Source organism: Populus alba, chromosome 12 (assembly GCF_005239225.2).
Source record: "Populus alba chromosome 12, ASM523922v2, whole genome shotgun sequence".
Taxonomy (NCBI): Eukaryota; Viridiplantae; Streptophyta; class Magnoliopsida; order Malpighiales; family Salicaceae; genus Populus; species Populus alba.
This window is the reverse complement of record NC_133295.1, coordinates 12,319,649-12,432,873: the sequence shown is the minus strand read 5'-3', so window position 1 is coordinate 12,432,873 and position 113,225 is coordinate 12,319,649. Positions and strand designations below refer to the sequence as shown.

The 113,225-nt window shown below is 33.4% G+C and overlaps 12 protein-coding genes across 20 annotated transcripts; 5 read left to right on the top strand and 7 right to left on the bottom strand.

Moving 5' to 3' along the window:
- Positions 1–6,120: 6,120 nt before the first annotated feature.
- On the top strand, positions 6,121–11,273 carry LOC118044613 (auxin response factor 2A). Its single transcript, XM_035053002.2, has 15 exons — positions 6,121–6,583; positions 6,670–6,782; positions 6,944–7,039; positions 7,133–7,189; positions 7,279–7,434; positions 7,536–7,620; positions 7,872–7,962; positions 8,057–8,221; positions 8,534–8,653; positions 8,820–8,895; positions 8,971–9,142; positions 9,228–10,159; positions 10,267–10,457; positions 10,587–10,786; positions 10,948–11,273. The coding sequence occupies exons 1-14, from the start codon at positions 6,451–6,453 to the stop codon at positions 10,762–10,764; spliced, it is 2,565 nt and encodes an 854-aa protein (XP_034908893.1). The 5' UTR covers positions 6,121–6,450; the 3' UTR covers positions 10,765–10,786; positions 10,948–11,273.
- Positions 11,274–13,755: 2,482 nt separating this feature from the next.
- LOC118044614 (transcription factor ICE1-like) lies at positions 13,756–17,996 on the bottom strand. The gene is given in 5 exon segments (XM_035053003.2): positions 13,756–14,100; positions 14,554–14,724; positions 15,026–15,228; positions 15,231–15,249; positions 16,518–17,996. Coding segments are annotated over 5 exon segments (1,638 nt in total). The 5' UTR covers positions 17,679–17,996; the 3' UTR covers positions 13,756–14,016.
- Positions 17,997–28,871: 10,875 nt separating this feature from the next.
- LOC118044616 (chaperone protein ClpC, chloroplastic) lies at positions 28,872–35,698 on the top strand. Of its 2 annotated transcripts, none has more exons than XM_035053006.2 (10): positions 28,872–29,069; positions 30,024–30,610; positions 30,990–31,105; positions 31,210–31,335; positions 31,450–31,635; positions 31,943–32,158; positions 32,763–32,980; positions 33,703–33,778; positions 33,853–33,942; positions 34,202–35,698. In XM_035053006.2, the coding sequence occupies exons 2-10, from the start codon at positions 30,043–30,045 to the stop codon at positions 35,384–35,386; spliced, it is 2,781 nt and encodes a 926-aa protein (XP_034908897.1). In that variant the 5' UTR covers positions 28,872–29,069; positions 30,024–30,042; the 3' UTR covers positions 35,387–35,698. The 2 variants fall into 2 exon arrangements, with proteins under 2 accessions (XP_034908897.1, XP_073259663.1); XM_073403562.1 differs by having other exon boundaries at positions 28,888–29,001.
- Positions 35,699–35,862: 164 nt separating this feature from the next.
- Positions 35,863–43,167, bottom strand: LOC118044615 (dual specificity protein phosphatase PHS1). Of its 2 annotated transcripts, XM_035053005.2 has the most exons (12): positions 42,896–43,167; positions 42,627–42,698; positions 42,089–42,231; positions 41,259–41,460; positions 40,681–40,857; positions 40,384–40,544; positions 39,024–39,889; positions 38,800–38,936; positions 37,733–37,879; positions 37,355–37,582; positions 36,723–36,880; positions 35,863–36,591 (listed from the first exon to the last, which is right to left on the bottom strand). In XM_035053005.2, exons 1-12 carry the CDS (start codon positions 42,956–42,958, stop codon positions 36,231–36,233), a joined length of 2,715 nt encoding a protein of 904 aa, XP_034908896.1. In that variant the 5' UTR covers positions 42,959–43,167; the 3' UTR covers positions 35,863–36,230. The 2 variants fall into 2 exon arrangements, with proteins under 2 accessions (XP_034908896.1, XP_034908895.1); XM_035053004.2 differs by having other exon boundaries at positions 38,800–39,889.
- Positions 43,168–45,064: 1,897 nt separating this feature from the next.
- LOC118044617 ((-)-isopiperitenol/(-)-carveol dehydrogenase, mitochondrial) lies at positions 45,065–46,064 on the top strand. Its single transcript, XM_035053007.2, has one exon. The coding sequence runs from the start codon at positions 45,147–45,149 to the stop codon at positions 45,945–45,947; it is 801 nt and encodes a 266-aa protein (XP_034908898.1). The 5' UTR covers positions 45,065–45,146; the 3' UTR covers positions 45,948–46,064.
- Positions 46,065–52,510: 6,446 nt separating this feature from the next.
- Positions 52,511–53,533, top strand: LOC118044618 ((-)-isopiperitenol/(-)-carveol dehydrogenase, mitochondrial). Its single transcript, XM_035053008.2, has one exon. It carries the CDS (start codon positions 52,597–52,599, stop codon positions 53,392–53,394), a length of 798 nt encoding a protein of 265 aa, XP_034908899.1. The 5' UTR covers positions 52,511–52,596; the 3' UTR covers positions 53,395–53,533.
- Positions 53,534–60,105: 6,572 nt separating this feature from the next.
- LOC118044620 (serine carboxypeptidase-like 45) lies at positions 60,106–63,400 on the bottom strand. Its single transcript, XM_035053009.2, has 10 exons — positions 62,860–63,400; positions 62,612–62,713; positions 62,414–62,509; positions 61,902–61,994; positions 61,713–61,792; positions 61,276–61,557; positions 61,054–61,178; positions 60,722–60,814; positions 60,528–60,645; positions 60,106–60,448 (listed from the first exon to the last, which is right to left on the bottom strand). The coding sequence occupies exons 1-10, from the start codon at positions 63,110–63,112 to the stop codon at positions 60,299–60,301; spliced, it is 1,392 nt and encodes a 463-aa protein (XP_034908900.1). The 5' UTR covers positions 63,113–63,400; the 3' UTR covers positions 60,106–60,298.
- Positions 63,401–65,440: 2,040 nt separating this feature from the next.
- Positions 65,441–74,892, bottom strand: LOC118044621 (coiled-coil domain-containing protein SCD2). 5 transcript variants are annotated; one of them, XM_035053012.2, is made up of 18 exons: positions 74,319–74,892; positions 73,830–73,998; positions 73,459–73,534; positions 73,293–73,334; positions 73,152–73,214; positions 71,992–72,041; positions 71,875–71,902; positions 71,520–71,594; positions 71,324–71,434; positions 71,187–71,247; positions 69,826–69,939; positions 69,593–69,711; positions 69,089–69,158; positions 68,681–68,722; positions 68,559–68,599; positions 66,927–67,053; positions 66,315–66,497; positions 65,441–66,202 (listed from the first exon to the last, which is right to left on the bottom strand). In XM_035053012.2, exons 1-17 carry the CDS (start codon positions 74,695–74,697, stop codon positions 66,361–66,363), a joined length of 1,704 nt encoding a protein of 567 aa, XP_034908903.1. In that variant the 5' UTR covers positions 74,698–74,892; the 3' UTR covers positions 65,441–66,202; positions 66,315–66,360. The 5 variants fall into 5 exon arrangements, with proteins under 5 accessions (XP_034908903.1, XP_034908902.1, XP_034908901.1 ...); XM_035053011.2 differs by having other exon boundaries at positions 65,441–66,178; XM_035053010.2 differs by lacking the exon at positions 65,441–66,202 and having other exon boundaries at positions 66,223–66,497.
- Positions 74,893–80,036: 5,144 nt separating this feature from the next.
- On the bottom strand, positions 80,037–81,597 carry LOC118044622 (acyl carrier protein 4, chloroplastic). Its single transcript, XM_035053016.2, has 4 exons — positions 81,355–81,597; positions 80,903–80,995; positions 80,569–80,691; positions 80,037–80,441 (listed from the first exon to the last, which is right to left on the bottom strand). Exons 1-4 carry the CDS (start codon positions 81,421–81,423, stop codon positions 80,304–80,306), a joined length of 423 nt encoding a protein of 140 aa, XP_034908907.1. The 5' UTR covers positions 81,424–81,597; the 3' UTR covers positions 80,037–80,303.
- Positions 81,598–83,498: 1,901 nt separating this feature from the next.
- LOC118044623 (kiwellin) lies at positions 83,499–84,396 on the bottom strand. The gene has a single exon (XM_035053017.2). The coding sequence runs from the start codon at positions 84,385–84,387 to the stop codon at positions 83,746–83,748; it is 642 nt and encodes a 213-aa protein (XP_034908908.1). The 5' UTR covers positions 84,388–84,396; the 3' UTR covers positions 83,499–83,745.
- A 2,414-nt stretch (positions 84,397–86,810) lies between these two features.
- LOC118044624 (mitochondrial phosphate carrier protein 3, mitochondrial) lies at positions 86,811–89,085 on the top strand. Its single transcript, XM_035053018.2, has 6 exons — positions 86,811–87,275; positions 87,714–88,075; positions 88,186–88,229; positions 88,316–88,530; positions 88,648–88,772; positions 88,876–89,085. The coding sequence occupies exons 1-6, from the start codon at positions 86,976–86,978 to the stop codon at positions 88,922–88,924; spliced, it is 1,095 nt and encodes a 364-aa protein (XP_034908909.1). The 5' UTR covers positions 86,811–86,975; the 3' UTR covers positions 88,925–89,085.
- Positions 89,086–96,173: 7,088 nt separating this feature from the next.
- On the bottom strand, positions 96,174–100,998 carry LOC118044625 (uncharacterized). Of its 3 annotated transcripts, XM_035053019.2 has the most exons (14): positions 100,822–100,998; positions 100,644–100,722; positions 100,428–100,538; positions 100,140–100,237; positions 99,879–99,962; positions 99,511–99,644; positions 99,272–99,344; positions 99,131–99,176; positions 98,874–98,983; positions 98,665–98,772; positions 98,537–98,596; positions 97,968–98,029; positions 97,216–97,528; positions 96,174–96,472 (listed from the first exon to the last, which is right to left on the bottom strand). In XM_035053019.2, exons 1-14 carry the CDS (start codon positions 100,897–100,899, stop codon positions 96,281–96,283), a joined length of 1,548 nt encoding a protein of 515 aa, XP_034908910.1. In that variant the 5' UTR covers positions 100,900–100,998; the 3' UTR covers positions 96,174–96,280. The 3 variants fall into 3 exon arrangements, 2 of the variants coding, with proteins under 2 accessions (XP_034908910.1, XP_034908911.1); XM_035053020.2 differs by lacking the exon at positions 97,216–97,528 and having other exon boundaries at positions 96,199–96,472; XR_004686819.2 differs by lacking the exon at positions 96,174–96,472 and having other exon boundaries at positions 97,462–97,528; positions 97,842–98,029.
- Between the last annotated feature and the right edge of the window lie 12,227 nt (positions 100,999–113,225).

Genomic DNA, 113,225 nt, shown 5'->3' with positions numbered 1-113,225 from the left:
TAAAAAAATATCATTTTGATGTATTTTGACCTTGAAAAAGCAACCATAACTATATTTATAAATTCTACAATAAAATATCATATTATATATTTAACAATTTTATCGATGGATATTTTTATTATTATTTTATACCATTATTTTGTTTATAATTATTTTACTGATAACATTATAAACAAAAATTATTCAATGAAAAAATACTTGTTAGTAATTTCTAACTTAACAGTAAATTTATCCTTCATGAACGTCAAAAATAAATAAATTAGCATCTTTAATTTGCCAGTAATTCTATTTAGAATATCACCAAAACAAGATGACAGTAGATAATTCTGTTTACGAGTTACATTCTCATTTGAAGATTTCAATGTTTAATGTAACTTGAACTTTCCAGGAGTGTAAATTACGTTCATATTCTTTAGTTAACCTTGAATTAAAGGTTGAATCTAGAATCTAGCCCGCCTGTAAGAGAAATTATACAGTTGCGTTGGGATACCGTTGGTTGTATCTTCGCCGGCTTCTGTCTTGTATCTTCGGATTGCCCATCATTTACGGCTGGCTGGCTTGATCTTGACATGCATAAGCATGCTACAATGTCTACGAGTCTCGGTCTCGTACGCCATGATTGATGTTCTTTATTTTCTTAATTTAATAGTATTTTCGAACCATTTTTTGTCTACGAAATATTTACCCTTGTTATCTTTCTTCATAGTTCTTGGAAGTCAAGTTCAAAAGATGAATGATAGGTCTCAACAATCTCCTAGTTGGTAAAGATTTGACTTAGGTTGTGTTTGTATGAGACTAAGGAATTTGCAAGTTCCAAGCTAGATGATGATTGGTTTGAAAAATTAATTTATAGAGATATGTGAAAATAGAGTTTACTCATTTCACATCAATATTGATTTACTGAATACATGTAGAGCATAATTACGTAGAATATGGTTGCGATTACTTTTTAAATAACTTTTCGTACTATAATATTTTTTTTAAAAAAATTTAATTATTATTTACATTGACATATCAAAATGATTTAAAAATACTAAAAACATATTAATTTGAAGTAAATAAAAAAAAAAATAAAATTTAAATTTTTTTAAACGCATTTTTAAAATGCAGACACAAACAGGCTCGACGAATTTGAAATTGTATTTTAAATGGTGTTTATGAAATTCTATTTTTTATTTAAAATTATTTTTTATATATATTTATACGTTGTTTTAACATGTTGGTGTTAAAAATTAAAAAAATATTATTTTAATAAATATCCAAATACAGCAGATATAAAAGGGAAGTGGATTCTAAGTCTAGTTTTGAAAAGTACTTTAAAAATAATAAAACACAACTCAACTCTGAAATGATCACATCCTGTAATGGATAATTAATTAATCATATCTTGCCGTATTAGATTTGTTAAGAGATACGAAGACACATTCTCTAACAAACATGGTTGCGGCAAGCTCGACATATGCAACATTTTTCTAACAAGCGTCATACATGAGGGCGTGTGTTTGCTTTGGGGAGAAATGGAGAGGAAAGATGATTCTTCTTCTTTAAAAAATGGAAGAAAAATCTTTTCACTTAGAGAATGGGGTAAATTTCTCTAACTATTTCAATATTAAAAAATGCAAAAATAATAAAAAAAATATGATCTTGCCTATTAATTGCACCTTCATTAACGTATTTTAATTTTCATCATTTTAATGATTTTGTGGTTCTCTAATGATTTTTTTGTAAAAATAATAAATAAATCCAAACTATCAACTTGGACCTAGACAAATTTAAATTGAAGAAAAACAAGAGATTAAGGGACCGTCGGTCGAAACTGCGTTTCGTCAAATTTCAATTTTTTTTTTTTTGCTAAAATTGAGTTTTTGTACTTTTTGGATCGTTTTGATGTGCTGATGTCAAAAATTTTTTTAAAAATAAAAAAACATCATTAGCATGTATTTTATTTGAAAAGCAACCGCTACCACACTTCTAAATCTATCTGGTTTGACCCATGATTTAATTATTTAGTTTAACTTGATGGAAGCCCGATTAAAAATTCATTAATTTTAAAAAATATTAAAATAATATTAATTTTATTTAAAAAAATTAGTTATCACTCCAAATCTATTACCCTTGCCTTGATATCGATTATGTTTTAAAACCATGCTTTTTGTATCTATTACTTTAATTTATTTTATTTTTTCCCTCGCTCACAAGAAGGCAAGATTTCGAAATGTTTTTATTTCGGCCTTCTATTCTATCGTTTTCTGGTCTCGAGACGCGTGTTGTAAAAATAAAAAAATAAAACGAAACTTTGCATCAATTCATAGTATCTCTTTCTCCTCCCTCCAAGCTACATGTCCAGAACTTCAAAAACATTCCGTCTAAAATTAAAACATGTGTTTTAAAATCCCAAAATGCCCTTATTGCTGAATTAAGCATGTACTTTTCAAATTATAAATCGAGAGCGGTTTCTTTATCGTAAAACATTAGACACGAGGTACATGTATATAATTTTATAGTTGCGCTAATACACGCGCGCGCATATATATATATATATATATATATATATATATTAACGTGAATATTTAGATTAATTTGTATGTATTTATTTTTCTTACCTGATTATTTTCACACCATTTTAAAAGATAAGACTAGTTTCTGTTTAAAATTTATGACTGTTTTTTTAATAAATATACTTTTTAAAGATTGAATTTATATGTAACTTAATCATGCTAATATATTAGTCAATATGGTAATAGATAATTTGAGATATTGACTGGAATATATATTTATAAATTAATGGTTGGCGTGTATAATAATTGTAATAATAAGATAGTAAAAGAGAAGAATTGAATTCAATTTTCATTTCTTTATATCTGTGCTACCCGAATAATGACATGGGTGATCATGTATGGTCTCTGTTCATAATGAGTGGAGTCGGTATCTAAACCAATTAAAAAATATTTTTTTATATCAATATATTAAAAATGCTTGAAAAAAATATTAATTTAGTATTTTTTAAATAAAAAGTTAGATGACAAAAACGAAAACTGGGTGACATTAACGTAGCAAAGTTTCTCCTTGGATGAGACAAAGGGCGAGGAATAAAGCACCAATGACCTTGCAGAACGTGTGCGTGTGTGATAGGGCAAGAGCAACAGTGGTGGCAGAGGAAAGGGTAAATAAAATAGAACGAGAGAATGTTAAAGAGATTTTTCTTTTCGAGATATAAAAACTTTTCAGGACAAAGATTCATCCCTTTGTTGCTTTAGACCACACACAACTGCTAATAGACAATACATGTGGGGCCCACTGACATACATCACCTGCTCTTCCTCCCCTGCTGCCTGCTTGGACCATCACGTGAACTTGCCCTTCATTTTCTCGGAACCCGTTTTTGTTCTTCTCGTCTCTAATGTTGATGGTGTGTAGTCAAAGGAACTCATTTATACCTGACCCGTTTTGTTGGTGTACCTGCCTTTTTTTTCTTTTTAATTATTTTTTTAAAAAAATATTAATAAGTTATTTTAATATATTAATATTAAAATTTTTAAAAAATATTAACATTATACTGATTCATTTTCAATTAAAAAATATTTTTTTAAAAAAATCTTACATTACACTATCAAATATATATTTAAATCAATTTTAAATTCAGCAAGTTAGCAAAAAAATATATCCATGTCTAAATTTCTTTTCGTATAACTATTTTATAACGTAATAAGAAATTACATAATTCAATATTCATTCAATAAAAAAAAAGTGCTTGTTTAAAACAAAACTATAAAATAAATGTAAACTTTTCAAGTTAATTTTCATTTTTAAGATAATTTTTCCTTATCAATACTAAAAGATATTGTTTTTAATAATGGAAGGTCATGAGTGAACGAAAAAATTAGGTCTCAACTCTCAAATAACTTTCTAGGTCTTAACAAATATCTCATACCTACTAATTTGCACATAATTACTAGAAAAAGCAAATCAAATGGTCATTAGTTTCTGCCTGGACACACCATTTGCTACTCATTCAATTTTTTTTATAAAAAAGTAATATGATCAAATGTTTACCATTGGGCTAATTGGCAATGCAAAGCAAGTATTATATTATATAAATGTTTATTTGAAATGGGACATGTTTGATATTAGTTACGGAACTCTTGCAAGGAAATGTTTTTTCTAGCTTCTTTCCTGTTAATATTTATAATTTTAGTAGTAAAATAACTAAAATTATAATCTTTTTAAAATAATTCTTTTAATTTGATTCATTTTAATTTTTTTCTTGCTCCATCCCTAGCTGGTATGGTGAGCATGACCATGTAAAAAATCAAATCTTGCCTTCATTTCTCCATCGTGCTAAATAAAAAATCGAAACCATTTTTTTTTCCCTGGTTTCACATCCTTCTATACCTCAAGAAACAATTTTTTTGGTAGTGGAAAACAATGTTTTTGTCTTGATCATAGGTTAGTGCTCATAACCAGCTGCAGGTTTTGCCTTTGATCTTTTAGGAAATGGAGCAAGAAGTCGAATAAAGCCTAGCTTTATAGCTTTATCTTAGCTCAAAATATGTAAAGATGACTGTAAACATTACCAAAAATAGCAAAAGTAGCCACCTCAATTTCATGAAATCAAACACTATCGTATAAAAGTCCTTGTCATAAATAAAAAGTAAGAGATCGAATCTCTAGTTATGTTTACCACGATAAAATCAGATTTCTCGCGAAGAAATAATCGTACGAGATAGTATGGGTGGCCATGGCTGTTCATAATTGCGGTACCCTACAACCCATGGCGCACGACAGCACTTGGGGAAACAGCTAGAGAAAATGCAGTAAGATTAAAGAAGACAGTGCAATAGATAGAGACGTTGCTAACGTGCGCCATTGAAGTTAACTACACACCCCTCCCATTTCACATCCATCCAAACCTGCCTGTTAATAGCACGGCAAAACCACTTCCCCATAAAATCTGAACAGCTTTTCCATTATAACAAACGCCGTTAGCTGGGAAGCACCTATCATATATTGACACGGCTTAACGTCGAAGTCATCTCCGTTAGCTCCCAGCAAATAAAAAACAACCGCCTTTTTTTTTTGTATTAAGATTATTACCATCTCTTATCCGGTAATAAACAAGACAACCTTTCGAATCTCCTCGTGTCCAAGCTCGGAAACAACAACGTTTTTTTTTTTTTTTTTTTTTTTAATGTTTTTTTTAAAGATTTTAATTTTTTCCCCGAGAAAAATAAAATATGAATTTTGTAAAATTTTAAGTCTTTCTTGAAAGTAGAAGTTATGGTTGATATTGTAGTAATTTTTATAGTTATAGTTTTAAAAAATATTTTAATATGACTTTTAAAAAATAGATTTTAAAAAACATGTATTTTATTAAAACTAGTGTAAAATGAATTTTTACATGTAATATAAATAAAAAAAGATCTTCATAAATGAAAAAATGAATTATTTTAGCTTCTAGAAATAAAGATTTGAAGGACAATTATGTATGAGATATCTCCTATTTATTTTTTTTTCTTTGATTTTTTTAATGTATTTTTTAAGATTATTTTAACATGTTTTCAAGCAAAAAATATTTTAAAAAATAACCATTATTACCAATGTCAAACACTACTATAATATAAAAAGAAGAAGTTATCTGATTAGCCAAATAATTTTTTCTTGATGATCATATAAAAAATAAAAATTATTATAATACCAAACAATCTTAAAATGGGTTTTAGATTTTACTTTACTTTACTTAGTAAAATAAATATATATTTTTAGATAATAGTTTCTAAACTAAAACTCAAAACAATAGCGAAAATATACAAACCTTCCAAAATATTACAAATAAAATAAATAAAAACGCTCCAAGTCTATTATTTATCAACATATCATTTTAGGTTTTAATCTCTGAAAAAAACCCATATAAAATAATTCCTTAAAAAATGAAAGTATTTGCAAATGCATTCCCAAAGCGTTGGCATTCTCTTGATAGAGACAAGTAGTATATACTGAATGTTAAGAAAAATAATAAGAAAATACAGGTGACCGGCTAATGCCGGTAATAAGACTGGTTAACATTTGACTGCAGTTGAAATGATTGCAACTCTGTTTTGACCAGAGATGGTTAAAGTCTCTCTTCCTCCACAAACAACACACGAAAAAAGAAAACGCACACAAAGAAGATAGAGAGAGAATAATAAAGAGAGAGAGAGAGAGAGAGCTAGAATTGCAGAGATAGAGAGAAGTGAAGAGCGAAATTGAAGCTTAAACGAGGAAATTAGATGGGAGAAATGAGAGAGTAGTAGTTTTATGGTGTTGGCGTATGTAACTGTGAAGATTAATTGTGTTTTAGAGAGAGAAAGTGGAGAAATGGTTGATTAGAGCTGGTTTAGTTGTGAAATTAAGTTAATTATTCTGTTTTAAGAAGAGATCTAAAGTAAGAGAAGGAAAGATTGTGATAATTTTATGGCTTCCTCAGAGATTTCAGCAAAAGCTAACAGTGGAAACATTAAAGGAGGAGGAGAGAGCTTCTCTTCTGGTTACAGTGAAGCTATGGAAGGGCAAAAAGGTCATTCCACCCATCCAAGCTCAGCTAGAGGTAGAATTCACGCTTCAGTGGATGTTTGAAGTGATTTTTTTGTGGATATCTCTTTTGGATTTTGAGTTTGTTTTGTGCTGTTGTAGATGCTGAGACTGCGTTGTATAATGAGCTATGGCATGCTTGCGCTGGTCCTCTAGTGACTGTACCTCGCGAAGGAGATCACGTGTTTTATTTCCCTCAAGGACATCTAGAGCAGGTTTGGTTTTGTTTTGTTCTAGCTGTATTTTTTTTGCCTTTTTCTTTGAGATGTTTTAGCTACAATTCAGCAATCATTTTTGCGGGTTTAGTTTGTTTTCTGGACTTTTGAAGGTTTTGTTGTTGGATTTTTGGTGTGATTGGGTTGTGAAATGGGTGTAGGTGGAGGCATCGACGAATCAGGTAGCAGACCAGCAGATGCCGTTGTACAATCTCCAACCGAAGATCTTGTGTCGTGTGGTTAATGTTCAATTGAAGGTATGCGAAATCTGCTTATTAGTTCGTGTTGGTTTTTTAGGGTTTTGCGTGTCTGGTGGTTTGCTTATGCGATTAATTTGTGAATTATCACAGGCTGAACCGGATACTGATGAGGTGTTTGCACAAGTGACTCTACTTCCTTTGCACAACGTAAGTATTCGCTGTTGATTTGTGATTATGTAGCGTTCGGGATTGGAATAGAAATTCTGATTTTTTTCCCATGGGTTCTTTAATGTCAGCAAGATGAGAATGCATCGGAGAAGGAGCCTCCTCCACCTCCACCACCGCGATTTCATGTACATTCATTTTGTAAAACCCTGACTGCTTCGGATACCAGTACTCATGGTGGTTTTTCAGTTCTTAGACGACATGCAGATGAATGTCTTCCACCATTGGTGGGTTTTTACAGCTTCTGCCTGGGGTTTACCTGTGGGCCTTATTGTTGAATTAGGACTTCAGTTGTAAGTGTGGATGTTTAATACTTGCTGAATTACAGGATATGTCAAGGCAGCCTCCAACACAGGAATTGGTTGCCAAGGATTTGCATGGAAGTGAATGGCGATTCAGGCACATTTTTCGGGGTAATCATCTCATACTCAATGACCTTGTTATTTCCTCTAATACACCTGTGGTGGGAACATATTCAAACCTTTCCACCTATTTGTGAATATATCGAGACCCCTTTTAGTATAATATCTCCATTGTTGTGATGATGATGTCAACTTGCTGCCATAAAGCTTTAATGCATTTAGTTTCAACTTTCAAGGCATGGATTGTTGTTGTAGCATTTAAGCCAACAGTTGCTTGATACACAAAATGATTTTAATGCCAGGTCAACCACGGAGGCACTTGCTTCAGAGTGGATGGAGTGTGTTTGTTAGCTCTAAAAGGCTTGTTGCTGGTGATGCCTTTATATTTCTAAGGTCTGGTTTCCTTGTTATACCCATTAGATTTGATGTTCTAATTTAACTTTGACTTGTCTGAGTGGGAATAAAATGTGTATTTTGCATTTTATAGAGGTGAGAATGGAGAACTTCGAGTTGGTGTTAGACGTGCAATGAGACAGCAGAGTAATGTTCCATCATCGGTCATTTCCAGCCACAGCATGCATCTCGGTGTTCTTGCTACTGCATGGCATGCTGTTTCAACAGGGACAATGTTCACTGTTTATTACAAGCCAAGGTGAGTGGTTTATTACTAACATGTGCAGAGAACAAATGACGTGATAGAGTAATTTATATATGAGTTTTTGATATGCAAATTTGTACATGTTTTGATTTTCCTTGATTTTGATTTTTGTTCATCATGGGATTTGATTGTTGATTAGCATGGCCTGGTTCCTTGAAGTGGAATGGTCTTGTTTTTGTAACTTATTCTGGTAAACAAAAATAAGAGGAATACATCTATCATATCTAAATATTAAAATGTACAATCGAGCGATTAATTTCTTGCCTACGGTTGGTTACCTTAATTATTCTAATTGTCTTGCAACAGGACAAGTCCTGCTGAGTTCATTGTCCCATTTGATCAATACATGGAGTCTGTCAAGAGTAATTATTCCATAGGGATGAGGTTTAAAATGAGATTTGAAGGAGAAGAAGCTCCTGAGCAAAGGTATGACTGCTGCTTGCTTTCAGGTTTTGTGCTGAAAGCTACCTGTTATTTGGAAGTTTGATGTACCCTGGCAATTTCTTGTCTGTGATTTAAGCTTTGTGTATTATTGGATGTTTGTGTCCATGGAAAACATAACATTTTGGTGGTTCATGATTTTCTGTTGTAGATTTACTGGAACTATTGTCGGAATTGAAGATGCTGATCCCAGTAGGTGGAAGGATTCTAAATGGAGGTGCCTTAAGGTAGGATTTCAGTATATATGATGGCATGTAGCACTTTCATTTAGAGTGCTAAACAGTGTTTTATGTTCCTACCAGGTGAGATGGGATGAAACTTCTACAATACCTCGACCAGATAGAGTTTCACCATGGAAAATAGAGCCTGCTCTTGCACCTCCTGCACTAAATCCTCTTCCAATGCCCAGGCCAAAAAGGCCCCGAGCAAACATGGTGCCATCATCTTCCGACTCCTCTGTTCTTACCAGAGAAGGTTGGTCCTGTCGTTCAATGATGATGTCTATAGATAATTTAAGTAGTTAAAATGGTATTTAAGTCTCTTGACTATTCATGTGCAGGTTCATCCAAAGTAACTGCAGACCCTTCATCAGCAAGTGGATTTCCAAGGGTCTTGCGAGGTCAAGAGTTCTCGACCTTGAGAGGCAATTTTGCAGAGGGCAACGAGTCTGATGCTGCAGAAAAGTCTGTTATGTGGCTGCCCTCAGCAGACGATGAGAAGATAGATGTGTTAACATCTTCAAGAAGATTTGGATCAGAGTGGTGGATATCCTCTGCCAGACAGGAACCGACCTACACAGATTTGCTGTCTGGCTTCGGGGCAAATGCTGATTCATCCCATGGGTTTGGTGCTCCGTTTGTTGACCAAACTGCTGGGGGCGCTAATCCAATGAAGAAACACTTGTCAGATCAAGGGCAGTTCAACTTGCTTGCCAGCCCATGGTCCATAATGTCCCCAGGCCTCTCTCTAAAGTTGTCAGAGTCAAACTCTAGGGTTCCAATACAAGGCAGCAGCGATGTAGCATATCAATCAAGGGAAAATATCAGATACAGTGCATTCAGTGGGTATCCCATGCTTCACGGTCAGAGAGTCGAGCAATCTCATGGAAACTGTATGATGCCTCCCCCGCCATCTCATTTTGATAATCATGCTCATACAAGAGAGCTGATACCGAAACCCAAACTGGTGCAAGAACATGATACCGGAAAATCTTTGGATGGAAACTGCAAGCTATTTGGTATTCCCCTGAAAATTAGTAAACCCGCCACACCAGAGCAAGCAGGACCAACAAACATGGTGAACGAACTGATGGGTCACACCCAACCTGCGAGTCACCATCTCACATCTGAATCAGATCAGAAGTCAGAACACTCCAGGGGTTCAAAGTTGGCCGATGAAAATGAAAACGAGAAACCATTCCAGGTTGGCCACATGCGTACGAGGGACAGTCATGGAAAAGCACAAAACAGCTCAACCAGGAGTTGTACAAAGGTCTTGCCTATTTTCTCACCAACCATCTTTCTTTGGTTACATAAGATGTTCGGTATATGCCTGTCAGAAAAAAATTCATAAGCTAATAGCATCTTTTGTTACTTCAGGTTCACAAGCAGGGGATTGCACTTGGTAGATCTGTTGATCTTACGAGGTTCAATAACTATGATGAGTTGATTGCTGAATTGGACCGGTTGTTTGAATTTAATGGTGAATTACTGGCTCCTCAAAAGAATTGGTTGATTGTGTATACTGATGACGAGGATGATATGATGCTTGTTGGAGATGATCCCTGGCAGTAAGGACTCTTTTTAAATTTTGTTTGAAAAGTTTATTGTCTGTTGTCTTTTGACTCAGATATAGGCATTTGTCTGGGTTTCATCTTGCTGTGGTCTTGTATAACTGGGTGACATCGTGTGTGAAACAGGGAATTCGTCGGCATGGTTAGGAAGATTGTTATTTACACCAGAGAGGAGGTACAGAGGATTAAACCAGGCACTTTAAATTCAAGACTCAGTGAAAATCCATCGGGCATGGAGGGTGAGGATGCTAAAGAAGCCAAACATCTGCCACTTCCTTCAGCTTCTAGTCCTTTGAATTGTTAGATTTGGCTTCCTCGGGTTCAAGGTAATTTTCTATTTGTATAAAGCAAGTTTTTACATTTCTCTCCTTGCATTCCTTAGCAGTAAATCCTGTTCAGATACCATGAGAGCCCTTTCCCTTGCGTTTAACTATTTTTAGAATGTGGATATTAACAGAAAATTATGTGCTGTCGTTCGTATGTTCAGGTTTTGGGTTCAGGCAGCTAGAGAGTGCAATGGCTATTTCAGTTGGTAAGAATGAGATGGGTGCCAGTCTACTACTATTCAAGATGTCAAGTTTGCTGGTATAAAAAATAGATGCAAGAATGATATAATCCAATTTTGGACCTTTTATGGAGCTAGTATTGTATGGTGTCCAGTTATACATAATTTATATATAGCCGCAATGTCTAGCGATACCCTTGCTTTTTTTCTGAACCGAACCATCCTGAACCTTGTACATAACTACCTTACCTTTACCCTACCTCTTAATGTAAGTAAGTTTATACATCATCTAATGGGTTTTTGGGCAAGTCTAGCTCCCTCTTCTCCTAATGTTCCATGTCGTTGGGTTCCGTGGTTCTAGCCATCTCAAAGCGTACTAGCAAATCATTTATCTATCACACCAGTGTTTGATATAATGTAGGCTCGAGAAGATGGTGGAGCCTCGGAGGTCAGGATTTTAGGCATACAGTGGAAAAAAGGTAAAGAAGTGGGTGGTGGGTGGTTGTGACAGAAGAGTGACCCGTTCTGCTTCTCTTGGGGAACCCAGTAAATAAAGGGGTTTCAGTCGCCTGCATGTGGGTTGCGGGCCACGGCACCCCTTGGTGAGGGGCTCACATTGATGGGGAACAAGGGGGTGCCCACATGTTACAGATAAGGTAAAAACGAAATTGGGTTTCATTTGTTGCAGCCAATTGACGATATGGAAGTGTCATCTTATCCGATCCAAGGCATATGTACTTGATGTTTTCCATCGGATTGGATCAAGGGAATTGGACGGTTGGAGCCTGAGTTTGTCACTCTTCTTGCATTGAATCACTGTTTGCTTGCTTGCCGTTTTAAATTTTGGTTTAAGCGGTGGGGATTTCCTGTTCCAAGGACTGCATCTGCTGCTTACCTTGTTTTGTTGTTCCATGGTTTCATGTAGTATCTTGCTCGGTGGATGGGAAATTCAACGTGCTCTTTAAGTAAAATCAAAGTGTTGCACTAAGTATCAGATAAAAATTTGAGGAAATTCTTATCTGGACATGGTTTATGATAGGCCATGCTTGCTGGTATTATGAGATCCAAATCAGGAAACATTACCGCGAGTATGGTTCGTCTTTATAAAGATATTAAAATTACCTTGTGCTATCATTATCGGAGTTTTTTGTTCTTGTTTTTTCGCCACAGGGTAAAAGAGTTTACTTGGAAAGTGAAGGCTCTTTTACATTATTTTCCGCGGTAAAATCCATAGAAAGGACTTGTGCGGCCTGTGTAAAAAAAATTAGAAATCAGGATAACTGGCATTGGCAAGACATGAACTGTTACAGTGTTTAAGACATGGAGAATAAGTGTGAAAATGTGTCAAAAGGACAAGTGGAAAGCTCTTTAATTAAATCTGGATTCTCAGAGTTGGATGATCCTCGCTGCAGAGAGGAAGACTAGAAAATCTTGAGTTGAACTCACAGCAAGTATTATGAGGAGAAGCCAAGTATGGTAAATTAAACAAGCACGGCAAGTCTATATGTGCAAAAATTTGAATAATCTATGATGTGGGTTTGATTATTTTTTTTATAGTATTGTTAATGTATGTTGTAAAGAAAAAAAAAATAATTACATGGGGATTGACACTTACATAGATGGCTCCACTGATATTGATTTGGTAATTTGAACGGATAAAAATATAGTTTAATTTGAAAACATTAAAAATATATTTTTAAAAAAATGTTATATCAATAACATACTAAATTAACCTAAATTAACTTCGGTTAGCCTTATAAATTTGCTATTTTAGATCATAAAATCTTGATAACCAAATGTAAAACAAATAATTTTTTTTATTAAACTAAATTCTTAATTAACTTAATATTAAAGAATGAAATTGAAATAAAACTTAACTAAGAAAATAAGATGAGTTAACTCAAATTAACCTGTTAAAAATGGGTTATGTGTGCAGAATAACTTAATACAAAGAAAATCACAACAAATTATAAAACTCAATTTTCAATTAAAAAAACAAAAAATCACCCGAGTCAAACGATCAAGCTCGTGAATCGGATCATGAGACTAGAATAATCTCGTAGAATACGAACTTAAACAAATTATGAAGCTTAATTCACAATAAATCCAATATTCAAGGATAAAATTAAAAAAAAATCAACTAAAAAAAATATGAATCAATCAACTTAACCATAACTTGAATCATAAAATTACGATAACCATCTAAAAAGCAAATAAAAAACAATTATAAAATTTAATTTCCAATCAACTCAATGTTGAAGGATTAAATTGAAAATAAATAAAGAACATAAAAAAAGACTTGAGTATACTCAAGTTAATCTACCAAACTCGGATTAGAAAATCAGGATAACTCTATAAAAAACAAATAAAAAATATTATAAAATTTAATTCTCAATCAACTTAATATTAAAAGATAAAATTAAATAAAAAATATAGAAAAATATCAGTCAACCTAAGTTATAAATTATAAAATCATGATAATCTCATAGAAAAAAATAAAAAAACAATTATGAAACTCAATTTTCTACTAATTTCCTATTTAACTCAGTGTTAAAGGATAAAGTTGAGAAAAAAATAATTAAAAACAAAAAAATAACTTTAGTCAACATAGCTAACCCGCAAAACTCGTGACCTGAATCATAAAACTAGAAAACTTTATAGAAAAAAATCAAAACAAATTATAAATTATAATACCCAATAAATTTAATATTAAAAAAAAAAAAATCACCACCGGTAAAAGGGCTTAGTTTTCACTGTTTGTTCAGAGCCAAGCCCTTTAGTATATGTTGATTAATTAATTAATGGGTATTTTTATTGAAATGCTGAAAGCAAGGCAGGGGATTATAGAATCTTGATTCTTTCAAAAATTTAAACTGATGGTGAGTTTTTCTGCATGATACCTATCCTACAGCAGCCTTTAGAGGCAACTAACTAATAACGCTATTGGTGACATGGAAGACCACTTTGATTGACAGAATGACAACAATTGAGCAACTTTTCCCGTCACCAGGCAACTGAGCTTCATAACCTTTCTTCAAGTTCAACTGATTGCTACATCGTGCCATGGAAGCCAGCTGAATCCAGTAGGACTGCTTTAATTTGATCTGGATGCATGTCCTGCCCTTCTTTGCATTGCTGAGAAATAAAACGACATGTCAGTAACCCAAGGATGAAACACATACAACGCAACAATCGCATCCAAGTTTGTGTACATCTAAATGAGAAGGTAAACCCTCGAACAGATGCAAGAAGGAAGTCATGAGGGAGAGTATATCCGATGGGATATAAATAAAGCCATTTGCATGATATACATCCCAAGATTCTAAAAGAGATTTGCAAACAGACAAGCTCGAATCTTTGCTATATAAAAAGGTCGAAGTTGGAAAATCATAGGGATCAATGCGTAAGATACCTCAAAGTTTCACTTCCAATTTAATGGAGAATAGATACCAACTAATGGGATCACCATAAACAATATGATATTTGCTTTGTTTTTAACTAACAGGTATCATTTTAGACAAGGCTTGCAACACATCATGTGGAGTTTAGCTGTATATTCTAGATTAGGAAGTAAAGGAGAAAGCGTACCTCAGCTCGGAAGATATCCATGGCAAAACCATTGAAACAGCTAATGACAGCTTGCTGGATGTCTAGCCCAAGGTTATCCAAAGCTCTCATAGTGGAGAGCAAAAGACCTGGTTTGCGGCCACAAAACATGTGGATGTTTACAGCTCGTCCTTCTCTCACTCTAACCTCGACCTGTACGTTTAGCAAAATAGTAACTCAACAGATGAAACGCTCATGTAATATAAAATGAACCATCCATTTTAAAATATACACTTGAGAACAGACTACACACAACCAAGTAATGAGAAATGAGAAATGAGACCAACATTGTGCTCGATAGGTTATTCAGAGCCCACAATATCCAAGTGTTCCCTTTTTTGGAAATTTTAAAAACTGAAACTGTATGTCATAGAAGTATAAAATAGGATAAGCTAGTTCGGCAACCATGCTAAATCCAACAGAGGCAATAAGAAAAAAAAATAAAAAAATTTACCCTTGCAGGTTGGCCATTTGGGCTTGGCAATGAGCCGGGGCAAAGTTTGTCCATGATACGGCTGGGCAGTGCTGATGGAGTCGGTGTCAAAGGATGAAAACTAGTGGTTGGCGTCAATGAAGAGCTGGGAGGAGTTGACTCCAATTCATTATGGAGGTCATTAATCCTTTGCAGAAGTTCTTTCAAGTATTCAATTGCATCCCAAGGATTTGATGCCTATCCATCTGTCAGTGCAAGGCCAATAAAACTCCATAATATGATTTTAAAGCACGGGTGAAAAATTTGAGTTCCAAAATCCAGATGCATCTTTAAATAATTTGGCTTAAAGAGCGGAAGAGTTCTGTTTTCCTCCAGAAACGTCAGATTTTGGAGAAAGCATTTTTGAGATCAGCCAAATTAAACAGAAAGTGCAAAAACTGAAAGACTATTGTTTCAAGAATTTGTCATCTCTGTTATGAATCTCAATATTCCTCAGTCCAAGATGAACTATTGAATCGTCATGTCAAAGAGTGATAAAATTTCAATGGCAGATACCAGAGTTCAGCCAATGCAGACAGTAAAAAATAGGTCATTTTGAATTTGTTTGCTTCTTCTGTGGTTCCTGAATCAGTAAGAAAAACTGAATGGGAAATGATGTTTCGGAGGAAAATTAAAAAATCTACTCTTATGATCCACAATACAATGAATCAGGCTATGTACTTTCTGATTGAGGAAGTACAAACAGTTGGGAGTAGGTTGCAAATTATGTTGGACTGTGAAGGGGAAGAGTTTGGCTTTCGGCAGAACTTTCACAAATTCAAGGTATCCTGTGATTTTCTTACATGGTTCAAAGCTTAAAAGTTGAAATAAAATCCAACCTTTATCTTTTCTCTTGTTCAATACACAATCTCAGATCTCTTAAGCAAGCTTGCAAATAATATCAGAATCAAAAGCTGTGTATTGGAAGTGGATTTCTTAAAATACTCATTGCTGAATGCAAGCTTGATAATCAACCTTGTGAATAAGTAAACCAAACACCGAGATCCATGAATATGCAATGGCAAGAAAGCAAACTATACCAAGCAGGAAACACAGACAAATTAGAAGCGTCAGGAACATGGAGCTTCTAACAGGCACAGATAGAGAGGATTGTTAAGTCTATGGAAGAAAGTAAAATATATCAGCAAAAGGAATTGAAAGTCATAGGATTTAATCGATTCATAGGAAGGAAGGAAGAAAAGAAAAGACGAAATCTGCAATTCAACAACTTCATGATGGAGAAAAAATAAAGGATTATGGTGAAAGTAAACAAGGGTACCAGGGTCCATGTGAGAGGATTTAATGCAACTTTTTTTATCCATGCAAAAACAAAAGATGCTACTCATTCAAAAAAACAAAACAAATCACAAACACATTCTATCACGCTAAAAGACATATTAAATGATTGTAAGGACAAAAAATAGCAGTGAACAATTCAAATTCACAAGAAAATGATGAGGAAGAAAATTCTTACTTTGCTGATCTTTGGAACAACAGACCTCAGCATGTACAGCCTATCATTAAGCTTCTTCCGGCGCCTCCTCTCTGCCATCAAATTCTTAGCTGGAAGGCCCCTTTTCTTCCCCTTTTGATCCACACCACCACCAGTAACACCACTATTCGCCTTTGAACTGTTTCCACCATTCTTACCAGTCTCCTCCACCTTAGTATTCTCAGTAAATTCATCAGAATCATAATTCAAACCCGACCCATCAAAGCTAACATCCTCAAGAAAATCATCTCCACTACTAAATTTTCTCTTCTTGTCATTCTCTTCACTAATTTGAGTCATTTCTCTCTTCCCTTTATCTCTCTCAACTTCACCCAAGTTCTTCCTCAAAGCTGCTCTCTTTTGAAACAAGGTAGGCTGTGCGCCCATTGAAGGGTAAGTTTCAAGAGGCCTTAACAATTTAGACCTGTTAAAAAACAACTGATTCCCCGAAATCTCATCAAGCCCTCTAAAACCATTAAACCCAGGACCATTTTCAGGCAACTGAAGCATGCGGGAACTTGAAAATTGTGGATCAGAACATAAATTAGGAATACTAATCTGACTGTTTGAACTCAAATCAGTGAAATTCCCAAAATTCCCCAAAACACCACTTCCCCTGTTTAACAGAGATGAAACATTTGCTGTTGTAGTTGAATTTGTTCCTTGATTCTCAAGGAAACCAATTTCACTCAAATCAAACCCATGCTCTAAAGGGTTGTTAGAAACCACATTGAGGAGTGAAGACAAAGTGGGCTTTGGATGCATAAAGTAATGTACCTGAGAAGGATCCAAATTGTTGAAAACTGAAGAAGAAGGTGAACAAGAAGAGGAAGAATCCACTTGGTGAAGCAAAAGATTATCTGGGTCGACAAGACTTGGTGAAAAGGTGAGGTCTTTGATACTATCTTGATGGTTTTGAAGAATAGTACTAGTGCTGTTAGTCACGTACCACTCATCTTCCACTTCAAACATAGATTTGAAAGTAGAAAGAGAACCCATTTCTTCTTTTCCCTCCAACATAACCCCACCACAACCAGCCGCAGTATTGGTAATGTTGTTGTGGTGATGATGGTTTGTTGTTGAATCTTGCTCTTCTTTATGATCTTCAAGCCAAATATTGTTGCTATTGAGTCTATAAAGCATGGTTTTTTCTAGTCTTTTTCAGAGAAAACTGAAGGAAAGAAAACAAAAACAAATTGTTTAAAAAAGAAAAGGAGAGAAAGAGAGGGGTTTAAAGAGAGCGAGAGAGAAAGAAGAGGACGTTGCAGAAGGAAAAGGGCATTAGCTTTTTATAAGCTAAGCTTTACTGGCATTGGAGGAGCCAGAGAGGTAAAAGATATCCATTTTAGAGAAGGGATGTGGCACGCTATCCCTTTGAACGTTACTCGAATCACTACAACTCTACATACAGGCAGCTTTGTCTCTTTCTGTGTTTTGTCTACCCAGTTGGGTTGGGAATCACATCAGGGCCACTCGTTCTTCTAACCTTAATTCTGTGCATCTTGTTCCTGTTACAACTTACAGGTTGCCGCTGCCAGGAACGATAGACCCCACGTCAGAGAGTTTCCGTTTTAAAGTTCCCAGCAATTATGTTAATTATTTTAGCGGGACAAAATAATAAATTATCTGAGATTTATGCATTTAAATTAATATTTTTTATCATTTTTTTTATTATTTTAATGTATTAATATCAAAAAATAAAAATATTTTAATTTATTTTCAAGTAAAAAAATACTTTTCATACTCTTAAATAAACTTTTAATATGATAATTATTTTATTTGAACTTAATATGTGTTTGATTAATATAGTTCATGATACTTTTAAAAAAATAATTAAAAAATTTTTTTTTTAAAAAAATTATTCATATCATAAAAATTATAAAAAAAAACTTTTAAAATGCATCAATTCAAAAGAAAAAATAATTTTAAAAAACATAACATGTCACAATGCAAAACAAGCACTTAAGACTAACTTGAAAAAAAAGCATGAACTATTAAATTATAACACCAACTCCGTTGGTAATTTTTATTAAATTTTATTTACTTATTATTGGTGTCAATTAAGTTTATATAAGTTTGATTGTGTTGAAGAGACATTAAACTCCAATCCAAACAATTGGATTTTATTAAATCAAAATTTTTACCTAACTTAACTAAAGAATCAGAATGACTTGAAATTATTACTTTATTTTGTTTGTTAAATTGTACCAGTTTTTTTTTTTTTAAATTAATGGTATTTTTAGTTCGACTTATCAAGATTAAATTCCTCTTCACTGGCGTTGAGCCATGTCCTGCATATTTTTTTTATTTATGTATCCATTAAAAAAAAAAAATAGGTGGTCAGGAGTTTAGAATCAATGTATTTGCTTTTTCATGTGTTTTAAATTTTTATAGTTGCTATTAATATGATGATTACTAAAGTTTACATATTATTAATTTAAAAAACCCATATAAAATTAAATAAAATATGTAAAGCTAACCCGAATACACATATTAATTAAAAAAAAAATGTTATGTAGATGTGCTCGGGGAAATAATTAGTGCTTGTCAAATTATTTACTTTTTATGATTCAAGAAAGACAGGAATAGAAGGTGTTCTTATCTTTTTTATTTTTTAGATATAGGTTTTATTATCTTTTACTTCTGTCGTTTTTTTTTATTCAAAGTAAATTCTAAAAAATAATAATAAAATATTTATTAGTTACTCATCATTCAACAATAAAAGTTTATCGTGTACAAACCGCTTGTGTGTGCTTTTATTCCCTTTAAGAACTAACTAGTTTTTTTTTAATACTGTACCATTTAATTTTATCTGATCAAATTATAAAATTTTATATAAATTTCAAGCACAAAAAAACTTATAACAGTCCATGATATATAAATTAATTAATATGTTTGTTAAAAAATATATTTAAAGTTAGGGAGGGCATTGTTGGAGATAGTTGATTATTTCATATCATACCTTATAGTAAGGAGCCAATTGCTGCTCTGGTACGTACCAGAGAATATTTTAAGCTGTGGTCCCAATTTGTATATTTCTTTTATATACAATAAATTCTTCTTACAAGCAATGAACTGTAACTGAAACTGGCTTCACTTGCATACAATGAACTGCAACAGCCATTGTCTAAAATCTTTTTAATATATATAGATTGTCACATATCCCATGCCAATTTCAAAGAGATTAAGATATTGTCCGAGAATTACGACTCTTTATTATGTTTTTTAAAAATATTTTTTTTATTTAAAAATATGTATTAAAATAATTTTTTTATTTTTAATATAATATATCAAAATAACGATTAAAAACAGAAGTTATCCATTTTAATTAACACCATCATTTTATAAATAAAAAAACAAAATACATTGTTTTCAAAATATACTTTACTTCAAGGGCTCGAGCAGAGATTTCTGTAATTGTTATTTATTTATTTATGGGGAATAAATTTGAGGAGGAGGATATATGATATACGTAGATAGGTTTTCTCTGGAGCCCCGGGTATCTCGTGAATCTTTTTACTTCACCGCACCTAATACCCAATCAAGAACCTTAGCTTTCTTTTTTCAAGATTCGGTTGGTCAACAGTTCCTTCCCCTCCTTCATCTCCTCCACCTCTCCAAAATTTTATTTTTTTTCTTCGTTTTATCTATGGTTTAATATTGGTTTCGTGTGTATGCATGAGAAGGGTACTGTTTATTTATTTTAGTAGGGTCTGATTTGGAAGTATAGTTGCAGTTATTTTTCAAAGTATTTTTATTTGAAAAATATATTAAAATAATATTTTTTATTTTTAAAAATTATTTTTGATATCAACGCATTAAAATAATCTGAAAACACTAAAAAATATTAATTTAAAGTAAGAAATAAAATATTTTTAAAATTTTTAAAATATATAAAATAAATAGTGATTTAAATGGCAAAATCAAGTGATGATTTTTGGTTTAATAATTGCTAAAAATGATAGAATGCCTTGACCCACACGTTCTTTTTGAATTTGAGATGACAATGACGTGATTTTTCTAAAAAAATCACTGAAGTTAAGAAAAAATAAATTCTTATACACAATATTCACTCTACAAATACAGAATTATAAATTATTAAACTCTATATCAATCCACTTCCCTTCCTCGGATTCGAACCTATTGCTTGCTAAGAATGAGAGAGAGAGAAGAAGAGTAATGTCTGGGAATGTGGAGGTGCAAATTATTTAATGAATATTGTAATGGTTAATTTTTAAAGTATTTAAAAAAAAAAGAATATTAAAAGTAATATATATATAAAAGTCAATTCCGAACTACTCCTATGTCTACGTTGCCAATGTATGAGCAGGTGGAGATAAGGACCACATTAAATTGAAATAAATGTAAAATTGAAAAAAAGAAACGAAAAGGAGATACGAGTCTTTAAATATGTCGCAGTTCAGCTGCCATAGACAGGGCAGGAAAGTCGCCTTTAATATTTCTTGTGCAACCCCGTGAACCTGGCTGGGGACACAAAAAACTGCCCTAACAATTTGGGTTACCCCACCCACCCTACCCATCATTGCTCATTGTTCATAAATGGAAAAATGCTGTTGTTTTACACACAATCAACTACATGAGAGGGTGTCATGCTATGGATTAATTGCCGACTCATTTACACATAACACTCGACAGGGAAAAGTTTCATGTGATAAATCGAAAATTCGAGGGTTTCTATGTAGTAGGTTTTCAAGGAAAGTTGTCAATCTTTTAATTATGTATTGATTATTCTTGTTGTCTTTCTTGTGTTGTTTTTTTTTTTTTTTGATTTACGTGGGTGTCCGGGCCAGCTTGCGCGCACCACGACTAATCCCACAGCCCACTGAAAACCCTGCAAACCCAGTGGACATGTAATGCACTGCGGGGGTGACAGACGTGCACATGAGGACTCGAACTCAAGAGCAGCGAAGAGACAAGCTCCTCACCGCCAAGCCAAGGCCCTCAGTGCTTCTTGAATAATCATGGTATTAGAGCCCAATGAATTTTATAAGTAGTTGTTGTGTGATATTAAATAATCATGGTTAAAAGAGATCGTCTCAGAACACGACATGTCAGTGCGAGAATGGATGAGGAGGTTTTAAATTGAAAAAGAGACGTCCAGAACTTGTTGACAAAAGACATGCAAAAACAGATTGTAAAATTAATTCGTCAATTGACAAAGGTAAGGTTTTTAAGGATTCGTGAAAAAAGTGGCTACAAATCTATGATTAGTCTTAAGAATCCATTTTAGAGGCATAATTATAGGAGATAACCTCTTGATTCAGGATGAATATTGTGGAGATTTTGATGATCCCATTTATGATAAGATAGGTGTGGGCTCGTATTCTTCTCCAATTTATAATGCTTATTTTGATCAAATTTATGTTGATGATGATGTCATAAGTAATGATAGTGATAGTAATGATAATGTCATTAATGGTATTCTCATTGATAAGGTGGAGGTTGAGCGCAAAGAGAACATAAAAATGTAATTCAACAAAAAAAAAAATCATTAATTTGAGTTATGTTGATAAATTTTATTACAAGTTTACTATTATTATAAAGTTGATATGTTCAAGGGATCACATGTTGATGAAAAATGTTTAAGGTTTGTAATTCAGTACTTTGAAAACCGGCCGAAAATAAACCATTTGTTAATTGATGTTTCTTATGTAAAATTTAATATGAATGGATTGAAGTTGATATCTAGAATTATTATGCATCCCAAGTGAAAAAAAGAAAAAGAAAAAGAAAAGGATTGGCAAGCCTTGATTGTCCTATGTTTATTTAAGGTAAGAATAATTTAAACTCGAGGGCGAGTTTTTCTCAATCCATAAAGACCGATGTAATGGGTTTTTAAGGAAAATTATTTTTCTTTGGTTATTTTTATGTTTTTCCTATTTAGTCTAAGAAATGAAATGTTCTGCTTAATAATTTATTGTTTTTAGTTTGTTCAGGATTTATATTATTTTTTCTATGTTTTGGGTTTTTACTTTATTTAGATTGTTATTTTGGGTTTATTTAAGATGTTTTAAGCATATTAGAGATGCAAACTACTTAAAAATAAAATTTTAAATTCAAGTTTTTGCGTGTAATCTATTTGGAGAACAGTGTATTGATTATTCTTGTTGTTAATTTTTCTTATATTATTTATGTCCTTATCAAATTTGTTTTTCTAAAATATGAAATTTTAAATCTTAATTTAGAGATTAAGCCCTATGATCTTTAGTTTTTTATATACACGTAACTGCTTAATATTCGTGGAACTTACAATTCATTGTTTATTATTTAATGCATCGAGACCCAAAATATAACGAAAAATAGAAAGTCCAGGGTTTTTAAGTTCTAGGTTACAGCTTAAAATCATATAAAATTTATTTAATTTATTTTGAGATTTAATAATTTGTAAAATTCAATTGAAAAATAACAGACCAACTGTTTATATCATAGTAAAATTCAACCTACCCTGTATAGGAAAAAAAACGAAACTAACTATTAAAAATAAATAAATTCAGAAATAACACTAAAAAAAATCAAAAATTTAAAAAAACATCTTAAATTGAAAATAACATACTAACTATTTATATCATAGTAAAATTCAACCTATCCTATAGGAAACAAAAATCAAAACTAACTCGTAAAAATAAGTAAATTCAAAAATAACACTAAAATAATCAAACTTCAAAAACAACATTTTGTAGTTATAATTTGAGAGTTTAATTTAGAAATGCAGTTACGATTATTTTTTAAAGTGCTTTTCACATAAAAATATATAAAATAATTTTTTTATTTTAAAAAAATCATTTTTGATATTAGCTCATCAAAATAATCTAAAAATATAAAAAAATATTAATTTAAAATAAAATAAAAAATAAATATTTTTCAAATATTTTTAAAACATAAAGATAGACAAGACTAATCCACTTATTATAATCAACCGGCCTATTAGAGAACTAAGGCTATGCAATCTCTTGGTAAAAATTGAGTATGATCTATCTGTCAGATGAAGTTATGGTTATTTTCATCATATCTTGATTTTTTACTGGTTTTTCATTATTCATGGGGTCCATCAACACATTATACCAGGTAACTAAGAAAATTTAGCTACACTAGTTTAGACTACGCAGCACTACGATGCTCGACTTAAAAAAATTAAATATAAAAAAATATTTAATTTCTAGAAAATTCTTTGATATTATTATTAAATCTAATTTAATTTATCAATCTTAAAATTTTTTAATTTAAGTTATTATCTAACTCAATTTTTAAATTAAATAATATAGGACTTGTCCTAGCATGACATGGTAAACTTAACAGGTACAAATATAACTTAAATAATTAATAAAATATTATTTGGCTTGAAAACAATCTCAAATAATATTATTTTAATATTAAAACTATAATATATTAAATTAATTTAAAATTTATAGAGTAATCTGTTAGACTCACGACCGAACTCCACTGGAGTTAACAAATATATCATCCGAGTCAGTTTAGCTATAAATCCATGTTTTTGTTTTTCGTTTTTTTTTTAATGGAAAAAGGAATATCCATCCCCACATTCACCTCAAAGCCTAATCAAATGCCACCATCGAATATCTAACTCCATCAAAAGCATTTTCAAAATGCTGTCTCCCACTGTCCCACATATCCAAACCACACCATGGCCAAATCCAAAGGAAGATTTCAACTAGTTTCATGATAAACAAACCAGGAGGACTTAAAACAAACGCCTTGATATATTTATTTGTAGTATTAAAAAAAAAAAAAAGAGCTCCTGCTTTTCATCGCAGCTCTATAATTGTTCTTTATCTTATGGAGCGGTGTTTTTTTTTAAAAAAAAAAATTCAAATTTGGTCATTGAACTTTTATTTTGTATAATTTAACTTTTTTTGAGCTAAAATAAACACCCAATTATATATATATATATATATATATATATATATATATATATATTAGAGGAATGGTTGAATTGAAAGATAGAGGACTTAGAGTTAAAAAAATGAGGTAAAAATAGGAGGAAGCTTTGAAATTTGTCTAAAAAATTCATTTTAGTTTCTCATCTTTTTTAGCTCTTACATAACCAATCCCTTTTAATTTTTAAAAATCCAATTTTGATATCAAATTTTATTTTTTATTTTTTTTATAAGAGGAGAGAGAGATTCGCCAGATTCTAGTGTAGAAAGAAAAAATTATTATTGGTTGTGATATGACCACCAAATAGTTAATTTTTGTATCAAATGGTTTCATGTGATGAGAAGAGTTTGAATTAAATAATTTTTTTTACCTTGAAAGTTTCTTAAAAAACAGATTTGAGCCCAAGAAATTTTTTAGTTTTTGGTTAGTTTTGGGTTTTGAGGCATTTATTTTTGTGTGTTTTTGAGGCCATGAATTAATTTAACAAGATTTATATGGTGTTTTTGAGGTTTTTTTTATTTACCAGAAATGGGTTGAAAATGGGTTTTTGGGTAGAAAAAAACATAAATCTCATTTTTCTAGCCACCAAAATGGTTGGAGTTAAGAGAAATCATACAATGCATTGTCTATTTTTTTTTCCAAAAGAAATTGGAGCCTATAACATATCGTTTGTCCCATTATTTTTCATGTCACGTAAACTAAGGTTGTAAATAAATCAAAGAAATGTTTTAGTGTTGTTATTTATAATATTTTTATGACATGTGTATCCTAATTATTTAACTGATGAATACTCAAAATAATTCAATTTATGCCCGCACTTTTTTATTATACTGTAGTTAAAATTGATTTTACATGTTTTATAGATACAAACTTTAAATTTATTCCCTAATTTTGTTGTAGTGTAGTAAAATTTTGATAGTGTATTTAAAATTAATTTTATATATTTTAATAAAAAAAAATAAAAGTACCAAACTTTGTATAAATATTTCATATTTTAAGTTTAAATATTTTATTTTAATAAATATTCAAGTTTATTTACTATATAATTCAAAAACCATGTTAAATACCAAGGAAGAAAATACCACAAAATTTTTTGGAAACTACACATGCAAAACATATATCTAAAAAACTAGTATAAGAAAAATAGAAAAATGATTCGGAATCTAGCATAATGTTATTTATTACTTGGTTTTGTGTTTTTAAACATAAATCCCAATTCGAATATTAAATCATATTTAAATTTCATTAGAAGTTTTTAGATATATTGTTATACAATGAGTTAAAATCCCAAGTCAAATGAAATTCTAAAAAGTTATGTAATACAGGTTAACAAATGCAATATAAATTTTGTTATTTATTACTTTTTAACTTGTAATCTTTTTAGCTAGAAAGGATTTCTTTTATCATAATACAAGGATATTTAGCAACTTATTTTTGAGAGTTTTCAATTTCTATAAGGATATTTAATAAGCAACAATATAGTTTCCATGTGTGTTAAAAATTTTTCAATGTTATGAAATCATTTTATTATAATGATTCTTTATTTATCCTGGCCACGACAAAGAAACAAGGGATGAAATATTTAATTACAGATTATTTTTGGACTAAATTATTTATTTTATATTAATCTAAATTATTTTAAAAGTATTTTTATTGTTTTGTTTTATTATTTAGATATTTACATTCTGTTTAAAGATTGTGTTTTAGTTTGAGTTTGTTGTAGCCCAAAATCAATATTTTTGAATTATTTTAGATATTAAACTTGTGTTAGCTGATTATTAACTTAAACCTATTGGTTTCCAACCTAATAAAGGTCCATTAGTGTTATCTAAGATGATTATATATTGTTTTATTTGCTGCAAAACTTAATCATGATATTTTGAATAAATTTATGTTTTTCGTTGTAATATAACATCTTTTTTTTATTGGGACAAATAACAAATTTAACTTATTAAAACACAACTAATCATGTAGTGTCTTTGCACACTTCGAGTTCTTGATTTCCTATGATCAACGAGTCAAAATTTAATTTTCAATATTCTTTATTTTTAGATATAAAGTTATCTAGATATTTATATACAAGGAGCTCGTATCAACTAACCCCCTTATATTTTAAAAAATTAAAAAAAGTCAACTCCTTAACCCTTACCCCCACCTCAATCCAAACATAAAGAGTTTCCTGTGGCTTGGGCTAGGCTAATTCCTAGCGTGTGGGTCTCAGCTCATGTGCGCCAGGGCTTCATGCCCTTCAATGTCAATTGGACATCGACGGGCCTATCATCTGAAAGAACACTCTTATCTGCTTTCTTCCTTATTTCTTGCTTTTAATCTTCGTATTCTCCATGGCTGAGAAACCCAACTCAAAAGGATCGATTCATGGTTGTAAAACCTGATAAGTTAACCCGGGACAAGACCCGAGTCGAGTCGTAAGCTACTAGGGTCGACCCCAAACTTCTTTTATGTGGTGAAGATCAATGGATTCAAGCCAATTTCCATCCACCCCCGGAAATTTGGAACAAGATACAAAAATAAAAACAAAGACTGTGGATCGAGAGCTTCAAAGATGGTGCTAGAGTTGACAACAAGGCCAAAAATTGTTGCCGAACCTAAATCTACTAGATTTTTCTAGCCTCCCACACGCTTCATATCATTGACATTTCCAAAATCGTGAGGCCCTACAACTTACAAGTTTCCCCTCTAAGAACCCGTGTCACAATTTCTCTCTACAAATTATTCACACTATTTTCGGTTTTGGTTTGTTTTTTCCTTTAAATTTATCTTCTCTCCCAACCCTCTAAACAACATTTAGATCTTACACAACTTATTCTAATAATGTGGAATTCAATTAAATTCACATTTATGATATAATTAGAATTATAAAAATCCATTTTAAAACTAGAAGATCTCAAGGAAGCTACCTCATGTAAATACTCAAAAATAGAAAAAGAAAATCTTGATTTGTAACTATTTACCAGGATCATATATACTCTACCTTATCAACATTTAAGAGCTCAAGGGAAAATGAACTATTATTCCAGTAATTTTTTTTTTAAATTATTTGAATATCGTCATATTTTTTTTAAAGAGTGAGACTAGTCCTGGTCGGGGATTCGTAGCTGTCCTTCTCAATAAATACACTTTTTTGAGAATCGAATTTGTATTCTCATCTTTTGCAAGGATATAGTAGTATTTTAAACCGCTAAACCCAATATTTTTCGTATTTCAATACCAATAAACTATTTAATAAAAGATTAAGTTGTCAATTTAAAAAAAGAAAAGAAAATTAACCTTATTACTTCGGGAATGAGAAAAAAAAAATAGAACATCAAAGAGGGAAAAAATATTTATCTATTGTGTAATAAAATATTAAATGAGATAAGGGAAATAAAAGGAAAAAACAATATAAATATGTAAAAAAAGGAAAACAATACCAAGAAATCACCCCGCCAGGTGAAAAGTTTAAGACTTCAAAATCAAAATTTTAATGGAAATTGGGACTAAATTGAAAAACAAAACTTGACCCCCGATAAGATTGTGAAGCACCTACTCTAATCCTCATCAGCACCGATAATAACAAACCACGTGTAACACATGAAATCAAACGTGTGAAACCCGTCAGTGAGATTAACTATCAAAAGACAGCTGTCATGTTAAATGGTTAGGTAGCCGAGGGGTAAAAAATCACATGTAGTCCCTCTACTTTGCATATATTTTTAAAACGGGTCGAAGCAAGTCCATATAGTCACTTAATCAGAAATAAAATTACATAAATGGATATAAATGACATGCGATTAGAAGTACTGATAAGTCTAACTAAACTCATTTAATAAAACTCATTTACCTTTTCTTCAATATCTCATGGAAGGACTTCTTTTTTCTTCCAAATCTCATATAATAAAACTCATTTAGGATCCAAAATAAATAAGTATAATTAACACAATTTCTAATAATTTATATAAAAAGCTTTAAAACATAACAAGACTATACAAGAGCTCATTTATTTTATAGTAGCGGTTTTTTTTTAAAGTGTTTTTTGTTTGAAAATATATTAAAATATATATTTTTTAAATTTAATTTTGATATTAGTATATTAAAATGATCTAAAAAATATTAAAAAAATTATATATATTTTTTAAAATTTTACACCACAAAATCAAACAATTACTTAATAATCCAAACAATCTCCGTGCCAGCCTTTATTAGGTCCAATTTGAAGCCTAAACCTACTCATCTAAATTTGCACAATAGCGAAGTCAAGTCAAGTCTAACCGAACTTAATTAAAATAAAGGATCAAAGTTGACCACAATTAAGAATAAAGGGACCATACGTGACATTTAGCTAACCCGAAACTGATACGGCAGCCTCCAGCACAGGTACAAAACAAGGGCAAGAAAATAATAGCAATAATTAATAAAAAAAAGAAAATTTTGTTCGATATCATATCATAAATCACATCCATCTATATCTCTACCTCCTCCATCTCCACCTCTTGGCCGACCATTAAAGAGGGTCTATATATCCCTTTCTCCTTCTCTTTCTCGGAAAGTAGTAAGATAGACCCCCTTAGGTCCCTATCTCTCCGTTTCATTTAATCACTGCTCGTTAAGTTAATCTAGGTAAACTTATTTTTTGGTTCCTGCATTTCAATCTGTTAAATATTAGGGTTTATGAGAAGTTGCTGGTCATCGATTTTTATTTTAATCCATCAGTTCGACATTTTTAGGGTTTTATCGGCTGGTTGACCTTTTCTTTTCTTATTTATTAAGTGCTTGTTGATTGATATATTTTTTTTTTTATGAAAAAAAGGGGTGGTTGAATAAATTTGCTGTTAGGGTTATTATGTTTTTTGCTATTTGTAAATCTGAAACTGGTAGGTTTTTTTGATAGAGAAGCTTCAGTCTGTTTTATGGAAAGTTGTGCTGCTGTTTTCAGTCAATTAGTAATTATTTCTATAAAAAAATAGATTGATTTTTGTAGATAGAGTCTTGGGGCAAGGTTTGCTTACCTTTTGGTCTGGTTCAATGGTGTTTGTGATTTTTGTGTATTCTGTTTGTGATTTTGGTTCTGTTAAGTTTTAGTAATATATTCAATATCAAATGTAGTATTTGAACTGGGAAATGTTTTATCCTTGAGAGAACTTTACGTGTGTCCGAGTTTCTCAATTTAATATCGGTGTAGTGTAAATGTTAGTTGAGTTGAGTGTTGAACGCTGCCTCTGTTGATCGATGAATGTAAGTGGGTGTTTAGTATTGTGGCTCCAGGTGCTTCTCATTTGAAAATGCATCAAAATGATTTTTTTTTCCAGATTTTTAAAAAAATTTGACATCACATCAATACCATAAAAAACACTAAAAAAAGCATCAATTTAATGCCTTTTCAAGTGAAACGCATCCAAAAGTGAAAGTTACCATACCCCCAAACACTAAAAAATAAAAATGAAATGGTTATTTGCTTTTCAGTGAATGTTTTTTTTTTTTGAGGAATTTATAATTTATTTAATTCTAAGTGTCCCCCCCCCCTCTGATCTCTTTTATTGGATTTTCACTAATAAATGTCATTGTGACTTGCAGGATCTTTCCTGGGAATTACATGGCTAGGCTTCTAGTTCATTCTGCTAATATTCCTGCTGTAGCTCCTTGTCCAAGGCATTGTCAATATGAAGAATCTAAAAAATCAAGGGACTCCTCGGCCAAAATGATGTGTAGCTTACCATCACGGGGTTTGGTGATAAGTGGATACTCAGGATTGCGTAGTGCAAACTGTTTAGATACACTGTTGAGACATGGACATTCTTTCCATTCTAAGGTTGCAATTACAATCTCTCCTAGGCAGCAAAAGGCTAAGCGATTTGTACCTAGAGCTATGTTTGAACGTTTTACAGAAAAAGCAATCAAAGTAATTATGCTTGCTCAAGAGGAAGCAAGACGGCTTGGTCATAATTTTGTCGGAACAGAACAGATCCTGTTGGGGCTTATTGGTGAAGGAACTGGAATTGCTGCAAAGGTTCTCAAATCTATGGGAATCAATCTTAAAGATGCACGTGTAGAGGTGGAGAAGATTATTGGCAGGGGTAGTGGATTTGTTGCTGTGGAAATTCCGTTCACACCTCGTGCCAAGCGTGTATTGGAACTATCATTGGAAGAGGCCCGCCAACTTGGTAGAATTTGTTTTCTTTTTCCTTTTCTGACATTGACTGTAGTTTGAGAACTTTGGGCCAAAAGTGGTTTCTTCATGTTGGCATAGGTTTATTTTGAACTATAATATCCTCTTAAATTTGGGATGAAAACTTTTGAAGGTCATGATGGAATTTCACATAGAACTGTTATTGCAATCATAACATAATATGTGCTGTTAAGAGATACAATGGTATCACCAGAGCTTTCCTGTAATTCAAGCCAGTTTCCACTTCCTGTAACTCAATAATTTTCCCTTTCAACTGAGCAGTGATTCTGTTATGTGTGTTTGTGTGTGTGATACTTTGAGAAATGAAGTGCTCAATGCTAACCAAGAAATCTGACCTCCACGAATCTTTTCAGGTCATAATTATATTGGATCCGAGCACTTGCTTCTCGGGCTACTTCGTGAAGGTGAAGGTGTAGCAGCCCGTGTTCTCGAGAATTTAGGTGCTGATCCTAGTAACATACGCACACAGGCAAGCAATGCATCCCTGGAGCTTTGTTAACCTAATTTTCTGTGTTCATCAAGCCATTTGTTGTGTACACATAGAATTAACGAAGTGCTGATTGTTGTGATTAGGTCATTCGAATGGTGGGTGAGAGCACAGAAAACCTGGCTGGTTCCACTGTTGGACCTGGAAGCAGTAACAACAAGATGCCTACACTTGAGGAATATGGAACTAATTTGACTAAATTAGCAGAGGAGGTGATTTAATACTAAAGCTTTTTTTTTTTACTGTTTTTGTTTTGTTTCTAAACATGCTATAAGTAGATACTTCTCTTCTAAGTGTTTCTCTTAAGATGATTTTTTTGCCTTCAGGGTAAATTGGATCCTGTTGTTGGAAGGCAGCCGCAAATAGAACGTGTTGTTCAAATCCTGGGCCGAAGAACTAAGAATAACCCTTGTCTCATTGGAGAACCTGGGGTTGGGAAAACTGCAATTGCTGAAGGTCTTGCTCAGAGGATAGCAAGCGGTGATGTTCCTGAGACAATTGAGGGAAAGAAGGTGAATATTGGTTCATTTTATTGTCACAATTTGGGGGTGCATTTGGGTTGTAGTATAAAAATTTCTGTGAATTATGTATGCTCAGTGCACACCAAGTAATGAACTACACACTTGCTTTATTATCTGTAATATTGATAAACTGTGCATGTAAATGGGAGATTCTGTCAACTGACTACAATTTGCGTTGCTATGCCATCTTCGTGAGAAATTTTTAGAAGTGTTTCCTAGAAAATTTTGAAGTTGGTAGGGAAACTATTGTACTCAAGACAGACTGATGTTTTTTTTTTTTTTGTGTGGTGTGGTTTAGGTTATCACCCTTGACATGGGCCTTCTTGTTGCTGGAACTAAATACCGTGGAGAGTTTGAGGAAAGATTGAAGAAGCTAATGGAGGAAATCAAACAAAGTGATGAAATAATTCTCTTTATTGATGAGGTGCATACCCTGATAGGGGCAGGAGCAGCAGAAGGGGCTATTGATGCTGCTAATATTTTGAAACCAGCTCTTGCTAGAGGTGAATTGCAGGTAATTTTTTGTCTTGTGCACATGATATTCAAGGGAAATTGTTAAATGCTATGACTGGAGGTCATTGTGAATTTGTGGCATGCAGTCTGACTGTTACATCTCTTACATTTAGTATTAAGCTTCACTTAATTTCTTTTAAAAAATGCTGACCATTAAACCTGAGTTGATCATGCCTTGAAAAACTGCTCATTGGAGCCTGTTCTGTGTGGGGGTTCATGTAGGTGAATCTGCTGTTCACTGTAGCCTATTTTGTGTGAAACTTGAGTATTTTTTTTCTGGTGCCTAAACTTGAGTTGATCATACCTTTTCTCAATTTATGGCCGGGTTCTGTCTATGGTTTGCAAACTCTGAATCCTTTCCTGTACTGAGTCTTCTTAATAGCGATGAATTTGACTCTAAATTGTAATGGTTTGTGTTCCCTTGAATTATTGAGTCTTTGTTGGACCTGACTTATTATATTATGTAATATGTAATAACTCAGTCATATCCAGCATTTGGCCAGCCCCTCCATATGTGGCCAACTTGGATTATTTTGTTTATATTTGAAATTTGTGGCTCAAAGTTTCAAATTCAACCTTGTTTCTTATTCATCCCCTTAATGCAGTGTATTGGAGCTACAACCCTAGATGAGTACAGAAAGCACATTGAGAAGGACCCTGCTTTGGAAAGACGTTTCCAGCCAGTCAAAGTACCTGAGCCATCTGTGGATGAAACAATACAGATTTTGAAAGGACTTCGTGAGCGATATGAGATCCACCACAAACTCCGTTACACAGATGAGGCCTTAATAGCTGCTGCTCAGTTGTCATACCAGTACATCAGGTGAGTGAGCCATAAAATAATCCTTTTCTAATTTTTAAGTTCACATTTATGTTATATAGCTACACGTATCTGCAGCATTTGCCACACTTATTACTTGCATGGATGCTCATTTATAGAGGAGAAAAGTCACTGCTTGTATATCTTAAGAAAACAAGTAATTTGTTTATAGTAGTCTCTCAAATTTATTGGTAGATTTCCTCAGCATCTCTGAAGCTTACTTGAAACTTGAGATACATATGATGACATGGAAAAAAAAAAAGGAAGGAGATGAGCATATTGGAGATATCATTTCCCGGTGGCGCATTATATATACATCTTGGCAGAGCCGGTGGGAGCACATGAATTTGCAATAATTGTTCATACCATTGACTACCTTGTAGACGGTCTCTGTTGAAGCTGATGTTTTTGAACCATGCATGAGTTCTCCCCTGCTGCTTTTCTCCCCTTCCAGTCTGTGTTGAACCCTCCACAATACCCTAGAAATGTTCATGATCCATGTCAAAGGCTTTCCTCCACTTGATTCAATTCTATCGGATGCTCCCAAATTCTGAAATTTGTTTCATGAGATTCTGCTAGAATTCTATGAATTACCTTTCTATGGAAGTTGTTAATTTTCATTTTTGCTGTCTCTGGCATAATTAGTCCTTCAAAAGCTCCCCTCTATAATTAGTCTTATGGAAATTCTCTCCCTTGATCTTTTTTTCTCCTTGCATTTCTTTCAGTGACCGTTTTCTGCCTGATAAAGCAATTGATCTGATTGATGAAGCTGGTTCTCGGGTTCGCCTTCAGCATGCACAGGTAAAATCTTCTATCCATTTACTCCACCATCATCCTGTCATTTATTTTTAATTTTTTTTACTTCATTCTTCCAGGTCCCTGAGGAAGCAAGAGAGCTTGAGAAAGAGGTCAGACAAATCACAAAGGAAAAGGATGAAGCTGTCCGCGGCCAAGACTTTGAAAAGGTTTAAATTGCTTCTTTCTTGTGCTTTCCAATTGTCTAATTGGGTTTTCTAGGGCTACCCTGTTTGTTTCCATGAGATGAGACATTTTTGATGAACTTCCAAAATACTTAGTGTTATGATTTCAAAATTTATTGAACAGTGAAAAGGTTTTTTGAGAAGAGAAGCTTTAAGACCTCAAGACTGCACATTGCTTCTGTCGTTTGTTTATTTATGTCCTTATTTCCTTCAGCTATCTCATGTCATTGGTAATTTTGAACAGGCTGGGGAATTGCGAGACAGAGAAATGGACCTTAGAGCACAGATCACAGCTATTGTGGAGAAAGGCAAGGAAATGAGCAAAGCTGAGACAGAGGCAGGGGATGTAGGTCCCACTGTCACTGAATCAGATATTCAGCACATTGTCTCTTCTTGGACTGGCATACCTGTAGAGAAAGTATCCACGGATGAATCTGATCGTCTCCTAAAGATGGAAGATACCCTTCACAAGAGAGTCATTGGTCAGGATGAAGCTGTCAAGGCAATCAGCCGTGCCATCCGCCGAGCTCGTGTTGGGCTTAAGAACCCAAATCGACCAATTGCTAGCTTCATCTTTTCTGGTCCAACTGGTGTCGGGAAGTCAGAACTGGCAAAAGCACTAGCTGCCTACTACTTTGGCTCAGAAGAAGCCATGATCCGACTTGATATGAGCGAGTACATGGAAAGACACACTGTTGCCAAGCTAATTGGTTCACCTCCTGGTTATGTTGGTTACACTGAAGGTGGTCAGTTGACAGAGGCTGTTCGGCGTCGTCCTTACACTGTGGTACTCTTTGATGAGATTGAGAAGGCCCATCCTGATGTCTTTAATATTATGCTTCAAATTCTTGAAGATGGAAGGTTGACAGACAGCAAGGGCAGGACAGTGGACTTCAAAAATACCCTCCTGATAATGACTTCAAATGTTGGTAGCAGTGTTATTGAGAAGGGAGGGCGCAAGATGGGATTTGATCTTGATTATGATGAGAAGGATAGCAGTTACAACCGAATTAAGAGCCTGGTGACAGAGGAGTTAAAGCAGTATTTTAGGCCAGAGTTCTTGAACAGATTGGATGAGATGATTGTTTTCCGTCAACTTTCCAAGCTGGAGGTCAAGGATATTGCTGATATAATGTTGAAGGAGGTCTTTGAGAGGTTGAAGGCCAAGGAAATAGAACTTCAAGTGACCGAGAGATTTAGAGATAGGGTGGTAGATGAAGGGTATAACCCATCGTATGGTGCAAGGCCTTTGAGAAGAGCTATAATGAGGCTCCTTGAGGACAGCATGGCTGAGAAAATGCTTTCAGCAGAGATCAAAGAAGGTGATTCTGTCATTATAGATGTTGATTCCGACGGAAATGTTGTTGTGCTCAATGGTCAAAGTGGTGGTGCTCCCGATGCCTTGCCCGACATGTTGAACGTTGTGTAGAGCGAATCCTCTTATTCAGTAACCTTTGCTAGAATGTTGTTTGTTACTGTGGTTTTCATTCGAATTGGCAAATTATTTGTAGTCTGTTTTATTGAAAGGACTACCTGTTAGTGGGATTTGGAGCTGTGCTTCATTGCTGGCTGGGTTTAAAGGCTGTATCATTGCACCATGATAGCATGAATAGTTTAGAGGCAAATTGTAGTGTGGTGCATGGGTTAGCTCCCTTAATGAAAGGACTAACAATGGAAGGTTATGATTCAGTCAGTTTTACAGAACTCTCATGTAATACGAAATTATGAATTGAACTTGAAACTGTGGTGTCATGCTTCTCTCTGATGCAGAATGTCTATACCTTTAAAATAATATAATGGCTGCCCTCAAAATTCTCTAGCATTTTGATTTGTGCCATTTAACATGCTCCCAGATGTTGTTCTTTAACATACCAAGGGCAAACCAAAGATGGCAAAGCGAGAGTCTTCAGTTGAAGAGTGCCATGGATCTTTGTTAAAAGAAATACCAGCAATTGCTTGATCCCTTGCGGATGTGTAATTATACATGTTACAATCCCCCCACCAATAAAAACAAGAGGGAAAAATGATACCACTTGAACATTCATCTCCAACACATCAGCACCGCGACCCCGACCTAGGGCTTCGATATAAATTTTCATTCTCTTGTTGCGCATAGTGGTCTATCAATAATGGCCGCGTTCAATGTCTGTCGATACTGTGAATTTTGGTGAAGCCGTTCACAAATGGCCACAAGCGACATGGATTGATTAGCGAGAGTTCTTCTAAGAAAAGGTGCTCGATGATTTTCTTGGACTAAAATGTATCTCCTGTACCTAGCCATCCAGAGATGGCGAAGACTGCCTCAATGTAGGGCTGACGCTGCCACCTCGGGTCATTTTTAGTGCATCCAGAGCCTTTTGTATCTCCATAGTCATTGCACTGTCCACGCTGCCTGACGATAGCTTCTTGTGTGATTTCTGCAAGTGAAGCTTGAGTGAACTGCTGCTCAGACCAGCATTATCCCCACAGACGGGACAGACTCTAATCTCTGGCTTCCGCCTCTGCCATTCCATGGAAACCTTCCCGTGCAGTTGGCGGTCCAGATCCAGTAAAGCTTTTGCAAAACCATCATTGGGCTGAGCTCGGCGGTGAGCTCGTCTTAGAGCATTCCATGCTTCTAGTAGAGTGAATTTCCTGCATCAAGAATAAAAATGCTAGGTTTACAGAACTTATGACGCAGCAGCTTATTCACAGCAGACATTCAATAATCCGCTTGTTTGATGATAGAGCTTCCATACATGAAAAAATTTGTGATTTTCACTTACTTCCTGAGCATTAAATATGCAAGAACTAATGTAGCACTCCTACTTCTCCCTTCAAAGCAATGAACTAGAACCCTTCCGCCTATTGATTCAACATGATCAATAAAATCAGAAGCTTCTCCAAAGATACTGCTGATATTTGAATCCTCATGGTCACTAATCTGTTCAAGTAGAAAGTAGTGTTGTGAATATAGAATACGTTCCAAATATATGCTGGAAAATGAAAAAAGGTGAGGAGCTCCAGATTCTGTGATCAATAATGTTACAGATTATTTTGTTCTACCCAGAACGATATTGGAAAATCTGGCTATTAGAAACATAAGGAAAATCATCTGCACACTTTATGATCATAGTCTGCAGAAACTTTCTGAGAACAGGAAGAGAAAAAACACGCTGTGCAGCAAAACAGTTGGTTTTCTGAAAATTACCGACTCTTCCAGATAGGAGCATATGTCTGAGAATGCTACAACGACTACTCCTACTGTTCTAATAAATTATTTCATTTTTTTTGTCCCAAATAGCAGAGAGAAACCTCAACAAATTGATCCAGCTTTACTCGAAGGTATAAAACAAAGCAGAGCACTGTCCCCAGAAGAATGGAACGATTGCAAATGGAGAAGGAAAAACTCACTCACCGAAAAATTCTTGTACTGAAACAGATCTGGGTGCTGTGACTCTGACTGTCCAATTTCATTGGCACACAAACACAAAATATGTGAGATTCCTAGATGTTGCAAAGTGTAAACTGATCTTGCAGCCAGGGTGCCACCAATAAACAGACTATTTGTGATTAATGATGGTTTCTCTGTGTTTGCAGCTTCGGAGATCAATGATATCCTCTCAAGAATGTGCTCTAATCTTACCTGTAAGTTATAATGAAAATTTTTTTGGAAAATCCTAAAATGAGGAAAATAAATCTTTCCCAGTAACTGTCTTGTATATTAGAAAAACATTAACAAAAAACATTGACTTCATCTTAGATATGCAACCTGAACAATGCATGGATCTTTTACCTTCAACTCATATGCATCCACAACACAGCTACTATCACTGCCCTCAAAATATCCTGTATTGAAATTGTTCTCCTGACAGAGTTTGATAGCATCATTTCTCAGCATTTCATTCCAGTGTTCTAATTCTTCATTTGTTTCAGTATCGACCTAACATATAATGATGCATGTCAAACAATAAGCTGTTAGATCAATGACAAAAAAACCCTTTACTCGTATAAAAAAAAATATTTATTTTGCTTCCCTTACACAATGCAGTTTCTATATTTTTTCACCCTTCTCAAACGTCTTTTATTTGCTTGGTAATTAGCACAGGGACATGGCATAATTCTTTACATTTCTCACATTACAGGTTCTAGTAAAATAAGATGATTAAACAGTAACTCCCTAATGATCAAGCAATTAAACAGTTCCCCTTGCCACATGACCTTCTTTTCAAATCGAGTTTCAGAGTTTACGAAGTTTAATTACACTTGACAGAATGCGGTGATGCATGCTATTGATCAACGTGGAAATTATGTGGCAAAAGTATCAATTTCTATCTGTTCACTTTTGACCTTTAATACAAATGTTTTCTAGGTTTTTTCCTCCTCACTTTAAAGCGGGTAATTATGCAAAAGACTAGAAGTACGGTGCATCATTGCAACAATTATCTCTTCTTAAAACTACACGAGATGAAAAAATCTGTAGAACATGAAAATGACTTCTCATGCAATTGATGGTTGAAATTTTTTGGACCATTTTGCCTCTGGCATTCCTGAATCACATTACTAACACTGTTGTCGGTGTGCTATTGTGTTATATATGCAGCTTGTTATATAAAGTGGTTACAAGAGCCAGCCACTGATTAGCATGAAAGATGATAACTTAACCAATCCATTTTTTCAGTTATGAAAACATGTCAAATATAGAACAATCAGGGCGAGAAGAAAAAACAAAATACATTTTTGGAACCAAGGTTTTGCTTCTTGACTAGTTGGACTCTGAATTGCCATCTTCAAGCACTGTAACCAGTGATCTATGTCTAGTAAGCATATGATTTCTAAATCCATGTTAATTGACATTCTGACCTTGGCAAATTTAAGAATTTCACGGAGCTTTGTCGTTAGACACAGGCTACGAGGGGGCTCTCCATTCCCCTTGGACAACTTTCCATGCCAGCTTTCTCTTGGCAAGGGAGAACTAGAATCTGAGCTCTCTTTACTTCCTAAAGATGACCTTGGAGTTTGAGCCATTCTCTGTGAATCTGAATCACTAAAATCTGAATGGTTATCATTAAGAAAGCGTTCCTTACTTGGTGGAGAAGGATAATGAACAACCCCATGTGAAGGTGACTCGTGGATCACCAAATCTTCTCTGTCAGTGTCCCCTGATGTTTTATTTGTGATGTTCAATAAAACTCGTAACAAGCCATCGAGTTTTTGGTGAAGAGTGAGAAGGAACACGTGGAAACCTTGCAGATCCCCGAGCGCAGCACGAAACCCACCACGAAATCCCTGAACAACTGCCGCCATTTCTGTTACTCGTGTATCAGTAAAGTCAGTGCCTACCAATGGAAGAGCCCCTAATTTCCCTCCTGTTACTTCATATAACAAATTAGAGGTGTAATCAGAACTGTTGAGAAGCAGCTCAATCAATTTAGGATAATTTGCCTGGTCATTTGTGCGTTTTTCAGCAGGAGGCCGACGTGGAACACCAGAATCAATAGCCACAGCTTGAGAAATGAGGTCAGAAAATGATGATTCTCCTGATTTTCGGACTCTTGGCATTTTGTTGGATTTTGGAGATTCTGTAATATCAGAAACATCAGAGCCCTGTGATACAAGTCCTGGTACTCGATTATGAGTGTTAAACTTGCTATTCAGTGAAGTTGCCCTTCTTTCTTTCTGTAGAGCTTTAATCACCTTTGGTCGGTATCGGTTAATTGCAGAATCAAAAGCAGCCTCTAAGCCATTTACATTTGATGAGGTCATTTTCTCAGCCAACAATAGATTTGCTGGATTTCCACGCCAACTAAGCTCACGGCAAGGGAGTCTATCTTCATTTCTGATGACAAGGTCCAACAGGAAGACCCTACCAAGTGCTGCTGCAATTCTTTCTCCAGTCTCACGTGGTTCAAATGCATTTGAGCTCTCCAATAAAGGAGATCCATGAACATAACTGCAAACACACAACATTTTGGCCTTGAAATACTAATGCAAAAGGTAATCTCCTTTGCAATGCCTGCAATATGAAAAACCATGCATCCTCCTCACTGTGATATATAGAGTAGGAGTAGGGACCAGGGAACTGATTGAGAAATGCTAGTAAAGATGAATCAGCACATGATGATATCAAGTGAAACTCTTCGCTAGCTCAAACTTTTAGATGTGGCATCCCTAAGTTTCTCAGTAATTGGATGTGCAGGGTAGCTGTGGTCAGTGTAGTCACCCCAACATACTAAACAGGTGAATTTCATTAAAGACACGCATGCAAATTCATTAAAGATACATGTGCACGCACAATATTAGATTATAGCGAAGAACAGAAATCTCTTTCCCCAGCCCTTCCCCTTTCAACCTATTCAGTAAGGAGGCAGGATGGGAAGGAAGCAAAAGTATTTTATGTTTTCACTTTATAGTAACATGATTCACAATTCTAGGTTCTAGTTTCACCTCATCAAAAGAAGGCATCGGCTGAGTTCAAGAGCTTCCAAAAGCTCAGAACATGTAACTTCACCTACTTCATCTCCTTCTGAAGCTGCTGTAACTCTTGCTTTCTCTGCAGCTTCCTTGATCTGGAGCCACTCTGGGCTGCAATTTTGAATGACTTTAGCCTGCAATTATAAATATTCCACCAGGAATGTTTATCATTAATAAGAAAAGAAGAAAATGTTTGGGCAAGATTTTTTAAGAAAAGACTTCAGTGCAATCTTAGAAAAACCACTAACTACTGGGTTATGACAGTATAACCTGTGGAGTTTGGACTCCTAACCACTTTGCAAATTCATAGCCAAGACGTTCTGATTGTGTGGCCATCCTTGAAGATGAAAACTTTATGACAGCTGCTGATTCCTTGTGAAAAGCATCAACATTTCCTTGCTGGTTGAACAAGGCAAAGAATACAACTCCCCCAGAATTTACAGTTACCTACATGTACACAGCTAAAGAGAATTTGAGACAGCCAATGAGAAGAAACTGTGATGCACTGGCTCCTTCTCTAATTTATTCTACAGACAGGCAAACTCAATATTCTTTCAATGATACCTATATAATGGAAAATATAGCAATTCAACAGTCTTACTGAGAAATCCTATCCTGGAAATAACCTAAAAACTTGTCGAAGCTATTGATAAGTTAAACTCGGTTAAACAAATCCAAAACAAGCGTTAGTTAAGAAGCTAGATTAGCCAGTTAGGCTGAAAAATAGGAATCAAGATGACATCATTGAAGAATATGTACAAACTTCCAAAGGCTTTGTGCTTTGACTTCACAATTATAAATCACAAAGCAGATGTTGTTTAAACTATATTATAAATTGGATCACATACTTCGAGGGCTTTGCTCATTTCATCCTCAGAATTTTCGGTGCTACTACTATGCTCAGTGTGGTGGAGGGAAGACAGCATGTCCCAAGAAAATGAACCCGACTCAGTGTCCTGTGCCGCAGCTTTACCAAGCCTTTCCCACAAACTGACCTCTGGAGCTTGCTCAGGAGGTGGACTTTTTGAATCAACAAGTGATTCTCCCACACTGCACGGTAGTCATGACAACAAGAAGGTAAAAAGAAACATCATTCCGGAAACGGAGACAGACAGCATGTGAATCACACATTGACGCACAAAAACAAAACTAGCTAGTAACATTTGCATTTGTATCTGTTTGGTCATCGAACAACTCAAGTTTTCCCCTCATTCACTTGCTATACTGAAACCAGCAGGTGTTTATCAAGGGCTTCTTGCCATTAGTTACAGCAGGCACTTCACACTTCTTCACATGATAATAAGAAAAGCAATTGGGTGAGACAAGTTTCACTTTATTTTGTCAGCTGGTGATGCATTCTTAAAACTCTTAAGAGCATTTCCAAGGATCACTTATAAACATCTGCAGACAAACAAAAAAGATAAACTACTGGCAATATTTAAGTGAAACACATAACTTAGATTAATAAAAGCTCCCAGTTTTGTGGAATGTCTTGGTTAATTGTCTTTGGTAATAATTGCAAATCTACCTCATCGGCTCCCATTATAATCTCATTAACTATCCACCTCACAAGTAAAATTAGCAATAAAGCACCAGCATTTAGTCTATCTGAACTAATCACCATAATTAGTTTGATGGTTGACATGAATGATGACAAAGATAGAGGGGAATAAGAGACCTGGAGGGCATAGTTTCGAGCCTGTAAGGCCGGCGTGGGAACCCCGAGGGACGATACTTGTCACTTCTCTTACGAACCAACTCCAGCCATTGTGCAAACCGATATGCTGGGCCCGCTGTTATATCTCCCAACATATACAATACCTGAAATCAAAATCCAAAATACTAAACTAGTAAATTCACCAGTCTTGCCATTTCCTTTCTAACTAACAGGAAAAGAAAACAGATTTTCAATTTCCCATTCTTTTACATCATCACATTCAACAATTTCCTCTCTCAAACTATTAGGAAAAAGAAAAAGAAAAACTCCAATTTACCCCTAAAGATAATCATTTTACTTTCCTTTCCTTTCCTTTGTACTATCACATTGTACCATTCCTCAATCAAAGAAACAAAAAACAGAAAATATTAGAAAAGAAAGAAATTTCAATTTACCCTTGACAATATTTACATGGTAGCAGCACTTCCTCTCGCTCAAAAGGGGAAAAGTAACAGAATGATAGAATGAATAAAAAAAAAAACAAAAATTTAAAAATTACCCGGGAAGTAACAGTAAGAGGTAAAGGAGGATCAAGCTCTTCAGATCCCAGGTCCAGTTCCCTCTCTTCCTCCTGCAATTTCCACATAAATAACCAACAACAAACCAGATGTTAACGGTGTCAAATATGTGAAATTTATCATTGAAGCAACCATTGATCCATAAAATCCATCTGGGTTTCTATCTAAGATTAGAAATCTTCATTCTTTACGTGCTCGTGTATAAAAAGAAACAAAAAGGATGGGCCTTTTTGTGTGCGTTTTTTTTTACCTGGACTTGGACTGTGGTGTTGATGATTGATAAAGTGTCTTCCTTTTCATCTTTCGACATCATTTTCTTAAAAAAGAAAAGAAAAGAAGTTGAGGTCTGAATATAGGAGGGTATATATAATATGCTACTAATATAATGCAATAATTTTCATAATTGTGTGAGAAAGATGATGATCCAGTTTCTTTTCATGGACCAAGACAGAGAGAAACAATTCCCGCCTTTTCAGGTTGGTTTGGCGGTTGATTGGCCAATGTAAAGTTAATTTAGGGGGTGGAAAGAAAGAGAAGTGAGAGAATGGATGATATAAAAATGTATTAAAATAATATGTTATTATTTTTTAAAAATTATTTTTAATATTAATGTATTAAAATAATTGTAAAATATAAAAAAAATATTAATTTAAAATAAAAAAAATCAATTTTTATCTATTGCCTTTTGATTTGGGTTTTGACTTTTTTTTATAACGATGATGACTGCAGATGAGCTCGTTTGTAAGTCATGGTTATATGGTCATGAAAGATGTGTTGGAACTTGGAACCATAGCTTTAGCAGCCATGGTTTCCAGCAAAGAAGAGATCAGACACGGATACCGACCCATGTGGGTGGCAATATTATAAGATAGAAGATATAACAAAAAAAAATATTTAAAAAATAGTGATAGTGTTGCAATGCATAGTATTTTTTTAATTAAATATAATTAAAAAATAGAAGATATCACAAAAATAAACCCTTACTAAAATATGTGTTTGGCATTGTTTGGTAAAAAATAAAAAACAAAAAATTATAGTTATTTTCAAATAGAAAATTTTAATATATCTTAAAATAAAAGATTGTAAATAATAAAGATAAAATAATTTTAAAATCATGATGAAACTAAAAATATTTTCAACACATTATAGGGTCAGTGTTTATAGGAGTGAATATTATGCAAAATCCAGGGTCTCCAGAATATTAATTATAGTCCCCATAATTTTGTGTAGTTTATATATTGATCCTTAATTTGGGCCCTCCAAAGATCAAAGATATATATATTTCCCTCGAAGGTATCCCTGTATGCGATTGCGTCACCAATGCTGGTTTGGGTAATTATTTTTAGTTTAGTTTGGTTTTTTTTTTTAATAATTAAATTGAATTTTTAAAAAAAAAACTAAAATTAGTTCAAATCAACTGATTTCAGTTCGGTTTGATTTTTTAGAACAAAAACTGGTTTAAATCAGTTTGGCTCGGTTTTTTCTGGTTTGGCTTGGTTTTTTTTTTGTTTGGGTTCGGTTCAGTTCGTTTTTTTTTTGAGACTTATAAAACCGAATTGAACTGGTCGATTTTTTTAAAATTTTAATTGGTTTTTTTTTATATTTCTATTTTTTCAATTATTTTTTTTTTAATTTTCTAGGATTTAATTAAATTTTTTTTTTCACCGTTAAGTGCTGGTGACAGCACCTCTGGCATGAATCCCATTATTGTTTGAAAACTTTTGTGCTGCAAGCCAAGCATATGGTACTGAATGCTCTTTTTTTTTTTCTTGAGTTAATTACATCTTAATCCTCATAATAATATAAAATGGATGAAAATGATAGAGTAATACATGGATAAAAAATATAGAAATTAAATATTCAATTTCTAAAACCAAAAGGATTAATTACAAAAAAAAAAAAATGATGCACGCAAAATACATTATAATCTGTGTGGAATTTCAATCATTTTATTAAGAAATATCTCAACTCATTAAATTTTCTAATATTTTATAGAATAATTAAATCATGATATTAGATTTTCTAATATTTTATAGAATAATTAAATTATAATATCTACCACCATCAACTATAAAATTGTTGTCATCATCACAGTCATACCATCTCACGGTCATAATTAATGATAAATTAATGGCCAAGATAAGATAAAAAAGAAAGTGAATAAACGTCAAAGAAAAAAGACAAGTGGCATAAGAGAAACAGTTTTAAGATAATGTATGCCAGGCATGCATCTTGCTACTTTTTGTAATTTAACACCTGTAAATCACGTGTACGACTTTCGATTGGCTTAAGATTAGTGTAGCTTTGTCTATGCGTTTTTCAAAAAATTAATTTTTTAATTTTAAATTATTTTAATTTTTAATATTTTTATACTCATGCTGAGAAATCTGATGATCCCAATGCTAGCTAGAGTCAAAGTATCTACATTAATTATGTTGATATAAACGTACTAAATTCTGAAATTCGAGTAATTCATTGCAAAACTCAAAAACAAAGCTAAAATGGCATCTACAAAACCTTGCAAGAACAAGGTTCAAGACAAGGTTGCTATCGTCACGGGAGGTGCCAGTGGCATAGGCGAGGCCACCGTGCTTGCCTTTGCTGAAAATGGCGCCCGAGCAGTCGTGATCGCAGATATTCAAGATGAAAAGGGCCAAAAGCTTGCAGAATCCATCGGAACTAACAGATCCACTTACATCCACTGTGATGTAACTGATGAAAACCAAGTCAAATCCCTTCTGGAATCCACTGTTCAACTTTACGGTCACCTTGACGTAATATTCTGCAATGCCGGCATTGCAAGCTTTGGTAAGCAAAATGTTCTTGACTTCGACCTGGACTCGAGCGACAAACTCTTTGCAGTAAACGTGCGTGGCACAGCAGCATGCCTGAAGCACGCGGCGCGTGCCATGGTGGACGGAGGTGTAAAGGGCAGCGTCATTTGCACATCAAGCGCCGCTGCGACTCTTGCAGGGGACAAGTCCACAGATTATATCATGTCCAAGAGCGGGGTTTTGGCACTGATGAAATGTGCAAGTTATCAGTTGGGCGAGCATGGGATAAGAGTCAACTGTGTGTCGCCAGGACCGGTGGCGACACCTCTAGCATGCAATAAGGCATTCGAAATGGGAGTAGAGGAGGTGGAGAAGTTTTTTCAGTCGTCTTATTACTTGAAAGGTGTGTTGAAAACGAAGCACATAGCTGACGCAGTGCTGTTTCTTGCTTCTGACGATTCTGAGTTTGTGACTGGCCAGAATTTGATCGTCGATGGTGGGTTTAATTTTCTTGGTATTCCCAAATAAAATCGTCCGGGGAAGGATGGTGTCGGATTTAGTTCTTAATTAATAATGATTTTGCACATGCTTAGTTTGTTGAGAAATTTATTTAGTATTAAGTGATCCATCTGATCTTCCAAATAATTCTTTCAAGATTTTCTTTTCATGACTTATTATTTATGGATTTAATTTAGTAATACCATCAATTTAAATTTGATTTATTTCAAATCAAACTAAAAATTATGATTTCTCAAATCAACTATTAACACAAAAACTATTATTGATATTTCATTTAAATTTGACAATTACATAACTCAAATTTAAATTGAAAAATACAAAATTTAAAAGTATACTAAAGATTTAACCTTCCCAAAAGTTGAATACTTTTGTGAAAAGAACAACACTCTCAATTATTGCAAGGTATGCATTATTGCTCATCTTGATGATGGGAAAACAACACTTTCAAATGCTGGAAGACGTGCAAAACAACTGTGTTTTGAGGTCTACTTTTTAAAAAGATTTAAATTTCACCATGTTGTTTCCATGATTGAATCGTTTTGGTTTAGAGAAAACTAGTTAGGTCATTTGCGTTGCCGCGGACTTACATTTTATTTTTTAAAAAAGGTGGATCTTGATGCTTGCAGATTTCAAGGTTATTTGAGTCAAGCACAAGCATGACTCAAGTTTATTTTAGGCCCCACATAATAAATGATCCAAGGCTATTTTGGGTTATGCAGAATGCAAGGCTCAAGGATAGTTGGGTCTTGGCATGCCTAAGCGCCATATGTGTTTTTTGATGTGCCAAACTCCGAGGCATCCGCCCAAGCGCCACGTGTGTTTAGAGGTATACCTAGGTCAAAGGCAGGACACAAGTGTTTAGAGGTATACATATACGCTTTAGGCAGGAACCCAAGAACCACGTGGGCGTAGAGGGTGTGCCCAACCCCGACACAGTAGCTCAAGCGCCACGTGTCCCCACATGATTTTTCTTCAATAGCAATAACATTTTTTAAAAATTATTAATGATGATAATAACAATAGTAGTAATAGTAATTTTTAATTTTACCTTTCAAATCAAATCTATAGTTGTTTTTTTAAATTAAGAATATTTTTTTCTAATTTAGAAATTATTTTATTAATAATATTAATTATTATAAAAAATAATTGTATTTATAACACAAAAGATAATATTTATAATATTAATACTTTTGATTATAGTAAAAATAATAATATTCAAAACACAAATAATACTATTTTTAATTTCAAGAATATTTAGAACGCAAAAAAAAAAAAATTATATTTAAAAATTTGAATTCTTATAAAAATACTAATATTATAACACAAATAATAATATCTTTGATATGAATATGTTGAATTCTAAGAAAAATAATAATATTGTGGTATGAATACTTTGAATAATAAGAAAAATAATAATATGTTTTAGATGAATACTTTGTATAGTAAGAAAAATAATACTATTTACAATGAAAATTATAATATTTTTTATATTAATATCTAGAATTGTTGAATATTTCTAATAATATTACGCCGCGGGCTCACTTTTTATTTTTATAAAAAATACCAAAAAAATTATAATATAAATAATAATATGTTTTCAATATTAATACTAATATTTTCTTTGAAATTTATTAATAATATTAATTGTAATAAAAATAATAATATTTTTAAAATAAATAATAATATTTAGAATCTTAGGACCGAGGAACCTTGGGTCTTGATGGAAAACTCAATAATAATTGGGTCCTAACGCTAGACCCATTCATCCTGGGTTCTGACGAACCCATTCCTCTTTGGTCCAACAACATGACCGAAGCGCTAGGTGTCCCCAAGTGTGGCGCGGGCATGGGTGACGCCCAGCGCAGCCCAAGCACCACGTGTGCGCTGGGATGTGCCTAGCCTCCATGCAGGAAGGCCAAGCGCCACGTGTGCGCAGGGGTGTGCCTAGCACTGAGAAATAGCCTAAGCGCCATGTGTACGCTTTGTTTGCCTAGCACATAAGCAGGTAGCTTAAGTGCCCAAGGTTGAGCAGACTGAGTGCCAGGTGGCTACAACCAAGGGTGTGCCCAGTGGGCGTGGCCTGCCCAGCGCCCATGCCTACTTGCCAAGCGCCTGGTGTCCGCAACACTCCTGGGCACGCCTCCAGCCTGGCGCTTGGGTTCTGCATGCGGCAACCTCCTCACATGCCCCCACCAACTGTTCATTCCATAATGAAAGTACTCATAATTTATAATACCCGTGTTATAATGTAGAACAATATAATCCATAGTGAATTCATTCACAGTGAATATTATTCTACGCTATAGTAAAATGCTGATAAATTTTTTGTTATAGTTAATACACAAATCACCTTTGAAAAGTGGCACATCATAAATTTGACACATCTATTCATTATAATCTCCTTTCAAGAAGTCAACAACACAACAGGCCTAACAACCACAAATCTTGACTTTATGATCTATAAAAATTGGACTATTTATTTGTATCTGATAAAAGGTAAGAGAAAAAACTCTCAAAAAGCAAGTTGGGCTATCGATTTTTATTTCACATGTATTTTTCTTTAGGGTTTGAACAAGCTCAACATAAAGAAAACAAAGAAGAAGAAATTGCAGATCGATCTAGCTAGAGGGGCGGTAATATGATAAAGAAACTAATTCTAATAAATTATATACGAGTGTAATTTGATTTTTTTTATTTCAAATTGAAAAATTATTTTGATCTAAAATATAAATTATAATTTCTAAAATAACTAAGACAAAGTTAAAAAATTACAAAACTACAAGATACTCTATGTATTTTTTTTTAAATAATAAATTAGATTCATCTAATAATTTCATAAACAAAAAATGTTTAAAAACTAGAGTTTATAAGATCTGGTATATCCTTGACTACATATCAATCCATGTGTGTAGCGTTTGCCTTCGATTCTCAATCCATCCACACCATCCAAGCGCTGCTTGGAATTTGTACAATAAGACTGTTCTATTTTAAACGACGAAATCCGATTAAAAGAATGAGAGAATATATTCAAGACATGGAGGCAGTTGTCTCCATTTTATGAAAGCAAAAGGCTATAAAATAAAGGAAACTTCTGAAAAATGATAGGTGAACAAAAAGAAGTAAAAAATCCATGATTCAAGGCATGAACTTCACTAGTTTCAATAAGTTATTTTTATTTAATTATATAATAAAAAAAGAAAAAAAGTAACGATAATAAATGAGTTATTTTTTTTATAAAACGAAGTGATCATAAATACCAGTACAAAAGGAACACTTGATAAAAGAAAAAAAAAATCACGAAATTCAATTTCCATACAACTCAATACTGAATAATAAAATTAAAAAAAACAAGAAAAAAAACAATTCAAGTTAACATGTCAGACACACGATCCAAGTTGTGAAGTTGAGACAACTCCTTGTAAAGCAAATAAAAAAAATTACAATGCCCAATCCTTAACAATCCAAATGTCGAAAGATGAAATCGAAAAGAAAAAAAACCAATTAACAAAAAGGAAAAAATAACACCAACAAACCCAGGCAAGTCAGCAAAACCTCATAAGTTGAATCGTACGAACAAGATAACCTGGTAAAAGGGGAAAAAAACATGAAGCTTAATTTCTAGACCAACCAAGTGTTGAAAGATAAAAAAAAAAAAAAAAAAGAAGCTTAAAAAACAAATAAAAAAAAGACACGAGTCAACCTTAGCCCAGAAGTTACCTTCTTTTTCGGCCAAAATATGTTACAGATATTATTTAGCGGGCTAGACTTACTGATAAAAAGAATGTACTCCCATTGAAATTAACACAAGGTATTTTTTTTTTTTGATGATCTACCTTTGACAGATTCTATCTTATACTGTACTATCCTACCAAGCATCACGTGGCGCTTGGGTTGTCCGCCCTCAGGAGGGAACCCAAGCGCCACGTGTCCCAACATGGTTTTTTTCATAGTAATAATAGTTTTTTTAAAAAAATTATTAATGATGCTAATAATATTTACTCTCTTATAAATTTTAATGAAAATAATAATATTTATAATACAAATAATAATATTTTTAGTAGCAATTATATGAATTATTATAAAAATAATATTATTTATAACACCAAATATAATAATATTTTAGAGACTACTATTATTAATTATACAAAAAATAATATTAAGAGAAACAATAATTATAGTTTTGAGATCAACACTATTAATTATACTAAAAAAATAATAATATTTCTAACACTAGTATTATCAATTATATCAAAAAAATAGAAAAAAATATAATAATTCTTTTAATATTAATTATACTAAAAAAATAATATTAAAAAAAGAAAACAATAATATTTTTACTATTAATACTCTAAAAATTAATTATACCAAAAAAAAGAATATTAAAAAACTAATAATAATATTTCTAATACTAATACTTGTAATTATACTAAAAGCATAGGCAACCCAAGCACCACATGCTGCTTGGTTTGCCAGCGGCGAAAACCTAATGTTATTTTGGGTCCTGCCCTGCTAGGCCCAAGGCTAGCCTTGGGCCATGCTTGGCAGTGCCCAAACCAAAGCACTACCTAGCGCTTGGACTGTAGCGCAGAGGAAACAGGCCAAGCCTCACGTGGTGTTTGGGTTGTCCGCCCTCAGGAGGGAACCCAAGAGCTAGGTATCCAAACATGGTTTCTTTTCATAGTAATAGCTATACTATCAATTATACTTAAAAAAATATATTAAGAAATAATATATAATTCTTCTAATATTAATTATACTAAAAAAAAGTATCAACAAAACAAACAATGTGGCGAATTACATATAATATTTTTAATATATTTATACTAAAAGTATAGGCAGCTCAAGCGCCATGTAGTGCTTGAACTGCACCCAAAAAAAAGGAAATCAAGCGCCATGCAGAGCTTGGACGGCCTGCCTGTGGGCGTGGTAGCCAAAGTGCCATGGGTGCTCTTGATATGCCCCAGCTCCCAAGGCCGGGCAGACCAATCACCAGGTGGCGACGCGCCTAGAGCCCTGGTCTGCCCCTAGCCCCAAGGCCGAGTAGACAGAGCACCTAGGGGTAGCTCCCTCAGTGGTTTTGCCTCCAGACTGGCGCCCCTGCCCTCCAGCCCAACAACACCCCTGCCAAACAGTGCAGTCTACAGTAAAAGCTCTCACAGTCCATAATGAATTCAATCATAGTAAACAATATTCCACGCTACAGTGAAATACTAATCAATTTTAGTTATAGTTAATACTGTGCAAAAGCTAGGCTCTCCAGAAAATTAATTATAGTCCCCGTAATTTAGTGTAGTTTATATATTGATCCTTAATTTGGGCCCTCCAAAGATTTTATATATATATATATTTCCCCTCTTAGGTACCACTGTATACGTCACTAGTGTTGGTGGCACTGCTTCTGGCGTGAATCACATTATTGTTCGAAAAAGTTTGTGCTGAAAGCCAAGTGTATGGTACTAATGTTTTTTTTCTTATTTCATGAGTTAATTACAGCTTAATCCTCATAATTTATTAAAAAAATTAATTGACACATGTAATATCAAGAACTAATTAAATAGTCCATGACCATGCTTAATTTAGTAGTATTTTGTTTCAAAGAAATGCTCCCTTTTATTATCATTTTTTTTGTATCATCTACTTATTTTCCCCTGTTTTATTTCTTAAAAGAAGAAAACAAAATAAATTGAAAAATAATATAAAATAGATGAAAATGATCGAGTTATACATGGATAAAAACTATAGAAATTAAATATTAAAATTTTAAAACCAAAAGGATTAATTACAAAAAAAAAAAAACTGATGAACACAAAATACATTATAATCTATGTGGAATTTCAATTATTTTATTAAAAATATCTCAACTCATCAAATTTTCTAATATTTTATAGAATAATTAAATCATAATATCATTTATTAATTTCTACCTCGACACTCTTTGATACCATCCAATTATGATATCTACCACCCTCCCCTATAAAATTGTTGTAATCAAATATTAAATGAAATAGTTTAATTGGTTAGTTTTTATATTTTGTTTTTAAAAATAAATTCTTTAAATTTTAAAAAATTTAGAATTACTAGAATTTTATATAATTATTAATTTTAAAATTTATAAAATTAGTTGAGATATATAATTGGTTCCACACTAATAAAAAAAAATTACTATAATGATAAATGAATGATAAGATAACATAAGAAAAGAAAATGAATGGACATCGAAGAAAAGACAGCATAAGAAAAAACAGTTTTAAGATAATGTCGGCCATGCTTGCATCTACTTTTTGTAATTTAACAGCCATGTAAATCTCGTGTAAGACTTTCAATTGGCTTAAGATTAATAACGTTTTAAAAATGTTTTGGAAAAAAAATTAATATTTTTTTATTTTATTTTTTAAAATTAATTTTTTAATCTTTTGAAATTATTTGATATAATTATCAAAAATAATTTTTGAAAAATAAAAAAAATATTATTTTAATATATTTTTAAATAAAAAACACTGTAAACAATCACAAATACCATCACAGCAGATCTCCGAAATCTAATGGTCCCAATGCTATAGCTAGGAGTCAAAGTATCGACATCAATTCTCTTGATATAAGCATACTAAATTCTGAATCTTTCGTGTAATTCATTGCAAAACTCAAAAACAAAGCTAAAATGGCATCTACAAAACCTTGCAAGAACAAGGTTCAAGACAAGGTTGCTATCGTCACGGGAGGTGCCAGTGGCATAGGCGAGGCCACCGTGCTTGCCTTTGCTGAAAATGGCGCCCGAGCAGTCGTGATCGCAGATATTCAAGATGAAAAGGGCCAAAAGCTTGCAGAATCCATCGGAACTAACAGATCCACTTACATCCACTGTGATGTAACTGATGAAAACCAAGTCAAATCCCTTGTGGAATCCACTGTTCAACTTTACGGTCACCTTGACGTAATATTCTGCAATGCCGGCATTGCAAGCTTTGGTAAGCAAAATGTTCTTGACCTCGACCTGGACTCGAGCGACAAACTCTTTGCAGTAAACGTGCGTGGCACAGCAGCATGCCTAAAGCACGCGGCGCGTGCCATGGTGGACGGAGGTGTAAAGGGCAGCGTCATTTGCACATCAAGCGCCGCTGCGACTCTTGCAGGGGACAAGTCCACAGATTATATCATGTCCAAGAGCGGGGTTTTGGCACTGATGAAATGTGCAAGTTATCAGTTGGGCGAGCATGGGATAAGAGTCAACTGTGTGTCGCCAGGACCGGTGGCGACACCTCTAGCATGCAAGGCATTCGAAATGGGAGTAGAGGAGGTGGAGAAGTTTTTTCAGTCGACTTATTACTTGAAAGGTGTGTTGAAAACGAAGCACGCAGCTGACGCAGTGCTGTTTCTTGCTTCTGACGATTCTGAGTTTGTGACTGGCCAGAATTTGATCGTCGATGGTGGGTTTAATGTTCTTGGTATTCCCAAATAAAATCGTCCGGGGAAGGATGGTGTCGGATTTAGTTCTTAATTAATAATGATTTTGCACATGCTTAGTTTGTTGAGAAATTTATTTAGTATTAAGTGATCCATCTGATCTTCCAAATAATTCTTTCAAGATTTTCTTTTCATGACTTATTATTTATGGATTTAATTTAGTAATGCCATCAATTTAAATTTGATTTATTTCAAATCAAACCAAAAATTATGATTTCTCAAATCAACTATTAACACAAAAATTATTATTGATATTTCATTTAAATTTGACAATTACATAACTCAAATTTAAAATGGCATACAAAATTTAAAAGTATACTAAAGATTTAACAAAAGTTGAATACTTTTGTGAAAAGAACAACACTCTCAATTATTGCAAGATATGCATTATTGCTCATCTTGATGATGGAAAACAACTGTGTTTTGTTGATCTCTACCTTTTTTCTCAAATTTAATTTTCTTAAATACCATGTTGTTTTCAATGATTGAATCATTTTGGCTCAGTAAACATACGCAGTTCTCCACCTTTGAAGAACTCGTGCAATTCACTTTTTCTCCTTCGTCAACAACACAACAGGCCTAACAGGCACAAATCTTGACTTTATGATCTATAAAAATTGGGTTATTTATTTGAATCTGATAAAAGGTAAGAGAAAAAACTCTAAAAAAGCAAGTTGGGGCTGTCGATTTTTATTTCACATGTATTTTTCTTTAGGGTTTGAACAAGCTCAACATAAAGAAAACAAAGAAGAAGAAATTGCAGATCGATCTAGCTAGAGGGGCGGTAATATGATAAAGAAACTAATTCTAATAATTTATATACGAGTGTAATTTGATTTTTTTTATTCAAATTGAAAAATTATTTTGATCTAAAATATAAATTATAATTTCTAAAATAACTAAGACAAAGTTAAAAAATTACTAAACTACAAGATACTCTACGTATTTTTTTAAAATAATAAATTAGATTCATCAAATAATTTCATAAACAAAAAATGTTTAAAAACTAGAGTTTATAAGATCACTTGATATATCCTTGACTACATATCAATCCATGTGTGTAGCGTTTGCCTTCGATTCTCAATCCATCCACAACATCCAAGCGCCGCTTGGAATTTGTATAATAAGATAGTTCTATTTTAAACAACGAAATCCGATTTAAAAAAATGAGAGAATTCAAGACTCGGAGGCATTTGTCTTAATTTTATGAAAGCAATAAGCTATAAAATAAAGGAAAATTCTGAAAAATGATAGGTGAACAAAAAGAAGTAAAAAGCACATGATTCAAGGCATAAACTTAACTAGTTTCAATAAGTTATTTTTATTTAATTATATAATAAAAAAAGAAATAAAAGTAACAATTATAAATGAATTATTTTTTTATAAAACAAAGTGATCACACATACCAGTACAAAAAAAAAAACATTTAATAAAAAAAAATCACGAAATTCAATTTTCATACATTATTGTTTGAAAAATTTTGTGTTGAAAGCCAAGCATATGGTACTGATGTTTTTTTTTTTTAATTTCATAAGTTAATTACAGCTTAATCCTCATAATTTATTAAAAAAAATAATTGACACATGTAATATCAAGAACTAATTAAATAGTCCCTGACCATGCTTAATTTAGTAGTATTTTGTTTCAAAGAAATGCTCTCTTTTATTATCATTTTTTTTTGGTATGATCTACTTATTTTTCCCTGTTTTATTTTTTAAAAGAAAAAAACAGAATAAATTAAAAAATAATATAAAATAGATGAAAATGATCGAGTTATACATGGATAAAAACTATAGAAATTAAATATTAAAATTTTAAAACCAAAAGGATTAATTACAAAAAAAAAAAAAACTGATGAACACAAAATACATTATAATCTGTGTGGAATTTCAATTATTTTATTAAAAATATCTCAACTCATCAGATTTTCTAATATTTTATAGAATAATTAAATCATAATATCATTGATTAATTTCTACCTTGTCACTCTTTGATACCATCCAATTATAATATCTACCACCCTCACAACAATTGTTGTAATTATTAAGTGAAGTAGTTTAACAGTTTAGTCCACATTGAAAAGCACTCACAATTTATAATACTAATGGTACAGTATAGAACAATGCAATTTATAATAAATTCATTTATAATAAATAATATTCTACATTACTGTAAAACATTAATCAGTTTTAACTATAGTTAATACACAAATCACCTTTGAAAAGAGGCACACCATAAATTTGACACATACATTCATTATAATCTCCTTTGAAAAGAGGCACACATACATTCATTAACATAAGAAAAGAAAATGAATGGACGTCAAAGAAAAGACACATAAGAGAAAACAGTTTTAAGATAATGTCGGCCATGCTTGCATCTACTTTTTGTAATTTAACAGCCATGTAAATCCCTTGTACGACTTTTGATTGGCTTAAGATTAATAACGTTTCAAAAATGAATTTGCATATGCTTACTATTAAGGGATTCACCTGGTCTTCCAAATAATTCTTTCAAGATTTTCTTTTCATGACTAATTATTATTTAAGGATTTAATTTAGTAATACTATCAATTTAAATTTGATTTATTTCAAATCAAACTAAAAATTATGATTTCTCAAATCAACTATTAACACAAAAACTATTATTGATATTTCATTTAAATTTGACAATTACATAACTTAAATTTAAACTGGTAAATACAAAATTTAAAAGTATGCTAAGGATTTAACCTTCCCAAAAGTTGTTTCCTTTTGTGAAAGGAAAGCAACAACACTCTCAATTATTGCAAGATATGCATTATTGCTCATCTTGATGATGGGAAAACAACAATTTCAAATGCTGGAAGACGTGCAAAACAACTGTGTTTTGAGGTCTACTTTTTAACAAAATTGAATTTTCTTAAATAGCATGTTGTTTCATGATTGAAGTATTTTGGATTAGTGAAAATTAACTAGGTGATCCGCGTTACGCCACGGACTTATCTTTTATTTTCTTAAAAAGTTGGGTCTTGATGGTGACAGGATTCAAGGCTATTTGAGTCTTGCACAAGCATGACTTAAGTTTATTTTGAACCCTGCATATCGAATGACTCAAAGCTATTTTAGGTTATGCAGATTGCAAGGCTCAAGAATAGTTGGGTTTTGGCATGCCCAAGTGCCACGTGTGCGTTGGGATGTGCCAAGCCCCTAGGCCGTCCAAGCACCATGTGCGCGCAGAGATATGCCCAGGACAAAGGTAGGACGCAAGCGTCACGTGTGTGCTTCAAGCAAGAGCTCAAGCGTCACGTGTATGATTTTTCTTCGATAGTAATAATAATTTTTTTAAATTTATTAACGATGATAATAACAATAATAGTAATAGTATTTTTTTAGTTTTACTTTTCAAATCAAATCTATGGTTGTTTTTCAATATTAAGATTTTTTTTTAATTTAGAAATTATTTTATTAATAATATTAATTATTATAAAAATAATAATATTTATAATATTAATACTTTTGATTATAGTAAAAATAATAATATTCATAACACAAATAATACTATTTTTAATTCCAAGAATATTTAGAACGCAAATAATAATAAAAATTTATATTAAAAATTTGAATTCTTATAAAAATACTAATATTATAACAAAATAATAATATCTTTGATATGAATATGTTGAATTCTAAGAAAAATAATAATATTGTGATATGAATACTTTGAATAATAAGAAAAATAATAATATGTTTTAGATGAATACTTTGTATTGTAAGAAAAATAATACTATACAATGCAAATTATAATATTTTTTATATTAATATATAGAATTATTGAATATTTTTAATAATATTACACCGCGGACTTGCTTTTTATTTTTATAAAAAATACCATAAAAATTTATAATATAAATAATAATATGTTTTCCATATTAATACCAATATTTTATTTGAAATTTATTAATTATTTTATTAATAATATTAATTATAATAAAAATAATAATATTTTAAAAATAAATAATAATATTTAAAATCTTAGAACCAAGAACCTTAGGCTTGGGTCTTGACGCTAGACCTATTCATCATGAGTCCTAACATGGACCCATTACTCTTTAGTCCAGTGGCATGACCCAAGTGCCAGGTGTCCCAAGTGAGGTGCGGGCATTGGTCAAGCTCAACGCAGCCCAAGCACAACGTGTGTGCTGGGATGTGCTTAGCACTGAGACATAGCCTAAGCGTCACGTGTACGCTTAGTTTGCCAAGCCAATTATATAGTCCACACTAAAAACATTCATAATCTATAATTCTTGTGGTACAGTATAGAATAATGTAATTCACAATGAATTCACTTGAATAATGTAATTCACAATGAATTCACTAGTATTCTACAGAATCTACACTATTGTAAAACATTAATCAGTTTTAGCTATAGTTAATACACGCAAATCACCTTTGAAAAGAGGCACACCATAAATTTGACACATCCATTCATTATAATCTCCTTTCTTCAAGAACTCGTGCAATTCACTCTTTTTCCTTCGTCAACAACACAACAAGCCTAACAACCACAAATCTTTACTTTATGATCTATAAAAATTGGGTTATTTATTTGAATCTGATAAAAGGTAAGAGAATAAACTCTCAAAAAGCAAGTTGGGGCTCTCGATTTTTATTTCACATGTATTTTTCTTTAGGGTTTGAACAAGCTCGATCTAGCTAGAGGGGCGGTAATATGATAAAGAAACTAATTCTAATAAATTATATACGAGTGTAATTTGATTTTTTTATTCAAATTGAAAAATTATTTTGATCTAAAATGTAAATTATAATTTCTGAAAGAACTAAGACAAAGTTAAAAAAATTACTAAACTAGAAGATACTCTATGTATTTTTTGTAAGTAATAAATTAGATTCATCTAATAATTTCATAAACAAAAACTTTTCATCTAATAATCTCATATAAGCAAGAAGCTCTCACTGTGGTTTTTTAAAATGATATCTTTAGACGACCTCAGTATAACTCTTTTTTTTATTTAAAAAATAAATGAAGTTAATTTCGTTATCAAAAGAAACTTTTTAAGCAGAATAGAGATCTGGGATTTCCAGAAGCATTACGCACAATTCCGGAGATGTTTAGAGGTATAATAATAATAATTTTTTAAAATTTTTGCTCGGAATGATCGGCACCACCTGTGTTTTATGCAAAAGTTGTGATGAAACCAGGGATCATTTCGATTTTGATTATGCGTTCTCCATAGCAGTGTGGCTGCTTAGTGTTAGGTTCCATGGCGATGATAGTAGTAAAATAGTATTTTGATTTTGATTTTGATTTCGATCATTTAAGAAGATACTCAATTCACATGCATCTGAAATTTGCAGCATCACTAATACCACCACAATACTGGTAATGATTTTTAAGATCCAAGTAATGAAACACAGCTTCAAGATTCTTCATCGATGGTTCAGAGGATCAGAAATCGTTTCTTTCTTCGGAGTTGTACTACAAGAAGGTGATACAGAAATTCCTAATGTACAGATCATGGTTATGAATTCAAATCCTTGTAAGCTTCCCTACAGTATCGTCCATTAATATCTTGTGCCCCTCCCCAGTTCTCCGCCATATCTCCACCGAAACTCAAATGGGCTGACAGGTCTTGAGACTCCAAATACAGCAACAAATCTTAGAGCAGCCTTGCTGCCATCAATAGGAGCAGAGAAATATCAGATTAAGATTTAAAATCATATATGACACCACTTCAAATGATATTTAATCTTCAACCTTGAGCAGAGAAGGAGAAGAGCAATGGAAAGAAATAAACCGGGGATTTTTTATAAGCATTGTTAATGAGGTCAGTAAGAAAGCTGAGGGTGGAGGGTTCCATGAAAATAAGAACAGAACAATCAATGGCGCCAAGTATATTCCGATAAAGTGGTGGAGACTGATGCAATAAGTTGAACTTCAAAATACAAGGTGCCGGCCCTTAAGCCCAAACCCCAAGTCTCATATTCAGGAGAACCAGAGGATTCTTGACCTCTTCTCCCACCATCCTGGAACATTTAATATCAATTATTATTTTTTCCTTTAATTTAAAAAAACTAAATTACGTGTCAGTCTCTACACCTGTGATAAATATCTAAAAATTTAAAAGACCATCAATTCAAAAATATTTTAAAAACAATGTTTTAATACAATAGAAATTTTTTAATTATAACAACTTTACTTAATATTTATTTTAAATTTATAAATTCATAAATGAAATATTAGATTTATAAATCTAATGTTATATGAATATTAAAAATAAAATATTTTTTTATTACAATAGCTTTACTTAATGTTTATATTAGATTCCTAAATGAATGAAGTATAAATGTAATGTTTTATGAATATTAAAGATAAAATATTTTTTATTAATAATAAATATTTATTTACATGAATATAATATCATCATGCATAACCAACTGATTTTTTACCCAGCATATTAAACTAAGATTGTCTCACTTTAGATTTTCCAACTCATTGGCGAAATATTTTTATGTTCTTGTACACATCAATGGAATTTGAATCCAAGATTATGCTTTTTATTGCTGTTGTGTTATGAGAACGTTATTCTGAAGGTTCCTGTGTTGTCAGCTTACAGCAGAATGATTTGCGCATCACTGCTGGTTAATGGTTATTGCAGCGGCGGGGAACTCTGATTATCCATGGCGAGAATGAGAAGGTATTCATGTTCTTTCTCTGAACATACTTCTTATAAAATTTCCATCCACAAATATATTTTCCATCACAAAAACCATAAAAACAAACTAATGGATGATTTCATTTTTTTTTCTCCTCTCGGCAGAAACGAAGAATGCTTCTGGAAATCATGAATTGCATCACGTATATACATAGTATCTCAACATTAGAACCTTAGCAGTTCATCAGAAAACTTCAGGTAAGTGTTTGCCCTCCAGGAATGACTTAAATAACATGAGTGATCTCTCAGGCTGTGAAAATGGAGCTTCATGAGATGCGCCTCTGATGGTAGCAAATGAGAGGATGTTACCATAAACCTGAGTCCAACCACCAACCTGAAAGGAAGTACGGAATCAATATTCTGATATGGTCGTTTAGAAAATGTCATTTGCTGCCTTTTGATCAAGGATTTACCTGTTTTCCTGCAAACCAAGCTCTGTAAGGGACGGTTGTATTGAGTCCCAGCTCTTTTGCCAGTCTATGGACAAGGGTTCGGCTTCCGGTCAACGGAATCACAGAATCTTGATCTCCACTGTAAGAGCTATATACTTGTTACAACCTTGAACATTCACTAATCTTATTCGAGAACTATTTTGGTGTCCGTTTACCTGTAAATCAACACTGGAATTCCAGCCTTGATGAGTGATCCAACAATATTGATTGTTGGTATCTCTATGTTAAGCACCTCATAATCCAGAATGCTGTATTCAACAAGGTAAAGAATTTCAGTTGAAGAAAAAATAAAAAGTTATAGGCTTGTAGTGAAATTCTTTTTCTCAATTCCATAGGTCCATATAACTCTTATGGTTTTGGTTAAGGTCAAAAGATCAGTTACTTATTGATACTGTGGATGAATCAGAAATGAAATCTTTATTTGCAACATGAGAATAATTCTTGGTATGGCTATTGTAGAATATGTCAGCTAGTACAAGAGAATTACTTGCTGCAAACTTCCCATCTGCGAACTCCAATAAGCCGGGCATGGAGAGCCTTGCGCACATCTTCCCGGTTCAGATAATTCACAGTTTCATCTTCTATACAAACATCAATCCTCTCAGACACTTGCTGTGAACAGAAAGTTAGGAGCAAAAACTTTCAGGCACACTTGAGAAGAATGGAGACAAGTAAATGCGAGGCAGTTGATTTTTCTGTGAAGGCTTACCTTAGGACTTATAACCTTTGATTGTGAGAGGACTGATGGAATACAAACATCAAGGGTAACATCATATTTGTCCACAAACCTACTGGTTTCTGTGCTAACTTGTTTCATAACTAGTGAGCAAATAGATGAAACCGAGTCTCTATAATATTCACTCACATATCTTGAATAGTTACAAGCAGATGTGAACATTTTGTATGTTGAATCTGAAATCAATCCGTGAGACCAGAAGTACTCAGCCCTTGAATTTAAGTCTGTAGCAAATTCTAGAACAGGATTACCGAGCTGCATTGGAAAAAAACCATGTCATGAAGAGGTCTAATCAAATGTTCAATTCTACCTGATTGTCATCAATCAACGTCAATAGAATTCAAATTAGTTCAATTCTGGAGAAGGGTTGCGATCTCTTGGTCACAAAAATATGATGCAACAGTCCTTACCGCAATTCCTTTCAAATTGACTAGCTTCTTCTTCTTGTTAATTTCAACCATAAGCTTTGCAAGTTGAGGAATATAGTGGCCTGGAAAGAATCAATGAGAAAAACAAAGGGCAGTAATGTTATAATTGCTTGTTGCTTGTGGATAGATTATAAGAGATGGAAATTGATGTAGTACAAGATGTAATAATACCTGCATAACTTTCCCCTGTTATAAATAAATCTTTGTTCCTGTACTGAGGGAACTTGTGGAACCAGCCTTGCAAGAACACAAGATTGTCCCTGGCTTAAGAAAACAAAAGTAAAAACACCTTTAGAAGATAGTACATAACTTTAAAGTGCTAAATAAAGGTAATAAACTAATAATGATACTTCCGGTAGATTAATAATGCATCTCAACAACCTAAAGATTTTCTAAAGAACCAGGAGATCTCCCCTTTTATTTTGGTTTTATCTTTTTTGGGCTTGGTGGGGAGGCAAAAAAACTGTTTTATCCCAACATAAAAATTGCATATTCAGGCTTAATTGTACTTTCCAAGAAACCATAACTTCTCGAAAGGGAAAGCTTTATGCTTTTATGTTTAAAGAGTGATAGTGGGCTACAATTTGGCTATAAAGCTTCTGTCACAGTGACTCCAGCATCACATTCATTTGTGCCACTCAACAAAAGGAATGAGAATGATGTTTTGAAGTTGATGGACTTACCTGTTGCCTCATCATCTACCGCCACATAGGAGGAGTTATCTGTAGCATAGGAGAACCCCACACCCACGGGTGTCTCCAGATACAACATATTTGCTTCTGCAATACATTTGGGCATAAAATTTCCTTCACTCTATAATCATGTTACAGTTTACATTTTCAAGAAAGAGAAAAAAACACAGAGGGAGACTGTGTTAGTACCTCTATTCCAGCTATGCTCATTTCTGATCAGAACTCTCCCATTTGGTCTGAAAGGTCCATTTTCAGAGAATGCACCTACTCCCAGAGAAGAACATCCAGGCCCTACAAAATACAGATATGGGACATCAATGGCAACTCAAATTTTCAAATCAAAGAACGTAACTGAATTTTCTTTCCGAACATCACTCATTTGTCATTTGATTCATTTAAGTGGCCTTAAATATGAAGCAAGGTGAGTAGCTGCAAACCTCCATTCAACCAGAGAACCAAAGGCTTTGATGCTGGATCTATTTCTGCTTCAACGAAGTAATAAAAAAGAGCTCTATGCTTGTTACCATCCACGGTAACGTAACCTGAAAATTGTTGAAAGCCCACATGGGGTTGTCCAGGAAGCCTAGCAATCTTATCAGGATGAGGTGAAGAAGAATCCACACCCATGGAAGTGCACAGCTGAACCACTAGTGCAGCCATTGCCATGGCTTTCCAAGTTTGAGAGTGCATAATTTCAGAAAGTGAAAAATGACTTGAGAGATAAAGTGCTTCAAGAGAAAGGCCTGCTTAAAATGTTGCTCAGTGGAGGACATGGAGTTGAGGGCAGGGCATTAAATAATAAATAACTAGGCTTGTTTTATATTATCATTACATCTCTAGCTTTTTGCTTGCAGGCCTGAAAATGGTGTGTTTGAAAGAGATGTGTGAGAGAGTACTCAAATAACTAGAGAGAGTTGTGCCAGTGCTTACTAGGCTGAGACTTTAGAGCTGAGTCAGCACATATGGTTGGCATTTTGAAAAGGCAAAGAGAGAGTGGAATCTCTAATGCTTTATCTATCGGATCCTTGAATTCTCTCTCGGAAATTACAGTTCTATTAATTTTGTTTTGTTTTGGCTTTTCACGAGTGCTATACCGACCAGGCAAGTAGGCATCCACAAATACCTTGTATCCTTCTATACTATTGTAAGAGGATAGGGTATGTTCCCTTAAAAAGTGGCTTTCCAGGATCCCTTTCCATTTTATCAGAAAATGTGTATTCATTTCTTTCTCAAGAAAATCCAGAGAGAATATGGCAGTATCTTCAGGGTATTGGCAGCCTTCACAGTTTTGTTCTTCCAAAAAATAGCCTGATCGATCGACCTTTCTTGAATTACAAGCAGAATACTATCTAGTTTTCTAATGTTGAGAAGACTTGGAGATTGAAGGAACAGAAAGACAATCCACAGTAGGTAGAATTTTAGGAATGTTCACATGCATTATCCTGTTTTGGTAACCAATTGTTGTCGGAAAACCATGAATTTTCCATTTTTCTGGGTTCATCTAATTGCCAGGACTAAAAATCCATGGATTCCAGTTCATGAAGGCTATTTGTGAAGATGGGCATAGGCCTGTAACATGGTCTTTCTTCCAAAAAGTTTGATTATCTCAATGATACACCATCCAGTCACCTGTCTTTCCTTTCTTTTTGTGCTTGTACAAAGATTACGACATTGTATTAACGAGGTCTCCATCTTTTCTTTAAAGAAAAGTATTCTTCCTAAATACAATGGTCCACACACACCACATGCTCCCCATCATAGCTGCAAAACATCTCATTATAGCTTCTAATGGGTCCTCAATCTCTTACTTGCATAGAAAAAAAGAGAGTTTACCTACCAAATCTCAAGAACAAATTGCCAGTGTAATGTGCCACATACAATGGCAACAGAGAAGCGGAGTCAATGCTGGTCATGGATTGCTTATAATGACAGGCAAAAAAACAATGCTTTCTGTAGCTTTTTTTCACTAATCACAGCTACACAAACAAGAAAATGTAAAACCCTAACGTGGGGAAGATGGGACTGGCTGGCATTGAGAGATCACGGACAAGAATACCATCATCTATGATGCCGAGTGTTTGGACCACTCTTTGAAAAGCTACAGGGCGTGGGGCGTGTCTACTCGAGATAAGAGGGGAAAGAAAAGAAACTCGTTTGGGATATGAACAGGCCTGCAAACAAACAGCAACATGCCAAAATCCGATGCCTTGCATGATGTTTGGCATTGCCATGTTGCTGTCCAGTTTCAGGAATGGACCCAACGTATTGAATTTTAACAAGGCATCATCATTTCTACCGGTACTCGCCCCTCTGCCACTGATTTATATGGATTTTCCTTCACCATTCCCAACTAAAAGAAATACTAAAAGTCTCTTCAGGATTATAATGTGAAGATTCTATCGCCAAATGTGTTTGGTTAAGACAAGATTTCAATTTCAGTGATAAAGAGTAAAATTCCAAGAGAATATATTTACAAAAAAAAAAAAAAAGTGCGTAAGTAATGCACAAGAAAGGCAACTTTGATGCCCCTTTTATCCATAAACAATGAGAGGTGGTTGGGTAGAAAAAAAGTAAGGTGTGGATGCGATCCACAAGAAAGGCAGCTTTGAAACCTCTTTTCTCCATAAACAATGAGAGGTGGTTGGGTGAATCGGAGTTGGAAAATGTGATAGTGCGAAGAGTGGTTTGTGTTGGCCTTTGAACTCTTGCAATGAAAGCAAAGGTCCACTTTTTCCCTCTCTTCCTTCGCTGCCTTCCTTCACTTGGCTCCTTCCTTGTGTTTCATAGTGGAGAAAAGCTCATCAACTTTTTCTCTTTATTTTATTCAGGTCTGCTTGCCTTTACTGCTAAAGGATGAAATGCCACATGCCGCGTTTGACTCTCATTAAAAATTATTTTTTATTTATAAATACATCAAGACAATATTTATTTTTAATGTCAGCAAATAAAAAAATATTAAACTAAAAAATAAATTAAAAAATTTCAAAAACAACGCCATCCCACAAAAGACTCGCTAAGTTAGACTCTTGAATTGCTAAGATTTTATTCTGCCCTCGTCTTGTTCACGGGAACCGTTAGGCCAGGTGTTGACTTTTAGTTGACATGAAAACTGAAAGTCTTCGATGCCAAATCATTTTTTAATTGACAGGGAACATGTTTTTAACAAAATGATACTTGAGGAATAGATGACAAACTCTATGATATAGCCTGTCTAGTATGCTTCTGCACAATTTGAAAATTGATAGTGTAGAATGGCAAGTTGACGATTAAAGTTGAGTGCTTGTCTGCTCGGAATTTGCTGACTTGGACCTGCTCCTTGTACATCTAGGGCCAAAATAAAATTGAAGACATCAAGCGGACCCTACTCCATATCACACTAGCATGGTTATTGCTCTATGCTAAACCTCCACGAGGGGGGAAGTTTCAGCAGGGCAACACAGGCTATGGTTTTCAGGGATTCTACCATTACTCCACTCACAGGCATGATCTGTCTCTGTAACGAGAAAAAGTCTCTGTGGAATCCGAAGATATTTACTTAATACATTCTGAAATCTCTCAAAAGATTTAGACGAGCAGGAAAGAAGTGCTGGGGCACAGGGCAATGTTAAAGCCAGGCACCGGGGTAGTGAACAATTTTTTGAATGGTAATACTAAAGATTTTCCAATGTCTTTGCCTTGGCCATATGAATTGCATGAATACAAAATTTAAGTTGTGAAGGAACCGGTTGATCCATGTACTTGACTCTCACATCCAATCTGAGTATCGTATAGACAAGAAGCCTAATTTCAGGTTGTGTACAAGTTCAAAGGGGAATTATAACGGTAATTGATTGTGGAGGGGAAAAACATATATAAAAAGGAAATTTACATGCATAAAATTGACATAACTTACAAGGAAAAATGGATGGAAAGAATGTAGCTGTTTAAACTTGCGACCATTATGAAGAGAGCTCTGAATCGGTGTGTTTATGGTTAGCACCTGGGGCCAAAGAAGAATGATCAATTTCTCTCCGGGATGCTTCCCATAGTTGTTGCTCTATGCTCAGCTTCCTTAGTTCCGATACACCTCGCTCAACTGCATCAAGGACACCAATTGAAAACATCAAGAACTGCACACGCCATCTATCAAGGCAAGATGTAAAAAGGATTGCACTACCAAGTCTGCCAACATAAGAGGTCTTCATGACCACATGTATTATTTCAATCATTTTGAAATTTCATAAAAGCCATTAACATGAGGATTTCCAAGCCATTCAGCATGGTGGGGAGAGTTTATGACTGACTATTTGAACAATGGGTGATACTGGACCTAGCTGGCCTGATCAAATATTGGATCTGAAATACCAACAAGTTACCAACTCAAGAATTTTTAAATAGGATTTTGCAAATTATACCTGGGACCATAAATAGCTAAATAAAGCATTAGGGGAAAGAGAGAGGAAGATAATTGGTGCCTGTTTACTAGAATTTTTGCAATGTTTTGTTATAGGAGCATATAAATTACCATCCACAACATCATGTGAAGTCGGTGACTGCTCACTACGACCAATCCAAAACTGAAGCCTGTCTTCTGCAATATCTTCTTCCACACCATGTACTAAGGCTCTTCTCCAATAATAAGTTAGCCAAGCCTGCACATAACAAATTGAAGTATTTTTTAATCAACATATACATAAATTCTGGTACTAATCAACTGTCACAAACCACATATTTGCAAACTCACTCATTTCAATAATGTGAGAACATAATATTAAAGAAGTCCATAACAGACAAACAAGGTAGCCTTTGATGAAATGAAATCATGAGGAACAAACAAGACTTGAGAGAGATCAGATTGAGGTTGTCTGCTTTAGATGGTTATCAACTTCAAGTGTTCCCCAGACCATAACTTATTATTTAACCCTATGCATGGTAGAGCAAATATAGAGTTAAAACGTAGGGAAGCACATCTGGAATGGGCTGATGCCAAAAGGGTAATGTTGAGTATCCAAATAGGTTATGTTGAAAGTTTTTTATGGCTTTATAGAAGAAAAGGACCAGAAAGCATAACACTGTTTTGTCAGTATTATTGTTGTTATTGTTATCCCAACTTATAACACCAGTCTGTTGTTGTTGTAAAGTAAATCATATTTAGGTGAAATTCATTCAGTGTATGGCAATCTAAAGATGTTAGGGACAACAAGGGGAATTAAAGAGAGGAAAAGAAGTGAAATTAAATTTCTTTTGTTTGGTTCAATGAAGGTGGGGGGAACTAAGTTTTCATTGTTTGGATATACATGGAAAAGAAAAGAAAACAGGTGACATTATTTATTTATTTTTTTACTAAATCATCCTTACACAAGAAGAGTTGAAGATGTTCAACTAGAATGTTTTTCTAGGAGGATATTTTCGGAAAAATTGTGTCAATTTTTTTATTATTATTATTTCCCTTGCATTCCACCCAATTCGGGAGAAAAGTTTTTACAAACCAAAAGGAGATTTAGAGATTTAATTTCCCCCCTTCCTTTCTTTTCCTTTATGTTCCTAATTTTAGGGTCCAAACAAAGGAAATTGGGTTAGTTTCCTTTCCATTACTCTCATTTCCATTCCATTCCCTCCCTCAAAACCTGCACGCTATTTCGCTTAGTTTAAACTTTCATGTTTCGATGCTTTAACAGTTGGAAGACATAAATACATGGATAATGTGAGGTCTAGGATTCCACTCTAGCTTGAAATAATTTCTCAGAACTAATAAAAGTACAATACAGACCTCCTCATGCATGTGGACCTACAAAGGCTTTGCAATGATAGACTAGACCTAGATGATGAGATGATGAAAAGAAAGAATGACCAGGTAAAGTATAAGGGAGATGGAAAGTCTTCTTTCCTCTCAATGCACATGATCACAGAATTTGGACCTACAAAGCCTTTGCAATGCTAGACTAGACCTAGAAGATAAGATCATTGAAAGAAAGAATGGTCAGGTAAGGTATACAGGAGAAGGAAAGTCTTCTTTGCTCTCTATGCACATGATCACAGATGACAAAAAAAAAAAAATAGTGGCTTTGTATTGTAACAAGGTCCTGTAGCAAGACTGGAATCTTAAAATGAAAAAACAGTGACAACAAATAATAAGTCAAGTACAACAGCTGCTGACCTCTTTGAAATGAACATCTTCTGCCTCTGCTTTACTTAATTCTGCAGTTAAAACAAGGGACAGGGCTCGTTAATTTTATTTCATGAAACATAACTTGATGACAGATAAGGTACACCTCTTACCAGTGGCCTCAGTAAACTTGGGATCACCTGGTGGTCTCGAATCTGAAAACCAGGAAAGAAGAAAAAAACAAGAGGAAAAGATAAATGACAGGTTATCATGTTTTCTTTTGTAAGAATTGCTTCAAAAGGTAACATACATTAACAGATAAACATCCAAAAACTTGATCTAGTATGAATAAAAATTTTCAGCAAACTCAGAACAACTTTTATTGGATACCAGATCTTAGTATTGCATATCAAACTACCATAACACTCATCACAAAGATTCTAAACAGTAGGCTACAAAAATTCATATGACAAAAGAAGGAAAAGCACCATTAAAATGCTATACCACATCATTAGTCAAGAAATTCAACCAACACATTTGTTGAGTAAAAAAATAACTTATAAATAACAGAGGTAAGTTACCTGAGAAGGATTGTCGAACCATATTGGGTCGTCTGTGTTGAGCCAGAGCAAGTACAACTGCATCCTCAACCTTATAACAGGGTGAGGCGGGACATTATCAGAAAAAAAAAAAAAAAAAATCAATAAATTGCATGGTATTCAAAAGTACATGACAGTAAAAGATATCACTATAAGCAATTCTTAAAATCAATGTCAAATGAAAAAAAAAATGCAAGCGACAAATATGCACATCAATGAAAATGAAACTAAAATAACCAACAATGAGGTTCATGAATGATTCAACAAGCAAAACTATGCATTTGGTACATAAAAGTTATTAAAAAAGTGCTTGACAGTATGAGAAATCATTACAAGCGATTCTTGAAATCCATGTCAACTGACAAAAAAACCCATGTAAACTAAGAAAGTATGGTTTTACAAAATGCTACTGACGAGTACATCAAAGAAAATAAAATTAAAGCAACTGACAATGAGGTTAAAATATATCTTTTTAAAAAAGAAGACCTTTAAAGAAGCTAATTCCCGCAATCCCATTTCCACTGAAAGCATACTTTCAATATTTCCCTCTCCAGTAAGATCATTCAAATCACGAACTACTTTACTCCTATCTGAATCACCACCACCTGTTTCATTTATACAACATTATAGATTATAAGACTAATTAATGGTAAATGATGGAGAAAATTAAACAAGAAACAGAAATAGGAAATAAGCTAATAAGCAATCATCAAACTAGCCTCTATCCAACTCCTCCTTAGCCTTTTGTCCAGCAGAAATGACAACTTCAAATGGAAGAGGAGCTAGAGCAGACCAATGCTCGTGCTTAGACACTGCTATATCTGCACAAATCCCTGAAGAAATGAAAGAAACAGAACAAAAGGCAGTTTAGCAGTAGCCAAAGGACTCGTTTCGAAGCTTGTGCATGTGTATGCAACAATACTGTTAATTTTTTTTCTAGCCCAGCCCGAAGAATGAAGAGATGGAATGAGCCTGCCATGGATAGAAAACATGACCATTGCATGACTTATAAGTCTGTCAATGGAAGATTACATATGAATAGCCAATAGACCCAAAACAACATAATTTACATTAGGCACGTTCAAATTATTGAATCCATTTACATCATCTAACGTGACCAACCCACAAAAGTTGGGTTTCCAGATATCAAATAGAATTGGATCTAAAGAGCTAGAAAATGGATTGCGTGGGTCAGGTTGCGCGTCAGACTGCCAAACCTTACCCAACCCGCATATATTGCAACCATGTATTTCTTATGGCACCACCTTAGGGTAAAGTTAAAATTATGAGTTTTAACGTAACTAACCCTCTTATAGATACATAATTTTATTTACCCTCTTCACTACCCTGCTTCAGCCACCTGCACTTGTCAAAAACAAACTACCTTCTCTCCTCCAATCCTAAAACTTCTACATCCTGAAAAATCAGAACCACAAAATCCCTAAACCTCTTTGAATGATATCAATCGGCTGTGGGTCTTTGGTGGCAGTGATAACTCTACCCTTAGAAAACGATCTAATTTGTCACATATATATATATATACAAAAGGGGACGTGAAGCTAGATCCAATCTATCATCATGGTCTTGTCACATTCAAGTATGACAGTGAGTGTGGTTTGTCTGAATTTTTTAAGCTTTGGCTATGAGGAAACTGCTGTTTAAAGTTCCCTTTGTCCCACCTAACCTGTGGTTATCAACATTATCTGTAAAAAAACTATCCAACCAGCCTCATCTGAACTGTTTGGGTTTTCTACGGATTAGAATTTGGAGAAATTAAAAGTCAGGTTGGATACAAAATACAGTCAAACCTGACCTGACCTGTGCACACCCCTAGTCGGATGTGGACAATAGAGAGATGACAACCACGATCCATTAAAAAAGAAAGGTTTACAATAGGTCTTCTATGATGGCTATCCAATATAGATCAAAAGTTGAAACCCGTCAAAGTGCACTAGCATATCTAACAAGCTAGCTGGGCTTCATGCATCAGTCTCTATATGCCCCTTCTAACAAAGACAAGCAATTCAAAGCATGTAACCATTTTTCCCCAAGCAGGAAAGATCATATTTGAGTTGATTACCATGCTCGACAGCTAAACCCCAGTAGCGTGCAAGCCAACATCTCTTCAGGACAACCTCCTCCTATAAGATATGGGCAGCAAACAGTTAACAACTACAAGGCTAAATATAAACCTCAAGTTCAATTTAATGCACACACCATCTCTTCCTGGGTCAAAATCATTCTTTGTGTCATCATGCGAAGAGCTTTTGTTTCAGATTCAGCTTCTTGCAGCTGTTCCGCAGCTGTTGCAGTGTCATCTTTCAAGCTCTGGTTTGAGAAATGAGGTAAGGCTTGACATCTCAAGGTAACTAATGAGAATAAACACCAACTTGGCAGAATTAGCATATCGCACCTCAAGTTCTGTACGAAGGGTTGCGACTTCTGCATCTCTACCATCTGTAGATTGTTTTGCAGCTTTAAGAGCAGCCTGTGACAAGAAACTTTTCAGTACCGTAACAAGAACTGTTAAAAGAATAAGAGTCAGCACCCTTAAAAAAAAGAAAGAAAGAAAAGGAAGAGAGCACTTAAATAAAATCAGCAAATTTAATCGATACTGTTAACCAAAAAAGAGAAAATAAGTAATAAAAAAAGCTCAAGTAATGGACCAACAAGTTTATGTTCCTGGAGAACATGAGAAATAAAAAGTTTAAGACTACTCTACTCTCAAATTCATATATGCTCCACTGGCACATAGTCCCCAAACTCACCTCTCTTTGACGCAATGCTGCTTCCTTCCTACATATATATATTTAAAAAAAAAAGAATAGAATTAAGAACCAGGAAATCAAATGAACCATGGAACGTACAAAACTAACCATACTTACCGGCTCAACAGTTTAGCTTCAAGGGATACACCCTCTCCAAGAGCAGCAACCTATTAATAGAGAATTTGAAATGGAAATAAGATCTGTAAATCATTGATGAAAGCACAACCATGCAGAAAAATTTAGAGTGCTTTGGCCCACTAAACTAAGTTGAGCTATAATTTCTAACCAAATTAGAGCATGTGCTATAATCCAAGTGGATCAAATAGTGTATTCCAGATATGCTGAGGCTTGTTCGACAGTGTTACATATAGTGAACTTGAGAACATAGGAAAAAATAACCTTAACAGAAATTATGGAAATTAACATAGAGGCCAAATATGAGATGAAAATGGTAATCAGGTCAACAATATATCCTCATAAATGACCACATGGTGAGTCATGTACGAACAGACAACTGGATTTGCTAGATAGAAATCATGTCAATCTTGAAAGACTCAGTTACATGTTTGGAAAAAGCAATATGTGATGTTTCCCATCAGTCACATGATTAAAAAAAGTGTCGGACATGAGGAAAAAGGAAATATAGGCAAACAACCATAGTCACATGTATCTGCATATGAGATTTTAAATGTTGAGATATGTTTCCTAAAGGCTGAGAGGCACTAGTTCCCCCAGATAAACCCTATCCACATTGCATCTGAAATAGAATATCCATGCTTTATAGACAATCCCTGAAACATATTCTAGACTTCTTATAAGTAACCAGCACCAGCAATGGCATATTAGTATATTAGCTTGTCAATTACAGAACAGAAAGAAAATTGGTTGGCTTGCTGACTCCCCCTAGCACACTCACCAATTAGATAGTAGCCACAAGTACCCTAGTAACTCATCAAACTGGACCTGCACTCAATATGGTTTATTTCAGAGCTCTTTGTCTAGGTATACTTCAAACATCCCTTTGTACTTCAGAGCCAGTTACTTTTTCCTTTTTCCCCATTAAAGGAAGAGTACTAAAAGAAGATACTGTCTTTGTATCTACTCTACCAAGCATATAAACAATTTCATACAATGATTAAGAAAAAGAAAAGCAAGAAAATATGCTTGACACGGATAAGAGACCAAGGCTGCTTTGCTTCATATATCAAAGTCAACATGCTGAAGAAGAGAAATTACAAATAGGAAAACCAAACCAATGACTAAATGATATGACTAACCTGTTTCTCAAGCTCCCTGGCTCTAGCCTCTGCCTCCTCACGTTTTTCTTCAGCACTACGAAGCTGTACAGAAAGTATAAATGTTAAACATCACAGGACAAGGCTAACTAAAATTTTAATTTTTCTTGGGGGATCACACACCTTGTCAAGTATAGCTTCATTTTCTTCTTGCAGCATATCAAGCTGTAAAATTTAGCTCGTTTTAGCTTCAAAGCTCAGAGCAACTTGGTTCAAACAATTTATAGCTATCTTCAATAAATAAAAGTAATTGTATGTCTACTATTGACGATTGGTAAGAATGGCATACTTCATCACGAAGTGCTGAAGCTTCACGCTGATCTCCTGAATCAGCCAATTTAAGTTGTCCCACATCTGATGTAAACCTGCAGTAATTGGCACCAAGAATATTCAAGTAATTAAACACAAAGCATCGATAGAATGCAAACAAATAGAAGTCTACACTCAAGTTGCCAATTGATAAATGGATGAACTTAAATACCCGTAAGCTCTTCATCTTGTAAATCCATATACTCCACAAAAATAAAAATAAAAATTTAGACCAAAACATATTAAAAGCTAAGCCAATAGCTATCGACACCATAAGAGCCACATTCACTTCCAAAAGCTTAAAAGCGCCAAAAAGAAAGAAAAAGAAGGAGATTACAACAAGAGCCGAACCTCTTATTATCTCTATTCCTACTGGATGGAGGGTCGATAGGAGGAATAGAAACGGGAGTTCTTAGTGATTGTTTGCTTGGTGGCACCACTGTAGCTGCACGAACTGACATTGATGGCCTTCCAGCCGATGTAGACCGAACTGATGGCACATTCTCCATAAAGTTCCGACCTAACTAATTAAAAATACCAAACCTGCAATTAGCCTGGATCCAGTCAAACCCTAACACATATACACACAAAAATAACCTCAAAAAAAAAAAAGAATTTCCAAACTCGACTTCAACATAATTGGAATCAGATATCTAAATTGAAAATCAATGTAATTGACACATAATTATCCATATAAAAGCATTAAATATCGAAATTGCCAATGCAAGCAGAGATCTGTACATCAATATAGCAACTACTACTAGCACTAGTTCTCATAAACACTATAGAATCGAATTATTCATTTAAATTTTGAAACGCATCGTATAAGCCACTACGCACTAAAAATTACCGCAGGAGACGGAGATCTATTAGGTCTAGTGACCGAAACACCATTAGAACTCCCTCTATGATTAACACTACCAAACCCCGACGAAGCAGGAACCGGAGCCGGTCGAGCAGGAAATCGGAAATCTAGATCGTCTTCGTCGTCGTCGTCTGCAGTCTGCGATGACGCCATCACCTGAGCCAGCCGTTGGGCAGCAGCCTTAGCGGCCACGTTTTGTGTGCGCTTGATTGTTGACATGTTTGAACTTAGACGTGAGTTCGGGTGCGCCGGTGACATCGGCGCGGGAGATGACGAGCCCGTACTGTTTGAACCACGTGATTCGTTGCTCCACTGTCTGGTATACACCGGACTCCCCGCCCTCCTCCGATCCATTTGCGCGGAAAGGTTTTTAAATCTTTATTGTATTTATACGTGTTCGTATGTGTATAAATGTACGTGTTTTTCGTGTGTGTTGGGGAAGCGAGGATTTTGAGAGAGCTGGATTTTTGTCGAGGAAATCGAGGGAAGGAGAGAGAGAAAGAGGAGGCGGTTGAAGAATTCTGAGCTGAATCTCATTGCAGTTGAAGCTTGAAATTGAAAATGAAATAGTGTCGGTTTTTTTTTATTTTTAAAAAAAAGAAAACTACAAATCAGTGTCTCAACTATCAAAAGATCTCAATTGGAGCATCTATTCAAAACTGAGAAAATCCTCTCTCTCTTTTTTTTTTTCGGATATAAGTTAAAGTTTCTAGGTCATGCATAAGTCATCTGATTAATTCCGATAAATTAACTTGATAATTTTTCCAAAATGATAGATTAGAAATTTAATTAACATTCAAGATTAAATATATGCTAATTAGAAATATAAAAATAAATTAGAAAAATATCTTATCATGTAAAAATTTACTGAACCATTATTTTTTATAAGAACATTTTAAAAAAAAAAAAATAATCACTTGCATGAAATTATATTAATATATTATCTAAAATAAAATTTATTTGATTCGATAACATGCTACTTTAAAAAAATAATTGAAATTATTATTCTTAATTTTTCTTAAATATCAAGAGATTTTTATCAACTTTTGTATACTAATAATAAAAATATTTCTAATAAGATCTCAAATACAACATTCGAAACTGGAATTGTGCTGAAATGGATGTTTTAAAACTATTCTTAGAGGTGAATTGGAATTTAACTTCTAAAGGGATTGTATTCAGTTTCTTTATTAGATTCACATTTAATTTTTATATTTATTAAAAGAAACTAATAATTTTACTATTTTCAACGCATTTAAATATACATTAATTTATATAAAATACCAGGTTTATATACCCGACAATTATTTAGCATTGAAAACTATTTTCTAAACTAAATATATGAATGACTAGGTGTCCATGCCACTTGCATTTGGATTATAATTTTCTATGCTCATCATCGGTATAACAGGCATGGACACGATAAAGCACAAGAGATGAGATTACCTTCGATTATGGATGATATTGTGTAGAATCTTCTAATCGAGGGGTAATTGTAATTAATACGAAACTTTGACTACCCATTTGAAATACATATATAACTAGGACATAGCTGTACCAAATGGGGCCTAAACGACCTGCCGTTTGAAGCGGGTTGACCCTAATTCGAGTTTCGCGGGAGACGGTTCGTGAGTTGAAAATGGTGGGACCCAAATCCAAATGTGGCTCTGTGGTATATATTAATTTTTAAAATATTTTTCTTATTTAAAGATTTGTTAAAATATTTTTTTAATAATACCTTAATAAATAATTTAAAAGTATTAAAAATATTACTTTAAAGCTAAAAACAACTAAATATTTTTGTTCTTCAAAGAAGGTGTTTGTTTGATAGAAAATGATTTCTTGAAAATTATTTTAGAAACTTTATGTTTTTGTTTGTTATTAAAAAAATTTCCATAAAAAACACTTTCCGGTTAAAGAAAAATTTGTCTTGATTTTTAGAAAAGTGTTTTTCTTTTATATTGGGCGGAAAACACTTTCCGACAGTTGTGAAAAAATTAAAAATATCATATTATTTGTTAATTATATCAAATTTAGTTTTCAAACTTTTGATTGATATATATATTATGTTTTGAATATTTTTTTTTCAATTTCATCCTTAAAATTTAATTTTTATATTAATTTTAGTAATTATTTTTATAATTATTATTTTCTTTTTTCTTATCATTTTTTAATTGAAAATTTTTTATCTATCAAATTTGGTTTCGTTTTTTTAATTATTATCTATTTTATTTGAAATAATTTATGAAATGATAATTACTATTATTTTAATTTTTTATCTTTAATTTTTTTTATTTGTTTAGTTTTGATTGTATTTTTTATTATTATTTATTTTATTTGAGATAATTTATAAAATATTTTTTTTCAATTTCAATATCATTCAATTTTTAAATTTGTAAGATTGTTTCTTATTTTTTAATAAACTTGAAAAATATAAAATATTAATAAATTATTTTCTAGTTTATTTTTCATGATATAACTAAAAATTGGTAAAGTATTTTCATTTTATTTTATCTTACATTACTGAATATCAAAAAAATAATTCATGATTTACTTTCTAAAAAAAATTATTTTCAAATAGACAAACGGGCCTATTAATATCTGTTGAGAAGAAAGAGCGTGGGTGACGTGTCCAGTATTTTTGTTCTCTAGGATATCGATGATCTGTCAACGGGTTTCGGACACGTATGTTTTGCAGCGCCGTAAATTTTCTTGTGCGGTCATCTTTTCCACAGAAAGGGAAAGTCCAATCCATAAAGGACAAAGGCATGGAGCCATGCGAGCTTGCCCATGTACAATTATTACTTTTAACTATATGCCAAAGTTATCAAACCTGGAATCTAGTCTGGTCGGGTGGTTTTACCTGGGATTTTGATTGGCTCTGAGTAAAAAAAAAAAATCATGTCGACCAGGTTAAAATCTAGTCTTTAATCATCGACATGAATTTATTTTTAAAATCTTATCAAAATAATATTTATTTTATTTTTTAAAAACAAATTAGGTGATCTTTCTAACCCATAGCTTGCTCAGGGTATGTTTTATATCTGTCCTGTATGCATATTCAAGCTTTGTTGTCAATTTTAAAATCCTGTGACATGACAAGCTTTGGCTTGTCAATTTAGCGTGATTCTTTTTAACCCACGACACAAGCAGTAGCTGTTGCAACACCAGCCCGTGTAGTTTTTCAACACTTGTCATGTCCAAGTTGATAGCTACAGGTAATTCTTATAGTTGCTTTATTTTTGGGCAAAAATATTTTTCCAAAAATTTAAATTTATTTTATTATATTATTTTATTTTATTTTATTTTAAATTATTAATTATATTTTTAGATCATTTTAATAGGATTATATTAAATATAGATTTCAAAAAAATAAAAAATATATATTATTTCAATACATTTACAATCAAAAAATACTTTAAAAAACAATCTCTACTACAGTATTAAATAAGCTTTAAGTCCTTTTTTTTTTGTGTTTCAAAATAATTTTTGAAAAAATTTATATTTTTTTATTTTTGTATTTACTTTAAAATAATGTTTTTTTTTTTGTGTTTTTTGAATTTTTTTAATGTATTAATGTGTTTCGATATATTTTTAAACAACAAGTACTTTAAAAAATAATTACTAATACAATATCAACCAGGCCATTACCAATTAACTTGCTTTATTATTAAAATTAAATTAAAATATAAAAAAAGCTCGTAGATGCAAGGTGTTCCAAAACATAAATCACTATAAATTAAAAATAGTGTATTTATGTTTTTTTTTATTCTCTACAAAAAACTAACAGCCTCGCTAATGGGGTAAAATTATTTTTTTATAAGATTTCTTGATCATTAACAAATTAACTAGAGATAATAATTTGATATATATATATATATATATATATATATATATATTATTACAATGTCACCCTTCAAATATAAGAAAATATAGCTTTTATCCTGGAGTTTTTTGGGATTTTATATTTCTAGCATGATAAAAAACATATATTTCATCTTAAAACCTTTTTTTTTAAAAAAAAAAACCCTAAAATTGGTGTGAAAGGATATTTTCATCGTTTTCTTATAGGTTTTTATAATATTCAGGTTCCTTAAGGATTATTTAGTAATTTAACAAATATAAATACCATTTAAAAAAATTGTTGGCGTAAGTACACGAGTGGCCCCCTCGCCCTTTGGACAACAAGTACACGAGTGGCCCCCTCGCCCTTTGGACAACACGTGCAAGGTCATTCGGTGCTCAAACATTGTTTTTCGTGATGGCATTGAAATAGTCATGGAAGCTCCTTCATTATATAGCGGCGTGTATGGACAATGAGCCTCTAATGACTTTTTTTTTCTTTCTCTCTCCTCTCTTTTCATTTTCAATTGTTTTTTTCTTCATATTTGATCATCGTCTTTTTTATTATTATTTAATTTATATAAAATAATTTATCAAGTTTAATTTTTTTTTCAATTCCATTCTCTTTTAATTTCTTTACATGTCCTTTTTTTATTGCTATTTATTTTATCTGAGATAAAATTTAAAATTAAATTATTTTATGATTTCATCTTTTTTTTTTTATCAAATTTGATTTTTATTATTTTAGTTTTTTTTTTTTTTAAAAAAAAACTAGCTTCGTAATTCTTAATTAAAATTATATATTCAGGATTGAGGTGGGATGAGGTGTGGTTGAGGTTTTTAGTAGGATAAAATAAAAACATGCATCTTTAGCTTTTTAGTGAGGTGTAATTTATGTTCTAAGAAATTGTACCTAAAAAAACTTAATAACACCTGACCACACCTAATCCCAAACACACTCTAAGGGCTGTGGAAATAGTTGGGTGAGCCAAGAAGATAATGGGCCTGGTTTGCCTGATAAAAACACTTGTTGGGCTAACCAAAATGGCTATCTGACTAGTAAAATTTGCTCAAAACATACCTTCGACAACCTTGGTTAGCATCACGGCACACCGTTTTGTTCGAGTAGTAAAAATAGTAAAAAAGCCTTGAAAATAACACTGAACTCCTTATTTCTTGCTCCAAGTGTAATTTATTATTCACTCTTTATAATCATTAATATTTCACTTTCACCGACACCGCATTGTCTCCTTGTCATCCCCAATCCCGTAATTAATCACTTAATTATAGCCTAATATCCACTAAACGAACCTCTTGCTGTGTCAAAATGCTACTTGAGCTTGCAAGCATGGGAAAAAGATAAAGAAGAGAGAAATTGGAGGGCGGCAAGTGCATCTAACATGCAAATTGCAAATATGGATCTGTAGATTAATTGTAAACAAGACATTAAACTCTACACCTATCCTGATGGGTTAATTCGAGAAATTAAAGATTTAAAGTATAATCCGGATTAAATATTTAGCGATTTAGTTATCCCAATTAAATAAAATCCAAACTTAACCTAGTTAATATCAAGATTTTTTTTAAAAAATAAAACAATATTAACATGATGACTATAACAACCCGTGTCTTTTTGAGTCAATTCTCATATCCAAATACTATTAAAGAAAGTCGAATTACCCATCAAGCGGTTGAAGAAAGAATCCATTACAATCATGAAGGATAATTTAATTGGTCAGGTCTTTGGATTTGTTTTTTAATAGTCATGAGTTTGAGTTCTTTTAAAACAATTAAAGAATTATATAATTATTAATTTTAAAATCCGTAAAATTAGTTAAGATATACACAAGTTGATCAAAACACCAACATTAATAATAATAATAAAAAAAAAAACCCATTGCTTGTTATGGGCCTAAAATTTCATCCCTGGCGATCACACCTCTATCAAGGACCAAAACATGTGTTTGCATCACAAAAATATGACACGGCGGAACTTAACATACTCTTTCACTGCCTTGCAACAAGCAAGAAAATTGGAAATTTAACCAGGCATAGAAATTAATCAACAAAATCCTAACAAGATCAAACCCGCCAAACTAATACACTGATTCCTGGGCTCAACTTCCACCTTCAGCTTTCTTTTGAACAAGTTTATCAATCATGTCAGCGGCTTCTCGGACTGTTGTAATGTTCTGAGAGCTCTCCTCTTCTACACTAATATCAAATTCTTCTTCCAATGCCATTACTATCTCCACCTGCAATAACATTATAAGATCGCACCTCACTTTAAATTGCTTAATTAAGTAGTAAATTCTTGAATCGCTTTGATGACATGAATTGACACCACTGAACCTAACAGTAGCTAGCCAAAAAATGGCTTACTGTGTCAAGAGAGTCAGCACCAAGTGCAGCGAACTTGGATTCGTTGGTGAGCTCAGTCTCCGGAGTTAAGGCCAGTTGTTTCCTCACAATCTCGATAACTTTCTCCACGGTCTCTGGCTTTGCCTATCAAATCATGTAAATTGCGATTAATTTCACATCTTGTTGGGATTAATAAAACAAGGCTAAATAAAACAAGATCGAAGGACTCCAAAAAGAAGAAAATAGAGATAAAAAGGTTAAATTCAGTTTTACTTGAAGTTAAGATTAGCTATAGATAATTTAGCAATAAAACAACAAGTATAATGTACAATATTGTAGAGGAGGGTGAAATTACAGCACAAGAGACACGGAATCGAGAGGCCTTCAAAGAAGGGAAGCCATTATTCTTTGTCCAACCCACTGACACAGGCTTTAAACTTGCTGCTGCCTGTACCAATAAGAACCACAAATGAACATCAAACAGTGGGAACTCTTCCATCCATGTACTACGATGAGAAATTTAAAACTGTTGTTATGTGTTTACTAAAAGAAAATGGGCTCAATTTGTTTTTCAATTTTGGTATAATTTGCTATCTATTTATTTCTGGACATGGCTATTTGTAATTTGGGAATTGCTTTAGCGCTAGTTTTCTGTCCTAGACAACAATTTCCCAGAAAAAAATCCTGAAGAAAGCATATTTTTCAACAAATATCATGGAGCAACAACAGAAGTAATTATCTGTGACGTGCAAACTTTTCTAAGAGATTAGTAGGTATGAGCAAGAGAATTGTGAAGGCTTTAGTTACCTGACTACTCTTGTTTGACTGGCTAAACAAAGGCTGGAACCTGAGACAAGTAGCTGAGACTGTGGCCATTAGCGGAGAACACACACTCAAACACCAAATAACTTGTGATGGAATTACAGGAATCCTGAGAGGGATTTTCCCCAAGAAAGGAATTGATAATAGCAGGTAGTAGAGAAAGAGCTCTTATCAACTTTTGCTGTTGAAAATTGTAAAAAAAGATTAATACAGGCGAGAAGCTAGCGGGGATACGAGAGGACAAGATTCACTCTGGGCATTATCCAAGGCCTCCCTGCTGCTTGCATGTGATTGGATCACTTTCTGCTCTGTGGGCTCTCTCCAGATTCAAGAATTGCAACTTGTCTTTTAAATTTCTCACGTGAGAATATAGGGCCTCCTCTCAATCGATCCATATTTCTTTGCAAAATTAACCTATTTCAGTATACTGATGTCAGCCTGTCAGTGAATAGTTTTGTAGCCAATGCTTTGACACCGACTCTCCACTAATGACAAGACAAAGAGTGCATAAATATTAATGTGTTTCGAGTTTCGACAAATCCAATTCCAAGAAAACAAATTCATTAAATATTGATTATAATACTTAAATATCCAAAACTTAATTATACTCAAATTTCTTATTATAAAAAAACTCCTACACAGTTTTGATTCAACAAGAGAATTTCTCAGCTTGCAACCTCCACTTGTTCTGATTACAGTTAAGCTGCGGATGCTGAATTGCATCAAGGCTTCTGTTCACGTATATTCTCTTCTAATATGGTAAAACATACCTCCCACTCTATAAATACTCTCCATATTATTTCCCTTATGAATCACTGACCAATGATATTACAATTTACCAAAATCCAGTATGTTCAAGGAGCCTGTTGTTTGGTACTTAGATAGTGATTAATTAAAATATTCTTATAATTAATTATTTTTGTAATTTTTTTTTTTCTCTTTCCTAGTTTCTGACTTTCCGTGTCTAGCTCTTTTTGAAATAGCAAAATGGGGATTCAATTTGTTTTGATATTAAATTTGATCTTGATTTTTTTATTGTTATTTTTTATAATATTTTGAAATAATATAAAATTATATTTTGAAATCTTACATAATAATTTAAAACTATTTGGTTAAGATAGTTTTTTTAACTAACATCATTATTTTTTTAATTTTTATTATGTTGGGTTATCCAAGTTTTACAACTCGAGTTATGGGTTTGACAGGCTAGTCAGTGTTAACTTGGATCATTTTCTCCTTTCTTTTTTATAATATAATTTTCTTTTTAATTTTTATAAAATCTCATTTAACTTTTACTTTTTTTATCAGTTTTCAAATTATTTTCATGTAAAGGTCATCATGACTGATTTTTTTTATATGAAAAATATTCATTTTATTAATCACAATTACCTTTTATATATATATATATATATATATATATATATATATATATATATATATATATATATATATATATAGGAGGAATCTAGAACACGAGTGACGTATTTTTTAGCCAAAATCGAAGACACCGAACAAGAAGAAAAGAAAAAACCAAAAACAAAAAGGAGTGGGCCAGCCTCTGGCTCTTAATTTGCTTGCCGGAAGAGATGGAAGCTTGGGGTTTCCCTGAAAAGTCTTCTCGCATGGCATGTACCAAACTTTACGTCTTCGCTGAGCTTGAACCCATGGCAGTACGGCACTATCACGTCTCTGCTTATCTGTATTTGCCAATACATAGAAAATGTCGAATTGGCAATTACTGGTAAGCTATAGCTTGCAAATTATTATTAGGATGTGAGGGTTTAGTCAAGATAGTTGGTGTTTAATGCATTATTATTTGGATTTTCAATGTTAATGTTATTTATTTAATCACAATTCAAGTTATCAGATACACTTTTTGACTTTAAAATCTCAGCTAAGATGGTAAAAATTATAAAATTAATTTAATTTGAAGATACATTTTTATATTACTATTAAAAAAAATTGCTGACAGATAAATATTATTAATAGTTTATTTATTGATTTTTTGAAGAGATTATATCTATATCTAAGATATAATTAAGTGTGAGAGGCAACTTTTTAATTAAATTTTAATTTGAGGAGAGAACAAATAAACTCCTCACCAAAGAGGAACTTGATCAAAGGTTGGGTGTATACAATAATTTGAATACAACTAATTAATAATCCCTCGATTTTAATTACTGATTACGTTACTATTACATACTCGTACGTAGACTGGAACTCCTTCATATGAGTACCAGCTAGCTACTTCCTCGACTAGTTAATTTATCACTCCATTAATTATTACCTGAAGCCTTGGAACCAAGTACGTGAATTGTCCCAAAAAACCTCTGGTTCTTACTACCACCAACATCATGATCATCGCTCGTTCGTCGCCTAGGCCATAGACCATGTAACGGGCACAACTCCTACATCTGTATCCAGACCCAAAGCTTCCCACACAGCTTTAGAACCATCAACAACATTATTCTCACATGGTCGCTGATACGCATGCTCGCTATCACATCCATGCATGGAATCACACTCATCTACGACCTTGGCGGTCACACTCCTTCCATTACCAGAAATTCTGATCATACTCCCACACTTTGAGCGCCCAGCGAACCATCCTGTCGAAAGCGCCACCACAAGCTCGGTATCATCATGGTAGCTATTATCACACTCCGATGCGTCTCCCCCGTCGCCTCCTTTACTGAAATTATTGAAAGTTAACTGTGCATCTGTTGAGGATGACTCTGGAGGTGAGCAAGTGTATGTAGGGTACGAATTGTCTCCACATGTCAGGGTGCCGGAGGGTTGGCAGTTGCCCTCCGGAGGTGGTGGACTGCTGCCTCCGCTGCATATGTTAGTGCCAACATTGGGATCATCATTGCACTTTCCGTTGATGCAAATTAGCTGGCCATCACAGTCATCGGATGTTTGACACGGGCCATTGCAGGAGGAGATGGCATTTGAAGGGAATGTAAAATATAAAATACTGGAGAGGAGGGAAAGATAAACAAGAAGTGATTTTCTCATTGTTTTTGATTCTGTGTCTGGCTCTGAATGTTTCGAGGGGTTCGATGTGTGTATATATAGAGTTGGTCAAGAACAATTCATAAATGAGTACGTGATAGCATCTAATTTGTTTAAATTTTTAGCATTATTTATTTCTTGATAACACGACAGCCGACTCCTTTACAAGAAGTCAGTAATTTGCTGGAGAAGAAAGATGCGCGTGGAATTTTTGAGCTTTGATAGGGCTGAGTCCAAAGTCTTTGGACATACGTACCCGGTAATTGCGCTTCGAGAGGGCTGAGTCCAGAGTCTTTGCCCAAGTGAAACGGGTCAGATTATTGCCCACTAGACTGGATCTGTTGTTGATCAATTAGCCAGATATTAAATATTAATTAAGTAGTGTTTGTATTTTGATACGTTTTTTTTAATTGTTTTTTTATTTAAAAAATATATTAAAATAATTAATTTATTTTTATCATCAACATATTAATACAATTCAAAAATACTTAACAAAAATAATAATTTAAACTAGCATGTAAATTGATTCGACCAATTAGTAGAATTCTCGGCTCTTAACTCACCAAGGTCTAGACTTGGCATTGAGCCAAGAACTCGTGAGTCATTTCCAGCCATTCTCGGCTCTTAACTCACCAATGTCAAATTGGCAATTACTGGTAAGCTATAGCTTGCAAATTATTATTGGGAGGTAAGGGTTTAACCAAGATAGTTGGTGTTTAATTCATTATTATTTGGATTTCCAATGTTAATATTATTTATTTAATCACAATTCAAGTTATCAAATACACTTTTTGACTTTAAGATCTCAGCTAAGATGGTAAAAATAAAATTAACTTAATTTGAAGGTAAATTTTATATTACGATTAAAAAAAATTGCTGACGGGTAAATATTATTAATAGTTTATTTATTGATTTTTTGAAGAGATGATATCTATATATAAGATATCAGTTTATTTTCAATATAAATATCGTGAAATATAGATGCCATTAAATTTTGACCATTCTATTCAATTAAAAAAAAAAAAAATGAAAGTCAAGGTTAGTTCATTGTAGCCACACAAATCATTACTCACCATAATAATATAATTATTGTTTTGCCCTTTATAAAAAAAACCCAATGAGCTAGCTATCGAGGTAGCTATTAGGGTAATATAATCATTATAAATTAATCATGAATAATTTAATTTTTTTTATTTTTTATAGGCACGTTGAAATGATTAATTTGTCCTTAAAAAACAAAAATTTTCATGAGGTATTCAAGATTTTTTTTCTTTGTATTTTTCACATAGATTTTTAGTTATTATTAAGTTAACTAAAAAACAATATTTTATTTTTAATTTATAAATTTTTTTTTAAAAAATAAAAGTGGTTGGCGTGTGTCTTTGGGTAACTCCCACACCCTTTTAGCAAGCCAATGAAGTATTAATTGTAATCATTCTAGTTGTTGGATGTGTGTGCACGGCATAATAGCATTTGGGCTTCGATAAACTTATTTCTTCTTTATTTTCTTTTCTTTTTCTTTTTCTTCTTCTTGCCAAAATATAAAGGTGTTTCTGACTTTTGTTTTTTACATATAATTGATTTTTTTTTTGATAACTTGGGGTGTCCGGATCAGTTTGCGCGCACCACAACTAATCCCCGAGCCCACCAAACATCATGCAAGCTCAGTGAGCAGGTAAGACACCACGAGGGTGACAGGGTACACAGAGAGGGTTGAACCCAAAATGTTCGCAAAAGCAAGCCTTGCAGTTGACCAATGGGCTAGACCCTCAAGTGTATATAATTTGATCTTTATTTTTTTTATTGTTGTTTGTCTTGTCTTTTGAATTGATTTTTTTTCTTCAACTATGTCCCTCCTTGTTTGATTTCATTTAATTCTTGTATCAAATTTGATTTATTAAAAATTGATCTTTGTGTTTGTTTTCCTTCACTTTCTTTTATGTGAGATTATCTTAATCTGATATCCATGGTCACAATATTAGCAGATTAAATTTTTTTTTTCGATGTTTTTTTAATTTTTTTCTAGTTTTGAATTGGATTGTTTGGTAATTAATGCTTCATAATGGATTCATTTTAAATTTTCTTTCGACATGGTTACCTTTATATCATGATCAGGCTACAAATTTTGCTTGTTCATCCATATGAGCTTAGGTCAGTTTTTTATTTTTTATAAATTTCAACAATTTAAATTTTTTTTTATTATATTTTTTTATAGTATTATCATATTTTTATTTATAAACTTGGATGATATCGGTCAGTTTTTTTAAAAAAAAATTTTATGTTTTTAATTGATCATCTCGATATTGGGGTTGGTTTTTTTTTTTTTTCTACTGTTGAGAAAAAAAGCTTAACTAAAATAAACAGAGCCAGACAGCCTATAATTAAATTACCGCGCAAAGGAAGGGCAGCCCTTTGAAAATCTTTCTGGCGCTCCAAACACTTCGTTTCTCTCCAGCCACATTTTCTCCTTATTTCCCTCCTTTAAACAGGAGCAACACTAGCTCCATTTTCTCCTCAAAGCCATAGAGAGACAGAGATACAAAACCAACAAAGAGGAAAAAAAAACAATTCAACGAATAGAGTTGTTTAAAATGGCCAAGAACAGCAATTCTTGTCAATCTTTGATCCCAAGCTTTCTTTACTCTTCTTCCGTTGGCTCCAGTTATAATGGAGGAATGCCGCAGCTCCTGCAACAGTCTAAGCTTTCACCATCATCCAAAAGTGGTGATCATGGAGTGCTGTCAAAGAACTTTGTCATACCAGCACCTTCGGAGAAGATAGAGATGTTCTCACCAACTTATTATTTGACTTGTACTGCTGGTGGGATTTTTAGCTGTGGACTCACTCACATGACTGTCACTCCTCTTGATCTTGTCAAGTGCAATATGCAGGTATAACATTAAGATTTTTTAACTTCTTTGTGTATGATCTTACACTTTTTATGATCCTATTAACTAGGATGTTGTCAAAATATAATGAATTGAAAGTACTACCTAAACTTTGGCAAATTTCCTTTTAACTGATTTTCATTTACGAAGCAAAACAATTCTTGGCTTTTTTTAATCTTTGTTTCTAGGATGAAAAAGTTTTTGATTAATTTGTGATTTTTAAGGGTTTTTTGCTCTCTCTCTCTCTCTCTAAAGAGAAGTAATTTCTTGCTATTCTTATGGTTGGTTGTTAGTTTGAGAGTTTTTTGTTTTTTTTTTTAGAAATTTGATCCTCAATCCTTGGAGCAAAATTACTTTTAGATGTGGACTTGAAAATGAATACCCCACTAGCCACAATTTTACAGGTCAGCTGCAGAAATTTTACTGTAATTGATATTTCAGATTGACCCATCAAAGTACAAGAGCATCACATCAGGATTTGGAGTATTGCTCAAGGAGCAGGGAGTTAGAGGTTTCTTTAGAGGATGGGTTCCTACCTTGCTTGGTTACAGTGCGCAGGGTGCTTGCAAATTCGGATTCTATGAGTTCTTCAAGAAGTACTACTCAGATATGGCTGGCCCTGAATTTGCAGCCAAGTACAAGACCTTGATTTATCTTGCTGGTTCAGCATCTGCTGAGTTAATCGCTGATGTTGCTCTCTGCCCTATGGAGGCAGTGAAAGTTCGTGTCCAAACCCAGCCTGGTTTTGCCAGGGGCTTGGCAGATGGCATGCCAAAGTTTCTCAGATCTGAAGGTTATTCTGGGTATGACACTGGCACAAAAAATCTTTCGTTTTGTGATTATTTGGTAATTTTTAGGGCACGACATAAACTACCGAATGTCTATCTGATGAATGAATGTTCAATGCTCTCAGTTTATATAAAGGGCTTGTTCCTCTTTGGGGACGTCAGATTCCATGTAAGCCAAAACATGTTCAGTAAAAGGATCTGTTTGTTTGAAGTTAAGAATGTAGCTGACGATCAGAATTGGTATGTTTCTTGCAGATACAATGATGAAATTTGCGTCCTTTGAGACTATTGTGGAGCAACTATACAAGAATGTCATCCCAACACCAAAAGACCAGTGCAGCAAAAATTTGCAGCTTGGAGTCAGCTTTGCTGGTGGATACCTTGCTGGTATACTCTGTGCTATTGTCTCACACCCTGCTGACAACCTGGTGTCTTTCCTCAACAGTGCCAGGGGGGCGACTGCGGGTGATGTAAGTGAATTTTAGTGTCCCCTAGTTGTTTTTAATTAATGCACAAGTGTTTTTGTTCCCTCATTTTGTCAGCATTTGTTCACCTGCAATGTTTTGTCATGGTTTCTTCTATCGCAGGCTGTCAGGCAGCTAGGTTTATGGGGTCTCTTTACCCGCGGCCTTCCTCTCCGAATTGTCATGATAGGAACACTTACAGGAGCACAATGGGGTATCTATGATGCATTTAAAGTGTTTGTTGGCCTGTAAGTTTCTTTTCCTTTAGCTTTGTATCGTCTTATGCTTTGTTATCTTCTTTCCTGAGTCCTTGAAGATTGCATTTCAACAACTTTCTTGTTCTTTTCATAGACCAACTACTGGTGGTGCTGCTCCTGCTCCAGCTGTCGCAAAGCCTTAAATTTCGAGCTTACCGGTGAACAAGTATATCACCCTCCTAAAAGGGTTTCTTTTTTATGGACAAATAATAGTTGGTCAGCTGATACCATGCTCATTGGCGGTATTCTTTTAATACATGATTTGTATTTCGTTGTTCTATCATCGTTGCTTGATTCTTAAGAGGATGGTGACGCGGGACAACAAATAAAAAGAATTAAAGCAAGAAAAGAAAGAAGCTTGAGAAGAAAGAAAGAAGCTAAAGAAGAGGAAGAGAGGGGGATTGGAGGGATGCAAAACTTGCAAATTTTCATTAATCATCAAAAGTCCCTTAACATTTAGAAAAGTAGGGTATTTATACTAAAACCCTAACTACAATAAGCAATTGGGCTTATAGCCCACTAAATAAAATACTTAACAATAATTAAATCAAGCCCAACAAAATAAAGACAAATTAATAAAACTCATCTACAAGTTCATATAAATTAAGCCCAAAACACAAGTTAAAGCCCAATTTCTCAATGGTTTGGACCATCTTCCATCGTCTATGATCATACGCGTGCATAAATAATATTTCCGGTTCGGTGTCCCCATCAATTCTCCCGAGGTTGGAAGAACTCGACCCCGTCGAGTATAGGTCAAGACAGCTCCGATAATGCTCTCAATGACAAGGATCAAGCTGTTGTGATGCTCCTCTAATAATCCAAGTATAGTCTGAATCTGGTCGTCGAATTCATATACTGGGATTTGCTGAAGTTCACCATCCCTGGTAAAAACAACTTGTGCATTCAAAGTAGCATTAATATGTTCCTTTTGTGCCAAAGATATGGATAATGAGGTAGGGGTATCAAAAGGAGCGTCAGGGGTAGGCTGTATTTTATAAATACTGAGGTCTTTCATGTTCAAAGTAGAGTTAATATCAAAGTTTAATGACATAATTATTTGATGTAATCATTTGCAACACCTTGAATGGTCTAGCACTACTTACTTGCAATTTATGATCGGTTTCCAAAGGACACCGTTCAGGTCTAATCTGTATCATGAAATAATCTCCAACATTAAGTGCATCATGATATTTAAGAAAATCAGCTCGAAATTTGTATTGTTCATTACTTGCTTGAATTTGTTTCATGATCTCAATATGCAAATTATGAACTCTACCTTGTAAAGACTCAGCTAACTTAGACATCCTATCATGAGGAGATATGGGAAGGTGTTCTATCGGCTCCTCAAGTTTGTAACTATGAACACTAAATGATTGAGGGTGTGGAATGAGACAAACATTGTTTGAAACTTGTGTAGATATGGTATGAACACAATCAAGTAAACTAGGATTATCTTCATCTTCCTCATAACGTGCATGTGGTAGGGGGTTAAGAAGCTCAACATGTTGCTCTAAACTTATGATGTGCTGGACACCAAGCATGTGGGGTGAGGAATCAGATAATTCAGGAGGACTAATATCATGAGACTCTTTTAAGACCATACTTATCTCTATAGGTGATTCCACTGAAGAGTTCCTTAAAATTTCCTCCACCATCAAAGCAGACATATCAGATTCTTCCCTTAACCTCAACCCTCAAGCTCATGTGGGGCTCATTGTGTTAAGTTCCTCTTCTTGCACATCCTCGTCATCTAGGTCACTAAAATCCTTAAGATTAGGCTCATACACTTCAACACTACAATATTCTTCTTTACCTAGATCTTTATGTTTTTGGACGACTAAGGGTTTCGAGGTGCAATCTAAAGAGATATGACCAAAACCTAAACAATTAATACACTTGACCTTTGAACTCACCTTGGACACTTCATTGACAACTTGTTTGCCTCTATCTTTCTTACAAAGTTGGGCGCTACTAGGATTAGGTCTGTGGGGTGGAGCACCTAACAAAGAATCACTACTTCTGAATTGGGACCTAGTAGGGATACTATAAGAGTCTTGATGATTATTCCACTGATTCTTTGTGACCAACTTGTAGTCTTTAACTAAGGTATAAGCTTGGTTAAGGGTAGACATACCTTGAAATACAACTTCTCTTCTAAGATCATCATTTAAGCCTTTACAAAATCTACGCAAAATCATGGCTTCATTCTCTCTTATGGCACATCTAATCATGTAATCGTTAAACTGCGTTATATACTCATTGATAGACTTGTTCCCTTGTCTTAGATTGTTCCATTGGTCTAAGAGTTTACTCCTATAAGACTGGGGTAGGTACTTTTCCTGAAGTTTTTGTTTCATTTTGATCCAATCAGTTATAGGAGGTTTACCTCTCATCTCTAAACAATCCTCAACATCTCTCCAATAAATTTTGGCTTTATCAATGAGTTTCATCTTAGCAAATCTAACTCTCTTATTATCAAACAAATTATGCCACTCAAAGAATTGATCCATATCACGAATCCACATATCAAATATCCAAGGGTCATGACGACCATCAAAAGTGGGGGCTTCTATTTTGTTAGGACTCAAGACTCGCTCATCAAAGTCATCGTGTTTAGAGTAACCTAAATGATGGTCATATTGGTGTCGCTCAAAGTGATCTTGTCCATAATTATTATTCTTGTGATATTTATCGATCTTTGAGTGCCTTATTCGAAAACTCTCTTGGGGCTCAATTCTTCTAAACATGTTGATCACCTAAGTTTGCAGTTCCCTTAAAATGATCATAAGAGTATCACTAAAGGTTGAGTCTACAGTAGGTGTAAACTTAAGCTTAGACACTAGTTGATCGTGACACAAATGCATGCAATACTAACTTATAAAAGGAATTGAGATCACAAATGGTTCTTGCATGTAAAATCACAATACAAAAATAAAGCTAATTTTTTTTTTTTTAATGTGGAGATTAATCAAAAACAAATTACACTAATAAAATTGTAAGCATGTAATACTAGATTCTTAAGTGTAAATGATTAATCAAACACGATGTCACAAGTAAGAACTCGTAATTATTAAATAGAATAAGATATTAGCTATTACTGATGAAAGAGGTTGATGAACAAAAATTAACAATTAAAATGCTAGGTGAGATTTTTTTTTTTTTTTTTTATGATTTTTTTGAGATTTTTTCTAGGCACAAAAGTAATATTAATAATAACCTTGAATGACAAGTGAAAAACCAAGAAAAGTAAACTTCAACAAATAGGGGAGAGTGATTCACTGACTAGAGTGCTGGGGGAGGCTGAAATCTGCTGGAGCTGACGTGGCCAACTGGATGTGCGTATGATGTGGCAGTCAACGCTGATGTGGAAGTCAACGCTGGTGAGGTAGGTGACGTGGCAGTCAACACTGGCGAGGCAGGTGACATGGCGGTCAACACTGACGTGGCAGTCAAAGCTGGCGAGGCAGGTGACGTGGCAGTCAACACTGACGTGGCATGTGACGTGTCTAGGTTAATTAAAATCCAGTGTTTGTTTCTTTCTTCCTTGGCTGCTGCGATTTGTTGCCGCTGGCTTCTGTGACCTGTTGTCTCTGTTGTCGGCGGCGGCGCACGAAGCTTGCTGGTTCTGATGGGTCTGGCGGTGCAAGGGAAGAGGCGGTGGTGTCTGTGTTGGTTGCGGCTGTTGGTTTGGAACCGAAGACAAGGAACTGTTGTGGGTGCGGCGCTGCTGGTTGTTGAAGGCAGTGAATCGGCGTGTCCTTTTGATCGTTGGCTGTGACCGGCGCTGATGTTGAATGGCCAATCGCTCTGTGGGATTGATGTGTAGGTATACCGATGGTTGCGACTGATGGTTTGGAACCGAAGACAAGGGCGGCGCTGTGGGTTGTTGTGGGTGGTTTTGTGTTGTCGAGGCCGGAGATCCATTGATGTCTCCTGCGGTGTCAGTCTGGTGGTTGCCGTTGGTCTGTGTCGGAGGTAGCAACTCGGCGTGGATCGGTGGACTGATGTGCAGGTCTTCTCGGTGGTGGGTCTGCCGCTGTGACGGGTTGAGGCGCCGCTGATGGCAGGAGTGCCTTTGTGAATGGTTGAGGCGCCGCTGATGGCAGGGGCGCCGCTGTGACTGGCTGAGGCGTCGCAGATGGCAGGGGCACCGCTGCTGGAAAACCCGGTTACAGTCGCGGATAACAGTTAATTTTTTTTCGATGAACAGTAACTTTTTTTTTTTTTTTAAATTTCAGATTAATCTAGGGATAAACATAACACATAGATCGATTAATTGTAAGAACAATTAAAAGCCATGCTCTGATACTAAATTTGACGCGGGACAACAAATAAAAAGAATTAAAGCAAGAAAAGAAAGAAGCTTGAGAAGAAAGAAAGAAGCTAAAGAAGAGGAAGAGAGGGGGATTGGAGGGATGCAAAACTTGCAAATTTTCATTAATCATCAAAAGTCCCTTAACATTTAGAAAAGTAGGGTATTTATACTAAAACCCTAACTACAATAAGCAATTGGGCTTATAGCCCACTAAATAAAATACTTAACAATAATTAAATCAAGCCCAACAAAATAAAGACAAATTAATAAAACTCATCTACAAGTTCATATAAATTAAGCCCAAAACACAAGTTAAAGCCCAATTTCTCAATGGTTTGGACTATCCTCCATCGTCTATGATCATACACGTGCATAAATAATATTTCCGGTTCGGTGTCCCCATCAGATGGTTTTCATTTCATCTTCTATCATGATATGTTCATGTTAGTACAATCTAACAAGCAATGTTGGATCTCAGTTTTCACAAAGATTAGAATATTATGATGTGAAAGTAACATGCAAGCTTCTATAGTTTGATTATCGAGTTCATATTTCTGTCCATATATGTCCAGGACGATCATGATTCACAAAAGCTTTATATCATCTGCAGAAACTGGTTTCTGTGTGATGACAAAATGATCAAAGCAATCTTGTCTGCTTGAGTATGCGATCCTACTTTCTTGATTCACTAATTAACATATAACTTCGCTTTAAAACAACATTAGGTCATACTACCTGATTGGAACCATACCATTCTTGTTGAGTTATTTGAGGTTCAGCAACTTCGTTGAATCCTGGCTTGTTGGCAGCCTAACAGCATGTAAGTTGGTTGCTTGAAAGCAGTCTTGTCTCAAGCAAATCAAGTTTATAGCAAGATATATTACCAGTTAGTAGTGAATTCTACGAAGAAGCACTATAGCAAACCGGTTAGAAAGAAGCCTTGACTTTTGATACCAAAGTTGAGCCAATCTGTAAGATGTGATGTATTTCAATTTCGTTATTATAAAAAAAATCTTCAATTTTCCCAACTTAATGGGAGCTAGTGAGAGCTAATATACAAAGAATATGAAAATAATAATAATAAAAATCTGTAATTCAGTATGTATATACACGACCCAGAAAACAAATCAAGGAAAATACTTGCATGTGGAATAAGTCTCGTACAAAGTAGGAAGCAGGTCGAGTAATAGAGACGTTTTCCAATATATCTTCATGTCAAGCAGTGGCTTTTACAGTTCTTGAACTTGCGTCTCTTAGTGAAGGATTGCACGGTCCAGGTTTGGGTTGAGCTAGATGGTGGCGCGCGCGCGCGTGGTGTGTGTGTGTGTGTGTTACGGGCGGATGACACTATTGTTTTTTAAAAAATAAAAAAAATTTAAAACTGGAGTTATAATTTGATTAAATTAAAAAACTAATCAAGATGGTTCTAATATTATTATAAAAGACTGCATAACAACACCGAAAAAAGTTGACTTGAAACGTGTTCAACTATATTTATAGACTAGATAGACAAAATCAAGTTTGAAAAGAAATTCATGAAAAAACCTGAAAGCATCTAAAATTGTTGTTTTTTTATTTTAATTATTTTTCTAATTAATTTTAGTTTTCAATTATTTATTTTTCTCTTTAGTTTAGAATTTTTAATTTAATTAATATTTTACTAGTTAGGAATTAGAAAGATTCTATTAGTTAGTAAGTTTTAATAATAGATATTTAGACCATTATTTATATTTTATAAAATAATGGAGAGTTTTGACAACGCTATATACCTCATAAATTGGTATCAAAATAGGCTGATCTCTTTGATAAGCGAAGACGGCAATAACCTAATCCATGATGCAAAATTGAAGGTACTCCAGGGCGTTGTGTGAGCTTAAGAGCAGAAAATATATTATTTTACGCTAGCTCAGGAATAAAGAATGAATCGTTTGGAATAAGCTTAGGAACAAAGAATGAGTTATTTGGAGCAAGCCATAACAGATCTAGCTTGGCTAATGGGAGACATAAGAAGGGACCGTGAAGAGGAAAGAACTTGCCTAGAGACTTCACTCAAGGCAGGCTTAACCGCATACCTATTTTTAAAGATCCATCTAGGCAATTATTTGACTATGTGAAGGTCGTTGGTGGAGATGAGTTTGATGGAGGTTGTAGGATCTTAGCATTCCAAGACAGACCGCTGCAAAACACACATAAGTTCAATGGAGATTTGGATATAAAAGAATTCCTTGATTGAATCACTGAATATGATAAGGTTAACGAGTACTCAGAAGAGAAGATAGTAAAACTGGTTGCATATAAACTTAAAGGGTGAAACTTCTTTCTACACCAGATAAAAACAGAGTTAAAATAAGAAATACAACCTATTACATCATGGACATACATTAAGTAGTTTTTGCATGAGAGATTCCTTTCTCCTGGAGCAATATTTGTTTGAATTTCAAAAACTATCAGAACATAATAAGCTTCAGGAGACGGAGAATCAAAACAGGTTTATAAGAGGGTTAAGACCAACAAATTGAGATAAGATGAGAGAACATACGCCTGAAATTTTCAGTAGCATATGTTATAAGTTGCCATTTACAGACTTCAAAAACAAACGTGGTTTGTTAGTTAAGTAATCATAGGGAAATTGGTCCAACAAATTTTCAAAAAACAAAAAGAAATATGAAACATTGAAGCAGGAGTTCTATTAGACTTAAATGCGAACTGTTAGAAAAGAATACGAGGGAAAATGATTGTTCTACATATTAAAGAAACTTGCACAGACAATATACCTTAACAGTTGAATCCTGAATAAGTGCAAGAGCAAGAAGATCACGGTAAGAACATTAGACATTGGCAATGTCTATTAACTCTAGCCATTTAAGGTGGCTTGGCCAGATTTCTGGTGGAGATAATTTTTTAGATACTTTAGATTTTTTAAATCAAACCCGAATTGATATTTTTTTAGATTTTTTTTATTAGTGATAATTTTTTTCTTAATTCAGTCTTTTCAGTCAATTTTTTATCGGTTTCACGGTTTAATTAGTTCGTCAGCTTCTGTTATCACCTCCAGTTGCTGATTAATCTAATAATAATCAATAAACCTTATGAAAACCATTAAAATCAATAGCTAGTTCAATGATTTTTTTCCGTGAGAAGAGCAAAGAATGATAATTACAGTGTTCCAATTCATAGTGTTTTAATTAAGCGGGTACACAGTATCAAAAACAACCCTCGCAAAAGTATGGCGAACTTCCTGCAGGCCTCCCAAACCCAACATCTCGTAATCGATCTTTCTACCTTGCTTTGGCATAAAACCTTTTTCCGGGCCATCTCTTGAGCACTCAAAAATCCTGCACACTCTTAAATACACTGCCAACGGAAAGAATACCTGCACATTGTAGATCATGTGAGGCATTTTCCGAATGATATATATAAATATAAATACCAAAAGCATTGAAGAAAAAACAAACATTGAGAAAGCAAGATACTCTCCACACAATAGTTATCTCCATTCTTAAACCTACATGTGGAAATAATATCCACCCTAATCTGCTAATAGATTGCATAAATCTGTAGGCAATGATCCTACCTTATATTAATAGTGGAGAGGTCCTGTTTTTATCATCAGTGGTTTTACTTCTGGTGAAAATAGCTGATACCAGAGATATTTCCAACTACCAGTATTATTTGAAGCACTTAAAATGAAACTATATCAATAAAAATGAAATATGTCACAAGTTGAGAAAATTGTTATATCTAGAATTCAAAAATGAAACTATATTATAAGATGGAGTGCAAAGTTAAGCAGAGATAATTTCTTCTGAAAGGCCACTCTATCTAGTCATGGAGCCAACGTGTGGAACTAAATCTCAGAGATGATTTCAAGACAGTTCTATATATTAGAATTTTGGGATAAGTGGCTGTTCTCTAGACTTGAACCTCCATTTTTCTGGTTGCAAGCCCGTGCAATTTTTACCATTGCAAAAAAGCAATGGCCCCTCCAAAAGCATATCCCTCATAATGCTATTTCTTATGCATTATCAGGATCCTTGCTGTTTTTTGTAATAGGATGACTGTCAAAGTCAAACATAGCCTCACTAGGAAAAGGGAAAAGGAAAAGGAAGTGCTCACCAAATCTGAATATGGTGCTTGAGGGTACTCTGCCATTGCCAGTGAAACATAATACTCATCGGTCATCCAATTTAAAACTTGTTTAACAGATGCAGCGAAATCCACAACCTCATCAATCAGCATCTCAGAGTCCAGATCCTGCGGTTTAGTTAACTCATGAAAGCTGATGTCATGTGGCTTGGTGATCTTCCTTGCCATGTTTACTCCTCCTAAAATATCCCCACCATTGTGAACAGCTAGACAAAATGCTGCCACTACAATAGGATCCCTTGGCTGGTCAGCTAATGCTTTATGGAATGCTAAGATTCCAACCCTAGAAAAAAAAATGATGTGATGAGTCTTGACTTCTTGGTAACTTATGTGCAGCCAGTACTAAATGTTGATTTACTTGAGATAGTGCTTGCTTCAATATGATCTTGAATCAATCAGGACCTTAGAAATACCAGAGTTAAAATGAAACAACATAAAAAAAGAAGAAGAAAACCCCTAGCATGCATTAAATATATTTTCAAAAGCATGTGACTGCAGAGGATGTAACTTTGAATTACCTTCATTGATGGATAATGTTTTTACAAATTTTAATTCAATCAAATAAACAGCTTCATAAATATTCACTGGCAACGCACCATGTAGTGAGAGGTGATAAATTGCATAGTTGACAAACAAACTTGAAAAGTTTTGATCATGGTGTGCTGGGTTATTATAGCATCTGAAAAGGGAAAAGCAAAATTTTAGATCAAGAAAAATATTACCATAGGCTGCTGTGGCATGGTCTATCAGGTGCAAGGAGTTTATCCAAGTTAGAAAACAGACACTGCAGATGAAATAACAAACACTTCAATCATTTAAGAAGTCAACCACCCGTGCTTTTGAAATATATACCGACATAATACCAGAGTGATTAAACTTTTTGGGCCTCATATACCCCCATTATGCTTGAAAATACTCTTCTTAAAGATCAACATCTAATGAGAACCACACATTCATATTCCAGACAACATAGCTATTATTGGTAGCAAGTATAGCAACTTCAGAAATCCAATAACACTGTACCTAAAGCCCCTAAACCATTAGTGTAGTTGAAAGAGTCTTCTTGACAAAACTGGCGATGGGCAGGGGTATACCCTTGTTGGATTATTAGTTTAGAAAATCAGTAACTATGAAAAGCAGGAAACAAAACCCAATTTCTAAGAAACACTGTTTTTAGAGACCCAGCCAAAATCAAGACTAGATGGTAGTCAAGCTTTGCCGGAACTTATAACCTGATCTATAATTGAACCTCAATTACAGTCAAACCAGAAGATGAAAATAATAAGATTACCAGAAGCATGTTAGATCTCTTATCCCGTCTCTTAAAACCATCACGAACAAAATATGCTGCCTGCAAGACAAATCTATATTAGCCCAGCAACAGAAGTGTCACACAGAAATGAAACATCAAATACAAACCTGGATGGGCAGAAGTAGTTCAAGAAGTCCAAATTTCCATAATATCCTCAAAGAAGCTTCAGCAGAACCATATGCTAGCATGTAGTTCATCTCCATCATGATTCTTGGCTAGAACATTTTGATACTAGAGTTAGGTCAGTTTAAACATTCGTGTATAAAATTAAATGTATCAGAAACTAAAAAGAAGCAAGGAAGAGCTGATCGATCACCTTGTCAAGTCTTAATAATGAGTGAGAAAGATTTTTGACAAAGTGAGCTGTTTCCCTTGTAAAACGGAATCCTAAACGAGCAGCAATTCTTACTGCACGCAGAATGCGAGCTGCAAATAGAAAGGAGTCACATACAACCTGATCATGAACATGAGAAGACAAGTGTTGACTATGCATATGGTACTTGTTAATGAACTAGAAATGCACATGCTTCACTGGTAAAAGATGGTGAAGTTGAATTGAAGACAAAGGCTCACCACAGTCCTCTTGAAAAGAAATACCAGCTGGGATCACAGTTCGCACCTATGCCCACAGAAGCTGATGTGAGGACAATATACATTGTGACTTATTGAAAAATGATAGGAAAAAACAAACGAAGTTAAGAAATACATTCACACTTTAGCCTTTTTAATATCTTCCAGACCTCCCATATAATCGTACACTATTCTTTTATATGGATCAAACATCAACCTGCATGCAAAGACAAATGCATGTTAAAACAACTGTCCCAGAACAAAATATATAAAAAAGAAGGAAAACATACACGTCAAAACATTTGAAGAATGAGGAGAGTTGCAAGATAGAGATACAAAATTCACTAATTAGAAAATGGTAATTTGTATCTTCAACTACTAACCCATTTATTGTGAAGTCCCTCTGCAAACAATTCTTCCAACGAACATAATCCTTCTCATCACAATCAATGGGACAAATAATGTCATTTCTCAAATCCACCTTGAACTTCCGTCCTGTGGTGCTAAAACTCGAAACCTGTTATTAAAGAGAGTTAGAAATACAAAAATGAAAACAAAAAAGGTAGACGATTTAGTCCTAAATCCAAGAAACAAATGCTATGGCAATTATGTGCAAAGAGGAATAAAATTGGAAGTGGCATGATGCAATAGTCGTCAACAGGTAGCACAAAGTGTACTAATTGAAGAATAACCAAATTCAATGATCTGTCAGATGCAATGATCAGAGAGTGAGAGAAAAAGAGCATCATACCTCCACAATAGTATCCCCAACATGCACGTGACATATGGGAAACCATTTGCCAACTATTTCACACCGTGAAAATGCCCTTACTACCTATACACATGATTAAATTTCACCAAGCTTGTTAAATAGCTCCAACAGAACATTTTATTATCGCACTGCATTTAAACACAGATTCTAAAGCTGTTTCAGGCATCACAAACGCTAAACAAAATGACAAAGAAACCAACAATTATACAAGCTTAGCACAGCATCGAAGCATAAATTAACCTCTTTAAGCTCAGCTGATGTGATTATATCAAAATCCTTTGGTATTCTCTTTAAAATAAGATCCCGGACACAACCTCCCACGAGATAAACCTCATATCCTAAAATAAACAAAAGAAAAACTCAATCTTTTAACAACAAAAGACTATGACAAACATCATGACCATTAGTAACAAACAACAACTTTCCTAACATAAACGTAAGTATCACCAACAACTTATGTTTCCTTTCATTGCCAACAAAACAAGGAAAATCCACAGATACAAAAGTCGTTATGACCCAAAACAATACCATTTTTCTTAAGCCCATTAAGGACCTTCTTTGTAGGCATTGAAATCAATGAATTACTGAGTCCAAGTTCCTTGGAACTCAATTTCTTCCACTCCGGCGCCTTACAGTCCCCTAAAAGAAAGTTTAAAAAAAGAGTCCAAAATTGAGAAAAAAAAAAAACCAAAATTCACCATAAAAGCAGAGAACTTTAAAACAGCCCAATAAAGCAAAACGTACCCAAGTTTCGACTGTTGCCTTTGATAACATTCTCTTGAACATCAAGGGTTTCAATTGCTGCAACTGAGCTGAACCGAACCTGCAAGAAAATAATGAAAAAAAAAAAAACATTTAGAAAAAAAATATCCAAATTCACTTAGTTACTGTAAACATTAATGGAAACGTAAAATTCACTTACTTTTTGAATGCGGCGAAAAAGAGATGGCCTAAGAGGAAAACCGGGTCTACAAGCAAAGCTTAAGCTTGAAATTGCCATGGATTGACTGACAGATAGAGAAGGGTGTGCTTAAAGCCTTAAACCTTAGTGAAAATGGGGATCTATGGGTTTTTTTTCAGTGTTTTAGAGAGCGGTAATGAAATCCAGTGCATGAAATATCTGATGTCACGTGGCATTTGTAAAATGGCCAGAGTTTTGAGATGGATCGGCCCATGGGCTTTGAAGGTTAGATTAAAACCATGTAATCAATGGCTTAAGACTGAGAAGGCCATGGATGATCATGGTGCTTTAGAATAGGCATGGAAGATAAGGTCCGAGATGGACCCAGCAATCTGGAAATCAAATTTTAATGAAGATTTGGAAGATTAAATAGGAAAATAAATGGCTATTTTTAAAATAAAGGCGAGGAATTTATGCAGGGGCTTTCCCTTGACTGACCTTGTGGGGGTGAATGGATGGAAACAGGAAATTATGAGCGTTGAAAAGTGATGGGCCAAAGGCCTAACAGCCAACTAGTGTTTGGTTAAGATATTGGGCCAAAGGCCTAACAGCCAGCTAGTGTTTGGTTAAGCTATTGGGCCAGAGGCCTAACAGTCAATTGATTGGACTAGAGGCTCCACAGGAAAAAAAAACAAAAAAAAAACAAGAGATCGAACACCAACAATTGTTCGAGCAAAGAAGAAAAGAAAAGAAGGAAGTAGAGAAATACACGCGTTGCACGTGCCGTTACGAGGAGGCGCTTTTATTCACATGCTACGTTGGTTCATGTAATACACGCGTAACTAATTTTTCCTTCCTCCGCTCCAATTCAATCCCTAATTCTTTAAAAATATTTTGATTCAGTCCCCAAACTAGCTTGAAAAGACATGCTTATTTTTGAATAGGCACACTTATAAATTCTCCATTGTAAGTACAAAACCTACCTGCTACGTTTCTAATAAATTTAATTTGTTTCTAATAAATTTAATTTTTTATAGTATATTTGAATTATTTTAATGCGTTGATTTCAAAAATAATTTTTTTTTAAAAAAAAAAACATCATTTTAATATATTTCAATACGAAAAATATTTTAAAAAACAACTACAATCATATTCTCAAATAGAATAAAATCACAATATAAAATTACACCCGTAACAATCACAACATATATTTTTTTATATTCTCCTTTTCTTTGTTATATATTATTTTTACATTAAAAGGTCTCCTATCTCAATAAGCCTTGTCCGACTTTGTCCACACGTGACCTTTCTATTGCAAGTCATCAAAAAGCGATCAACTTTCCAAATTTATGTGAACATCCCAACCTTGTCGGAAGGAAGAATTCTGATCTTCGTTACCATTCCAAAGTTTATTATTTAGTTTTCGCACACGAAGCATACCTTGAGCCTTGGGTAGATGGGTGCATGCATGACTGCAACAGGCCTAACCTCAAGCATGCGTCAGTGGGGTAGATGCATGGGCGGTTCCTCCGGGAGGCCGCCAGAAAGGGCCACGGCCACCTATAACCATTTGAAATTAATTTTCTCCCTGGTATTTACCTTTAATTTCCGTTGGATTTTGCTCTTGCACTAAGGCTTAAACATTAATCCCCATCAAAATTTGAACTTTTATGTATTTATTACGAAATACGGAGATTCTTTGCTTTTTTAGCTGAGGCATGAATTTGATGCACAGGATTTTATATATATATAAACTTGAACCGTTGAATTCAACAGTTTGAAGCTTGCTCTGAATGCTTTTAGGGAAACGCACATGGCTGTTCTTTTCCACATTTTGCTCAACCCAGAAGCTATGATCTGCAGTCTGCACCAAAGTCCCTTTTTTTCCAGTTATTTGACAGTAATTTCCAAATGAAAGAAACGTTTTGGTTGCATCTGGAGGCAATTTCGTGGACAAATCCCTACATGAAAACACCAAAATCACCTGTGTGAACGCTTTAACAGATCGATGGTCTTCGAGGCATTAATTGATCGATGGTGACCATTTTCCTTTTTCCGAGCCCTTTCTGTAAGAGAGTTTACTGTTGACTGCGTGCCATTGCGGCCTGAATTAAGTAATTGTCATGTTTGAATTCAACCTTCGTTTTCAAAGCTGCCATTGTAACCTCGCCCTCATGTGTTTCTCTCCTTGGTTTCGTTTTTTTCCCTCACCAAAACCGAAGTCGGTCCGGAGTGGATTTGGATCCTCTCCTGTTTTTGAAGAGCATGGTGAATTATGTTCCGAATCTCACAATTGATTTTGAATTCACCTCATCTATAGAAGGTTAAATAGAAAAAACTAAATTCATTTAACGTAAAATTAAATCCAATTAATGTTCTTATGGTGACTTTCAGATTTCCAAAATGCTCAAACACATGGAGAAGTTTAATTAAAAGCTAGAATACCATATTTTTCAATTTAATTAGAACAAACATATGGCATGTAATATTAACAAAGCAATGACTCTCAAGATTTGATGAGTAAAATAAGATTATATTGATGAAATTCATGATTGTGTCTTAGGAGTACTGAATTGAAAGAAATGATGGGAAATTGATGATATGTGTAACATACACGCTAGCATGTGAGAAGGTCTATCACAATTAATATTCTTTAATATTGAGTTGTTTAGAAATTGAATTTTATATTTTTTTTTGTTTAATTTTTATATGGTTATCCCAAAATCATGAATCAAGTCGCATATTTAATAAGTTAACTTGAGGCTGCCTTAGGTTGTCTTTCATTTAGTTTTTTTTTTAATTGATTTTTTTTTTTTTACAATTTCATCATTCAATATTAGTTTTATTTGGTTTTTCAGTTTGCTTTTTATATGGTTATCTCGGTATCATGAATCAAGATATAAGTTTGACAAATTAACTCGAGGTTGACTTAGGTTATTTTTCATTTAATCTTTGTTTTAATTGATTTTTTTTTTGCAATTTCATCATTTAACATTGGTTTTATTGATAATTGAGTTTCATGATTTTTCTTATTTGTTTTCTACAGGTTTATCTTGGTATCAGAACTTAGGTCATGAGTTTGACATGTTTGTCTGGGTTAAGCAAGGTTATTTTTTAGGATACTTTTTGCTCTTTGATTTTTTTTTTAAATTCATCTTTTAACATTGGTTTAGTTAAGTATTGAATTTTATAATTTGTTTTACTTGTTTTTTATGAACTTATTCCAATTTCATGACTCGAGATAAACTAACTCAGGTTGCGTGTTTAAAAATAATAAAAATTCATATGATTCTCCAAAATAATTTTAAAGAAATTCAGATGAGGGTACTTCAAGAGTTTGGAAAATCTTGAAATACCGGAAATGATTTTTTTAAAATTTATAAATGTATATAAGTAATTTATTGTTAGGTTGGAAATAAAATAAAATGCATTGGGTCAAAAAGAGATTCAAATTATTCACAAATTTTTGTTAATATATTTTCTGAAATATAATTTGAAAAAAATAGTAATTCGGAGAGGTGAAAAATTAATTAATTTGGGTAGGAGAATTTGAATTTTTTTTTTTTGAAAAATTAAAAAAATATACATATATTTTTTGCCCGCATCACTTGAATACTCATCACCCCTAGCTGGGATCGATAATTTCTTTGTAGTTCTATGATGGCTTTGCCCTCCAAATCCAGAAAAGTAAAAAACTGAGTCAATTGGTATACACTCGTGTATTGCACTGTCTTGCACCATTGAAAGATGCGATATACAGCCAGTACTGTTGGTTCAACGACAGCAGTACTTTGCTCTAAGGTTGTCAATTCCGTTTCGGTAGGTATTTTGTTTTTTTAATTGGAACGAAATGTTTCAGTTTCGGAGTGTTTCGGCGTGCCGTTTCGGGGTTATACTGTTCATATATATATATATATATATATATATATTCCACAAACATAATTCAAATTCAAGATAAATTAATTATAAATTATGCAATACAAACATAATGACAAACAAATATAATTTCAAAATTTAAAATATTTTAAAATAGTAAAGATTAAATAGATCTTTAACTTAAAGTAATATAAACATATATATTAATGATAAAACTAATTTTAAAAAATTAATATCATTGTTAATGAAAAATAGTAATAATAAGTTTCAATATTATTATTAATATCATTGCTATTGAAAATAATAATAAAAAAAGCTTTTTATAATCGGGTGTTTAATTAATGAAATTGAGCAAGGTTCAATTTGATTCAATAACTTTTTGGACGAAACGGAATATGCGGAATGAAACCGGAACGTTTCGGCTGGAATTTGGCCGAAAAATCCGGAACGGGTCGAGATTTAAAATAAGATGAAATTTGTTTCGTTTTGTTTTGTTTTTTGAATTGGTATAGAATGTTTCGGCCATTTCAAGTGAAACGGAACGAAATTGACAACCTTGCTTTGCACTTGTCATCTTAAACATCCATCGTTTTCTTGTAAGCTTCAGCAGGCTTTTCAAGCATGTCTAATCAAGAAAAGAAAAAGGCACAACGCTCGGTTTTTCTTCTTTAATCTTTTTCTCTCGATAAATTTTTCATCGCAGTAAAGATATCAGAACCAGCATTGTTTTCTTTTTCTTGCTAATTTGCTGATGATACGCAAAGAGCTCTGTCACAAAGAATAACATGAACCCAGCAACGACTTCATCAATCCATCAAAGACAGCAAGCAAGCTAGCTAGCTAGCTAAGTACCGATGTAATCTTACCAGGATAAACTGGTTAATTAAGTGATACATACAATGTATTTTCCTTCATAAATTGACAGTACTTCAACGCAAATTGATTTACGTTTCTGTCATTTTCCCATATGCTATTTCCTTGAATTTCCCAATCGTATTTCTTTTGGAGGTTTCTGAACATAGGACAAAATATATATATATATTAATGCAGAGACTTTGCTTGCAATTATCTGTCCTAGCTAGCTAGCAAATGGTAATCACTAGGGTGTCCTTGTGATTAGCGGAGAAATTTCAAATTTGATCAGTTTTGAAAAGAAAGAAAGGACTGTTGAATAGTTGCTTAATTGACCATATATGTGCTTGTTTCTTACTTCAAAATCATCAATGCCAGCAACTGCGAGGCATCCAAGCATCTCGAGATAAAATGTGTTAAACGTTTTGATATAAAGAAGCCAGTTCTGGTCGTTAGTTTGAAGTCATATTCAGGGCACTGTAGACAGCAGAATATATATCCAGTCATCTCCATGCATAATTGTGTTTGTTCAGAGCAAACTTGTGAACGATCACCATGTCTGTAATAGAATTCAGCCACATGCATGCATGATATGTGTGACACGCGCGGTATCTCAAGCATATCTTGGGAAGAAGGGTGCAAGGTACGTAGCTAAAAACCATAGGATCAAGCGCCATGGATCGGAACTGACCTCTGAAAAAGAAACAACCCCAGCATCACGCGCATAGCCGACTCGTCACTGTCATAAGGTACTTACGGTCCAAAGAAACCTTTATGGTCGATATGTTGATTAAACGAACAATTCAAGAGCTTTGTATGCTCCCCCAACCTGTACACCGAAAAGGATGTTACCAAGGCACTCGATTCCTTTGATTTTATCCCAGCAAATTGATAAATATAAATAAAAATATCAACTGAATCTTTCTGTTGATAGATTGTAATAAATTTTATTAATATAATAATCTTTTATTATATACATAGATAAACATCGATAAAACTAATATCTCAATATATATCAAAAGAATTATAATAAAAAAAAAAAAACACAAAGTACGATGACAAGTCATCTATATAAACGATATTATTGACGGTATTAAGTATTATTAATAAAATCCGTTTGTAAACCTATTAATAAATTTTTCTCTTTTCCTGACACTATTCATTGTGTTAATTACACAGGATATCACCGATGGATTAATTATGTTGAAATATTCTTGAGAGCTTTAGAACTATTCATTTCTTAAATTACATTAATTATTCATGTTGTTAATTACATATGAAATTATCGATGAATTAATTTTATCAGAATTTTTTTGACGCAGCAAGAAAATAACAGAGGGATCCTCACGTTCACCCTCAAGAGTTCATCTGGAATCCATCAAAAAATGAGATAAAGTCTCAAAATTGTATTGAATATTTGGAATACAAAAGTGACTGTAAGGCAACGCTTACGTTGTGTATTTGTTCTACTTGTAACATGCATGATTAATTATAGTTATTAAATGTTATTTAAAACTTAACGTTTAATACTCAGGACCTTTTCGTTTTCACTATGCATCATTTTCAGAGAGCTCTAGAATTGTTTTGCTCTAGAGTTAAAGAATCATTGTAATTGCATATGATATTTTTATTGATTATATGATACATTTCTTGAGGAAAATACTGATGGAATAAAACTGGTATTTATTTTAGCATTTTTTTTTTTTATTAGTAATGGATTCAATGATATACCCACCAAAATATAGGAGTAATTGTCTCCTTTTATTATAGCCCATCTCATGCAACGTATCATCCAATTTATTTTTTTATGGTAGAAGTTTTAAAATTTGACTCAAACCCTCCTCGAAATCCTAAAAACAAATAACCTCAAATTCCTTTGAAAACATAAAATTCAATGTCGAATCTCCCATGTGAAACAGTAAAATAAAAATATTTCACCAGCTAGTATTACATTCTGTTAACTCTACCATGAAAACGTTGACCAGGACATTTGGCAAGAGAAATGCAAACGCAGCAGGTAGGGTCCCGCACAAGGAGGAATCCATATAGGAACCTGGAATCCGTGGGAAAACCGAGTTGTGGTTTTCACTGCACAGAATTGACAGTGGAGCTCCTGAAAGTGAAAGTACCTTACTGTTGTTCTGTGTAGTTATGAACTTGAATGATAACAAACACAGAAAGATACGAGAAACTAGTTTTATAGGCCCTTCAACTCAGAGACTCTAGATTGCTTACACGTGTACATGAAGTACATATCTCCTCCATCCCTTTCAGAGTCCTCCTCGCCATTTTATCGATCGATCAGCAGGTCTGAGTGACCTTTCTATGAAGTGCTGCTCTCGCATTCAAGTTGGTGCTGCTTTCAATATAGAAAGACCCTTGATGACCTTCACTATCCTTTCCTGGGCGCTGGTTAAGATCATTTAATTGCGGTTACCTACCTGTACGTAGTCAAAAAAGTAGATGACCTTTAATGCTATAGATATAATTTTGTTTTTCTACTACTTTAGCAGTTGCATGTGTGTGTATATATATATATATATATATAAATGCGTGTGTTTAGATGTCGTTTAGTTTTGGAATACAGGAAATTAATGACTTATGTTTTGTTAACAGAGACTGAGATAAAATCCAAAGTTATCTTTCTTTTGAGTATAAAAATAATTCAGATTTATGCATCTCGTTTAATTTCTAGAGAACATGCGAGAGACAGAGATGAAGAGAAGAAAATCTTAATGAAAATATTTTACAACTTTTTTCTTATAAACTTTTTGATATTCCGAGTCATGTACTTAAATCCCAATCATTGATTTTGTGTATGGATTATTTTTGTCATCGGATTGATTAAACAAAAAGAAAATAAAAAAGAGAGGAGAGAAAAGGGAAAGAAAATCTCTATAAAAGGATTTAAATTCGATTTTCGCGTCTATTGATTGTTTATAATATAATTGTGTTTTAGTAAAAAATGAGAAGAAAATCATGATTTTTACGATTATATATACCCTAGACTACAGCTCGCTAGAATCTGGCATGCTTTCCTTTTAAGGCTATGTTTGTTTTCTGAAAACTAGTTTCTGGAAAATTATTTTTTAAACTTTCCTGTATTTGTTTGCTATTAGAAAAATTGATTAACGAAAAACACTTTCCAGCCAACGAAAAATATTTCAGTCAAAAAAAAATTTGACTTGGTTTTCAGAAAAGTGTTTTCCTTTAGCTGTGTTTGTTTTCCGGAAAGTGGTTTCCGGGAAATTACTTTGCAAACTTTCTTGTGTTTGTTTGCCATTAGAAAAGTTGGTCAACAGAAAACACTTTCTAATAAAAGAAAAATTTGGCTTGGGTTTCAGGAAAGTGTTTTCCTGAAAAATTTGGGCAGAAAACACTTTCCGGAAGTTATGAAAAATTTAGAAATGTCATTATTTGTTGATTATATCAAATTTGATTCTTAAACTTTTAATTGCTATATATATTTTTTTTTGAATATTTATTTTTCAATTTCATCTCTTAAAATTTTATTTTTATATTAACTTTGGTCCTTATTTTTATAATTGCTATTTGCTTTTTCCTTATCATTTTTTTATTGAATTTTTTTATCTATCAAATTTAGTCCTCATTCTTTTGATTGTTACTTATTTTATTTGAAATAATTTATGAAATGTTGATTATTATTATTTTAATTTCTTCATCTTTTATTTTTTAATTTTTTAGATTTGATCTCTATTATTTTGATTATTATTTATTTTATTTGAGATAATTTATGAAATTATATTTTTTTTCAATTTCATTCTTATTTAACTTTTTAATTTGTAAGATTTGTTCCTCATTATTTTAATAAACTTGAGAAAAATAAAATATTAATAAGTTATTTTTCCAGCTCATTTTTCATGACATAACCAACACACTGGAAAGTGTTTTCCAATTTATTTTTCATTACACTACCAAATATCGGAAAATACTTTCTCGGAATTTACTTTTTCAAAATTTATTTTCTAAAAAAAAAATACTTTTTAGCAAAAAAAAAACATGCCTAAATTAATTTGGATATATAGGAGATGATAGATGGATAATGCATCATCTGTGTGGATGATGCGTTGTCCATTTATGAACTCTTTAAAACGAAATTAAGCGAGCTTGAACCCAATCTTAAGTGCAGCTAGACATGCATAGGCTCAGCTCTAAGCCTAGGCTCCTTTTTTATTATAAACAATAGGACTCGTCCCTAGACTTATTTTATTAAAAGCTTAAACCGTCAATATTGAACAAAACATATGTTCAAATCACCCGAATATTTTTTTCATATTAAAAAAAAAATCTGATTTGATCTATGACATAGTACGGATGATTATCTAGTATATAACTGTACCATATCAATACAAAGATTTGAATTCCTATTTCTATTGTTTTTGTTATTAAACTTGTTGAAGAACAAAAAATAATATAAATTATATCTTGAGATCTCACTTAATAATTTAAATTTTTGGGTTAAAATGATTCTTTGATATGGTATCAAAGCCATGATGATCAAGTGGTCTCAAATTCGAATCTCATCATCCCTATTTATTTCATAAAAATTAAGTGTAAGGTAATGTGGATCTATGCAAATTTTAAGTTTAAATGGCTTTCATTTGAAGGGGCGTGTTAGAAAATAAAAAATAATATAGATTATATCTTGGGACCTCATCTAACAACTTAAGCTTTTAGGTTAAGATGGTTCTTTGACAAAATTAAAGACTATTGGATTTAAAAAAAAAATAGTGATTATAACATAACCAGCAAGATAATGATTGAGAAAAGAAAATAAGCAACCTGAGTTTTCAATGTACAATATACAAAAGAAAGAAGAGGGAATTAAACCCAGGCCATGAAATCAGAACAAGTTTTCGAGCTGAAATTGATGCTTTTGTTATTGCAACACTGCGGGTTATAATTTTCCAACCAGTTTGTACTGACTCGTATTGCATTTCTTTTATAATCAAATTGTGATGGATTTAACAACCCAGTTGCAAAAATTACAAGTTCAAGCACGTTCAATGTTGCAATATTCTATTAACAATAGCATGTTGTTATTGCAAAGCTCTCGGTAAAATCATTGTTATTAAGGCTTTTTTGTTTTTGTATTTTAAAAGTGTTTTTTAAAAAAAATTTAAAATTAAAATTTATTTTTTTTTACTTCAAATTAATATTTTTTTAGTGTTTTCATATCATTTTGATACGCTGATATTATAAATAATTTTTTAAAAAAAATATAAAAAATCATTTTAATATATTTTAAAGTGAAAAATTTTTAAAAATTAATCATAATTACATTTACAAACGGGCTTTAAATCTAACTCTGCTAGATTTGGGTGAACTTGCTCTGGCTGAGTAAAAAAAATTAATGTAAAGTTAATTTGATTTAATCTAATCTAGCATATAGGTTAGCCCATAACATGGACTTAACTATTCATTCATGATCTGATTAAGTGAATCAAAACTCACTTTTTAATTTTTTTTCAAAAAATAATAATGAACTCCTTTTCTTTTTAATTTGGACTCCCTCGGGTCAATAAAAGTTTACTCGCCCCCCCCCCCCTGCAATTGCCAACCATAGCAAGGGGAGAGCGTACTTTTGCGAATTGCAGCAACAATGTGGATGCCTCAACTTTCCTGAAACTTGACCATTGTCATTGCCGTAACCCAACACTAACCCAACCCAAAACTCGTTTTCCTCGCCAATTTTGTCTTGTAAGTTGCCACTCAGTTGACTAGCAATAGTATTTCAATCTTTTGTCACGTAAATTCTATATATGTTTCTTAGTTCATCGCATCTTGTGCACAATTCAGCACAGCCAATTGTAGTGATTTCCTTTCATAATTTGATCTTGTGGAAAAGGGGCATTGCCGCTTCGGCGAAAACGTGACACATGCATCAAGTGAATCTTATAATCTTTCGGCTGACTATAAATCCAATAGCTGCAATGATCATAATTTGAACAATCTGCTAGATTCAAGAATAAAAGTCTCGATCACTGAATATAATCTTCCTCTAATTTCAAATTCAAGCCTTAAAATTACTAATAATAATGATTATTAGAGATTTAACAGATCATCAACTTCAAGACCCGTGAAAATTAATTGAGATACAACAAGCTGCTCAAACATCCCACATGAATAAAAAAAATTATTATAATTTCTAGATAATAGTATTGCCTTGCCACGTATATTCACTTCTAAATCCCAATGACTGTTATGATATCTTTTATTACTTGAACTGAAGGATAATATTTAGACAATTAAGAGGGTATTTAAAAAAGAAAAAAAGAAAAAAAGAAAAAAAAGGGAGGATATCATTAAGATCATGGGCCGAAGCATTCCTCTTGAGGCCTGTGTTTGAGCAGTCTCATTCTTGAATCAAGTAGGCTTGGCCTCAAGCCTTCGGTGCTCTCAAGCAATTTTTTCTTTGATTCACGGCGCCCTAAAGCAATCTAGCTCGCCTATTTCTTGTCTACTTCTTTTTTAAACACTTTTTATAGTCAGCTGGATTCTCTCTATTCCTGTTTATTAATTGACTAAACCTTTTTTTAATTTTTTTTTTTTGGGAGGTTGTAATTAAAGGTTTTTCTTTCCCTTATATAAAAGTTCGTTTTCCATATACATATATAAACAAATTATTTCTTAATTTGATTTTTTTTTATTATTATGACAGTCAAGTTATGTCCTTGGGACAAGTTGTGCACGTCAAAATTCTATTTTGTTTCTCTGACTTTAAATAAAAGTAGACCATCCATGTATATGGAAATATTAGAGAATTTTTTGCAAAACAAAACTATATAGGCCTAATATTATAGTTAATTAAAGGAGAAAAGTAAAATCAATCGTCAATTAGTTAGACCAACGCTTAAATTAAGCATATTATATATTCTTTTGTGGTATAAACTTGTGATTTCTTACTGAAGAAATGAGAGATAAGCTACTAAATTGCATAGTTCAAAAACAGTATATGGAATATAATTATCCAAGACTTAGAAATAATTTAACTCGAGGAACTCAGAAATGAAAAGCTTAGAAATATTTGTTACTATTTCCTTATTATCTGAGCTTTTAATCTAAAATGAAATAATAATATCCACAACATTAATTAAGAGTTCTTATTTTATTTTTGGAATTTGTCACATAAATTTAGAGTAGATAAATTTTATTTCAAATTAGCTAAACATATAGGAGTAATTGATTTAATCGAAGGTGCTTCCCACGCAGGTTATTACAATTTTACAGCAAATTTGAATAAAATATCGATGCTCTTCTTTCCACCGTTCTCTTTGAAATAGGTACAACTAGATTATTTCTTTTTGCCTGCGCCACACCGTGGAGTGGAGTGGGTTAATTTTTTTTCTAATACAAAGAGATATTTAAATAATAATAACTCGATGAATTCAGATTAATTTGAATAATTCATGATCTAAAATATATAGCTCCGTAAAAAAATAATTAGAAAGCTTAAGGTTTAATAGCCTAATTAATATTAAATGATGAAATAAAAAAAAAAATTAAAGTTAAATCAAGTCAATTTTTGGAACTATCGATTACGGTCATGAAACTAAAATGATCATTAAAAAAAACTAAAAAAAAAATTTTGAACAAAAATTTTAACCATAAAAAAATTAAAAAGAAACAAATAGTAATTAAAATAATAAAAAATAAATTTGGTATAAAAACTAATG

Bases quoted from the DNA above. Each gene is read 5' to 3' on its own strand.
- LOC118044623 (XM_035053017.2), bottom strand. From the start codon at position 84,387: ATGAGAAAATCACTTCTTGTTTATCTTTCCCTCCTCTCCAGTATTTTA.
- LOC118044613 (XM_035053002.2), top strand. From the start codon at position 6,451: ATGGCTTCCTCAGAGATTTCAGCAAAAGCTAACAGTGGAAACATTAAA. The intron at 6,584-6,669 runs GTAGAATTCACG...GTGCTGTTGTAG, and splicing joins CCATCCAAGCTCAGCTAGAG to ATGCTGAGACTGCGTTGTAT. The intron at 9,143-9,227 runs GTTGGTCCTGTC...ATTCATGTGCAG, and splicing joins CTCTGTTCTTACCAGAGAAG to GTTCATCCAAAGTAACTGCA.
- LOC118044622 (XM_035053016.2), bottom strand. From the start codon at position 81,423: ATGGCCACAGTCTCAGCTACTTGTCTCAGGTTCCAGCCTTTGTTTAGC. The intron at 80,996-81,354 runs GTAACTAAAGCC...TTATTGGTACAG, and splicing joins AGTCAAACAAGAGTAGTCAG to GCAGCAGCAAGTTTAAAGCC. The intron at 80,692-80,902 runs GTAATTTCACCC...ATGATTTGATAG, and splicing joins GATTCCGTGTCTCTTGTGCT to GCAAAGCCAGAGACCGTGGA.
- LOC118044618 (XM_035053008.2), top strand. From the start codon at position 52,597: ATGGCATCTACAAAACCTTGCAAGAACAAGGTTCAAGACAAGGTTGCT.
- LOC118044620 (XM_035053009.2), bottom strand. From the start codon at position 63,112: ATGCACTCTCAAACTTGGAAAGCCATGGCAATGGCTGCACTAGTGGTT. The intron at 62,510-62,611 runs GTACTAACACAG...AATGTATTGCAG, and splicing joins TGAGCATAGCTGGAATAGAG to AAGCAAATATGTTGTATCTG. The intron at 61,558-61,712 runs GTAAGGACTGTT...TTTCCAATGCAG, and splicing joins TCAATTTGAAAGGAATTGCG to CTCGGTAATCCTGTTCTAGA.
- LOC118044616 (XM_035053006.2), top strand. From the start codon at position 30,043: ATGGCTAGGCTTCTAGTTCATTCTGCTAATATTCCTGCTGTAGCTCCT. The intron at 31,336-31,449 runs GTGATTTAATAC...TTTTGCCTTCAG, and splicing joins TGACTAAATTAGCAGAGGAG to GGTAAATTGGATCCTGTTGT. The intron at 33,943-34,201 runs GTTTAAATTGCT...AATTTTGAACAG, and splicing joins GCGGCCAAGACTTTGAAAAG to GCTGGGGAATTGCGAGACAG.
- LOC118044624 (XM_035053018.2), top strand. From the start codon at position 86,976: ATGGCCAAGAACAGCAATTCTTGTCAATCTTTGATCCCAAGCTTTCTT. The intron at 88,076-88,185 runs GTATGACACTGG...CAATGCTCTCAG, and splicing joins AGATCTGAAGGTTATTCTGG to TTTATATAAAGGGCTTGTTC. The intron at 88,230-88,315 runs GTAAGCCAAAAC...TGTTTCTTGCAG, and splicing joins TTGGGGACGTCAGATTCCAT to ATACAATGATGAAATTTGCG.
- LOC118044617 (XM_035053007.2), top strand. From the start codon at position 45,147: ATGGCATCTACAAAACCTTGCAAGAACAAGGTTCAAGACAAGGTTGCT.
- LOC118044621 (XM_035053012.2), bottom strand. From the start codon at position 74,697: ATGGATCGGAGGAGGGCGGGGAGTCCGGTGTATACCAGACAGTGGAGC. The intron at 71,903-71,991 runs GTAAGTATGGTT...ATATATATGTAG, and splicing joins GAAGCTAAACTGTTGAGCCG to GAAGGAAGCAGCATTGCGTC. The intron at 71,248-71,323 runs GTGTGTGCATTA...CATATCTTATAG, and splicing joins TTTTGACCCAGGAAGAGATG to GAGGAGGTTGTCCTGAAGAG.
- LOC118044615 (XM_035053004.2), bottom strand. From the start codon at position 42,958: ATGATGTCGAAAGATGAAAAGGAAGACACTTTATCAATCATCAACACC. The intron at 37,583-37,732 runs GTAAAAGATCCA...TATAACTTACAG, and splicing joins TGGATGCATATGAGTTGAAG to GTAAGATTAGAGCACATTCT. The intron at 36,592-36,722 runs GTAAGTGAAAAT...TTCTTGATGCAG, and splicing joins GCATATTTAATGCTCAGGAA to GAAATTCACTCTACTAGAAG.
- LOC118044625 (XM_035053019.2), bottom strand. From the start codon at position 100,899: ATGGCAATTTCAAGCTTAAGCTTTGCTTGTAGACCCGGTTTTCCTCTT. The intron at 99,963-100,139 runs GTTAATTTATGC...TCATGTGTATAG, and splicing joins CATCAGCTGAGCTTAAAGAG to GTAGTAAGGGCATTTTCACG. The intron at 98,597-98,664 runs GTTTGTATTTGA...TTTGTCTTGCAG, and splicing joins AACTACTTCTGCCCATCCAG to GCAGCATATTTTGTTCGTGA.